Below are 144,179 nucleotides of genomic sequence, written 5' to 3'. Positions count from 1 at the left end.
AATAGCTCCTTGGTTCTTTGATCTTCTTCCCTTCCTCCACAAATATCAAACCCTAAACATCACATTACATAAGAAAGGGCAGCCATATTACAAACCAAACCACACAAGACTTAATAGCAAACTTTAAGTAACCCCTTAACCCTTAGTTATTTGAATTTTAGAGCTTTGTTTTTTTTTTAACTCAAAAATTCCTTTCTTAGGTCAATCCTATATAATTTTTCATTTTAAATACAATGAAAGTATAAAAAATATATATGAAAAAAACACATCCTAGGGTGCAGTGGCTGAACGATACCCAACATGAACCAAACATGAAATCTTTCAATCATCAACACAAAACCACTTGAAACAACCTTGAATCAAGTGTTTTAACTAGGTTTAACATCAAAACCTCCTTCCCCTAAATCTCTAATATTTCAGCCAGCAACATACTTGAAGGGAAATAGATTTTTTTTTCAACCATACAACTTAAGGAAACAAGGCAAGAAACAACATGAAACAACCTACTAACCTTAAATCCAAGCTTAGTTAACCAAAGGCAGTAGCTTTGCTTTTGCCTGAAATTCAAGAAATAAATTTGTAAGAACTTTCCTTAGTTGGCCAAAAATAATGGTCTTGTAAGAGGGCAGGGAGTGTCTATTTATAGGCCAAGGCTCTAACCAACCATATTAATTGCCGTTGTGAGGTGTCATTACCCTAATCCATCTTGCAACCTTTTCACTTTTAATTTAATTCCAATTGAAAATCATTTTCCAAAGTCAAAATCATCTCCATACTTGGCTTAACACTTGTTACTCCAAATCCTCTCCATTGATGGCTTGACAAGTGGCAACTTGTAGGCCAAGTAAAGGACAAGACTCTACTTTCTACTTTATCAGTGCACTTTTACTCTGGGTTCAATTCCTTTTCTATAATTATAGTGTTCTAGCCTCTATAATATTTTTTGTCAAATCCATAATCTATTTTTCTCATTTTTCTCTTCCTAAAATGCCCTCCTTTGTTACAATCTCAATTTTCTACTAATTATAAAGAGAAAACTATTTTCCTTTTCATAGGGATTTCTCTACTTGGCATGAGAATTAGGAAAATATTGAATATTTAAAGGGCTCTCTTTAATCCCATAATCTCTTATAATTCCTTGGGATGCCATATAAATTTTCTTGGAATTTATTTTTCCTTCAACATATTTATTTGGAATTTTCCCAAATAAACACGCTAATTGGCCTATTTCACCCTTAAATTCCTTTGTAATTTTTTTAGGGGTAGTTTGGGCATAAACCACTTATACCCTATCACATAATTCTCAAGGAACATTATCCCTATTTTTTTCTCAATTTTTGAGACTCAAAAATATTTTTTCATAATTAATTTTGACCAATTTTGCTAGTTAGTCAAACTTTCATAATTGACTGGAAAATCATAAAAATTATTTTCCATTAAAATTCTTCCTTTTAAAAAATTAATATAGTGTCCAAGGGGCATTTCTCTAGTTTCCATAATTATTCCATAATTTTTGGGAATTTCTAACATATTTCCCAAAATTACGTAAGCCTGATCGTAACTTTTGAAAATTATTCTTTTGCCTTGACAATAACATAATTTAGGAATTGTTTCTTTCTATTTCTTCCTATCATTTGGCCCTTAATTGCTTAGAAATATCCTTATTCCTAATTACTACATTACTAGATATGAGAAAAGGAGCTTGAGAAAGATAAGAAAAGAAAAGAGAGTTGAGGGGACAAGTGAGGTAATGGTTGAGGAAGAAAATATTTCTGTGGAATCTAGCCTATCCAGTAGTGAGAGTAAACCTGTTAATGAAAAGATAATGGCTGATATCCCATCTAATCTACTAAACCTTGATCCTAATGCTAACCAACTCAGAAATAGTGCAATGGAGCTAATGGGGAGCATGAGAGAGTTGGAGAGAATAATGACAACCCTAGAAGAAGAATTATTAGGAAAGCTACAACTTTTGATGTTAATTTTGATCCATTTACTATTGTTTGTCCACATTATGATGTTAATTTTGAAATAAAAGGTTTATTGATTAACTCACTTATAATGTTTCATGGCTTGTTAAGAGAAGATCCATACCTCTATTTATAATCCCTATCTATGGTGTGTCAGAGCATGAAGCCTATGGGAGCATCTTTGGATCAAGTCTTATGAAAGGTCTTTCACTTATCATTAGAAGGACAAGCTAGGGAATGGTATATAAGTCTTCCAAGACATGTGGCTGGCCGATGCTTATCACAGTTGGGGGAACTTAAGAAAAACATTTTTGGAGAAATACTTTCTGGCTTCTCAGAGTTCATCTATGATAAAAGAGATCTATTCTACCAAGCAGGACTATGACCAATCATTATATGACTATTAGAATAGATTTCAAGATCTTCTTTCAAGATACCCATATCATCAGATACCAGAGGAACAACTAGTGCAGTACTTCTATGATGGGTTAAGAAATCAAGAAAAGAATATGCTAGATGCTACATCAGAAGGATCTTTGATTGACTCAACTGCTCAAGAGGTATAGGACTTGGTTAAGAAAATGGCCTTAAATCACCAACAATATGGCCCTAAAGATGCAAGAGATGTGCAGGAACTAGGACTTTCAACTGCACATGTGAAAAGAATCAATTCTCTTAAAGCTAAGGTGGACTTATTTAAATCTATAATTACATCTCATCTCTCTCTAATCACTCCTGAGTTAAAGAATTTAAGTGTTCAGAAAACTCCTCCCACTACTCAAGCTTTAGTTGCTCTGAGTTGTGACAACTGTGGATCTGTTATGCATGTCACCAGCGTATGCCCTAACACTCATGAGGAGGTGTTTGCTATTTTTCAAGGGAGACCAAACTGTGATCCTAAATGGAATCCCTATTCTAACACCTACAATGAAGGGTAGAAGGCCAGCCCAAATTTCAAATAGAACAATGGGGACAACAATAATAACTTCAAGAGGAGTGCTTCTAGAGCCATAGTCCCTTAAGAGCAATATTCTAGAGATGATGATAAGTTTGGTCAGATTCTCAAAGGCATTCAAGTGATCAATGATAATATCTCAAAGACTGAAACTAGAGTTGAGGCAAGGTTTGCTTTTATTGAAAGCAAGATGGAGCAAATAGAAACTAGGGCTAACGACCTCAATTCTTATGTCCCTCAACAGTCTAATAATATGAGTGACTAGCAAGCTAAGGCTAGTGGTTTAATGCCTTCCAATACAGTGATAAATCCTAAATCTTTAAATGCAATCATATTAAGAAGTGGCAAGAAAATTGGTGCTAAGAAAGTACAGTTTAAAGATAATGATGAGGATGAAGAACTAGTTGATGAAGATATAGAAGTCGAGTTTCATGCTTCTAAAACCACTCAAGACATTCCCATATCTGCTCAAGAGACCTCTACTCAATTCGAAAGCACTAAAGAGAAGACGCTCTTGGAGCAATCACCTAAACAACCATTAGCTCAAGAGAAAGGGAAGTCTGAAGCTATCAAGTAAGGGCCTATAGAGGAAGGATCACCTTCCAACTCTAAAGGTGATAAGGTAAATATTTCTGACTTATCTTTTCCTCATTCTTATCTTATGAGTAAGAAAGTTATTGAAAAGAAAGATAATGATAAGCTTTTTGAAATGTTTAGCAAACTTGATATTAGTGTGCCATTACTTGAGTTGATCAAGAAAATGCCCAAGTATGCTAAGTTTTTAAAGGACCTATGTACAAATAAGAGAAAGTATAGTCACAGTGAGAGAACCCAACTAAGGTCTAGTGTTAGTGCTATCTTCAAGCCACAATTACCTATTAAGTGTAAAGACCCAGGTTCCTATGCTATCCCCTGTACCATAAGCAAAACAAACATTTCTCATGCCTTACTAGACCTAAGTATGACCATAAATGTTATGCCTACTTCTATTTATAAGAGTTTAGGTATTAGCGCCTTAAAAGACACCAATGTTGTGCTAGGTCTAGTTGATAGGACTGTGAGACACCCCAAAGGCTTTTATGAGGACGTTCTTGTGTAAGTGAAGGGTTTTGTGTTCCCAACTAACTTCTATGTGCTAGACGTTACTGATAAAATCAAATCTGATAGCACTTTGATTCTAGGAAGACTTTTCCTTAGAACAGGCCAAACCATAATTAATGTGAAAGATGGGGTCATTACTATGGGCTTTGGGGACCAACAAATTACCTTCAACATTTCTAATGATATGAGTCAAGGTTATACAGATTGCTCTCACTTGGGTGTTAATTTGATTGATTGTGCTGATAATGATGTTGATGATTTGTATGAATCTGAGATGCATGAACATGACCAGTATGATAAGATTGTTAAGCATGATGATGCATTTACTTGTTTATTTACCCCTCGTTCTTCTTCTTTTTGCTCATGTTATGGTGACGCGGTGTGCGTTAACTGTTTAGAAGTTAATCACCTCCTTTCTATCTCTCATGATTTTGATGCATCATCTTGTCTTAACTTCGATCCTACTTTGAATGTTACACTTGATGAAAGCCTTGAGAAAAGCAAGTTTGTTGATTTTGCAAGTATTGATGATAAAGGAGCTGTTATGCATGCTACACCAGTAGCTTCTCCTTTGAGTGGCACTGAGCTAGGAAGTGGAGGACATACACATCATGCTAAGCTTATATCTCTTTTCCCAAGCAACATGGACATACCACTGGTATTTAATGCACTTGATATAAAGGAATTGGTTCCTTCTATTGTGCAACCTCCTGATTTGGAACTAAAACCCCTTCCTCCTAACTTGAAATATGTGTTTCTTGCTATTGAATCTAAATTGCCTGTTATTATTTCTAGTTCTTTGAGTAGTTTGGAAGAAGAAAGACTGATTTCTATTTTAAAGAGTCATAAAGGGGCTATAGGATGGTCTTTGGAGGACATACTAGGGATTAATCTCTCAGTTTGCACACACAGGATCCTTGTGAATGAAGGGTCCAAGCCAGTTAGATAACCACAGAGGAGACTTAATCCTCTTATTCTAGATATGGTTAAGAAGAAAGTCTCTAAGTTGTTAAGTACTGGAATCATCTATCCCATATCAGACAGTAAGTAGGTAAGTCTAGTACAAGTAGTACCAAAGAAGAGTAGTATCACAATAGTGAGAAATGAGAATGATGAGCTGATTCCAACTAGGGTTCAAAATACTTGGAGATTAAGTATAGATTATAGAGAGCTGAATGATGCCACAAGAAAGGACCACTTTCCATTACCTTTTATAGATCAAATGTTGGAGGGAATTCCAGGAAAGTCTCACTATTGCTTTTTTGGACAATTCTTCTGGCTATTTTCAAGTACCTATTGCTCCTGAAGATCAAGACAAGACTACTTTTATATGCCCTTTTGGTACCTTTTATAGATCAAGCTTGTTACTAATTCCTTTTCTAATTTAGTACTTTTTGCCTTGGCTGTTCAGGAGTCTTAGTATTCTAGCATAGTTAATTATCTTGTCACTGACCTTGTGCCTCCTTCTATGTCTAAATCTCAGATTGATAAGCTGAAAAGAGTGGCAAGATACTATGTCTAGGATGCTCTAATCCTATGGAAGCAATGCAGCAACTAAATCATTAGACGCTGTGTTCCAAATAATGAGATCCACTCTATCCTTATCTTTGTATATTCTTTATCTTGTGGGGGGCATTTTAGTGCTAATAGGACTGCTAGGATGCCTATTATTTCTGCGAGTCTTGTGATAAGTGTTAGAGGTTTGGAAGTTTAGGTAGGAAACATGAAATGCCTCTAAAACCTATGCAGTTTTGTGAAATCTTTGATGTGTGGGGCATGGACTTTATGGGTCCCTTCCTTTTATCTTTTAGGTTTTCATACATATTACTTGCAGTAGATTATGTGTCTCGAAGGGTAGAGGCAGTGCTAACTCAAAAAGATAATGCTTTTACAGTTGCCAAATTTTTACGTTCTCATATCTTTTGCAAGTATGGAATTCCAAAAGCAATTATTAGTGACCAAGGAACACACTTTTGCAACAGGACCGTTAAGCCTCTATTGGCTAAATATAGAGTCAATTACAAGCTTGCTACCCCTTATCACCCTCAAACGAATGGGTTAGCTGAAGTCTCTAACTGATAAGTGAAGTGAATACTTGAGCAGATCATGAAACCATCACGTAAGGACTGGAATGAAAGGCTTGAGGAAGCTCTTTAGTCTTACAGGACTGCTTACAAGACCCCTATTGGTTGCTCTATGGCAAGGCTTGCCATCTACCTATGGAGATCGAGCACAAATCTTATTAGGTAATCAAGGTATATGATGCAGATCTCAAATCTTCACTTGACAATCAGAAGATGCAACTCCAAGAACATGAAGAAATGAGACTTGAGTCCCATGACAATGCCAGAATCTACAAAGACAAGCTGGAAATGATTCATGACAAACAGATTCTGAGAAAACAGTTGATGGAGGAGCATGGTGTGATCAAGAGCACAGGCAAGAAGCCCAAACAAAGAAGTCCAACATTCCAAAAGATCCACTACAAGGCATTAGAGGCCTAATGACAAGAACAAGGACCAAAGCTATAAAGGAGGCCCTAAATTGTCTAATAAGAGAGCTAAAAGAGCTGGAACCTATTTATTTGGAAGAAGCACATTTTAATAAGCCTAAAAGAAGTCTTAAAATGGTGATCACATTGCGAGAAGCCCAACAAGATGATGTACAAGGCCCATGTGGGGTTCAGATTGAAGAATTCACTTAAAATACCATGTGACAAGCATGTGCCTTTGACAAGGATCATAAGTGACGTCCAAGAAGGATCAAGAAGGCATCATTATGAATTGATTATGATTTAAATTCATTTTTTAGGTCAAGAAGTGTTCTAGAAGATCATGTTTTGATCTACTTTCCTATTTTTAAATAGCAGACTTGTTCTTGAAGTTTAAGTTATTTCCTTTTATTTCTATGTAATAAATGGTGCCTCTCGTAGTCAAATAATAATTAATGAGGCATCATCCTTAGCATTTATGTCTTAGGATGTTGATTCTAGAGTGTTCTATTATTGCCTATATATAGGCTACGTTTTTTGTAATTGAAATTAAGATTTAGATGAATGAGAATTGAGTTTATTTCTCTCAGTGTGAGCTTTGCTTGCATCCTTGTATTCTCGTGAGAATACTCGACAATATCAAGGGATTGATCAACCTTATGGTGTCTTTATGGCTAGGGTTGTAAGAGACGGGTTCTCTTAAGGTTCTACCTAGATCAACCGTCCGTTCGTTACTTGATTCTATCCGGTCTGTACGTCCCCTAATATCAAGTGGCATCAGAGCTAAGGTTTGCTAGCTTTCAAGTTCCATCCTTTTGGTGTTTTCATTTTTCTTGCTTTCTCTATTGCTTTCGTTTTCCTTTTGTTTCCATTCTCCTCATTATGTCTTTCTCCTTTCTTCTTTATTTCCATCCCTTTTGTTTTTTTTCTTTTCATTGTTTTTATCTTTTCATCTCCTTCCTACCCATTTTTTGTTGTTCATTTGACTTGCTTTGTTCTTTTGAGTAGCAAAAAAAATTTTATGAAAAAAAAAGAAAAAAAAGTGCTGTTGTGTTGAAACTAAAAAAAAAAAAGCTGCAGAATTGATGGAAAAGAATTCAAAAATAAAAAAAAAAAAAAAAAAGCAAAGAGTTTCAAATTTTGGAGATTGTAGCATAAAAGGCAAGTTTCCTAATTTGAAAGAGCTTCCATTGCAAGTCACTATTAATTTCCTAAATCTTTATACTTGGGGTGGTAAGACTCCTACTTTCCTATTTTTACTTTCCTTTTTTTTTTATCTAGTTTTCTATTTTGAATTCCTTTCTCTTTCCTACCCATTATTTGTTGTTCATTTGACTTGCTTTGTTCTTTTGAGTAGCAAAAAAAAATTCGTGAAAAAAAAAGAAAAAAAAAGTGCTGTTGTGTTGGAAAAAAAAATAAGAAAAAAAAGGCTGCATAATTGCTTAAAAAAATCAAAAATTAAAAAAAAAAAGGAAAGAGTTTCAGATTTTGGAGATTGCAGCATAAAAGGCAAGTTTCCTAATTTGAAAGAGCTTCCATTACAAGTCACAATTAATTTCCTAAATCTTTATACTTGGGTGGTAAGACTCCTACTTTCCTATTTTTACTTTCCTTTTTTGTTAATCTAGTTTCCTATTTTGAATTCCTTTCCTTTTCATACTACTTTCCTATTTTCTTCCTTCAAGTTTCCTTCTTTCTTTTGTTTCCTATTCCTTTTCCTTCCTTTTCATACTACTTGTCTAATTTCAGTTCTTTTCTTGCAAGGTACTCACTTTCCTAAAGTTTTCTCAAGGTAGTACATTTCCTAATTACTTTGTTTCCTACTTTCCTTTACTTTCACAACCTTATTTTCATTTTCAATTCCTACCTCCCTTTTCCACGTTTTATTTTTTCCTATCCATTTTTTTTCATCATAAACTTCTTCTCTCCTCATTTTCCCCCTCCTTTCATTCCATCCTTACATTTTTCCTATCCTTCTTCTTTCATCTCTTATCTTTTCCCCTCTTTCACATAGTGCTGGCTCTTACAATTTCTAGTTGTGAAGGTTACCACTTTCTAATATTGTCTCTTGGTTTTTGTTGATTTTCAATCAAGAATACTATAGGAGACAAGCTCGAGTGGTAAAAGGCAAGAGTGTTTTACTTCAATATAAAAGCCAAAGTTGAGAGAAACACAAGTGGCACCAAATTGATTGAGTGGAACACGCGAGCAGAGTGGTGAGGTCCATTATTTCTATTTCTTTTTATCTTTGCTTTAACTAACATCTTAGGTTAAAGATGAGCGAGAAAGAATCCAATAATGAAGAATTCAACACAGATATCAAAGTATTCATGAGGCCTATGAGAGATGAGTTTCTCAAACTCAAGATAGAAATAGAAGAGTTAAAGATATCCAAAGCAGATAGTAGTGATGATGAGGTGATTAGATCTGGCTCATCAACTTCAAAGAGCAGGAGCAAACATTCCAAAAATGACATGGCCATAATTGAATCAAAGATCAAGTATCCTACTTTCAAGGGTAATACCAATCCAGATAAATATCTTGATTGGGAGATGAAGTTCAAGCAAATTTTTAGATTATGATTGGCCTGAAGAAAAGAAGGTAAAATTAGCTTCATTTCAGTTTTTTGACTATGCTACTATTTGGTGGGAAAATTTACAGCTTAAGAGACGCCTTAAGGGCAAAGGTCCCCCTCATACGTCGAAGAAGCTAAAGAAACTCATGCGCAAGAAGTATGTTCCTAGTTTCTACTATCGAGAGCTTAACAGAAAGTTGCGACTGTTTAGCCAAGACTCTATGACAGTAGAAGAGTATGTACATGAGCTTGATCTTCTTAAGATGCATGCTGGAGTATAAGAAGATGAAGAATCAAGCATAAGCAGAATTATTGATGGTCTGAGACCTGAAATTAGAGACAAAGTTGAGATGTACACTTTTGTTGATAAGGAGGAGTTGGTGCACAAAGCCATCAAAGTTGAAAAACGGTTTAAAGAGAAACACTCCAAATCCTCGTCCTATGGCTGGAGGGACTCTAAACCAACCTCCAAGTAGAAGGATTCCAAGGCTAAGGATACAACAAGATTCACCTCTAAGGCTAAGGAGGAATCAAAGCCCAAGGGTGATGGTGGTAAGAAACTTGACTCTAAAACTTCTTCTATTGATAAAACCTCTTCTCTTCAATGTTTTAGATGTCATAGAAAGGGGCATATTGCTTCCAAATGTCCCAATAAGAGAGCCATCATTATCAAAGATAATGGTGAGTATGACAGTGAGCATTCTAGCGATAAAAGTGATGATAACATGCCCTCTTTGGTGACTAACTCTGAATTGGAGATTGATGAAGCTGAACCTATTAAGGGAGAAGCATTGGTGGCCAGAAGAGCCCTAAATATTCATGTAAAGGAAGATGATGAGAAAAAGCAACGAGAGCTTATCTTCCACACTACGTGTTTCATAAAGAATAAGGTATGCAGCATGGTTATTGATAGTGGTAGTGTTACCAATGTTATTAGTACCTTGTTGAAAATCTGGACTTGCCTACTATGAAGCATCCTAAACCTTATAAATTGCAATGGATGAATGATAGTGCTGAGGCTAAAGTCACTAAGCATGTTTTGGTTTCTTTTTCTATTAGGAACTATCATACTGAAGTTCTATGTGATGTGGTTCCAATGCTTGCTAGACATCTCTTACTCAGAAGGCCATGGCAATTTAGTAGCAAAGCTCACCATGATTATTACAAAAATTGTTATTCTATACCATTCAATGGAAAGATCATTGTATTGAAACCTCTTAGGCCAAAAGAAGCTTATAAGGACCAAGTGAGGATTGAGCAGGATTGCAAAAGAATGAATGAGTTGAAAGAAAAGGAGAGATTGGAAAAGAAAGAAACTAAAGAGAGAGAAAAGAAAAAGAAAGAACATGAGAAAAGTGAAAAAAAGATAGAGAGTTTAATTTCTGAAAAAAAGTGAGGTTAAGAGAGCACTGTTAAGTGAGCAAGTCTTGGTGCTTGTGTGTAGGGATGCTTATTTTTTCACTAACGATCTTAACCCCTCTTTGCCCTCTAGTGTTGTGTCTTTGTTGCAGGAATTTGGTAATTTATTCCCAGATGAGATACCTTATGGGCTTCCTCCCTTGAGAGGAATTGAGCATAGGATTGATTTTATTCCTGAAGCTTCTCTACCTAATAGACCTGCTTATAGAGCCAATCCTAAGGAAACTAAAAAAATTCAACGTCACGTAGATGAGCTTATGAGGAAAGGCTTTGTGAGAGAAAGCTTGAGCCCATGTGCTATTCTAGTACTCTTAGTGCCTAAGAAAGATGGTTCGTGACGAATGTGTGTTGATTGTAGAGCCATAAACAAAATAACAGTTAAGTATTGCTACCCCATTCCTAGATTAGATGACATGTTGGATGAGTTGCATGGTGCTACTTTATTCTCTAAAATTGATCTTAGAAGTGGTTATCATCAAATTTGCATGAAAGTGGGAGATGAATGGAAAACAACATTTAAAACTAAATTTGGATTGTATGAATGGTTAGTTATGCCTTTTGGGTTAACTAATGCACCTAGTACTTTCATGAGCTTGATGAATCATGTTTTTCATTCATTTATTGGGAAGTTCATGGTTGTCTACTTTGATGATATTCTTGTCTATAGTAGAACAATAGATGACCATGTTATTCACTTGCATGAGGTGTTTCAAACTCTTAGGAAGAATAGCTTATATGCTAATTTTCAAAAATGCTCCTTTTGCATGTGTAACATCCAGACTTTTGGGTCTAGAAGTTCCAGAAATAGCCTAAATTAAATAGGCTACCAGACCCCTGTAAGCAGAAGTCCCAAAGATGAGAAAAGAAGTTAAAGCAGTTTCAGGGACTAAACTGCAAAGTAAAAGTTTTCAGGGGCTCGAGTATAATCAAGGTTAGAGGCTCCAGTAAAGTCTCGAAGGCCCAAAAAGAGAAAAGAGGCTAGATACAGGCCAAGGGGTAAGTTAGAAACCTCAAAGAGAGAATTATATGAAGCTAAGTCCAAGCAGGGACTAAACTGTAAATTCTGAAAGTTATGACTAATATGGATAAAAATTGAAGAGTGTAGAGAAAATTCTAAGAAAAATCCCAGAAAATAGGAAATAATATTCTAAGACTCTTCTATGAAGAGAAATGACAAAAATACCCCTGAGGCAGCTTAAATAGAATTTATGAGGTTATGGCTAGTAAAAAGCACACTATTGAGGTAATTATTTAAAATAGCAAGGGACCTCAAAAATGTACGTAAAAATGAGATTAATTGGTTTAAAGGTTATACTAATTTATAAAATTAGTCCCGCAACTAAAAGGCCAGTGGAATGGCTTTAATAAATTAAAGAGCTGATTGTGTCAATAAAAGGGTATTTTAGTAAACAATTTTTATACAAGGCTTAAAGGAAGTGTTATGGCCTGAGAAAATTCATAGATATTCTCTAGAATGAAGAGGAATTTATGGAGTAGACAGAAGAATTTTTTGAACTCCGGAAGGCCATAAAGAAAGTCGGAGAAACATGGGCCAAGTAAAATAGGAGGAAACTTAAGGGCTAAGTTTAGATCCAACGGTTATGATCTAATCTCCCTTCTCCTCCACCATTTTCACGACATGTGGCCTCTTCTAGAAGCATGATACAAGGATGATGTAATAAGATGATGCAATGATGATGCAAAAGTCCACTTGAACTTCCAAAATTGCCCTTACTCCTTCTTCTAGCTACCAAGGGCATTTTGGTCCATTCAAGGCAAATTTTTGCCTATAAATAGGCACTCCCTCCCTTCATATTTTAGCCAAGCAAGTAAACCATAGGGGAAACTCTGCCGCTTTTGCATCTAGAGAGAGAAAGAGCTATTTCTAGTGAGAGAAAGTCTACCTAAGTTCAAGCTTCAAGATCAAGGTATGTGGTGGTTGTAGCATCTGATTTGATGCCTATTTTGAATTAGTTACTGTTTATATATGATTCTGAAATTTGGTATTCTTAAAGTACACTCTGTGAGCTTTAAATCCATGGGTAGAACACTTCATTTGGATATGTGTACGATTTATGGTGATTTTTCAAAGTTAGGGTTTGAAATCTGGAAACAGTGTTGAACTTTTGCAAGAGTTTCGAGTTTCGTACAATTTCGGTACTGTTTAGCATAGAATTGGTTCCTAAAACTATTTTCCCTTTAAATTTAAATTAAGTAGCTTTCAGTGAGACTTGGAACCACTCAATTTTGATTTTTCTAGAATTAATTATGAATTTTCAAAGTTGAGCAAGAATTCTGGAATTTCTGCGTGAACAGTACCCACGAACTATAATTTCCAGATTTGATCTTCTTGAATCTAAGGCCATCTAAAGTGGTCCTAATTGACAAGAAATGGATCTTAAGGATAGGAAATGATAAGATTTATGTTAGAAAAGTTGGAAAGAAAACTCTAAGACTAAGAGAAAGGGTTGAGGTTCAAGAGAGCTAGTCTTGAACTTTATGTAATCTAGTGGTTCTAATAGATTATATGATCATTATGGTTATGTTTAAGACCTTGGAACATATAAGAGGATGTTGGTGATGTTAACCGAATGCCAATATGGTTGGAAAGTCAAGGGAGTCAAAGGAAAAGTAAGAGGAAAGCTTGAGGTGCAAGGTAGTGAACTTACCTATTGTCATTGCTTGATGTTGTGTGTTGCCGTGTACATGTTATTGAATGTTATTGTGACATGTTTTAGCTGCTGTAATTTCTATTCATGATGAGTAGATTATGTCTCCATGGCCATGCATCAAGAAGTTAGCTTTGAGCATGCTAGTATGTCACTAATTAACAAGAGAATAAACAAGTTGCGTGTAGTGCATGAGTATCCATTTAGCATGATTAATATGGTATTGTATGCTACTGAGATTCTCCCGAATCTCACCCCTGTTAGTGGCAGTCTCAACCAAGAGGGGGGTGAATTGGGTGAGATGGAAAAAAATTGCGTAATTAAAAATTAATACTATTGAAAACAGAGAATGTAAGTTTAGGAAGGTTTCACAGTAGAGAGATAAACACAAGGTTTATACTGGTTCGGTCTTAACCACTTAACCTACGTCCAGTCCTCAGAACACCTCTGAGTGTTCCACTATCTTCCAAGATTTATTGGGCTCTTGGCGCCTCAGTATAGTAATTGAGTCACTTAATCACTCCCCCTTACTCTCGTAAGGATATAAACCCACTCAAGAGTCCACACTCTTGAGTATCACTCAGATGTGATTAATGAAAGATAGATATTGACTCTCTTACAGAGTAGAATAAGTGATGAACACTGATACTCAGTAATAACGAAGAAACAGAGTATTGAATGTAACAGTAAATGATTACAAATAGTAGCTCGGGTATTCAATTCTCTTCATTAATGCTTCTTCGTGCCTTTTATAGTTGCGGTCGTTAAGTAACCGTTAGACGGAAGAGCTTCTAGCTGTTGTGACTCTGTTTGTGTGTTTTCCCAGTTACAACAGTTCCACCATTAATGTTTTTGCATTTCTGACATAGTAGGTTGCAGGCTACTTAATACCGTTGAAGAGCCGTTGTGACTTCTCTTCGTAATCTGCAACCATATTTTACACTTCAATAAGTTAGACCCTGCAGTGTAAGCAAGATTGAATGAATGATAATCTGATTGCTCAATGATTCCAGGTGAAATCAAAAGTCCGTTAAATGTGCAGAAGGATAATCTGGACAGTTTGATCGAAGTGATGATCGATCACTGGTTGATCGATCAGGTTATCGATAAATGGAGTTAAAGTTCTTTGAACCAGTTGAAAAAGATTATTGATCAGATGATGGAATATTGATTTATCGATCAAGTGATCAATAAAATGCAATAGAAAACTTATGCTGATATGTAAACCAGAGTCCCTTTGAATATAAATCTTTTAGAAAAATAGTCATGTTGATTATGCAAAATAAAATTAGTCTGGAAGGAATTAGATAGGTGAATATGAGAAGTATTATAGCTAACTGAAATTAAACTCACAGTGTTCAATGATCGATCAGTTGATCGAATATTTGTTGATCGATCAATTTATCGATAATTCAAGTGTTACATAAATGAAGCTTCAGATCATGTTGATCGATTACATTATCGATAAATTTATGATCGATAATGTTATCGATAAACACTATGTGAAAATAACTTAGTGATGAGTAAAGATAAATTGGGTTTAGTGAATAGGTGATCGATCAGTGATTGTTCGGTCAGGTTATCGATAAATACCATGTGAAAATAACTTGGTGAAGAGTGAGGGTAAATTGGGTTTATCGAATAGGTGATCGATCAGTGATTGTTCGATCAGGTTATCGATAAATACCATGTGAAAATAACTTGGTGAAGAGTGAGGGTAAATTGGGTTTATCGAATAGGTGATCGATCACGGATTTATCGATCATGTGATCGATAAACTGTGAAACAAAGATTTTGTTCTAAGTCTATTTATCGATCATGTTATATGAAAAAGTACTATTCAGAAAGATTAGATTATCAATAATGTTATCGATAACTTGGTGATCGATAATGTTATCGATCAGCAGCTATGATGAGTACCTGCATTCAGATAGTCAGTGAGCAATGTTCTATCATATTATCGATAAACAAATGATCAATAATGTGTTCGATAAATAATGACAGAATCAATATGCAGAACAGGTAGAGTGTCTTACCATTTATCGAGGTTGTTATCGATCATTGATTTATCGATCATATGATCGATAAATACACTTCAGATTTACTTACTTGTTCGATTATTATCGATCAAGTGATCGATAATTAACTGTAAACTTGTATAACTTCTAAATTAGCGATAATCGATCATTTTATTGATCAATGGATTATCAAACAGCTTATCGATCAAAACATCTAACGTTTTACTGATTTACACTGAAGATTTATCTGACAGCTTATCGATAAACACTTGATCGATCAGATGATTGATCAACACACTTAACTATTTTAATCTAACTTTGTTATCATCAAAACCATAATCCTAACATTCTCCCCCTTTTTGATGATGACAAAACATAAGTAAAAGGTATAAATCAAACATCAGCAGAAACATCAAAAATTGAGCATTAAACAGATAAGCAGACGGCTAACATCAGCAAAATGTATCAGTACGTTAGTAAAGGCAATAAAAGGTTCATCAAGGTATAAACATGACAGAAAAAAAACTTAAGTAGCACAAAATGTCATAAAACTACTAGTAAACAACAGAAAACTATTAAACAGCTAATCAATCAATGTCCTCAACATCAGTGTTCTTCTCCCTCTTTTTGTCAGCATCAAGTGAGGGAGAGGGAGTGGAAACAGTGGGAAATGTTAATGGAATAGGAAGAGGAGGAAGGCGAGAAAGTGGATGAAATGAAGGAAAAGGTAAGGTGGGAACTGGTTGAGGCACAGTGATTAGAGCAAGTGTGGTGGAGGTAGGGACAGAGGTAGATGGAGCAGAAGTGGTAACAGGAGAAGTGGGTAAGAGAGAGGAAGGAGGGGTAGGCTCAGGGTGAGGAGGAGGGGGTGGATGAAATAAAAGGTCCTCATAGCTGAAACTGGTACTAGGGGCAGTGAAGTTGTTGCAGAGAGAAGTGACCATCCCTTTAAGCTCTCTAATTTCTCTGTCCACTGAATCAAATCTCTCTGAAACTTCTTTTTCCAAACCCACCATGGCTTGTCGGTGAAGGTCCAAGATTTTGGAAATGCCATCAAACTTCCTATCAGAGATTTCCCCATATTCTCTGGCAGTGATGTATACTCTATTTTCAAATGCTTGAAGCTCAACTTGAAACATCTCTTTGATAAACCTCTCCATGAAGGATGGTTCAGGGGCATGAGATGGAGCTGCAGTGGATTCAGCCTCATCCTGAGTGTGAGAGATACTAGCAGCAGGTTGCTTCCCCGTATCCTTCTGAGATACTTTCTGTGATGGCTTGAAGGGGACAGGAATTCTCATTTTGTTGACCTGTGTGAGACCAAAAGCAGGCACCTTGGCTTTGAGTTCTCCAGGCTCAAGTGGGGCAATATTGTGTGCCTGAAGAAGGTAAGTAGCCAGCTGAGGGTAGGGAATTGGGGTGGATTTAGACTTATTGAGAACAAAGTCCTTCATCTCAGTGTATATAAGATCCCCAATATTGATCTTCTCTCCACTAATAATTCTAGCTAGGAGCAAATAGTCATCCTGAGTGAGGTGTGAGAAGCTTCCAGACTTATTTACCATATATCTAGAGTAGATGTAATGTATAATCCGATAAAAATCACACATCTGCTTAGGAGGAAAACTCAGCTCACCAGGATAATCATCACTCTGCATCAGTATTCAGTAAGCCTTTACCTCATTTATTTCTCCCCCTCTCACAAACTCTTAGATTCCCAGTAACTCATTTAGCTTGGCCCTTGTAATTTTAAATGATCTCCCTCTCAGTGTGACCTTCAGATAGTCCTCTATAAGGTTGTCCTTATCATCATATTCTTCTACTGATTCCATGTTACAGTAGAATCTTTTAATCACCTCAGGACAGTACTCTCCACCAATGATTAACCAATTTGAATAGTGTTGTAAAGGGTCAGCTAGGTCGAGGTTAATCTGTTTATTTTTCTTCAGACTTTCTATGTCAACAGATACCACAGGGCAAAATTTTCTATTGGCAAAATCAGTCTTGTATTTTGTTATATTCACATCATTATCCAGATTGCTAATAAGTAGCTCAGAAAATTCGGTTGAAATACCTTCAGTAGGAACTTGCCGAGAGCTACCTTCCCTTGTTCGTTGCCTTTTCTGTCGAGATTGTCGAGGTACAGAAACTTGCAGAGATGATTCCACAGCTTTTTGAACTGAAGCCTCTTCATCGGACTCAGTCTCAGATTCTTCAGTGACCATGGGCAGGTTGGATTTAGCTCGAGGAGACTTTCTGAGTTGTTCTCTGGACTGGCTCTCTCGAATTTTCAGAACCCCCTTTTTCTTTGTTGATTCTTCTCTTACTTTTGGTCTGTAGCGTTTATTGGTTCCTGATGGAGTGGTCTCGCCTGATTGATCTTGTTTTTCTGGATTCTCTTCCCTCTCCATATTGGGTTGCTTCACTCATGCAATTTAAGGGTTACCGAGGAGCATCTGAGCGATTGATCGGTTTAAATAAGATGTTTGGAGCTCGGTGAAGGTCAAAAATGTAGTAGGAATGGATTAGAGTAGAAGGGAGGTAACAAATTTAATAAAACAGTGATTTTGGACTGTTGTGAGAAATAGGGGATGGGAGTTTTCCGAGTTAGGGTTCAATAACTGACAGAGGAGTTTCAAAAATTTACTGTTAAAAGCTTCAGAATTATCGATCAAGTGATGATCGATCACGTGTTCGATAAATATGAAGAACACACATGAACACATAACACAATTATCGATCAAGTTATCGATCAAGCAATTATCGAACATGTTATCGATAAAATCAATAATAGAGACGCGTACCTGGTCTAGTTTATCGATCATTTGATCGATAATCTATTTATTGATCAGCTTATCGATTAATGGTTACCAATTCTAAAAGAGAAATCTCAAAACCTTGAGGCTCCTGATCGATGTTCTGATCAATAAGGCATTTATCAATCATCTTATCGATAATTGCTATGCTGGAGTGGTTTTCTTTTCTCACATGCTGAATTTATCAATCGGGTGATCGATAAATTACTTTCTTTTGCCTTTATGATTATCGATCATTTGATCGATAATTTCATACTCTGTTTACCTCTGTTTTTCTTTATCGAAACAGAGCTTCCTGCAAAACAAATTTCTATCTACTCCGATGCTTAAGTTAGTTATCTAATCATCAAAACATTAAAGTTAAATAATGAAATTTAAAAGATAATGTGAGATTTCTTACAACTCATTGGGATTTACCATTCCCAACTTCTTCGAAAGAAGTTGAACTTCTGTTAGTCTAGGGGTTTCGTGAAGATGTCGGCTATTTGATATTCAGTAGGGATGAACTCAACCTTTACATCTTTCTTTTGAACATGGTCCCAAATGAAATGATGTCGAACATCGATATGTTTAGTTCGGGAATGATGTGAAGGGAATTGAAAAACGCGCAACGGAAAATAAATTTAAGAATTTCAATCCCTTGCCTGGATCTACCAATTTTGTTTAAGTCAAGTAGTAAGAAGCATTACCTTCGATGTTCGATTTCTTGGTGGCTTGGTGATTCCGCCGTTCAGGATGCCTCTGCTCGCCTCCTTTGTCGCTCGAAGTCGACAACTCTGGTCGGCTTCCTCTACCGGTATCCACACAAACAGCTCTCCAGTCACGAACGGCATGCTAGCGCCTCTTTGTCCGTCTAGGGTTTTTCAAAGAATCCGTCCTCCTCTCTCTATTTTTGGCCGTCTCTTATCTGCAAGCTTTCGCCCTCTCACACCCCAAAACCCTAGCTCCTAATATCAAATATATAGGATGCTATAGGTATTATGAATGATATTTAATTTCAGAATTAATCCTAAATTAATTTCAAAATTAATGCAATATCAAATATTGCCTAATCAGATAAGAGAACAATTAAATAAATACGGTTTATATTAAATCTGTCTCACAGATTTAATTCACCTATTTATTTAATTCAAAATAAAGATATGACAGAATTAATTTACATAGATCTAATTTATCCTTATAAATTAAATCTAACAATTAATATCTCTTATATTTATATATAATATGTATATATATACGAATTTATATATATACACACACACGTCCATCCTATATTATTCATTGAATCTGGACATATCTTAGATTCAATGAATCTGGACATCATAACTCGTGTTGGGCTATTTTGTGTGTGACCCTGTAGGCCCATATGAAGTTGGCAGTGGGCCATTAACTATAATGACTCACAAGTCGTAAGCGGTCTCTAGCAAAACATCACGACTACCCAAATCATATGAGGATCGTTGAACGATGTAACCTTTCATACAACCATATCACTTCCCTTTTGTCACACGACATTTTGGTCATGGATGAGGCATGGAGAACGTCATCCTCCTATTCATGACCGTTACTTTCTCGATCCCTGAGTAGTCTGAGTATAGAAATGGAACTACCTTTCCATTATAGTATGGCCATACATTTCTCAGACTCACTCATCGAGGGGCCCAGTAATATCTCTCTACGAATGTGAGGGACAAATTCCATCTTGACCATTCACATTCCTCCGCATGAAAAACCACTAAGCCTGAACATAGTCTTTATGATCACTCGGTCAAAAGTGACTTTTGACTAGGTCAAAGCTGAGCGTTTCTCATGTAGGAATCCATGATGATCTCAGGTCAAAGGGCACAGTGACATGGTTTGTATATGAGAGAAGCTTATGACTTAACCCATACAGCTCTCTCATAGCGGGTCGGTCCAACACCTTGTACTCTTACATGTGCCTATGACTTTAATTTATATCTCTATACATCTTTAAAGTCATACTAGTCTTATTTCATCTCTGCTCCCACATAGATGATCGACCAGGGACATTTAGGATAAATCATGAGTTATCCAAGGATAGTCATCACAGTAAACATGCAAATAATATGATAACATAATTAATAAATTCATAAATCAACAATGTTCATAACATAATGATTGGCCCCTAGGGCACAATTTCCAACATGATGAACTGGATTCTTGGACAGACTTATTATGCTTGTGTTATCACATAGGATTGGAATCTCACGTAAGTAGATTCCTAAATCCTGTAGTTGTTGCTTTAGCCATAAGGTCTGAGCACAACAACAGGCAGTGGCTACATATTCTGATTCAGTTGAGGAGATTGCCACGGTATTCTGCTTTTTACTTGACCATGAGATGAGACATCCTCTGAAAAATTGACATTGTCCACTGGTGCTTTTTCTGTCTGTCTTATATCCCCCATGATCTGCATCTGAGTATCCCATTAGATATTCGGCTCCCCTTTTTGGATACCAGATTCCTAAATTCTGAGTTCCTACAAGATATCTGAGAATTCTCTTGACAGCTTCTTCATGTGACTCTTTTGGAGCTGATTGATATCTTGCGCACATTCCCACACTAAATTGAATATCTAGTCTACTAGCAGTGAGATATAGTAATGAGTCGATCATTCCCCTGTATCTAGTCAAATTTATGTCTTTGTCGTCTTTGTCTACATCAAGCGAGATGGTTGAGCTCATAGGAGTCTTTACACTTTTGGCATTCTCCAGCCCGTATTTCTTTAATAACTCCTTCAAATATTTCATCTGGGATATAAATATCCCGTCTTTCTTCTGCTTGATTTGTAATCCCAGAAAGAAATTTAGCTCTCCCATCATTGACATTTCGAACTCTCCCTGTATTAGCTTAGCAAACTTTTGGCAAAGATTTTCATCAGTAGCACCGAAAATAATATTGTCCACATAAATTTGAACAATCAAAAGATCTTTCTTCTTTCTTTTAATAAAAAGTGTGGCATCCACTTTGCCCCGTTTAAATCCTTTTTCTATCAGAAAGTTGCTAAGTCATTCATACCAAGCTCTGGGAGCTTGCTTTAAACAATATAAAGCCTTTTTCAGTTTATAAACATGATCAGAAAAATTTGAGTCTTTAAAACCAGGGGGTTGTTCGATAAAGACTTCTTCTGAAATATAACCATTTAAAAATGCACTTTTAACATCCATTTGATACAATTTGAAGTCTTTAATGCAAGCAAATGCTAAAAGTACTCGTATTGCTTCCAGTCTGGCTACTGTAGCATATGTTTCTTCATAATCAATACCTTCTTCTTGATTATAACCTTTGGCTACCAATCTAGCTTTGTTTCTAACGATTTGTGCAGATTCATCGATCTTATTTTTGAACACCCATTTGGTGCCTATGACCGGATGATCATTAGGTCTAGGTACCAATTCCCAAACTTGATTTCTCTCAAATTGGTTAAGCTCTTCTTGCATTGTGACTATCCAGAATTCATCGGATAGTGCCTTGTCAATATTGGTAGGTTTAATGTGAGATATGAATGCAGAGAAACGCACTTCATTGAACACTTCTCTCTGGGTTTTAACCCCTTCATTGACTTTACCAATGACTTATTCCAGTGGATGATCTCGGTTATGTCTCCAGGCCTTAGGCTGCTCTAAATTTTCTTGTGAAGATGATTCATTTAGATCATCCCTGTTTTCTGAAAAGGTTTCTGAAGGTAATTTGTTTGAAGACTTGTTCAAATCCAATTTTTGAAAATTTTGAACGATCTCAGCATCATCATTTAGAGGTTTTGAAATAGGTTCGGTTTCAGCAAACACAACATGAATTGATTCCTCAATTGTAAAAGTACGTTTGTTGAAAACTCTATAAGCTTTACTACGATTAGAGTAACCAAGAAATAAACCTTCATCAGCTTTAGGATCGAATTTATCCAAGTTTTCTTTGTTGTTGTTGTGAATGTAGCACTTACTCTCGAAGATCTTTAAATGAGCCAAGTTAGGCTTTCTCCCTTTGTATAGTTCGTATGGTGTCTTCCCAAGTAGAGTTCTGATGTAGGCTCTATTGGAGATGTAGCAAGCTGTGCTCATTGCCTCTGTCCAGAATGCTTGTGAAACTCCTTTTTCATTCAGCATTGCCCTTGCCATTTCTGTGAGCACTCTATTTTTCTGTTTGACTACTCCGTTTTGTTGAGGAGTTCTTGGTACTGAAAAATTGTGGTCAATTCCATTCTCATCATAGTAGTCAGCAAATTCGTTATTTTCAAATTCTCCTCTGTGATCAGACCTGATTGACACAATGGAAATACCTTTCTCATTTTGGACCTTTTTGGCAAAAACAATAAATGCACTAAACGTTTCATCTTTAGAGGAAAGAAACAAAGTCCAAGTGAATCTTGAATAGTCATCAACTATCACAAGAGTGTACAAGTTTCCACCAAAAATTTTCACTCTCAATGGACCAACCAAATCCATATGAAGTATTTGGAGTGGCCTTTCGGTTGAGACTGTCTTTTTTTATTTAAATGAAGACTTTGTTTGTTTACCTTTCTAACAGACATCACAAATAATATCCCGTTCATACTGAATTTTCAGTAAACCAACAACTAAATCCCTTTTTGTTAATTTTGAAAGTTGATTCATGTTAACAGTGCAAGACATTTGTGCCAAATCCAACTTTCCTCCTTTTTACTAATAAAACAGTTTTTAGAGGATTTAGAATCAATTTGAAGTGTATAACAGTTACCGTCCCTCGGAGCTTTCAGCTTTGTATTCAACTCTTCTTTCTTCAAAGGTAGGTCGTCTTTGCTTATGACTAAGCATTCTTCCGAATCAAAGATCACCCAATTGTTTTTGTCCGCACTTTGACTGACACTGAGGAGATTGTGACATAGACCTTCCACGTAGTATACATCTTCAACCTTCATGCCCATGTTACTTCCAATTTCTCCAATTCCAGCAATTCTTCCCGATTGGTTTCCTCCAAAACTTACTTTTCCTCCTTCTTTTGGTTTGAGTGATGTAAACTTCTCAGTGTCACCTGTCATGTGTCTAGAGCATCCACTGTCAATGTACCATTTGTTTGTTCTAGATGCTTTGAGACATACCTCATCTATCTCTGATTCTTCATTTTCCTAGGCCACTAGACATATGTTGGCCGTTTCTTCATCATCGCTTTCTTCTTCTTCCTCCGAAGAACTGTCTCCCCATATTGATGTGATGAATGCCTTCTTCTTTCTTAATCTTTCTTTCTTCTTTTCTCTGTCTTTCATCTTGGACAGCTGATGACACTCTGCTTTGATGTGTCCTAGTTTCTTGCACTCGAAGCAGATGATAGGCTCTTTTGATTCATTTTGCGACGTTGAAATTTTTTGTTTTTTCTAAAACTTCTTTCCGGCTCTACTCTTGTAGAATTTCTTGAATCTTCTGATGATAAGACCCATTTCATCATCCTCCACATCTTCTTCATTGTCATCCTCGCTCTCTTGAGTTTTAAGAGTGATGCCTTTGCGGTTCTTCTCGTTCATCTCCTTTTTGTATTTTTGCTTGCTCTCATATTTGACAAGGCTTCCGAACAGTGCTGCAACAGACCCAATTGATTCTCCTTTGGTTTCCTCAATTGTCATCACTTTCGGTTCCCATTCTTTTGTGAGGCCACTCAGTATCTTTCTCACTTGATCCTCTTGACTGTATTTCTTTCCGAGTGCCGTCAGGTGGTTTATAAGATGTGAGAATCTGACCTCTATATCTCAGATGCTCTCTCCATCCTTTATTCTGAATAGCTCGAATTCAGTGGTGAGAGTGTTGATTCTGCTCTGTTTTACACCGGCGGTTCCTTCGTGAGCTATCTCTAGGGCTTCCCACATTTCCTTTACAATCTCCAGGCTAGAGACTCTGAAGTATTCTTTTTAGCTCAGCGCACAAGTGAGTATGTTGATGGCTTTGTTGTTTAGGGTCACCAGCTTTTTGTCTTCTTCGTCAAACTCTCTAGGACTCTTGCGTATTTGCTGTCCATCTATGGTTTTCATAGGGACATAGTTGTCATGCTCTATTACGTCCCATAATCCATATTCGGTGGCTTTAATGAAGATTTTCATCCTCATTTTCCAAAATGTATAGTTTTCACCATTAAAGCCTGGCGGTTTGGACGTTGAACACCCTTTCGGTAGTACACTATCTCCGAATCCAGCCATGAGATCTCTCTTCGGACTGTTAAGTCTTTTTTGAAGAGACCTGCTTTGATACCAAATGTTAGTAGCAGTCTCACCCAAAAGGGGGTGAATTGGGTGAGATAGAAAAAAAATTGCGTAATTAAAAATTAATACTATTAAAAACAGAGAGTGTAAGTTTAGGAAGGTTTCACCGTAGAGAGACAAACACAATTTTTATACTGGTTCGGTCTTAACCACTTGACCTACGTCCAGTCCTCAGAACACCTCTGAGTATTCTACTATCTTCTAAGATTGATCGGGCTCTTGGCGCCTCAGTACAGTAATTGAGTCACTCAATCACTCTCCCTTACTCCCATAAGGATACAAACCCACTCAAGAGTCCACACTCTTGAGTATCACTCAGATGTGATTGATGAAAGATAGATATTGACTCTCTTACAGAGTAGAATAAGTGATGAACACTGACGCTCAGTAATAACGAAGAAACAGAGTATTGAATGTAACAATAAATGATTACAGACGGTAGCTCAGGTATTCAATTCTCTTCATTAATGCTTCTTCATGCCTTTTATAGTTGCGGTCGTTAAGTAACCATTAGACGGAAGAGCTTCTAGCCGTTGTGACTCCATTTACATGTTTTCCCAGTTACAACGGTTCCGCCATTAATGCTTCTGCATTTCTGTCACAGTAGGTTGCAGGCTACTTAATACCGTTGAAGAGCCGTTGTGACTTCTCTTCGTAATCTGCAACCATATTTTACACTTCAATAAGTTAGACCCTGCAATGTAAGCAAGACTGAATGAATGATAATCTGATTGCTCAATGATTCCAGGTGAAATCAAAAGTCCGTTAAATGTGCAGAAGGATAATCTGGACAGTTTGATTAAAGTGATGATCGATCACTGGTTGATCGATCAGGTTATCGATAAACGGAGTTAAAGTTCTTTGAACCAGTTGAAAAAGATTATCGATCAGATGATGGAATATTGATTTATTGATCAAGTGATCGATAAAATGCAATAGAAAACTTATGCTGATATGTAAACCAGAGTCCCTTTGAATATAAATCTTTTAGAAAAATAGTCATGTTGATTATACAAAATAAAATCAGTCTGGAAGCAATTAGATAGGTGAATATGAGAAGTATTATAACTAACTGAAATTAAATTGACAGTGTTCAATGATCGATCAGTTGATCGAATATTTGTTGATTGATCAATTTATCGATAATTCAAGTGTTATAGAAATGAAGCTTCAGATCATGTTGATCGATTACATTATCGATAAATTTATGATCGATAATGTTATCGATAAACACCATGTGAAAATAACTTAGTGATGAGTAAAGATAAATTGGGTTTATTGAATAGGTGATCGATCAGTGATTGTTCGGTCAGGTTATCGATAAATACCATGTGAAAATAACTTGGTGAAGAGTGAGGGTAAATTGGGTTTATCGAATAGGTGATCGATCACTGATTTATCGATCATGTGATCGATAAACTGTGAAACGAAGATTTTGTTCTAAGTCTATTTATCGATCATGTTATATGAAAAAGTACTATTCAGAAAGATTAGATTATCAATAATGTTATCGATAACTTGGTGATCGATAATGTTATCGATCAGCAGCTATGATAAGTACCTGCATTCAAAGAGTCAGTGAGGAATGTTCGATCATATTATCGATAAACGAATGATCGATAATGTGTTCGATAAATAATGACAGAATCAATGTGCAGAACAGGTAGAGTGTCTTACCATTTATCAAGGTTGTTATCGATCATTGATTTATCGATCATATGATCGATAAATACACTTCAGATTTACTTACTTGTTCGATTATTATCGATCAAGTGATCGATAATTAACTGTAAACTTGTATAACTTCTAAATTAGCGATAATCGATCATTTTATCGATCAATAGATTATCGAACAGCTTATCGATCAAAACATCTAACGTTTTACTTATTTGCACTGAAGATTTATCTAACAGCTTATCGATAAACACTTGATCGATCAGATGATCGATCAACACACTTAACTATTTTAATCTAACTTTGTTATCATCAAAACCATAATCCTAACAACCCCCTCCCTAACCAATCATTTAGGTCAATCAATGATGGGCACTAACGGCATGAGAAGCAAGGAGAAGAAAGTGGAAAATTATTAACGTTAATGACTGAGATTATGTTCAATGTATAATTCTCCTATGTTGTAAATTATGTTATGAATGCCATCAATTCAATGTATGTGCTTAGGATGTTTATGACATGAATGAAAGTATATGAGTATGAATGAGAAAGATTAAACCCATGTTATGTATGTCAAAGAAATAAAAAGAATTAAAGTAAGGAGATATTAAGGGATAAAACGTAGGTCCTGAAGCAGTTAGTTTTGAGTTTCAATTTGACCTATCAAATGAATGAGTTAAGTCACGAGATTTTGCAGACTCATAGTACACATCCCGAGCTTTAAAACGAGAGGTAAATCACCTCATTTGGATGTGTATATGAAGTGATATAAATTTTCAAAGTTAAGGCGCAGAATCTGGAAAGTCCAGATTTTACCAAACGAATAGTAATCTTAATCCAATAAACTATATGTTTTCAGTGAGGATGAGTTCAGTTGAATATTTTTCCCTTAAAGAGTATTGAAAGAGCTTTCCGTAGAATTTTGGAACACCTCCATACGATTTTTCTAGAATTAGTAATGATTTTTCAAAGTTGGACCTGTAATCTGAAAACTAGACAGTGAACAGTAATTTTCCAAATATTAACGTCCAAATTGAAATTTTTAAGTTTAAAACCATCCAAAGTGGTCTAGAATGATTCTAAATGACTACTAAGGTACTATATAAGTAAGGTGTGACAGCATGGATTCTATTATGTTTCTTGGTTTTGTTGTAGGTGCTCAAGAGATCCATGTGGATGAGGAAAAGGTGAAAGCTGTAAGAGATTGGCCAACCCTAAAGAATGCCAATGAAGTCAGGAGCTTCCATGGACTAGCAAGTTTCTATAGGAGGTTTGTCAAAAAAATTTCAACTATTGCTGCGCCTCTAAATGAGCTTATTAAGAAGCATGTGACATTTAAATGGGGTAAAACACAAGAAATAGCTTTTAATACCTTGAAAGAGAAATTAACCAATGCACCACTTTTGTGTTTACCTAATTTTAATAAAGTTTTTGAAGTTAAATGTGATGCTTCTGGGATTGGTATTGGTGCTATTCTAATGCAAGAGTCTAGGCCTATTGCTTACTTCAGTAAGAAATTAAGTGGAGCTTCTTTGAATTATTCTACTTATGATAAGGAACTCTATGCTTTAAAACAAACTTTAGAAACATGGCAGCATTATTTATTGCCCAAGGAGTTTCTTATTCACTCTGATCATGAAAGTTTGAAGTTTCTAAAGTCTCAAGGTAAGCTTAATAAGAGGCATGCTCGCTGGTTGGAGTTCATAGAGACGTTTCCTTATGTGATCAAGCATAAGCAAGGTAAAGAGAATGTTATTGCTAATGCTCTTTCTAGGAGGTATTCTCTTATCACTTCTCTTCATGCTAGATTACTTGGATTTGAATTATTGAAAGGGTTGTATAACTCTAATTGTGATTTTTCCAAAATTTGGCTTTCTTGTGAAAAGCATGGGGTGAATGACTTTTATAGATCTGATGGGTTTCTTTTTAAGAAAGATAAATTGTGTATTTCTAATTGCTTTATGCGTGAGCTGCTTGTAAAAGAAACTCATGGTGGTGGTTTGATGGGTCACTTTGGTGTTGATAAACCATTAGCTATTTTGCATGAACACTTTTATTGGCCTCATATGAGGAAAGATGTTATTTCTATTTGTACCAAATGTGTCACACATAAGCATGCAAAGGCTAAGGTTCAACCTCATGGCTTGTATTCCCCTTTACCTGTGCCTTCCCAACCTTGGATAGATATTTTTATGGATTTTGTGTTGGGTTTGCCTAGGTCTCAATCTGGAAAGGATAGTGTCTTTGTTGTGGTTAATAGATTTAGTAAAATGGCTTATTTTATTACATGTTCTAAAACAAATGATGCAGTCCATATTGCTGACTTGTTTTTCAAGAAAATTGTTAGGTTGCATGGATTGCCCAAAACCATTGTGAGTGACAGGGATGTCCAGTTCCTTAGCCATTTTTGGAGGACTTTATGGAGTAAGCTCGGAACTAAGTTGTTGTTTTCTACTATGGCACATCCCCAACCTGATGAGCAAACTAAGGTAGTCAATAGAACACTTACTACCTTGTTGCGTGCAATAATCCAAAAGAACTTGAAAAATTAGGTCAATTGTATGCCTCACATTGAGTTTGTATATAACAGAGCTATTCACTCTTCTACTTCCTTCTCTCTATTTGAGGTTGTTTATGGCTTTAATCTGAAGGGGATTGAAAGACGACGCGCAGCGGAAAACGACATAAAATTTTAAAACTTTCAATCCCTTTCCCGGATCTACCGATCGCGTTTAAGTCAGGTAGTAAGAAGCATTACCTTCAGGCGTTCGATTTCCTAGTGACTCGATGATTCGGCCGTTCAGGATGCTTCTGCTCGCCTCCTTTGTCGTTCGAAGTCGACAACTCCGGTCGGCTTCCTCTACCGGTATCCACACGAGTAGCCCTCAACCTCGAACGACGTGCTAGCGCCTATGTCCGTCTAGGGTTTTAGAAATCTGTCCTCTCTCCTCTCTTAGGCCGTCTCTTATCTGTCAGTTCTCTCACTCTTAAACCCTAGCTCCTCATATCAAATATATAGGATGCTATATAGGTTTAATTAATAATATTTAATTTCGAAATTAACTCTAAATTAATTCCGAAATTAATACAATATCAAATATTGCCTAATCAGATAAGAGAACAATTAAATAAATATGGTTTAAATTAAATCCGTCTCATAGATTTAATTCACTTATTTAGTTAATAAAGAGATGATGGAATTTATATATTTAATTTATCCTTATAAATTAATATCTCTTATATTTATATATATATACGAATTTATATATATATATATATATACACGTCCACCCTATTTATTCATTGAATCTGGACATATCTTAGATTCAATGAATCTGGACATCATAACTCGTGTTGGGCTATTTTGTGTGCGACCCTGTAGGCCCATATGAAGTTGGCAGTGGGCCATTAACTATAATGACTCACAAGTCGTAAGCGGTCTCTAGCAAGACATCACAACTACCCAAAACATATGAGGATCATTGAACGATGCAACCTTTCATACAACCATATCACGTCCCTTTTGTCACACGACATTTTGGTCATGGATGAGGCATGGAGAACGTCATCCTCCTATTCATGACCGTTACTTTCTCGATCCCTGAGTAGTCTGAGTATAGAAACGGAACTACCTTTCCATTATAGTATGGCCATACATTTCTCAGACTCACTCATCGAGGGGCCCAGTAATGTCTCTCTACGAATGTGAGGGACAAATTCCATCTTGACCATTCACATTCCTCCGCATGAAAAAACCACTAAGCCTGAACATAGTCTTTATGATCACTCGGTCAAAAGTGACTTTTGACTAGGTCAAAGCTAAGCGTTTCTCATGTAGGAATCCATGATGATCTCAGGTCAAAGGGCATAGTGACGTGGTTTGTATATGAGAGAAGCTTATGACTTAACCCATGCAGCTCTCTCATAGCGGGTCGGTCCAACACCTCGTACTCTTACATGTGCCTATGACTTTAATTTATATCTCTATATATCTTTAAAGTCATACTGGTCTTATTTCATCTTTGCTCCCACATAGATGACCGACCAGGGACATTTAGGATAAACCATAAGTTATCCAAGGATAGTCATCACAGTAAACATGCAAATAATATGATAACTTAATTAATAAATTCATAAATTAACAATGTTCAAAACAGAATGATTGGCCCCTAGGGCACAATTTCCAACATAATCCTCTGTCTCCTTTAGATATATTACCATTGCCTTCTAATGAGCAAGCAAATTTTGATGGCAAGAAAAAGGCTAAGTTTGTGCAGAGATTACATGCTAAGGTGAGAGCCAAAATAGAGAGCAAGAATGAGCAATATGCTAGGCAAGCTAACAAAGGTCGTCGGAGGATTGTCTTTGAGCCTGGAGATTAGGTTTGGGTACACCTGCGGAAGGAGAGATTTCCCGATCAACGCAAATCTAAGTTACATCCAAGAGGAGATGGCCCTTTCCAAGTCTTAGAACGGATCAATGACAATGCTCATAAAATAGATTTTCCTAGTTCCTATGGTAATGTTAGTGCTACTTTGAATGTTGCTGATTTATCTCTCTTTGATGTTGCAAATTTGAGGATGAATCCTTTCAAGCAGGGAGGGAATGATGGAAGAGCATGTTGTGATCAAGAGCACGGGCAAGGAGCCCAAACAAAGATGTTCAACATTCCAAAAGATCTACTACAAGGCATTAGAGGCCCAATGACAAGAGCAAGGACCAAAGCTATGAAGGAGGCCCTAAATTGTCTAATAATAGAGCTAAAAGAGCTGAAGCCCATTTATTTGGAAGAAGCACATTTTAATGAGCCTAAAAGGAGTCCAAAAATGGTGATCACATTGCTAGAAGCCTAACAAGATGATGTATAAGGCCCATGTGGGGTTCAGATTGAAAAATTCACTTAAAATACCATGTGACAAGCATGTGCCTTGGATAAAGATCATAAATGACATCCAAAAATCTTCAAGAAGGATCAAGAAGGCATCATTATGAATTGATTATGATTTAAATTCGTTTTTTAGGTCAAGGAGTGTTCTAGAAGATCATGTTTTGATCTACTTTCCTATTTTTAAATAGCAGACTTATTCTTGAAGTTTAAGTTATTTCCTTTTATTTCTATGTAATAAATGGTGCCTCTCGTAGTCAAATAATCATTAATGAGGCATCATTCCTAGCATTTATGTCTTAGGATGCTGATTTTAGAGTGTTCTATTGTTGCCAATATATAGGCTACGTTTTTTGTAATTGAAATTAAGATTTAGATGAATGAGAATTGAGTTTATTTCTCTCAATGTGAGCTTTGCTTGCATCCTTGTATTCTCGTGAGAATACTCGACAGTATCAAGGGATTGATCAACCTTGTGGTGTCTTCATGGCTAGGGTTGTAAGAGACGGGTTCTCTTAAGGTCCTATATAGATCAACCATCCATTCGTTACTTGATTCTAGCCGGTCCGTACGTCTTCTATGAAGGTGACAAGGTTCTAAAGTTTAATCCCTGGTTGAAGTTGATGCCCGGGAAGTTTGTCACCAAGTGGGACAGTCTGTTTAGAGCTACAAAGTATACTCCTTTAGCACGGTAGAGCTCATCGATAAGAAGACCGGTATAACTTCACAAGTTAACGGCCATCTACTAAAGCATTACCAGGAGGAGAAAGACCCCCCGATCACATGGTTGTTCCCTTCTACCCCGATCACATGTTTGCTAAGATAGTTGGATGGTCTTGAGCTCAAAAATTTTGTTTAGGACATTACTTTTCAGAAAATTACTGTTCATGTGGTAAGTTCTATATTTTTATTTCAACTTCAAAAAATCATAACTTAATCTAGAAAAATCAAAATGGAGTGGTTCAAAATTTTTTGGAAAGCTCATTGAAAGCTCTTTCAAAAACAAAAATATTGTGAACCAATTCCTTTTGAGAAAGTGCCAGATTTTTGTGGAATTTAACTATTACTTTGAAAAAAAAAATCCTTTTTCCAGATTTCAAATCTTAAATTTGAAAATTCACCAAAAATCGAATAGTTGTCCATTTTTAACGTGCTACCTATCAAATTGAAGCTCAGGACGTGATCTATATGCATACCAAATTTAGTGATTAAATTAGTTTGTTAACTAAATCAAAATATAGCTCCAAGTCAACGGTCTACTTAGGGTTACGGCATCCATGTAACATTTCAGCATTAGCTACCATAGGAGTACTAATCTTCTTATAAATAGGCAACCTCAACATGCAAGGTCATGGCAACAAATGGAAGGAGCAACCACATCACAATCATCATAGTTCAACCATATGATAGCAAGCATTCATGTCACAATAAACAATACGAGGTCAACATTAGTATTTAATTAAGTCCTACTACCTTGTTCCAATAGCTCTTTAATTCTTTGATCTTCTTCCTTTTCTCCACAAATATCAAACCCTAACATCACAATGCACAAAAGGGGAAACATATTACCAACCAAGCCATACAAAAATCAAAGGCAATAATCAAGCAACCCCTTATCCTTTTAATCTTTAAATCTTTGATTCTGGAGCTTTGGTTTCCTTAACCCTAAAAATTCTTTCTTGGTTCATTCTTACATGATTTTTCATGTAGAATCCAAATATGGACTTGGATTAATGAAAAGAAATTTCCTTCCTCAAAATTTGTGGATGGCCAAAATATACCCCTAGTGAACCAACCATGAAAAACTTTCAAATAACAACTTAAACTACTTGAAATAACCATGATTTAAAGTGTTTTAACAAGGTTTAACAACAAAACTTCCTTCCCCTACCTTTAGCAATTTGGCCAGCACCAACCAAAGGGAATAACAAAAAATTTCAACTATCAAAATCAAGAGAATCAAGCAAGAAACAGCATAGGATCATCCACTAATCTTAACTCCAAGCTTAATTAACCAAAGGTGGTTGCTTTCTCCTTGCTTGAACTCAAGAATATGGATGGTTCCTCTTGGCCGAAAATAAAGTCTGAAAATGGGGGAGGAAGAGCTCTCTTTTAATGCCAAAATATCCCAACTACCAACATTTAATGATATGCCAAGTGTCACTTCTCTAATTAGTCTTGAAACCTCTCTCTTAATTAAGTAAATCCAAATGTAATTAATTTCAAAAGTCAAGATCCTCTCCATTTAAGGCTTATCACTTGGCAACTTTAAATACTCTCTATTAGAAGCTTGACACATGGTAAAATGTAAGCCAAGTAAAGTGCAAGACTCTAGTCTTCACTTTATCAGTGAACTTTTACTCTGTTTAATTTCTTTTCTATAATTACAGTACTCTGACCTCTGTAATTATTTTCTGTTAGATTGATAATTTATTCTCCTCATTTTTCTCTTTCCAGAATATCCTCTTTATCTCAATCTCAGATTCCCATTAATTATAATAAAAAGGAAAACTATTTTTCCCCTTTTTGAGATTTCTCTATTTGTCATGAAAATTATGGAATATCTTGGATATTTGAGAGACTTTTTTTAATCCTATAATCTCTTATAATTTCTTGGGATGTCATAGAAATTTTTTTGAAATTTTATTCTCCTTCAAAATATTTATTTGGAATTTTCCAAATAAAAAGCCTTAAATTAGCCTAAATCATCCTTAAATTCCTTTGTAATTTTTCTAAAGGTAATTTGGTCATAAAACCAATTATACATCTTCATATAATTCTTAACGAATATTATCCTTATTATTTCTTAATTTTTTGAGGCTTGAAAATATTATTTCATAATTATTTTTGACCAGTTCTTCTTAATTAGTCAAACTTTCATAATTGACTTGGAAAATCCTAGTAAATATTTTCCATCAAAATTCTTTTACTTCTTCTTATTCTTTTTGGCCTTTAAATGCTTAGGAATATCCTTACTCCTAAATACCATATTACTAGATGTGACAGCTGTCACATCCAATAATCTTGTAATAGGAGTAAGGGTATTCCTAAGCATTTAAGGGCCAGAATAATGAGAAGAAATAGAACAACATAATTTCTAAAATTTATGTTAGTGTCAAGGCAAAAATACATTTTTTCAAAAGTTATGGGCAGGCTTACGTAATTTTGAAAATATGATAGAAATTATCAAAAATTATGGAATAATTATGGAAACTAAAAAAAAGTCCCTTGGTCGGTGTATTAATTTTTAAAAAGAAGAATTTTGATGGGAAATATTTATTATGATTTTCTAGTCAATTTTAAAAGCTTGACTAATTAAGAAAAATTAGGCAAAATTAATTATGAAAAAATATTTTAGAGCCTCAGAAAATCGAGAAAAAATACGGATAATGTACGTTGAGAATTATGTGATAGGATATAAGTGGCTTTATGTCCAAATTACCTCTAGAGAAATTATAAAGGAATTTAAGGGTTAATTAGGCGAAATTAAGGTCTTTTATTTGAAAAATTCTAAATAAATACTTTTAAGAAAAATTAAATTCCAAGGCATTACATGCATAGAGTTAAACATCACACAACATCATAATCTCATCCACATTATAGCATAGCAACATAGTATAACATATAGCAATAAATCTAATGCGAGATAACATTAAAAAGTAAATGTTAGCTACCTCTTTTAATGCTTATCCTCTTGCCTTCAATCTCCTCCCCTTAGCAAACCTCCTTCTCTTTTTATGCCAAACCTACTAGTAACATAATAGGGCATCACACATTATGAATCTACTCATCATAATAACCCTTAATTCGTTTTTACTTGATTTTTGAGTTATTATTTCTAGCTTTGATTTTTTAATTCCCTTGGATCATTTCTACATAATTTTTCACGTAGAATCCAAATATCAATTTAGATTTATGAAAATACAATTCCTCCCTATTGAACTTCATTTGGCCGAATTGAGGGGATTTAAATTCCAAAATTTGCACTTTTATTTAATGCTTCTAAGTTTCCTTTCTTAGTGTTTCCCCACACCATTTCATCATTTAAACATATTAGAAGCATCAAATTGAATTAAACTCAATTCTAACCCCACTTTCTTATCTTGGCCGAAACATCGCATAGGTTTAGAGGTTAGATTTTCTTTCCAAAATTCAATCATAACCGATCAATTTCTACACTTTTCAAGTGTTTAATCTATGTTTCAATCCCTTGACTATTTTATCCTATTTTTTAAAAATTTTGGCAGGATTTCCCTATAACAAAATGGCCATCCAAACCACATAGAAATGCCATAAAAACAGCCCCACATCAAAGCACAAGAGAGTTAGAAGCTTACCTTGATAATTCCTTAATCTTGTAGACACTTTCTCTCTCTAAAAGTTGTCTTTTGTCTCTCTAAAATCAAGTGCAACAAGGTCTTTTGTTACTTTTCTCTCTTGGCCGAAATTTTCATGTGTGTGCGGGGGTATTTATAGCCTTTTCTATAACTCCTTGCCCTTGAATTTCAACAAAATTACAAAGGATAGGTGGCTAAATCTTAACCCTTCATTTTTTGTCACTTTACACATGGATAAATCTTATAATTCATGAATGTGATCTTACTACATGTCCACATGATGTCATGGTGATGATGTCACTTGCTTGTGTCACACCAAGATTAATTAGCCTAATCTTAGTTAACTTCCTTAATCACCATAATTAACTACCTTCTAGAAACTTAGTTTTATTTTCATTTTTCATTAAATATTTTTCCTCCAAAATAGGTCAAAAATAGCATGATACATAGGCCATTTGGACTGAAAAATTTGTAGAAAAATGCACTTCCTCTATTATCCTTACATCGCACTAAGTACCAATGACTACTGGATGAATTTTTCCTGTACCCTATCTAATCCACTATCTCAAAAATTCATCTCAATACATTATTAGCCCTTCTCAGTGTAGGAAAGTTGTATGATTTTTTTCAGAATTTAATTCGCTTTGGAATTCTCTAAATTCCATTTCCAGCAAAATCAGCATTCTATCGACGATAATTCTACTTTAAATATTATTAAAGCTAACCTCTTCATCAATTAAAGTCAGGAACAATTTTATAAATTATTATAATCCTTCAAGAAATTTTTTCATATTTTTCCCAGAACTATTGAGGCTTCTAGGTATTTTAGATAATTAATTTTGGTTACTATTTTTTTAGTATAACCAAAAATTTCTATAAATACAGAAAATTCTATATTTATTTATTTTCCTTCCAATAATTCCTTTGGGGCCTTAAATACTGTTCCTTGACCCTTATTTCCATTTTTCATGATTTTTGGGAATTTCTAACCTAGCTTCCTAAGCAGATCTTTCTTTAACTAATATTTCAAAAATATCACTTTGGACACTGCTCGAGTTTCAATTCAAAATTTATGAGATCTATATCCCCTCTGCACTAACTGGCCCTTGGTCTATTTTAATTCCCTCATCTTTAAGGTTAAAATTTGCAAGATGTTACAGCACCTGCCGTACAAAAAAAAGCAAAGAAGAGGAATACTAGGTGGTATACACCTCTGCCAATCCTTGAGGAACCCTGGAAAGACATCAATATGGATTTTGTGTTAGGGTTGCCTAAGACAGTGCGAGGACATGATTCTGTTTTGGCTGTGGTCAACAAGTTTTAAAAAATGGCTAAATGCATACCTTGTAGTTGGACTACTAACACCTTTTACCTTGCTAAGTTGTTTTTCAAAGAGATTATACGTCTTTATGGTCTTTCTAGCACTATTATTTCAGACAGAGATGTCAAGTTTGTCAACTATTACTAGAAGATCCTTTGATCCATTTTAGACTAAATTCTTCCATTTGCTTAAAATCTTGTGTGGTCAAATTTTGGTCAATTTTAGGTAAAATTCCATCCTTTAAGAGGTCAACTTGATAGAATTTTACCATAACCATTCAAAGCATGCATTAACCATAATCCACATCATTTAACAAGCATTATTCACATACGTTACATACCACAAAATAGTCATCAAGAGATCAAAGTCATAACCATTACAACAATGTAACATAATGTTCAAAAAATTCCACATAATCATTCCTCAAGGTAGGGTCACTTTCTTGCTTTTTTCTTGACCACTTGTAGCCCCTAATGGTGTTGATTTGAGTATAAATAAGAGTGAGATTTCATGGAAATCTCAATAATAAAGAACTACAATTACAATGTCAACCAAGCAAGACATATTACATGTGATTTCACAAGATATCAAACAACTTTCATACCATGAAAATGGAGCAATAAATCATTCCAAAAGCCAATTCAACAATACATATAGCCAAGGCATACAATGTAAGGAATTAAACATATTATCATCCATTTAGCTCTACCACATCATGGCATATAAATAAAGAATTATGCATAGCAACAAACCAAGAAGGTAACATCACATTGTAAGTTCTATACTACCTCTTAATCCTCTTAATCACATGGCTTCTCATCCTTGATTTTGAGCTTTCACTTGCTCAACAATAATTCCTATCAAACAACAAGAACAATAGCATTCCAAATCAATAACATCATCCCATTAAACAATTAACTCTAAAACCCAAACCCTTTAACCTTTATTTTAAGGTTTTAGCATCATCTTCCTTAACATAATTCCCATATGCTTCTCCTACATGATCTTTCATGTAGAATCTATATATGAAGTTAGATTTATCAAAATCCAACTTCTTCCCTCACTTTTTAGTTTTGCTTAAAGGTAGGTTTCGGGTTCCAAAATTTTAATTTTCAATTTCAGTGCTTTCAATCACATGTTTTCCACATAATTCTACACAAAATCACCATCTAAACCCATTGGAAGCATCAAGATAACAAAAATCAAACCCTAGCACAATAAACTAGGTCTGGCCAAATAGTGCCTCAATATTACACAAGTTGAATTCTTTCAAATAACAAGGTTTGATCATCATCAAACAACCATTTTCTATCCCCCTAATCCATATATCAACTTAGAATCAATCATATTTCATCATAAGACCATTTGAATAGCAGCCTTCCTCAAGAGTTTCAACCACTAAACTCCATCAAAGTCATGTTTAAAAGCATCAATCTAAAGGAATCATGCACTACATGAGATAATCATGCTCTTACCTTGATTAAAGATTGGACACCACCTTGATTTGCCTTTTTCTTTCTATCATCCTTTTTCTCTCTCTCTTATCCGAATGCTTCTGCTCTCCCAAGCCCTAAGAGTGACTGAAAAGAGTGATTAGGAAGGAGAGCAGGTAATATATATAAACTTGTCTTTAAACCTTGCTATATGGTAACTTAGATTATCATCTATTTTTACCACTATACACATGACTTCATCCTCTCCCTTCTTCCTTAAAAACACATTACATGCCCCTCTTAGGTGTCTCCCAAATTAAATGAAGATGCCACCTCAAGAGACACATAAGCACCCATATGTAAAAATCTTCATTTTTTAGTCATAACTCCAATCTTCCAATTCTATCCTTTAAAAAATTGTATTATTCTACTTAGGTCCTCTCCCACCTCAAATGGCACCATTTTGATTAGAAGAATGGGGAAAATTTGGCCCCACCAAGCTTATAGTTATTACATTATATAATTTCATGATATCAGTTAAATTTTTCTTAGATCCTGTTAAATCCGCTGTCTCCAAAAATTTATTTTCTTGTGCCAATAGCTTTCTTTTGATAAGAAGAGGTTTTTATAATTTTCTTAAATTTTATTTTGTCCTATAACTCATTTAATTTAAATAATTTAAAGCTAACCAATGTATCTCTGGAAACTGGGAATAATTTTAAAATTCATAATAATATCTCAAATATTTTTTTAATTTTTTCATGAATTATTGAGGCCTCCATGTATTTTAAATAATTCAACTTGTCCAATTTTCTCTTAATGAGCAAAAATTCTAAGAAAATATGAAAAATCTAAAAATAAATTATCTTTACTCTATTTTCATCTTTCAAGCCTTAAATATTGTTTTATACCCTCTATTCTATTTTTCATGATTTTTTGAAATTTTTTTAGAATTTTGGGTATACTTTCTCACTCTGTTTAATATTGACTGGATATTTTGAAAATGACAGTTCAGTCTCTAACATCCTTTAATAAATGAGTTAGTGGAAATATGTGCGCTGATTTTTTTCAAATTGGGATCTTGAAGGTACTCAATCCTACAAAAAAAACTTTGAGATGTGTAGATTATCTTGCCAAAAATGTTCAAGTTTCATATCAAGATCTGGTTATTCTTTATGACCTCCCTATTAATCGCTTGAATTTTTGCCTAGCTAATTTAGGACTAGTTTAATCGTTTGTTTTTTTTTTGTGATGTCTAATCATTTCTGAACTCCAAGTTATTTCTTGTCTTTACTATTAAAAAAGAAACATATAAGACATCAATCCACTTTATCTTTTAAATTTATAACGTGTTCTCAAAAAGATCTCTATTAACTGTAAAGTATTTCTACTCAAGTGTAATTTCAATGTATATGATTGAAAACACATTTGTTACAAATAATTAATTTAACTAATTTTATTAATCTTCCCAAATTAATTATTTAGTTTGTATATTAAGAACTGGAGGTGATAAGCTTTAACCCAAAAAATTAGGGAAAAACAAAAACCCAATAAACTAACCCGAAAAAGTCAAATTGACTTTGATTTTGTTAGGTCTTTACTTTTGGTTCAGTTATATTCACTCCGAATAAAGTATAAAATTTATAGTGAATTGAATTATTCACAAATTTTTGAATAATACAAGTCATTTTTTAAATATTGTATATACATAGGAAAACACCGAAACGTATATAATATGCTTAATTTAATCAGCAATACACACACACACACACACACACACACACATATATATATATATATAAATTCCAACATTATTATTGAAGGAATTAAGCTCTCTGTCTCAGGTGGCTGGTTAAGAATAATGGCAAGGGAATGAACTTTCGGTATATCTCCTGCACAGATATTATTTTGGGTTTGCTTGGCCCGGATTTGATGTGTTCTTGGTTTTTGTTTAGAATTGGGCTTGAGCCCAATTGTTGTCAGAAAGAATAAATTTCAGATTTAATCACAATCTTTATGTCAACGTCACTATGGATTTTTCCAAAAATATTTAGATAATTATTTTTATTAAAAAATTTCTGACGGAAGCATTAATTTTTTAAAAAAAATACATAAATCTAGTCTTATTTAAAAGGAAAGAGTCGGATTTGAGATCCTACATGGAGCCTTGCTTTCACCAGTCCCTCTCTCACTTACGCGGCCTTTCCACTCACTCTCTTGAAAGAATTTTTTTGGTTGAAAGATAGCTAAGGATAGGACCACATGAAAATCTCAAAATGATTCCTCAATGGCTTAATTTTAATAGAAATTTTAAGGATTATTTGAAATTAAGTTTTTATCGGTGAAATAGCATGACTGTCCTTAATAAAATTAGTTGTCATTATCTTAATTATTATTTTTATTTGATAAGTTAAAGTTGTTATTTACTTATTGTTGTTGTCATTTTTTTCAGATTTTAAATTAAAAAAATTTTCTATAAAATTTAATTTCAACTTGGTTCATAAAACCTTAATGATTAGGTGATTTCGGATCTAAATCAAGATTTTCATATTTGAAAGTTATTTGTGTCTTCCTTCCAATTTATTTATTTATTTCATATTTTTATTTAATATAACCTTAAAATTTTCAGATCAAATTTCAATAATATATATTTAATTATTTATTTATTTTTACATTTTAAATTTTAAATAATAATTTATAACTGAAAAAAGGAGAGGAAGGAAAGATGATGAAAAAGAAACAAGAGTGAACCTTCACCTGTCAGTTGCTGCATCCACTAATTCCTGTTAAAAGAATTTATTTATTTCTCCCAACTTGTTTTAAAAAAATTGAATTTCGGACAAAACATTTTTTCTTTTTCGGGGTGGGGCCGAATCAAAATACATTGCTCTGAGGAAGAAAGACGAATGGATTTGAGTTTGAGGTCCTGCTTGGACCGTTGCTTTCACCAAGTCTGACTCCTTTACGGCCCTACCAGAATCGCACCACGTGTCTCGCGGACACCTGTCAGGGTCGGAGAACCAACAATTTTCGAGCGTGTAAACCCTCAGATGGGAAAGGCGCGTGAGGACAGAACAAGGCCAAAAGAGAGACAATTTCTGAGGTTATGCAGGCACTCACGAGTCTCACATCACTATGACCGTTTTCGTCCCGATCTGCTGCTTCGCGTGTGTTCCATGGGTGATGGATCCCACGTATCTTGAGAAAGAAACCCACACTTTCCTCTTCTATGTGCCTATCTGTCTTCCATGTGTTTCTGGACCCTTTTTAATTATTTACGTGTCACTCTTTTCCTTTTATTTCTTTAAAAGCCAATATAGGTGGGCCTCTTTTTTTGCCCGTTACCATGTAGTAGCTCCGTTCAGATTAACTAATTTAAATAAATTAATAAAATTAATTATTTATAATATTACTTTCTATCTTAATTATAAAATTTTATTTGTAAACTATAAAAATGATCTTATAATTAAGACCGAAGATAGTAAATAAGTATTGTCTTTTCTAAAATATCCTTACTAATAAAGTTAATTAGTTATAACTATTATTATTATAATGACTACCTTAAAAAAAAGATAAATGTGAGAGATAAAATAGATTGAGGTCTTATATTTAAGATTAAGTAAAAGTCAAACGAGTTTTTATATTAAGAACGAGAGGTGGTATAATATAATAGGATAAAACTTATATCAAGTCACTTATATTTATTATTTCAAATTTTTTAATTACATATAATTATGTTTTCTATTTTTGAAATACTAGCATTTAATTATAAATTTAGATTGGAAAAAAAAAAAAGGGATACATGATATATGTGATTGGAAAACTTGACATAATATACATGAGAAACTTGACCTAAATTTTTTGCTTATAAATATTCTAACTTTTTTAGTAATTGTTTTTAACACATGCATTAAGAATTAAGAAATATGATTCATATGAAAAATGATTTTTCTAAACAACATTTTATGATACTTAGTTTTTATAATAAAAAAAATTTTGACTTAAAAAATTAACAAATGTTAGAATATAATTAAAAAATAAAGCAAAAGTGTATTTTTTTTCTTTTTAATTTTATAAATTATCTTATTGATCTCTTAACCCTAATATTTTTAGTCTCAAACAATAGTTAGAAAACTGAAATGATACTATATAAAATTAAGTGACTAAAATAAAATTTCATACTAAATTTAATGATTAGATACACACTTTTGTTAAGAAAAAAGTATTATTTTATAATTTATAATGGCAGATAAATGTTTTTCCAAGAGTGACACTTAAAAGAAATTGAAGAATTAGGTAGCTCTTTAAATTTTACATTTAACATTAATTTAATGAGCAATAATAGCGTAATTAATCTCAGACTCTTCAAATATATGAAGCTCGTTTTGATTTGATGCTTAAAAATTGATAAGATAAATTAATTCTAAAAACTTTAACGAATAAAAATTTCCCTAAATTACCAAAAAAATTGTTTTATTAATTGCACCTCTAAATTTCAAATTGCTATGCATTTTTCCGTTTTATTACTATCTACCATTTTGTCTTATTAGTTTGCAACTAAGTGTTTTTAAGAAACATTGGAAAGTTCCTGTTTTTCCCAAAATAATGTTTAAATAATTGAATTGTAACTGAAGAATATGGTTAAGAAAACTAATCATTGGAGTAAAGAAACAGTAAGCGATAAACATAAATTCTCAGCTCTTTTAGAGGTCTCCTTTATTTAGAATCCTCATCCACTAGACCAATAGTATGAATTTGTTAAAGGGTCTTTTTCTACGTTTATTTTAGAGGAATGGACATTACCATCTTCTAAAAATATTAATCATAATTTATGACCACAAACTTTTGAAATTAGAAAAAGAGAATAAAGTTCTTGATATAAATTATTTTTTCTAGAGGACAAAAATGCCTGATGTTGCTTTTAGTATTCTGTTTTGGTTGTTTCAATACTTAATTTTATCTTCTTCTTTTTTAACGCATTACTACAAAAAGTTAAATAAGTAGCACATATTTCGTAGTACTTTTTTTAAGAAAAAAAATGCCCTTTTTAATTTTTTTTAGCATTTATAAATCATTCGCATCTCTCTCTTCTCAATAAAAATTAAATAAGAATAAAATTATAAAATGATCATTAAATACCTTAGATGTAATTTATGTTTAGGACCAAAATTTTTTTCACAATTTATAATAAGCATCAGAATATTGTTTTTTGAATTCTTTTTATAGGATATTTTTTTCCATTTTGTAAGTGAAAACTGTCACATCCCAAAAATTTTCATTTGGCAATAAAGGATAAAAAATTAGGATAAGGATCAATGTAAGAACTAGACGGGGAGATAAAACAACTTTTGATATGAAACTTCAAAAAGGTCCGGGATGACATTTTCGTAATTATCAGTCTAGGAAGGGCAAAACGAGAAAATTTGAGAAAAATTCCAGAAAATCACTAAAAAATGAGAAAAGTATAGAATAGATGTTTTGGAAACTTGTTTGAGGCCCGAAAAGTAGAAATTCGGTGAAAATGAATTATTACGGAATTTTCCGTAAATGGAGGTTTTTTGGGAAATTATTGAGAAAATGAAGGAAAATAATTATTTTAATCAATTAGAGGCCTCAATAAATTTGAGAGACTGATAAAAAATTTATCTAAATATGTGTTTGAATTTATAAAATTGGTTTTAGGCCTTGGAAGCTCAGGAATTTATTTTAGGGAATTTATTTTCCTTCAAATTTACCGATAAAGGTCTCATCGAAGAAAATTCAAAATAAATACCTAGAGGTGGTGAAAATTTCTGAAAATTTCCAGATCATGCTCCCATATTAAAAAGTGACTTATCATGGAGAGAAATGAATTTTTGGAGGTCTGAAAAAATTATAGAATGTTACTAGTGAACAGTAACCGATAAAGTTTCAAATCAGTTTGAGATAGTGATTTGGTTTGTGGGCCATATTTTTGGACCAGCCCGAGCCATTTATGGGGCCCACAATGGACCCATTAAAGGCTCAATTTCGTGCACTTTCCAGATTCCACCATTTTTATTAAATAAAATGCAAAATTAAGAGATATTTGTGTGGAAAAATCTAGAGAAATGCCACATGGTGAGACCTGAAGGTTTGAGACACTTGATAGCTGTCACATACACCTCCTTAGGTATCTAATTTCATCCAAATCAGGGGGCAAGAGGGCAGATGGAATTTTTCTATAAATACCCCTTGAAAATACAAAGAAAATGTTAGAAAATTGGGAAAAATAAGGGGAAACTCTGCCACTATTCATCCAGCCATCTTGCACCAAATTCTTGAGGATTTTTAGGCAAGGAATCATCCAACTTACTTCAAGAAAACACTAAGGTATGTCCAAGCATCAATATCTCTAAGTTTTACATTGATTAAACAAGGATTTTTGCTTGAGAAAATGCTAGAAAAATACTGGAAAATTCTGAGAAATTTAGTTGAGATGTGTGATGATTAGGAAAGGATAGAAACCTTAATAATCAAGTGAAATAAGGAAGATTAAATGGTGTATAGATTGATTTTTGGATGAAATCAAAGTTAAGGTTTAAGGGGAGAATTTTCCTCCGGCACTGTTCATGCAGAACCACTTGGATTTTGCTTAATTTGATGATTCCAATGGCTTTAAAACATGTTTTTTGTGTAGGGATATGTTGTTGGAAAGGGTTTAAAATCATTAGAATAAAAAATGGAATTTTTGGAGAACCAAGGACCCCTATTCGGCCAAACCAGGTTCATGGGGAAGGAGTTTGAATTTTAAAAATTTGATTGTACCATTGGGTTCCTCATGAAAAATTGTGTAAGATTGAGTCATGAGATGGTTGATTCTAAAGGAGGAATCAATTTGTTAAAATCAAAGACAAAAAGGGGGAAATTGTTAAGTAATATTAAAGTGTTGGAACTAAGTTGTCTTGTGATTAATATGGCCTATGTTTATACTTGGTTTAATAGGTATTGAGAGGAGAAATTAAGGAGAAGCATTGCTCCTTGGAGGAATTAAGTGGACAAGCTTTGCAAAGGTAGCTTTGAATTATAATTTGATTGTTTATCTTGCTTGTTTGCTGTGATTGTTGTTGCTTAGATTTGAGGAACTTTGTGGTGATATTGATTGTTTGATTGATATTGGTTATGCTTTGGCCAAATGCTTTGTGATATGTCAATGTGGATAATATGATGTTCCTCTCCTTGCATGATATTTGGTATGAATTCCTATGAGTTGGGAATGGTTTGGATTGCGTGACATTTCACAACTAAACTTGCATTGATTTACATGACAATTATAATTCATATGCTACTGAGATTTCTTTGAAATCTCATTCTTCCTATGTTATTTTATGCCCTAATTAGGAAGGGGACCAAGCATGGATCAAGGGAAGGAATTGGCCTTAGCATGAAATGGCTTTATGGACATTATGTTATGTCAGAAACTTTTGCAATGTATAATGAACTTTACATGGATTTTGTAACAAGTTATGGATGACATTTTGATGTAAATTATATTTTTATTCCATGTTCCAATGTTGGGATTATGCTTGAGTCATTTTGGAAGGAATGTGGTTGAAGGAAAAAGGGGAAATAAATCAAGAAAATGGTAATTAGGAGACAGAAATTCCCTAAAAAGTGCCAAACTTGTGGCACATAAAATAAAGAGTAATTGTTGGAGTTTGGACTTGAAATTTGGCAGGCTAATAGATCTCATTTTTAGCTTTAAAACAAATAGTAATTAGTTAAATTTGGAGTTGTGTTCTAAGAGTTATGCCCTTTCAAAGTTGGGCAAAAATACTAGAAATTCAAAAATTTCCCAAATGAACAGTATACTTTGACAAATTCCCTGGAATTATTCTAGATGAAATTGGACTAATGATTATTTTTCCTCTATAGAACTCTTAGTAAGCTTCGCGTGAAAATTGGAACCACTTTGTTTTGATTTTCAAAATTGGCCTATTTTCAGATGAACAGTGTACGGACAGGATGAACAGTAAAATCCTGAATTTCAAATTTTTCATCTGGCAATGTTACGAAACGACTTATATTGGTTCCAATTGACATATAATGGGTTATAAAGAGAGGTGTGACAAAAACTCAAGCTTTGGCTAGTTTTTGGAGTGTGACCATTATGTTTCTTTTTTATCTTCCTCTTGTGATCTATTGTTTTCTTGTTTCAGTATTAGGTCAGCCTTTTCTTCTGTCTTTTTTTACATTTTAACTTTGCTTAAATTTACCATATGTGATGGGTTGGCTTTTCATGTATAATATTTTTATTTAGTTTGAATAAAATTGTATTTTTATTAAGAAAAAGTTGGAGGTAGAAGGAAGTATTTATAAGTTGCAACTAGCTCTGTGTGACTTTGTGTGATCCCATCGTAGTCAAATAATTCAAATAATCGGTTTCACATTTGGGTCGTCCAAGCTGGCAGGGGCTCCATAATAAATTGAGGGGACATCAACCTCCCTCGGCCTCTCTCTTATTTTTTGACCGCAACCCTCGCCCCTCTCTATATATATCTATATGCAAACACACACATGTATATCCCATTCTAATATTAACACTAACTAAAGATTCAATTTTATTTTAAATATAAAACTTCAATCTACTTTATCTCTTATATTTATTTATTTATTTATTATCAAAGTAATCTCAATGTTTATTGCACATGTTCAAAGATTTTAATTATAATGTACATAATTAATCAGAATATTTTAAGAAAGTCGGCACTCATCAATCTACAATAAAACACTATTCCACTGAAGCCCATCACTGTAATGCAGCTTTTTTACGGCTCCTCTCCTACACAGGTACTATTCATAAGCCGTTTACACTGCCTTGGGCTGTGTGCACACTTGTTTTCCAAATCTTCCCTCCAACAAACACACTATTCCATAATGTCATGCATTTCATTCACATTTTCCCTCCTCCAACGTCACAGTTGAAGCTTCAACTTGAAATTCAAATAATGTTCCCTCCTTTTTTCATGAGGCCATGGGCATAAATAGGTAGCTTCTTCCCATTACTTCCACTTTTCCCATATTCTTGTCATCTCCTCTCTCAATCTTCAGTTGACAAAAATCATGTCCACACTGGTAGGAGATCCAGTTGCTTTGGTAGATTTGTATTATGGCATATGTGAAAGCTGTATTTTGGTGAAGGTTGAGAGGGCTATATTCAAGGAGAAGAAGGTTTGGAGACGTGGTTTTACAAGATGTTTCAGGTTTTTAGTTTCTGTTGATCTGTTGGTCTTTGATGAATTGGTTCGTCGTTTTGGCTTATGATACAAAATGTTTCTCTTACTCTATGGTTTGCTTTCAATACGATTTACTTATTAGTGAATTGTTCATGAATATTTCAGGGTACTCATGTATTAGCTGTTATAGAAGATGATGCGGTGTTTGATAGTCTTTGTGGCCGGTTAGTTCAAGGCTAGTCATATAGGATCTCTGGTTTCATTGTGAAGCCTGATGGACTTGGTGTTCATAGTAGTTACCATATTTATTTAGGGGAAGGGACGGTGATGAAAGATGCAGCAGAACTTCTTCCACAAGCGTGTTTATTCCTTAGGGGAGTTGATATCTTATCATATGGTTATTATCATATTTGGGGTATGCTGGGTAGGTGAAAACGTTGGATGCAAAATTCTTTACATGTGCTTCGTTGAAAATGTTTGACGTGGTCTTCATGAATTTTTTTTTCTAATCTGTTATGTGTTTTTCTAATCTATTATTTGGTTTTCTAATCTGTTATTAGATGCTTGTGGTTATTTTCGTGAGCTTTTTAGGCCAACAATTGCTAAAGTAAATGGTGTGTATTGTAAAGAAGTTACATTGATACTTGAGTAGAAACACTCTGAGGGAGAAGGAGGGTATATTTTATATCATATTTTATATTAGATGTTTTTCATTTATTGTCAAATCAATTATTAGTATTAATTCATAGATAGTGATTTTTCAATAATATTGACTAATGAATAATTACTTTCAGAAATATTGTTATATGTACTTTGCATGGAGAGTGTGCCGAGACCACCATTACAACATATAACTCTATTACTAACACTGAATATGTGTTTGTGGCAATACAACATGTTATAGGTACCAGTTTTTTTCAACCTGGTAAGAATATATCATAAAAGTAGTATGAATGTATTTTTGTTTATTTGTTAGTTCTCTTTCTAAGCATTGTCATTTCTTATATAGGGGGCCACATCTAACCTCTTTTGGTGAAGCTACAAGAGTCTTCTTTAATCCTGAGATGGCTAGGATTGTTGAAGAAGGCTACTATCTTTTGTCTCTTGGAAGACCGATGTTGAAATAGTTAGGATTTGAAATCATCATGGCTAATGTTATTATCATTAATTAAGCCTGTAATATTATTTCCTTAACTTTCTTATTTATATAAGATCTGTCACTTTATTCCTAATGTGAGCCCAAGGACGATTTGGTTATGGGCTTTTTTGAAGCCCTATAATAACCTTTTTTTTTTAAAATTATCATGGACTTTCATCAATGATTAGAATGTTTGCAAGCTACATTAACAAGTGCATTACTGATGGGCCGTTGACAAACATGAGCTTCAGAATATATTTGCAATAGACTAACATAATGCCATGACCAAAAAATTATTCTAATAATAATTACTCACTGAAATTAAAAGAGGTAAAAAAGAGACAGTAAAATAATACTAACACTAATTTAATAATAAAATATCAATCAGTTAAGCTGAACATTAGATAAGACACTTTAAAATGCATACAATAACATAACTCACATTTATAACTACGACTTACTCATATCCTAAGCTACGTGTCATACTGTCACACCTTACTTATATAGTACCTTAGCAGTCATTTAAACCATTCCAAACCACTTTGGATGGTCTTAAACTTAAAAATTTCAATTTGGACATTAATTTTCGGAAAATTACTGTTCACTATCCAGTTTTCATATTACAGGTCCAACTTTAAAAAATCATAACTAATTCTAAAAAAATCGTATGGAGGTGTTTCAAAATTCTACAGAAATCTCTTTCAATACTCTTTAAGGGAAAAATATTCAACTGAACTCATCCTCATTGAAAACGTACAGTTTATTGGATTAAGATTACTATTCGTTTGGTAAAATCTGGACTTTCCAGATTCTGTGCCTTAACTTTGAAAATTCATATCTCTTCGTATACACATCCAAATGAGGTGATTTACCACTCATTTTAAAGCTTGGGATGTTCACTATAAGTATAACAAATTTCGTAGCTTAACTCATTCATATGATAGGTCAAACTAAAGTTTGAAACTAACTACTCCATGACCGACGTTTTATCCCTTAACATCTCTTTACTTTAATTCTTTTTATTTCCTTGGCATACCTAACATGGGCTTACTTTTTCCCATTCATACTCATACATTCCTATACACACCATAAGCTTTATAATTAAATACATGGCATTCACAACATAAGTCATAACATAGGAGAATTATACATTGAATGATAATATCAATCATTAGCATCAATAACTCTCCACTTCTTCTCCTCGCTTCTCATGCCATTAGTGCCCACCATTGATTGACCTAAATGGTTGGTTAGGGAGGGGGTGAGATTTGGGAGAATCTCAGTAGCAGACAATACCATATTAATCATGCTAAATGGATGCTCATGCACTACACGCAACTTGTTTATTCTCTTGTTAATTAGTGACATACTAGCATGCTCAAAGCTAACTTCTTGATGCATGGCCATGGAGACATAATCTACTCATCACGAATAGCAATTATAGCAGCTAAAACATGTCACAATAACATTCAATAACATGTACACAGCAACACACAAGCATACCACATCAAGCAATGACAATAGGTAAGTTCACTACCTTGCACCTCAAGCCTTCCTCTTACTTTTCCTTTGACTCCCTTCACTTTCCAACCATGTTAGCTTTCGGTCAACACCATCAAACATCCTCTTGGATGTTTCAAAGGTCCTAAACATAGTCATAATGATCATACAATCTATTAGGACCACTAGATTACATAAAGTTCAAAGCTAGCTCTCTTGAACCTTAATCCTTTCTCTTAGTCTTAGGGTTTTCTTTCTAACTTTTCTAACATAAATCTCATCATTTCCCATCCTTATGATCTATTTCTTGTCAATTAAGACCACTTTATATGGCCTTAGATTCAAGAAGATCAAATCTGGAAATTTTGGTTTGCGGGTACTGTTCACGCAGAATCTCCAGAATTTTTGTTCAACTTTGAAAATTCATAATTAATTCTAGCAAAATCAAAATTGAGTGCTTCCAAGTCTCACTGAAATCTCCTTAAGTTAAATGTGAAGGAAAAATAGTTTCAGGAACCACTTCTATGCTGAACAGCACCGGAACTGTACAGAACTCAACACTCTTCTAAAAGTTCAACACTATTTCCAGATTTCAATCTCTAACTTTGAAAAATCACCATAAATCGTTCACATATCCAAATGGAGTGTTCTACCCATGGATTTAAAGCTCACAGAATGTAATCTAAGCATGGAAAATTTCAGAATCAGATAAGAACAGTAACTAATTCAAAATAGGCATCAAATTAGATGCTACAGCCACCACATACCTTGATCTTGAAGCTTGAACTTAGGTGGACTTTCTCTCACTAGAAATAGCTCTTTCTCTCTCTAGATGCAAGAGTGGCAGAGTTTCCCCTATAGATCCTTGCTTGGCTGAAAATGAAGGGGAGGGAATGCCTATTTATAGCCAAAAATTTGGCTTGAATGGACCAAAATACCCTTGGTGGCTAATAGAAAGCGTAAGGGCAATTTTGGAACTTCAAGTTGACTTTTACATCATCCTTGCATCATCTTCTTGCATCATGCTTACCTCAACCTTCTAGAAGATGACAAGTGTCATGAAAGTGGTAGAGGAGATGGGAGATTAGATCCTAGCCGTTGGATCAAACTTAATTCCTCCGAATTTACTTGGCCCACATTTCTCCGACCTCCTTTATGGCCTTCCGGAGCTTAGAAAATTGTTCTGCCTACTTCATAAATTCCCTTTAATTCTAGAGAATATCTATGAATTTTCTTAGGCCATAACACTTCCTTTAAACCTTGCATAAAAATTCATTTACCAAAATGCTTTTTTATCGGCAAAACCGGCTCTTTAATTTATTAAAGTCACTCCACTGGCCTTTTGGTTGCGGGATTAATTTTATAAATTAGTACAACCTTTCAACCATTTAACCTCATTTTTGTATACATTTTTGAGGTCTCTTGCTATTTTAAATAATTACCTCACATGGTATACTTTTTACCGGTAATAACCTCATAAATTCCATTGAAGCTGCCTCAGGGGTATTTTCATTTTTTCTCTTCACAGAAGAGCCTTAGAATATTATTTTCCATTTTCTAGGATTTTCTTGAAATTCTCTGAATACTCTTCCATTTTTACCCTTGTTGGTCATAACTTTCTGAATTTACAGTTTAGTCCCTTCTTGGACTTAGCTTCATATAATCCTCTCTTTGAGGCTTCTAGCTTAACCTTTGGCCTGTATCTAGTCTCTTTTCTCTCTCTGGGCCTTCGAGACTTTACTGGAGCCTCTGACTTTGATTACACTTTAGCCCCTTAAAACTTTTACTTTGCAGTTTAATCCCTGAAACTGCTTTGCCTTTCTTTCTCATCTTTGGGACTTCTGCTCAAAAGGGGTCTAGTAGCCTATCCAATTCAGGCTATTTCTAGTACTTCTAGGCCCAAAGGTTTGGATGTTACACATACCATGGACATCCTACAATATATGTAAAATTATATTATCTTATATAAAAAGACACCGGTTACTGTGGGACCTATTATCTTAACTCTAAATATATTACTTAAAATCATATTACCTATTGCTTTCTAACCTTCGTTGTTTTCCCCTTCATCGCTTATCCTTCAAAAACCATAGAGTAATCTCCATTGCTTACAAACCCTAATGCTTTGCCAAGCTCATTGGTTGAAGGTAAGCTGTATTCACAGCAATCTATTCCGCCTTCCATCTCTCATTACTCGATATTCCTCCCTTGTTGCAGTGAAATTGGAGTCAGATGATGATATTGTTCTTTCAATCTCTTCCATGGGTGTTTCATCCTCCTCTATTTCTTGCATTCTGTTATGGGTATTAATTAAGCTAAGGAAATATCAAGCCAAATTGTTTCCATCTCAATCAAGAGAGGGTGAGATGAACTGACTGGTATCTTAACACGGAATGATGATTTATACTTCTAGATCGTATGCAAGAAGAAGCTGATGTTCTCCAAGTTGTAGCATTTTGAGATATCCCATTCAATGTCATGTATACCTTTGTTGTGAATGATCCCGTAAATACATCGGAACGGTATATACCGATGGTGAAACCATTTCGCACTACCAGCCTCTATGATTCCTGCCTCTGAAGCCTTCAAGACAATAAGGTATGAATTTATGTTAAGGTGTGCCGATATTTCTAGAGGGTTGCATGTTACACGGACAATCCTAACTCCATAGATCTTCCATGTCTTCAGCAGAGCGTAAAACACAATTTCTGAAAATCCTTCATAAGGAGGCATTTTGACACACTTATCTCAATATCTATTCTTGTGTTATATAAGCGTTCAAGATATGATGATGAGGATAGAGTAAGAGACATATACAGAGGAACTTATATATATTCTGTTCTGCATCATGGTTTCTGAGGCTTCATATAAGTTACCACTTTCTTTGTCGCATTTATGTTAATGATGTGACGTATGCTACTGGTATTGGGTTGTGATGATCATCATAATTACCTCACTGTGTGAAACTATATTAATTTTAACTTTTCTCCTTCTTGAGGTTTCTTCTTCGTGTCAAATTTTATTGATAGCTAAATGTTTTGTTTAGTTGGGATTTGACTGGCTGTAAACTAGACTACACTTGCGACAAGTTTCTATGCCTTTTTTTTGTTTCACACAAGTACATATGCATATCTTCTACTTCATGTCATAAAATTGATACGTCGCAGAGCTGAAACACTACAGTGAGGCGTCCATGTCCACTCACTCCACAGACATGACTTATTCCTAATGTGTTCATATTTTATATTAGTATGTTCCTATTCCTAATAGGTTACTGATATGTATTTTTATTGTTTTCATGTGAAGTGCATTTCATACTTTATCCTAATAGGAGACAATTCAATTTTCCTTATCCTAATATGTTACTCAATAGTTTATTATAATGAGTTGACAAGATGATTAGTCATTCGTCCAGATCTTCTACCTATCATCTGCAATGTATTTGAATTTAATCATGTGCAATGATTTTACCACTGTTTACCAGTGCTTCCTATTTCATTTCTCAATTCCTTTGCAATTCTTATTTGTTACTTGTGCATATCCCTATTGTCTACTTGCCATATGAAATGAATAGTCATACCAAACTGTGACTGCATTATATATTCTGATTTGCTTATTCCACTATTGCGATTCAGTATTCTCATTCTGTTTTAAACAACATTTTTTTCTTTATTATTAATTATATACAAGTTGGCAACTTTTTCTATTTTGAATGATGTTCATAGCTTAGTTAATAGCTAACTCTATCGACTTGACAAGATGATTACTTATTCTATCCAGAGCTTCTACCCATCATCTGTATTTGAATTTAGTCATGCATAATGATTTCACAAGTGTTTATTTAAGTCCAGTTACTATATTTATTCTTGTGTTATATAAGCATTCAAGATATGATGATGAGGATGGAGTAAGTGACATATACAGAGGAACTTGTATATTATGTTCTGTGTCATGGTTTGTGAGGCTTTGTATAAGTTACCACTTTCTGTGTCACATTTATGTTAATGATGTAATATATGCTACAGGTATTGGGTTGTGATGATCATCATAGTTACCTCACTGTGTAAAGCTATATTAATTTTAACTTTTCTTCTTCTTCGGATTTCTTCTTCATGTCAAATTTTATAAAAAGCTAAATGTTTTGTTTAGTTGGGATCTGACTGGCTGTAAACTGGACTACGCTTGCACAAGTTTCTATGCCTTTTTTTGTTTCACACAAGTACATATGCATATCTTCTACTTCATGTCAGTTTAAAACTGATATGTGATAGAGCTGAAACACTACAGTGCGCCATCCATGTCCACTCACTCCACGGACATGACTTATTCCTAATGTGTTCATATTTTTTATTACTATGTTCACCACATTACTATTCCCATGTAACTCTCCTGTTCCTATAAGGTTGCTATGGTTATCTTTTGTATCAGTGGATTGTGGCAGGTTGGCTTTGCAATTAGGACACCCTATGCTACAAAGGATCATATTTTTATTGTTTTCATGTGAAGTGCATTTCATACTTTATCCCAATAGGAGACAATTCAATTTGCATTGTCCCAATAGGTTACTCAATCGTTGATTATAATGAGTTGACAAGATGATTACTCATTTTTTCCAGATCTTCTACCCATCATTTGCAATGTATTTGAATTTAATCCTGTACAATGATTTTACCACTATTTACCAGTGTTTCTTGTTCAATTTCTCGATTCTTTTACAATTCTTATTTGAATGTAATCCTGTTGATTTTACTTCATCAGTATTCTTGTATGTCCATTCTTCTCACTCTGCTTTAAACAACATTTTTTTCTTTATTATTAATTATATACAAGCTGGCAATTTTTTCTATTTTGAATGATGTTCATAGCTTAGTTAATAGCTGACTCTATCGACTTGACAAGATGATTACTTATTCTATCCAGATCTTCTGCCCATCATCTGTATTTGAATTTAGTCATGTACAATGATTTTACAAGTGTTTATTTAAGTCCAGTTATTATACAAGTTCCATATCTCTCTTACAAACAATATGGCTTACTTATGTATCTGTGTTTTACTATGCCGTATCGTTGATATGCTCTCTGTTTAACCAAATCTTGGTACTTTCCTATCAGCTGTGTTTTACAATATGGCTTACTTATTTAAGTCCAGTTATTATACATCTTTTTCTTATTTCATTTTTTCATTCCTTTGTGATTCATACCAAACGGTGGCTGCATCATATATTCCAATTTGCTTATTCCAATTTCATGAAGTGGATATCTCCCTAACGCCTTGCACTAGAAATGTTTATTCTTCTCATTCTGCTTTAAACAACATTTCTTACTTTATCATTAATTAATTATATACAAGTCGGCCTTTTTTTCAATTTTGAATGATGTTCATAGCTTACTCAATAGCTGACTCTATCGAGTTCACAACATTACTACAGTCTCTGTCCACACTTATGTTCTAAGAAGGTATTCAGTGGAAAATCTTCATTGAAATTGAATCCATTCCTGTTGAATGAATTGACAAAAGTTTATGAAAATGAAAATGGTGTACAGGTTCCACCTATAGGCTATCAGATTTTATCAATATGAGATCATTGATACTTTATCTGCAAGACATAGCTACTACCATAATATATAGGTATGGTGTATGAAATCCAGTTGTAGGTCATGATGGATATGGAGAATATATCTTTGCTGGTAATTGTCAACATTGTATGTGCCTCCTGTCATTCGGTTCACTCATAGCTTCATTTATTGTGCACTCAAACCTAACTATCTGCTTTGAAACCAAACTTGTGAGTTACCTTAGGATATGTATACCTCCATGTTTTCAAATCTAAGTTGTTAGGTAGCTTAGAATAGTAGAGAAGTCATTTGAACACTTTCCAGTAATATCTCATTTGAAGCCTAACTTATCTCTTGAATGTTAAGTCCAGTAATATCTTCCTGCCCTCATCATAGATGTTTCCCGCCACAGAATTTCATCTTTATCATTCATATTTCATTATAGGGTATTCTGAGTTAAATATCTTATGTCATCCTTTAGTATAAATACTAATTAATTCCTTCATATTTTTCCACCATTCAAGTATCTGTCTATGATCACAAAGTTTGTAGCCTAAGGTTTCTATTCTCTACATTGTTGCTTACTCTGAAATTCAGGATGTCATGTATATCATTGCTGAAAGATTTGAATGATACAACTGACAGGTGGCACATAGTGGCAAGAGTTTTCAGAAAATGGAATGTCTTTCATAAGGCAACCCCTTCACATATTTTTTGTGTGTCAATGGTTCTATTGGATGAAGAGGTATCTTTTTTCTTAGTCCCACTCTGAGTTATGTTCATTTCTTTTACGCAATAATGAATATTCAAACTACTATGTTTATGTGCAGGGGGATAAAATACAAGCAAGTGTTTTGAACAAGAGCTTGCATGACAAGTTTCACCATGGTATTATTGAAGGACAGACTTACTTCTTTGCCAATTTTGAAGTCTCTCCAAATGTTAACCAATATAGAGCAACCACTCATCCTTTCAAGATTACCTTAACTCCACAAACCCATGTTGCTGGGAAACTTGCCAGTCTGCCAAGTTATTCTTATTCATTCTTCCTACTTGTTGATATCATGAAGCTCGATCAGACCCATGTTATTGACTACTTGATAGGTAAATCATGTGCTTTGTGTCACACCTTACTATCAGATCCACTTAGGGTTTAATTAAAACCATTTTAGACCACATTGGATGGTCTTAGGTTCAAAAATCCATGAAAAACGTTAATTTTCGGATTTTTACTGTTCATCGGATAAAAATCTATATTTCTGGTCTAACTTCAAAAATTCATAACTTAATCTAGGAAAATCAAAATAGAGTGGTTCAAAATTATATAAAAAGCTCTTTGAATTCTCTTTCAAGAACAAATAATCTTATGAACTAATTACATTGGAAAAAGCATCAGGATTTTGTGAAATTTACCTCTCTCCATTTGGCAAAAATCCTTTTTCCAGATTCTGAACCTTAACTTTGAAAAATCATGTAGTTGGCCAATTTTAACTTGCTACCTATCGATTTGAAGCTTAGGACGTGAAATTTAAGTATACCAAATTTTGTGCAGGAATTCATTCGGTAACCAAATAAAACGTGGCTCTAAACTGACGTCCTGCTTAGGAATTACAGCACCAACCATTGATATTTATACATAACCAAAAGTCCACAAATTTTGATGGTGTGACACCATAATTTAGCCTCCAATCTACAGCTTGCTCTTGGGAGTTTCAGGCCCTAAAATGTTAGATTATATTTGAGGGATGAGATTTTAAGAAATCCCAGTAGCAAGATCAATCAACCAAAATATTAACATGCATCAATTACAAGCATTTCAACCTTTTACTATTAATAGGGAACTATTTTACCTAATACATGTAGCACTCTAACATGCAATAGCCAAGGCACATAAAGTAAGGAGTATAGCTACACAATCATCATCATCATCATCATTTAGTTCAACCATATAATAGCACATGAAATTGCATAGCAATCAATGCAACACTCAACATTAAGGTTAATTAAATCTTACTACCTTAATCCAATGCTCTTTGATTTTCTTGTTCTTCCTTTCTTGCTTCCACAAATGCCAAACCCTAACATGGCAATCCACAAAAAGAGCAGCAAGAATCATCAACCATTCCTCATAAAAATCAATAACATAATTCAAGTAACTCCTAAACCCCTTAAAGCTTCAATCTTTATTCTTGAATTTTTAGAGTTAGTTTCCATAAACCCTAAAAATTTCCTCTTGACTCATTCCTACATGATTTTTCATGTAGATTCCAAATATCTACTTGGATTTAATAAAAAAAAAATTCCTTCTTTCAGTGTCAGCTTGGCCGAACCACTATGGTTCACTTTCCAAAAAATTACAACTTTGATTTTATGGCTTCCAACACTTGTTTTTTAAGTTTACCCTACACTATTTTTCATTTTGAACACAATGGAAGCCTTAAAAATTTGAAAAACCCTAGGGTTCAAATCTTGGTTTGGCCGAAATGGAACTCAAGCAACATAGCAAAGAAAACACTTCAAAATCAACTTACAAACTCTAGTAACCACTAGGATCTACCATACTTTGAAGTGTTCTAGCAAGATCTAACAACCAAACTCCCTCCCCTACATAAGAAGCATTTCGGCCAGCACTCAAAGAGGAAGAGAACCAGAAATTTCAACCATACAACTCAAGCAAACAAGGCAAGGAACAAGTTTAAAACCAAAAACTTACCTTGGATCTCACTTGTATGCTTAAAGTTGATGCCTTTCTCCTTGGTTCTCCCTTGAACTCTCTCTTTTCCCTTTTCTTCTTGCTTGGCCGAAACATTGATCAAATTTAGGGAGGAGGATGAGCTCATTCAATGCACACAAAATATCCCACCAACTATCATTAATGTTATGCCATGTGTCAAAAGCCTACTTAGTCTTAATCCTCTCTCTTAATTAACTTAAATCATAATGTAATTAAATTCCAAAGTCAAGATCCTCTTTATTGGTAGCTTGACACTTGGAAAGCTTTAATTACCATCCATTGAAGGCTTGACAAGTGGCAACTTCTGGGCCAAGCAAAGTGCAAGACTCTGATTAACACTTTATCAGTGCACTTTTATTCCAGGTTTAATTTCTTTTCTAAAATTACATTACTCTGGTCTCCATAATTATTTTCTGTCAGATACATAAATTATTCTCCTCATTTTCATCTTTCCAAATTGCCCTCTTTGTGTCAAATTTAATTTCCCAATGATTGAATAAAAAGGAAAACTATTTTCCTTCTCTTTAGTGATTTTTCCTCTTTTCAAAGGAATTGGGAAAAATCTTGAATACTTGAGGGTCTTCTTTTAATTTCATAATCTCTTATAATTCCTTGAGATATCATAGGAATTTTCTTAGGATTTTATTCTTCTTAAAATATTTATTTGGAATTTTCCAAATAAAAGACCTTAAACTAGCTTAAATCGCCCTTAAATTCTTTGTAATTTCTCTAAGGGCAATTTGGTCATAAAACCAATTTTATAATCCCATATAATTCTCAAGGAACATTGTCCTTATTTTTCCTTAATTTTTTTAGACTTGAAAATATTTTTTTCCATAATTATTCTTGACCAATTTTTCTTAATTAGTCAAACTTTTCATAATTGGCATGGAAAAATTATAATAATTATTTTCCACCAAAATTCTTCTATTTCTCCTTGTCATTTTTGACCCTTAATTATTTAGGAATATCCCTATTCCTAAATGCCATATTACTGGATGTGACATTTCTCCTCCTCTAAATAAATTTCGTTCTCGAAATTTGAAACGTATCTCATTAGAAAGTTCAGGATACTTTTCCTCTATCTTAGTCTCCATCTCCATTGTAACTTCTTTCAGTGTAAGACCTTTCCAAACAACCTTAACTAGTGAAAACTGCCTATTTCTCAGCTCTTCGACTTTCTGATCAATAATTCGTTCTAGTCTGATCTTAAAAGACGGGTTGTCTTGGATCACAATGTCATCATAGCTTATGACATGTGTCGGGTCTAGATGGTACTTCTTTCATTGGAGACGTGGAAGACATCATGAATTTGACTTACATTCTGGGGAATGGTCACGCTACTGGTCCAGTCTTGGACAAAATTTGAAACGGTCCACCGTAGTTTGAACTTAATTTCTTAAGCTTTAGGGATCGACCGACCTCCGTTGTTGGTTACACTTTAATCACCAACCTCAATCTTTAACGGTCTCCTTTAGTGTCTGAGTAGCTCTTTTGTCTACTTTGAGCCGTTAGAAGTCTTTGCTGAATAACTTTAATCTATTGGGAAGTTTGATCCACTAACTTAGGACCATACTTACTTCTTTCATTGAACTCTATCCGACACAAGGAAGATCTACACTTCCTCTCATAGAGTGCTTCATATGGCACCATTCAAATACTTGCATGGAAACTGTCATCTTAAGCGAATTCGACTAACGGTAAGTACATATCCTAGTTACTGCCGAAATCAAGTACATATGCGTGTAGCATATCTTTTAACATCCATATCATTCTTTGTGTTTACCTATCCGTCTCAGGACGGTAGGCTATACTGAAATTGAGAGTAGTGTCCATTTCTTTCATAAGGACCTCCAAAACTTCAAGTAAATCTCAGGTCTTAGTCTGAAATCATACTGCTTAAGACATTCGGTAGCCTAACAGCTTCTTTAACTTTCATCTTCCATTATCTGCTAGACTTAGTACATTCTTGCTAAAATAGCTAACATTTCTGGCTTTTGCACTTTCTCACATTCTTCTCAGGGTCACCCTTCCTTGGGCTACTCTTGCCTGAAACACTTAACTAAACAGTGCTAACAGGAAACTGAGGCACTGATTCTGATAGGCTCACCCTGGTACTTTGTTGTCTTAGACCCCTTTCTTGATCTGTCTTTAGTCAGGTCTTCTCAACTTACATTCTTGTCTCTCACCTCATCTTAAGGATTTATCCAGTAATGCTTAGTCTGTCTCTGTGTCACATAGGTTCTTTCTGTATCTGGAGCTAGCCTGAATGTCTCTTTTTCAGGTCTTATGGCTCTAACCCCTCTAACTTTGGCTTTCCTCTATTAATCGGAAGGATATTGAATCTAGCCTAATTAATGATAAGATTTTCTAGAAGGAAGTCGTGGGTACCCTCTCGGTATCGGTTTACAACTGAAGGAGGTTTCTACATCCTCAACTCATCCCTGGTCCTTATCTTCCCAAAGTGGTACCACACGCTTAAGATCTCTAGGAGACTTTTGACCATAGGACTAAGTATAGTCACCTCCTCTCAGTTGGTCACCAAACTAATAATTCCCCAAAACTGTTCCGAGAACCAATACCATTCTCTTAGACTTCATGTCAATTCCCTAGGCTACCTAGCCAATCAGTCTTAGGAGTTCTCTTATTCTTCCAGCTGCTCTTACTATTTCTTTAGAATGTTATAGAGAGAGAACTTGTACAACTTCTCTTTCTTCTACTTTACATTTCAGTAGGAGCATACTCTAACATGCATAATGCCTAGCATTTCCAATGTAAGGAGTGCAAGCTCTTACTGGTTGCTATGTTTGTAGCATGCCAATAAGACATCTCATCCCTGAAAAGAAACCCTCTCTTTCTGTTCATAGTTGCTTTTAGAAGTTATAGGGAGAGGACTTTGACGTTCTTCCTCTTTCTACTTGCTCTAGTACTCTGCTAAGCTCATATACATCTAAGCCTAGCTTTGTTCTTGGCTAGTCATACTTCCATTGGGTAAGGTCAACTCCGCTTGCCCTGCCTTAGGCGCTTCCCTTTGCTGCTCGGATAGGGTACTTTGCTCTATCTTGAGTAACATAAATTCTAATATGGAGGACCAATTCCCACCCTCTCTAGGAAAATTCCTAGCCAAGACCTTATCCCTTGAAAAAGGGTGCCTCTCAACCTAAACTCCAAGCGACTGAGTATCTCTTTAACATTAAGGGGAACATGCCAACCTCTAAGCTAGTTCCCTGCATAGCTATCTGTCTCGTCCTCTTCTTCTTGATCCTTAAGACATTTCACTAGGGCTCTCCATCTTACTTCACTATCTCAAAGTTTCTATTCATCTATTCTAGGACTTGAGATAGCCACTCTATCATGGTGCCCTAGCCCTAATGAGGCTGTAACAATTTATCTAGCTTAGGTTGCCACTTACACCTTCTTAATGGTGTAAAGACTAAACCCCTAACTGTCTCGTTCAACTCCTCATCATTACTTTTCTTCTTGAGGGGGAATCCAATAACTCTAAATAGTGGCTACTGCTCTTTTCCTGACTTTTATTTATCTTACTCTCTGCGACCTCTAAAAGTCGTTATGTCTTGTTGAGATACCACCTCAACATCTGAGAGTTATTGTGTTCATCTGTCGTGACCAGAACCCTTGTTTGCAGCGATAGAAGTTACCACCTCCTTTGGTAATCACTCTGTATTCATCCATCGCCACTAATTCCCTTAGTTTATCATGACAAAACACACTTTTCTGTTAACCTCTGATAGTCTCTCGTAGCTTCATTCATCATACTATTGCCTGTCTGGGCTTCCGTTATGAAGTTTAACTTAACTTTCGGATTTACTCCATTTCTCTTGGGGTAGGATCAGGGTTTTGTCCTTGCTGTTATGGGAAGACAATCAATTCGATCCCATCACCACATCAACTTCTTAGAAGGCATACATATCAAGTCTAAGGCAATACAATAATGCTCAAAACCAAGCTAAGTCTTCTAAAACAGTTTACGAGACAAGGAAATGACTAGCACCCAAATCAAACACTGCAATCACGGGGTGGCTATTAATAATGATCACGCCTTAGATCATTTCTGAAGACTTCTAGATTTCTTCCCCTGTGACGATAAATACTCGTCCTTGGGTGCACAGCCATATCTTCGCTGTATTCTATGGACTTTCTCTTGAGAAATGTCCAAACTTGCAGCAAACGTTTTTCTCAACCATATACGTTCTATGATCGTGACTCTTGCTGCAATTGGGCATTCCTTGCTATTTAGGGGCTTGCCTCCCTTCTTGCTCTTTCGGTTGTCCTATAGCCTGTTTCTCTTCCCATTCATATCAGAAGAGGTGCCACCCTAATCTCCCTTCTCTAACTTGGGAGTAGGCATCAAATGATGGTTCAAGCTGTTCGCCATAATTCGGCAGGCCTCAACTGCCTTGTTGAAGTGCTCGAACTGCCAGGGAGCAATCATCTCCCTTAAGGACTACTTTAGTCCTCTGACTATTTTTTTGGTCATCTACCTTTCATCATCTCAGTAACACAGGTAACTGAAGTAGTGAGAAAAGATGTCTAAACTTAGCTAAGTACTTATCAAATGACTCGTTATTCCTTTGTTCAGGGTTAGGAATTTCGCTTCCCTTTCATCCCTGACTGACCTCAGGAATACTTTTCGTAAAACTACTCCAGGAACACTTCCCATGTTACTCTTGTGTTCCGAGTATCTAGAAGAATCTTGATATTTTTCCTACCAATAATCGTGTCCTTTTCTACCTAGTAAATAGCCATTTGGGCTTTTTGCTTAGTCGAACAATCCAAAACTTTGAAAATCCTTTTCCAGGCGGTTAATCCAATTCTCTACTGCTTGGACGTCAACCACTCCATCAAATGATGCCAGATTGTGCTTGCAAAAGCGAGTCATCTATTACTGGATGCTGTCAGGATCTATTACTAGCATTGCCGATCTAGGCAATTGTCCTGTTGCTTGCGCTGCTGAGCTTTCTTCCTCTGGCTGCCTCCTGTTGAGGTCAGCCACTGCCATCGCTACCATTGCTACTATTATAGCATCTCTTTCTTGTTCCTGCCTAGCTTGTGCCACCCTCAACCCTTCAATATCCTTCTATTGCTATTCTAAGTGATCCAAAATTGATCGTAGCAGATCGAAAGGGACCTTTATGTCGTGTCCTGAGGGTCTCTCCGGCAAAGCATTTCATCGGTTCTAACTAATATGCTAACTAAACAAATAGCATATCCGAGGAACAAGAAATAAACATCATGCTTGGATTTTATCTGACAACATATGCATTCATAATACATCACTCAAGCATCAATCATCAGTCACAATGATATAGTTCAACATACATAGCCATTTTAGGAACATACATAGCAATCAAGCATGCCAGACTAACGTACTACGGTTAGCTGTAACAATACAAGTCCTATGTCAATGCTACAAAAGTCCACTGACTACCCAAAATGGGAAATAGTGAAACTTTCAAGGTTTTGGGTCTATTAACTCAACATCGGATCGTAATGTCTAATCTGAATGACAAAACTCATTCTACTATCAGCATATGAACGGTAGCATACCCGTCGTCATCAAGATCCAGTCTTCGGCATCTAACTCAAGGAAATATATTCCTTATGAAGATCTTGAGGGCATCAATGAGATCATTGAAGCTAGCACCATTCATGTGACTACAAATGTCTCCCACACCATTTTTCCAAAGCTGGGTTTGAGGGAGTACTCTAAGCAATACTGATATCCAGTCCATCATCTCTAGGGTAGCATCTTCCCTAGTCACATAATGGTAGAGCCTCCGGATATCCTCCAGATATCTCAGGTAAACATGGGCATTCTGATTCTCGTTAGGCTTAATGTACCAACCTTTCTCCCTAAAGTCCCTGGCTAGGTCCTCTATAGTGTGGAATTCTTTCATAATTGGAAGTAGTTTGACTTCACTAGGTCCAGCTCTATCATCGTCAGATATTTTAATGACCTCAATCCTCTGAGGATCATTGGAAGCAACTGTGGCTATGTCAAGCGAAGGATTACTCTCTAGTAGAAATCTGCTACAAGGCTATAGTCCTCATCCTCATCGTACTATTGAGGGAAAGGTTCTACCAGTCCCCTCTAGTTAATTGAACCCTCTGAGTCACTATTGCAGCCACAACAAGCCATTCTACTCCGTCCTACATTATAATAGTCGAACTATCCAATAATTAGACAGTAGCATTCTTCTTCAACAATATGTCAATTTTCCTTTTAACTGACATATTAACTAAGCAGAGCATTCTATCCTATGCCAGAACCTCCGCTCTGATACCAAAAATATCACACCTTACTATCAGATCCACTTAGGGTTTAATTAAAACCATTTTAGACCACATTGGATGGTCTTGGGCTCAAAAATCCATGAAAAACGCTAATTTTCAGATTTTTACTGTTCATCGGGTAAAAATCTATTTTTCTGGTCCAACTTCAAAAATTCATAACTTAATCTAGGAAAATCAAAATAGAGTGGTTTAAAATTTTATAAAAAGCTCTTTGAATCTTCTTTCAATGAAAAATAATCTTATGAACCAATTGCATTGGAAAAAGTGTCAGGATTTTGTGAAATTCACCTCTATCCATTTGACAAAAATCCTTTTCCCAGATTCTGAACCTTAACTTTGAAAAATCATTAAAAATCATATATTTGGCCATTTTTAACGTGCTACCTGTCGATTTGAAGCTCAGGATTTGAACTTTAAGTATACCAAATTTCGTGCAGGAATTCATTCGAATGGTCTTAACTGATATAGAGTATATAGGCCCCTACAATGTTTACTGTTTTTGCTTTGCTTTATTTTTTTTAATCTCAGTATAGTAACAGATTGTGATCTTTTATTTATAACTTGCAGGGGAATTGATGTCAAATGTACATTATTTGATGAAGCTGCCAATTATGCATTTATGTCTCACTTACAAAATACACAAACACCAGCTGTGTTGTTATTGAATATGGCTAGGATTGGGTTTTCAAATGATGGTAACATGTGCCACTACCCTTAATGACTTTATCTATTTTATCAAATTTTTGTGGGTTGGATGTTCCATGTCACTCACTATATTTTCTGATACACTGTTAATATCTAGGAAAACCACAAGTTTGCAACTCTTTTAATGCTACAAAGGTGTTTTTCAATCCACCTATTAAGGAAGTACAACAACTTATTGATAGGTCTGTGGATATAAGAAAAAAATGAAATTATATAAATTTAATTTAATTCTGTATTGCTTTGATTTCTTTAGTTAATTAATGTTAGGATTATAGTTTTGATGATAACAAAGTCAGAATATCAAGGTTAAGTATTTTGATCGATCAACTGATCGATCAATTGTTTATCGCTAAGGTTTCAGATAATTGCTCAAATGTAAATCAGGTTTATAGTAGGTATTCGGATCGAAGAACTATTCGATGAGCAATTAATCGATAAAGTGATCGATTATCGCTATCGTAAAAATCACATAAGAGTATGGTTAATTATCGATAAACTGATCGATAATATCAGGTAAACAATCGAGTTACTGATAAGAGAACCAAATCTGAAGTGTATTTATCGATCAAGTGATCGATAAATCAGTCATCAATAACGACTTCGATAAAAGGTAACATAATCTACTTGTTCTGCACATTAATTCTGTTACCAATTTATCGATCATATTCTCGATCATTTGTTTATCGATTACGTGTTCGAACTTTATGCTCTAACTCTCTGAATGCAGGTAATCATCTTTACAGATGGATCGATAAACTTATTGATCATAAAATTATCGATCACATGATCGATAATCAATGTCCTTATCTACTCTTATTCAGTTTTTCCTACAACTAAATTATCGATAATGTTATCGATAAATTTAACTTGTTTGCTTAAATAAGTTTTCACATAACATGATCGATAAAGAGTCTAAGGATTGCTATTTTCACATTAAGTTATGGTGAACTATTTTTCGATCACCAAATCGATCACTGGTTTTTCGATAATATGATCGATCATTCAATTCCCTGGAACTCATGTTTTCACAAAACGTGATCGATAATCATTTTCTCTGTCTTACAAGGATAAATTTCTTTCTTCACTTTATCGATCACTTGTTCGAATGTTCATTGATCGATCAACTGTTCGATCATTTCAGATAGCTGTGTCTTTCATTGAATATATACATACCCATGGTTTATCGATAACATTATCCATCATACATTTATCGATAAGATGTTCGATCATCAATGACTGAAGCTTCATTTCAGTAACATTTAAATTTTCGATAATCTGTTCGATCAAACATATGTTCGATCACTTGTTCGATCATGGAACGATTTCCTCTTTCTATGATAATTCTTAGAGTCAATGATCCAACACTTGATCGATAATATTGGTGATCTAATTCGAAAAGTCTTCATTCTGTTTATCGATAACTTGATCTATCATCAAGTAATCGATCATCTTTTCGATCAAACTAAACCAGAATGACTTTCTGTTCTTCTTACTGATAAATGATTTCGTCACAAATCTTTGAATGATAAATTGGTTTTCTCTCTGTGTTCGAGATTAAAGCATTCACCACAAAACTCTCATTTGCTCAAAATATGCAGATTAATGAAAACGAGGGCAACGGCTCTTCAACGGGATTACGTAGACTGCGACCTACAGTGTCAGAAGCTCAGACGTATTAATGGCGGAGCCGTTGAAACCAGCGAAACACGCAAACGAAGTCACAACGGCTAGAAGCTCTTCCGTCTAACGGCTACTTAACGATATCAACTATAAAAGGCGCGAAGAAGCATTAATGAAGAGATTGAATACCGGAACTACCACCTGCGATTATTTAGTTACGCATTCAATACTCTGTTTTCACGTTACTACCGAGCATCAGTGTTTATCATTAAATTCACTCTGTAAGAGAGCCAATTACTACTCTTATTAAAGACTTGAGTGACACTCAAGAGTGTGGACTCTTGAGAGGGGTTGTATCTTTACGGGAGTAAGGGGGAGTGATTGAGCGATTCAATTACTGTACCGAGGCACCAAGAGCCCTATCGATCTTGGAAGATAGTGAAATACTCAGAGGTGTTCTGGGGACTGGAAGTAGGTCACGTGGTTTAGACCGAACCAGTATAAATCTTGTGTCTCCTCTCTGCGGTTAAAATTCTTCATACTCTGACTCTCTGTTTTTATTCAATACTGACACGCTTTTGATTGGAAATTTTTGTAACTCACCCAATTCACCCCCCTCTTGGGTGAGATTGTTTCTAACAATTAATTACATTCATTTTAATGTAGTGAAAAAGATAATAGCTCACCAGCTCTCTCATTTCTTAGTCAAACCATGCCCACTCAATTGAGCCAGTAGTCACGTTCTGGAATAGCACGTAATCAAAACAAGATCACTATCTCATAGATAAAAGATCAACCCATGGTTAGTGTAGTTTATGATATGTATAAATATAACTACAAATTCTAAATTCATTTACCATAACTCTATATGTGATGACAGGGAGAAAATTTTGTTATTAACTGTATCATTCAGAAGTTGGAGACAAGATATAATTGGATTTATGATGGTTGCTCAAAATACGGCACAAAGCCCCGATTAGAGAATGAAACTTACATATGTCCATCATGTCACAAGACGACGGATTCAATAGAACCAAAGTATTATTACTAATCACCTTATTATATGTTGTATATGATTTTAGAAATGTTAGTATAGTAATTAAGTTGTGCTTTAGGATGAAAGTTCACTACACTGTCAAGGATCACACAGGAAGTACTTTTGTCATTTTCTGGGATAAACTTGCTGTTGATTTGATTAAAAATACAGCCACTGAATTGATGCAGATGCTAGAGAAGGTATAAAAATTATCCCAAATTCTCACAAGTCATATTTCTAGATGAATTGGTCTGTATTAGATTAATATTACTTCATGTGTAACATTTGCCTATATAGGATCCTAAGGAAGTTGATTTCCCAAAGAACTTGGATAATCTTGTTGGGAAGAATTTGTTGCTCATTCTGAAACTCAATGAGTATAATAAACGCCACCTAGGTTCTAGCATTAGTGTTTTACAATATCAATTATATGAAGATTTGATGGATCAGTTCACTCAAGCATCAACTAAGGTTTTTATTCTTTAAAAGTTTCTTACTAATTTACTGTTTTTAATTTATTAAATTAAATAAACAAATTTGGACTCATGATAGTTTTGGTCTTAATGTTTGATTTAGGGTTCTCAGGTGGACAATGGAGAAGGTGAGGAACATGTCAAAGTTGATGAAATAATTCCTCCAACTACATAGACAGAGTTTGTTTCGGAATGTAATGCTAAAGATGATATGAAACTATCAGATCTGGTCAACCATGCTCTACATCCCCTTGTTAAAGCAAAAAGAAGAGGCTATGTCAAGAACAACGTAGGGAACCATAATGTGCAAGCTAATATGGATGAATAATCTCTAGCTCCTCAAGAGAGACGTCTGAAAGCTATCAAGATAGAGAAATAACTTAGTGAAAATGAGTATGTTGTCAATAGTGGTTATGTACTATTGTCGTGTCATTTATGCTTTGTAGCTGTTCAACTTGTGTGTGTCATTGTTTTCTGTGTTGTTTCCAGATCCCATTTAGTGTTTGTTATGTTTAGGATGGAGCTTCGTTTTAAGCGTGTGTGTGCTTTCTATGCCTGTGAGTCTTTGTCAATGTAATGTCTCTTTTTAATGAAAATAGTTTGTGTTTGTGTTAGAATTTAATCCAATTTTTGCATTTATTAAACCATCAAACTGAAAAATTTACTTTGAAATAAGGTACTATGATTTATAAAGAAGTATTCAGTCTGATAAAGAAATAATACACCAAGGCTTTCTAATTCATGTGAAGTAGAATTAATCATTTTTTTAGAACAAAGAAGCAAGCCCGTGTATAAATTTTAACTATTCAAGAATGATAATAAGTAACATATGAACTCTAATGAGGACCTTTGTCATTTGCCTTGTAGTTCTCAATCAAAAATAAATCCAAGTTACGCAGTATAGTGCAAACTCGGGTCGTTTCACTTTTGGGAGTCTTTATTAATTACCTAAGCTAGACTAAATGCCATGCAATGTAATGAAAGGGGATTTGGTTTTTAAGATTTAAATGAATGGTGACTAAACTAAATGCAATGAAAACAAACCTAAGCTACTATATTTTTGGTATTTTTGGATAATGATGATGGAATAGAAATGAATGATAGGAAATCTCTTGAGAATGGTTTTGATGGCAATCATAGTTCACTCAAGATATTGGGAGTTTCACAAATCCATTAGGTTTTCTTAATAACAACCTCAATAACTCATTAAGTCCAATGTTTAAATCAATGAACTTCATTAATGAAAACATTATTAAGCTCTCCTAATGTGTAATTTGAGAATGATCGTGTAATTTGAGAATGATCATGTAATTGGTTCATTGCAACCCAAAATCAACTCAATATCAAAACATGATCGTGTAATTTGAGAATGATCATGTAATTGGTTCATTGCAACCCAAAATCAACTCAATATCAAAACATGATCATGTAAGATAAGAGAGAATAAAGAGGTACAAGGAAACATATATGTAACTACATATATTGAAGCACAGAATTCAACATTAACCAATCCAAACTACAAATGTAAATCATTAACCAATGATTACAGTAACAATCCTAAGTTCTTAACTAACAATTTACAAGTCCTAGACCTAGAAGCCATAAATCATAGCTAAAAATTGAAAACTGAAACTAAACTCTCCTTTGAAGTTTGGAAACTCATGCCACACCACCATTCTTCAAGAGTTGATAAATCCTAGCCCTTCATAGCTTCAAGAAAAACTCCAACCGAAGTGAATTCGTCAGCTATGGCAGCTGGGAGTGGAAGGAAATGAGATGGAATGAAGAAAAGGTGAAGGAAATGGATGGGGAAGAAGATAAAGGTGGAGAGGCAAGAAGATGAAAGAATAGAGGTGTTCTTGATGATAGAACGAAGTTCTCCTTTGAAAATAGGGTTTCTAAGGGTTTTAGGGGTCCATCTGGGTTGGATCATATGAGTAAAGGGTCCATTTTTACGTTTTGGATCCGAATCTGACGTTACTGATACGAGAGAGTTTACCGCGGTGAACTCAAAAGTTGGCCACGGCGAGCTATTCCAGAGAAGAATTTAGTGAAATGTTGAGAGTTTGTTGTGGCGAACTCAAAAGTTTGCCCCGACAAACTATTCCAGAATAGTCACTGATGCACATTTTCAGACTTTTTGCCACAGCACAGCATTTTCTTGGAAACTCTGATGTTGTGTAATGCTTTGGTCTTCAATCTTGGCTCTAATTCTCAAGTGTCCTACAATAAAAAGCAACAATTTGAAGCATCAATTGTCCTAGAAATCAATTGAATACAAATAATAACCAATTATGACAATTTTACCCTAAAAAAGACACTAACTCAAAGTAAGGGCTCTTAATCTAAATTAAGCACAATTATCATCAAAAGGAGCCAAAATCTATGATAAATACCCTTAAAATGATATGAAATAACATAGAACAATTGGGTTCAATCAAACTCTCTTGTGATGGTCATGTTTAATTAACTTCATTCCTGTATAAGTTATCCATGACCAATGAAAGAATGTAAAGAAAACTTGCAGTTGTCGTAATGTCCCTCTGGTTTTGGTTTAGATAACTATAAATCAACATCATTTCCTCTTGCTTAGCTTTTAGACTGGTAAATATTTATTGGCTGTATGAGTGTTATATGTAATAACATACTTAATACAAGATACCAAATTATTTATATGTTGTCACCAATACTATTAACCGATAGACTTGTACAGTAACATATATATATTCCAAACTGGGAAAACTATTGCCACGGATAGGTAATAAAGCAACCAATCAAAATGAAGGACTTGGATAACTAAAAAGTGACCGAATGGTTATAAATGGACTACTAAAAATTATAAGGTATATATAAAATACTCCATCCTCATTGCACAAGTTGATTGGCCACCATGTCTTCCAGTAATGAATTCTTGCTCCATTCTCAAGGCAATTCTACAGAAATACAGATTGAGAAAAACATGCCCACCTCAGGTTTATTATTTCTTCTTTTCAAATATATTCTAATAGAATATTTCTATTACATTCATATTTTATGCTTTTATAATGTTTTGTTATCTTGTAGTTTATAATAAGTAATAGTAATGATAATAGTTATTTTCTGTTCAAAGTCACCAATTTGTTTAACTTTATTGTTGGTAGGAAATAATGGACAACATCAAAACACTTACATGGGAATTGTAACAAATCAGAGTGTAGTTCACTGTTCTGAAAATATTAATACTTAACCATATCCAGTTTTGTCCGATATTCCACATAGCTGAAGAAGGAAAGCTATTGAACTTGAAGATATAACAAATGTAGTTTGCAATCTACGGGGGAGATTTAATAGCAATTTGTTAAGAGGTTTGTGTCTCACTTTAATAACTAATATCAATTAAACCATTTGATTTATACGTTTGTCTGGGACAGGTTTAGAGAACTCTCAATGTTCTAGGCATAAAACACTATTTTCTCAAGTTCAAACTTGGACAGAAGAAGTGCTAGAAGCAGAGAACTGGAAAATACAGTTCCATGTATAACAGCTGACGAAAATATTCAGCAGAAAGGTTAGTCAATGTAATTAATTTACATAAATCTAAGTTTAGTAATACATGGTGCATACTTTATGGGTCTAATATATTTACTATCGCATAAAAAAATCATAACATTTTGTTCGAAGCCATAGAGATCGTTGAGCTGGGAAGTTCATCATTCTGTACAAATACAAGCGCACCTGTGAAAAATTGGCAACCAAAACAGACAGATGCAACAAATACATGGGCTGAAAAGCAGGTTTGTAGCAGGGCTTCAAGCCAAAGTCAGTATTTGGAATAGTTTATAATTTGACTATGGGAGGCATAAAAAATATATTAGTTCATCATTATTTAAGGTTAATAAAATAATTAATAATAATTAATTGTTTTGAATGACATCAGTATTACTGCATGTAAGTTACCTAATTGAGCGAATCATAATACCTTGCTCCTTAATTGTTAGGATCATGATATATGTTTCTATATCAGACCTCATTTTAACGCATGTGCAATGCATATATCAGACTTCACGGAGCAAGGAATGTTTTACCAGGATATTGAGATCATGATTGGTGCTAATGATAATGATGATATTGAAGATAATATTAGGCACGATGAAAACAAGGCAGGTTATTATTTTTAAGTTTTCCATTACATGTTTATAATTTTATATATGCATTTATATATGTCCATATGATAGTTTGGTTATAACATGTGTTCAATTTCAACAGATATAGAAATATGCAACACACTTACTCATTTGCAATATGCTTACCATACATCAACAGCTAGCTTGGATAGCCAAATTTATAACAAAGGTATCATATTATGTCCAAATTTAAATATACTGTAACATTATTGTCTCCTTATAATAATCTGATTAACTTTTAATTGTTCATTAGGATACATTGATGAGGGAGATCCTATATATAAATGCAAATTTTGTGGTGTTCTCATGTGGTTTAATGAAAGAGTCAAGAAAGATAATAAAAAACAGGTCCATAAATATCTTCTCAATGTGTTGTATGCAAGGCAAAATTGTGTTACCACCTTTGAAGACCCCACCTCTTATATTCCAACGGTTATTTCTGCAAAAGGATAATGCACAGATGAAGAATTTTCTGTCAAATATAAGACAGTACAATAACATGTTTTCTTTCACATCAATGGGAGGAAAGATTAATCATTCTAAAAATTCTGGTGGAGGTCCTTACTCATTCATATTGTCTGGACAAAATTATGATAATATTGGCAGCTTATTGCCAGTTGAAGGTTTAGAACCAGTGTATTCACAACTATACATATTTGATACTGACAATGAGGTTTCAAATAGAATTGCTGTTGTCCGGTACTAGCTACTTTTAATTTCTTTACTATGTATTATACCTATTTGTTTCATAAGTGAGTTGAAAATTGATATTTATTTTTCCTGTAGTAAACACTAGAAGGAATTAACAATTGATCCAGGAATTGTTCTGTGAATCAAGATGGTTTTAGATGAAATTAATCCTTTTATACAACAATATCGATTTGCTTCTCAATTTTTGAGCATTCAAAATCATCAACATTTGAAGTTATTCTTACTAAGTTCCAGGGCACATGATGGGTGAACCTATAATCTTCCATCTGCTTCTAAAGTTGCAGCATTAATTGTTAGTGATATAGATATGACGTTTAATGTCAGGGACATCATTGTCGAAGAGCAATCAGGGAGACCTCAACGAATTAATGAACTCCATCCAACATATTTACCTCTACAATATCCCCTGTTATTTCCATATGGTGAAGATGGTTATAGAGATGATATTGAACACAGACAAGAAACTCTTACAGGTTAAGCATACGTGAATTTTTCACATACAGGCTTATGAGAAGAGAGAATGAGGTGTCAATACTATTACATGCATCAAGATTACTTGAACAATTCATTGTGGATGGTTACACAGTGATTGAATCACAACAATTGCTTTGGGTTAGAACTCATCAAAAAGAACTCTAAGCTGATTTATATCAAGGATTATCTAATGCTGTTTTAAGTGGTGAGAGAAATGCTTCACACACGAGAAAACGTATCATTTTACCTTCAACCTTTACTGGCGGTGCAAGATATATGCTACAAAATTATCAAGATGCTATGGCATTATGCAGATGGGCAGGCTATCTAGATTTATTTATCACATTTACTTGCAATCCAGCATGGCCTGAAATCACTAGACTTTGCCAATAGGATAACGTAAGTCCATGTGATCGACCAGAAATATTGTCTAGAGTTTTCAAAATAAAATTACGATCTTTCATGAAAACATTAAGGGAGAAGAAGATATTTGGGACAATTCATGCAGGTTAATCTAAAATTATTTTTTAAATTTCTTAATGTTTAAATGGTTAATTTTTTAAATTATTATTACTGTGTATATTTTATAAACGATATTCATTATTAATATAATTTATCTATTTTTATTTTCTACAGAAGTTTACACTATTGAATTCCAAAAACGAGGCCTTCCACATGCACATATCCTATCATTTCTTGATGGAAATGACAAAATCAAGGATCCAAAAGCCACTGACCGGATTATTTCGGATGAGATTCCAGATAAGCATTCTTCTCTTATTCTGTATGACTTAGTTAAGAAGTATATGATCCATGGTCCATGTGGAGTAGTTAACCCAAAATCTCCTTGCATGAAAGACAAGAAATGTAGCAAACACTTTCCAGAAAAGTTCAATGATTATACCACAGTTGATGATGATGGTTATCCCATATACAGAAGAAGAAATGATGGAAAAACAATTGAAGTTAAAGGTGTCTACTTAGATAATCGTTATGTTATTCCATATAATCCTACCCTTCTGTGCATGTTTCAAGGACATATAAATGTCGAGAAGTGCAATCAATCTACTTCAATTAAATACTTATCTAAATATATTAGCAAAGGCAATGATAGAGTTGTCGCTACTATATTTGATAAGGATAACAATGAGGATGAAATTATTGATGAAATAAGGCAATATTATAGTTGTAGATATATATCTGCATGTGAAGCATCATGGCATATGTTTGGATTTAATATCCATTATTGGTTTCCTCCGGTTGAAAGATTGAGTTTCCACTTGCCAAATCAATAATATGTAATTTATTCTAATACTGATGATGTTGCGGGCTTATTACAAAGACCATAAGTTAGTGAGTCACAGTTTTTGGCTTGGATGGAAATCAACAATGATGATGATTTAGCGGCAAGTCTTACATATGCTAAATTTCCTAATTATTATGTTTATCAAAAAGATAAACGCCAATGGAAACGAAGAGAGAAGGGGATTGTTGTTGGTAGAATTACACATGCATCACCATCATCTGGAAAATTGTATTATCTCTTAATTTTGTTAACTAAAGTGAAGGGTCCAACTTCATTTGGTGATATCGAAACTGTTGATGGAGTGATTCATGATACTTTTAAAGCTGCATGTTTTGCACGTGGACTTTTAGAAGATGACAATGAATATATTGCTGCAATAAAAGAAGCATCATTATGGGCTTCGGGATCTCAACTGCGGAGGCTTTTTGTAAGCATGTTATTGTGTTCCTTATTGAAACGTCCTGACACTGTATGGAAAGAGACATCAAATATACTCTCAGAAGATCTACTTCACATACCTCACAATGATCCTGTCCTCTCAGGTATGTGAGCTACAATTCTCATGTCCTAAAACATGTGTGTATATATATATATATATCATATTGATATTTATACCAATTCTTTTCCATATTTTGTAGATATTCATATCTCATTGTTTGATAAAGAGAATATGGCTTTGAAAGAGATTAATAATCTCCTTACAACAAATAGGAAAACTTTTCATGAATTTCCATCTCTTCCATTGCCATCGAATACTCGAATCATTGATATAGCGAACCATCTGATAATGCAAGAGTTAAACTATGACAGAGAGTCTTTGAAATTAAAGACTACTGCTCTCATGCAGAAGTTGAATGACGAGCAGCGAATCATACATGATAATATATTATCTGCAACAAATCTACCTTAAGGTGGGTTTTTCTTTGTCTATGGATATGGTGGTACTAGGAAGACCTTTCTCTGGAATGTATTAATTACAACATTACGTGCAAAGGGTGAGATAGTTCTTCCAGTTGCATCAAGTGGAATAGTAGCAACATTATTACCATATGGAAGAACGGCACATTCAAGGTTTGCAATTCCTATTCAAATCACTGAATCTTCTATATGTGGGATAAAGTAAAACTCACCACTAGCTAATCTGATTAAGTCCACAAAGTTAATTATATGGGATGAAGCACCTATGGTTCAAAGATATTGCATTGAAGCATTTGATAGAACATTAAAGGACATCATGCACTCTAACTTACCGTTTGGTGGGAAATGCATTGTTATGGGTGGTGAATTTTGTTAGATACTTCTAGTGATACCAAAAGGTACAAGAGCTACCATTGTTAATGCTTCCATTAATTCTTCATATTTATGGAATCATTGCAGAATTTTCAAGTTAACGAAGAACATGCGATTAACTTCAACTAACAGTTCCAATGATAGAGAAAGGTTAGAATGGTTTTCCAATTGGTTGCTAAATGTTGGTGATGAAAAAATAGGGCAATCAAAAGATGGTGTTGCAGATATTGAAATCCCTAACCAGCTGTTACTCACAAACTATGACAATGCTCTTCATGTAATTGTACAGAGTACTTACCCAGATCATCATTTAGCGTCTAATGACTATTTCAATGACAGAGTAATCTTGGCTCTAGCAATTGAGATGGTCAATCAAATAAATGACTACATGTGTTCTTTGTTACCAGGAGATTCATTTCAGTTTCTTAGTTGTGATACTGTCTGTAAAGCAGATCAAGAAATGGATACAATTGACAATCTCCACAACACAAAATTCTTGAATACTATTTCTTGCTCTGGAATGCCACCGCACAAGTTAGAACTCAAAGTGGGAGCACCAATCACACTATTACGAAATATAGACCAAGCTTCTGGTTTGTACAATGGTACACAGCTTAAAATTTGTCACTTGGGAAAAAATGTCATTGAAGCTATCATGTTGAATGGATCGAGACCCTATTAGAAGGTTTTAATTCATCAGATGGATATGAATCCTTTAGAAAGTCATTGGCCGTTTAAAATACAGAGGCGACAATTCCCAATAACATTATCTTTTGCAATGACAATTAATAAAAGTCAGGGCCAATCATTAACTCATGTTGGTCAATATTTGCCTAAGCCAGTTTTCACACATGGTCAGCTATACGTTGCACTATCCAGAGTAAGAAGTATGGACGGTCTGAAGGTTGTTGTTGATGATCAAGATGGTTGCTTCAAGTCAATCACAACAAATGTTGTGTACAAGGAAATATTTAGAAATATAGACGGTAATTGTATTTAGTGTATTTATCTATAGTAGCCATTTTATCCTATGTTACCTTATACATTGTAATGATAGATATTGATCATGAGTCCATATTTCCCGTGCAACGCACGGGGGGAGAAAAATCTAGTTTATTATAAAACAACTAACTTAACTAATTTTCTTAATATTTACAAATTAGTTATCTAGTTTTTATATTAAAAACTATATATATTGCCTAACTAATTTTTTTAATATTCATAGATTATTATATAGTTCTTATATTAAGAACTATATATATAGTGTGTATATGTATATATATGATATATATAATGTCAGTATAGATACACACACGCACAAAACCCACATATATAATTGAGTAGAATATTTTGATTGTAATGCAATCACGTTCGTACTTTTCTTTCCAATTATATAATAAATATCATGTTCATAGTTGCTTATATTTTAAAAGCCTATGTAATTTATCATATAAAATTAGATTGCACGTGCCTTTTTTCCATTTTGTATTGCATCTAAATAGAACGACATTAGTGTTTGTCTCACTATGTAGATTTTTTCTTGTAAATTTTATATTATATATAGTTATTATTTAAATTTAACACCCAAATCAATAGTATCCTCATTGCTTCTTTTTTTTCCCTTTTGGTAACATCCTCATTGCTATTTTTGAGGAAAATAGATAATATTTTTTCATATTATATTAAAATTTTAAACATACAATATTTAGCGCCTAATAAAAACTAACTGAGAGGTTGGATTTAGTCTTTAAAATAATAATATCTCAATTCACTTTGTCTCTTATATTTATTATTTTTACACTATTTAATTTACTTAATTTATATATTATATATAATCTAATGTTATCTAAAAAATATATTTTAGAGAAATCAAGTCACGTATATTATAATTAACTAATTTATTATTTGACTATCTAAATTAACTAAATAGCTTTTATGTGGGGGATCAGAGGGAGCATATAATACGTTTACAAACAATTTTAACTTAACTTATTAAATTAAAGGAATAAATGAATCAACTCAATGGGTTAAACTAATTATTTTTACAGAAAATATGAAGGGCAACTATGCAAGTACAAAACAGGTAATGGAAAAACTATCCTCTGTTCATTTTAGACTGCTAGTTAAGGTCAAATTAGCACACGAGTTGATTTTTTTTTATAAAAAAAGAAAATGATATTAATAAAAAGATAAGCATTACAAAGTCTTAATTAACAAAGAGTAACAAGAAAATAAATTAGAACTGTGTAAAGTGAATCTAGAGTGATCCTGTAGGACAAGAACTACTAATATTTAAAAAAAAAAGAGAGGTAGGAGAGGTGAGGGCAAGGTAGATAGCTAGGGTGGGCAAGAGAGAGATAAACACATAGGTTCGAGTGCTTTTATGTTTGGATCAGGAAACAGTGAGAGAAGGGATGGTAAGAAGGGGAAAGAGAAGGTTTTGCCTGAGTGGAGGGTCCTCCCTATGTCTTATAGAGGCAAACTTTCTCTCTTTAGGTTGTTTTAGATTCTTGGTTAAGCATGATGAGAAGGAAGACATTGTCAACAGTTGGAAATCCTTTTTTGTGAAGAAGAATGCTGGGAGGAGAACAGTAAGATGCAGGAGGAGGTTGAGGATACAAGAGGTAATGGTAGTTCAAGGGGAAGCGGCTACACAAAGGGGAGATACCCTGTGCTTTTGGTCATGACAAAGCAATACACAGCATGGTGTCAACCTTGGTTGAATTCTCTGATCATTAAAGTACTAGGTGGTTCAGTGCTTAAGGCTATGCTCATTGATCGTGTCAAATGGACGTGGAAAATGAAACAACCTATGAAGCTAGTTCCTTTGAGCAACGAGTACTATATAGTTTTGTTCTCTAGCAGAGAGGATCAGGAATACGGATATCAAGAGGAGCCTTAGATGATTAATGATCATTATTTTCTAGTCCAAAAATGGAGACCCAATTTCAATCCTTGGAAGGCTGACACTCAGCGAAATATCACTACTTGGATCATGATACCTGATATCCCTGTGGAATTTTACAACGTGGAGTCCTTGTGGATGATAAGAAACATGGTAAGGAAGACTATCAAGGTGGATCACTCAACATCGATTTATGAAAAGGGTAGTTTTGCTAGAATTTGTGTTAAAATTGATATGCTACAGACTCTTCTTCCGGATTTCACAGCATTCAGTGAGGATTGCCAAATGTTTATGAGGAATTGCATCAAGTGTGATTTGAATGTACTCTATATGGGAACAAGAAACATGAATGTCCACTTCTAAAAGTGTCTACAGTGAATACGCAGGGTGTGGAAAATGATGAAATTAATACCTGTGAGTCCGTGTTGAAGAACTCATAGACACCGAATGAACCCAATCCTCTAGCCCAAGTTCCAGTATCCTGTTCGGCAATAATGGAGGTAAGTGAACATCTCATCCCCCAAATGCTTGTTAAGCGTGATTTTCAAAAAGCAGTTTATTCAGCGGATATGAAGGGATCAGTTGGGGGGATGATCATGTAGAATCAATATGTTTTTAGGAATAAGAGAGAGGATAAAGGAGTTTTGAAAAAATTGGATTTGTAGAAGATTCAAAGTGAGAAATTCTTGGGATTTGGTCAATTGATTAATAGAAAGTTTGAAAAGGAAGTAAACACGGATAAAGCTTTAGAGTGGGTCCCAGTAGCCATAAAGAGAAAGAATGACAAGAAGCCCCTATTTGTGGAAAGGAAAATAAACCCATTAGGAAGTTTAGGCTCAAACATGGGAATCTAGTGAAGAATGATGTGGGGTCCATGATAGTCTCTAGCTCCTTTTCGGTTTTACAGGAGGATCTAAAATGAACTTAAGGAATCTTGTCCCTTGCACTAATAGCCTAGATGTTGTGGGTATGGAGGCCTAACTCCAAGATGAGAATCAAGTTATGTTGGAAGCTTTGTGTAGTATCACACCTCCTTTATTACCACATTATATAACAATTTTGAATCCTTTAAGATCATTATACAAGTCTTAAGTATGAGAAAATTCACAAAAATTTAAAACTTTTCCAAATTTCAGTCTAGGTTGTGACTTGTCACCTCTAGGTCATGACTTGAGGTCAAAGAGGCAACTTTTGCTACCAAGTCATGACTTGGGATTCTCGAGTTACGACCTGGGATAACAGAAAGCCCTCAAGTACTGTTCACCATTCACAGAAATTCTCGCCAACTTTCAACAAGCTATAGTACAAGTCATTTGTGCTATTATATGGTACTATGTGATTCATATGTGGAATAACAAAAAAAATGTTATAATATGAGTTCTAGAAGAGAAAATGTACGTGAAGAAGTAATGGCTCGAATAAATAATGGTAGAAATGGTCGAGACATGATTAAGATGGGTCCCAAAACTATTTAGTATGTAGTATGTTAGAGAGAGAGGCCGGCTTACAAGCCACACGATATGCAAGTGTGGAAGAATAAGTTGCTAAAACTTTTCATATATTGACACACAAAACAAGCAATCATGTAGTTAACTTTATTTTTTGAAGGTCTAATGATACAATTAGTCGTCATCTCTATAAAGTATTAGATGCCATTATTGAACTTAGAAGAAAAAATTTTGGTACAACCTAAAGTTCTTTGGTATCTTCTAAGATTCATAATAAGGGTAAATTCTTCCTTTTTTTTTAAAGATTGTGTTGGTGCAATAGATGGGACACATATACATGTTAAAGTATCTCCAGCAGATGCCCCTCGATATCATGGTAGGAAAGAGTACCCAACACAAAATGTTTTAGCAGCATGCTCATTTGATCTTAAGGTTCACTTATGTGCTCCTAGGGTGGGAAGGCACAGCATCTAACTCAAGAATTTTAAAGAATGCATTGACTTGAGAAGATAGGCTTAAAATTCCCCAAGGTAACTACTCGAATAATTTTTAAAATTTATCCAATTACTCGAGTTATTATCGCTCATTCATATTAATTATTTTCATTCATTATAAGAAAATATTACCTTGTCGATGCTAGTTTTGTAACATTCCAAATTTTAGCTCATAGATACAAGTAATAGCACAAGGAAAGGATGATTACTAAGTCTAATGTAACGAAAGTTCTGGAGATCCCTCAGAAGGAAAAAGAGATTTTCCAAGGGCAAATGTGTAAAACAATAGTGTTCAGGGACTAAAGAATGACGAACTGGAAACAACTAAGGGCCAGAGGTTATGCCAGAAACTTGTAAGAGATGGTTCTAAAGGTTAGACCTAAGGAGGGACCAAATTGCAAAGAAAAGATTCTTAAGCCAAGTAGGGATCTAATTGTAAATAATAAAAGTTCTGGTCGGCCAATACTCAGAGTTAGCAAAAAGGGCCCAAATGACTTAGAAAAATTCCATAAAAATGAGAATAGGATCACAGAGCCGATATAAGGCTAGAAATGATGGAAATGCTTGGATGTCATTCCAGGGTTTTGGACAATTTGAGATAGTAACTTAAATTGAATTATTTAAGCTATGAGACAACCTCAAATAATTAGGAAAAACTAGGGAACAGTAGTTGAGGAATTTACACATATTGTAAAATTAATTCCGTCCCCAGAAACTAACAAGGTTAGCTTTAATTAAATTTAAAGCCTATTTATACCCTATCCGGAAAAAGTCAAAATAGCTGTCTAGAGTTTGACTTTTGACCCGAGAAAAAATTAGAGGAATTTCCCGTGATGAAAGGGAAAGAATGAAACCCAGAGACAGATTAACAGAGTTACGAGCTGCTAGAAAGAATTCAGACAGGGTAATCCCGATTAAGTATTATTTAATAATATTTCGTGGAAAAAGAGAAAGAAAATATCTAAAGACCATCATGACGGCACTGAGTCAGTATGCTGAGTCACCAAATGAAATCATGACACCTACGAGTCATCATGCTGAGTTAGCAAAAGATATTTATGGACAGCATAAAAATCAGAACGCAATACAGGAATATTTTAGACAGTTCTTGTCTACCTGTTATAGTGAAATCTCTTCTGCGGGACTCAGTAAGGTTAAGTAGCCTGTTAGTAGAGCTAATTATTTTCATCTATGCTCCTCTAAGATGGTGCCATATATGCACCTAATTAAGATGAGAAAATGGTGCTAGAACATGTCTCAGTGGTACCGGGTCAGTCAGGACTCAGAAAAGTACCCAATATGGTGCAGAATGGCAAAATAGGTGGAGGAATGCCTAAGAGCTATATTTTGCACGAATTTTATATTAATTTCTTGCCTATTTTAATGCCAAAATGATGAAAGAATATGGAAGAGACAAGTGTACAGTTAGATGGGAAAAGAAGGTATTACGTGTACGGTCGGATGCAAGACACGTGTACAGTCAGATGCAAGACACGAGTGGGGTTGGATTAAAGACATGTGGCTTGATGATGTAAGCATGATGTCATCAAGATGAGGTAAGCATGATGTCACAAGACACATGTCATCACAAGATAAAAAGAGAAAATGGACGGTCTAGATTAAGCCATGTATTTTTAAGATCAACGTCCCAGATTCGGTCTTGTTTTCTATAAATACCCCTCCCCTCTCTCTCATTTCGTCCTAAGCCATGGAAACCTTGGGGAAACTCTTGCAAAATGGTTTCTAGAGAGAGAAAGAAGAGGGAGAAAGAAAGGCCAAGTGGTTCCAAGCCAGATCAAACTCTAAAACAAGGTATGTGTGCCGTTTTTTATGTAGTTTCTACCTCCCTTGTTATTTTTGAGCTCGTGGTTGGTTTGATTAGATTTTTGATGATTGAAATCCTATAGAGAGGTGCTGCACGAAATTTATTGGAATAGGAGAAGATGATATGGATGTTAAAAGCATGTTTAAAGGCTTGGAAACAACAAGAATCAAGTGGTTCTGTGTTGATTTTGCAAAACATTCAACTTTCCCTTAGTTTGTGATTCTGTTTAGCCTTGACTATTCTGAATGGTTAGGATTGGATTTTGATTGTTTTGAGCTTGGAAATGGATTCTACATGCAAAATTATGTGGGGATAGTATGTGGAAATAATTTTAGGAAGGTTGGAATTGAAACTCAAAAGTTAAAGTTCAAGTATGTTCAAGAAAGAATCAAGTAGAGATAAGTTGATGACTTGATTCTAATAATTGTTTTGCATCATGTATGGATGTATTTAGGACCTTGGAACATCCAAGAGGATGTTTAATGGTGTTGACTGAAAATCCATAGGGTTGGAAAGACAATGGAATCAAAGGAAAAGTAAGAGGAAAGCTATGTTACAAGGTAGTAAACTTACCTATATTGTGTGCTTGATATGTATGCTTGCATGATGTGGCTGTGTTGCCATGATGTGACTAAGCTATGATAAAATGTTTGCAAAGTTATGTTTGCAAGTTTATGTTATGTTTTGTCTTGGCAATATGTTATGAAAGCATGAAATGCTTTAGCTTACTTTCCATGGCATTCATGTGTTAATGTTATAACATGTCATGCATGTGCATTATGTCCTGTATGCTTATGGGTAGTGTTTGCTACTGAGATTCTCCCGAATCTTACCCCTCCCTAACTAACCTTTTAGGTCAATCAATGGTGGGCAATAATGGCACGAGAGGCAAGGAGAAGAAAGTGAAGAATTATTGACGTTAATGAATGATGTTATTATTCAATGTGTAATTCTCCTATTATGTAATTTATGTTATGGATGCCAATAATACCATCTATTTAATTACAATGTTTATGGGATGAATAGAAATGTATGAGGATGATTGGGAAAGTATAAACCCAATTTATGTATGCCAAAGAAATAGAAAGAATTAAAGTAAAAAGAGATTAAGGGATAAAACGTAGGTCCTAGGGTAGTGAGTTTGTAGCTCCAGTTTGACCTATCAAATGAATGAGTTAAGCCACGAAATTTGGCAGAGTTATAGTACACATCCCAGGCTTTAATATGAGAACTAGATCACCTTAATTGGATGTGTACACATGGAGATACTAATTTTCAAAGTTAAGGCATAGAATCTAGGAGTTCCCGAATTTACCAATTGAATAGTAATTTTTATTGATTAAACTGTACGAGTTGGTCATGGATAAGTCCAGTTTGATATTTTTCTCTTAAAGAGAATTAAAGATTTTTCTATAGAATTTTAGAACACCTCAATACGATTTTTATAGAATTAGTTATGAATTTTTAAAATTAGGCCAATAATCTAGAATTTGAATAGTGAATAGTAACCCGAGTAATTATGTTAAAATTTTAAATCCACAGGCTTGTGTAATGACCTGCTTGAACCATAACGCTTACTAATGCGTAATCTGAGGGGTTAAAGGTAAGATGTTTCAAGTTTCATGTTAACAAATTGACTTATCACACCTTATAGAGGGGTTCGATATCATTTAAAAGAATATTCAAGAAATCCACCTCAAAATCACAAGGAATTATTCAATCTAAGGCATGCATCATTATGAAATGCAATCAAAAAAGAATTTGGAGTATTGAAAAATTGATTTCAAATTTTATCTAGTTCATCAGAGCTTACTTATGGGGTCAATTGTCAAAGCTCAAACATTAGTAATACTTGCATGTTGTATTCTTCATAATTACTTGATGACCACAGAACCTGATGAAGATCTTATTAAGAAGTTGATGAGGAACTTGCAAATTTAAATGAAAATGATGATAGTCATACTCCAAATAATGAAAGTATGGAGGCTACTCAAGTCGAGCTTATTAGAGAAAATATAGCTAATGAAATGTGGATTGCCTATCAAGCTCAATCTCATTGATTAATTGGCGTATTTAATCGAGATTCATTTTTAGTACTCATATTTATTATTGTTAGAATGATTTATATTTCTAATTTGATTGAGTTTTGTTTTCAATACTTATATTTGTTATTGTTAGAACACTTTATGGTATTAATTTGATTGAGTCTAGACGTATCTTTATTATTTTTGTTTCAATTCAAATTTTATTATGTTATAATGAACAGGCCCACAAAATGGCAACAAAATCAAACAATGGCAAGGAATTGCTCAATTGGACAAGGCTATGTATGATGCGCTCATTGATGCCTTCATGTATGAATAAGAACATGGTTAAAAAGTTAATAGAACATTTACCACTACAGCTTATGAAAACATTGTCCAAGTATTAAGTGTACAATTTAGCAGGAAGATTGACAAGGACAAAATAAAAAATCGTTGGAAGACATTAAAAAGAAAATTTTTAAAGGTTTATGATATATTTAATAATGGTCTAAGTTTTTTACTTGGGACCCATCAACTCAATTGTGGGATGCCGAGCCTCAAGTCTGGGAGGCTCTAATTCAGGTATGATTTTTACATTTTATATATGGTTGCTTTTTTTTTTTATGTGGAACTTAAATTGTGTTTCTTTCGATATGTATATGTATTATCTCAATCTAAAACTAAAGGCTGCAATTTGGCGAAATACTCCATTCCCTAATTACAATAAGATGATATTCTTATATAGAGTTGGTGGAGATGAGCCTCTAACAACAAAGGAGAAGCGAAAGTGACATCATCCATCTCCTATGGAAGCAGATTATGAAACTATCAATGACCTAGATCAACTTATCTCACAAAAGGAGTACACATTAGATGGTGTTGAGATTTTAAGTGATGGTGATACCAATAAAGAAATCCCTTACCTTCTAAACAGCCACAAGGAGAAACTAGTGATTATGGTAAAAGGAGAACGAAATAGCAAGCTTAAGATAAGGAGACCGATCTTAACACAGTGAAAAGCGTTGTATCTGACATGGCGACAGCTATTAGAGAAGGTAATGAAGCATTAGCTCGAGGTTATGATTTAATTCATGATGTTTTGAACAGGGTAAATGATTTATTACATGAGTCAAATGTTATAAAAAGAGAGAGTTTTATCCACAAAATTCCTCCCATGTCAGGTAAGAGATTTGGCATTTGATAAGTGAGTGTGGATTTGATGCTGACAAAAAACCCCAGATTTATAATTATCTTATGAGTGATGTTGACAAGTTGAGATCAATTGTTCAATGCCCACCTCCAGCATGTAAAGTAGTAATCATGGATATGGTGTAACATCCCAATTTTTTTTTATTTATTATTATTCCTAGTGTTTAGTTAAGTTTAGAAGGAGTTTAATGCTTGATAAATGAGTTTTATTCTCTATTTATTTAATAAAAGAGAATTATTGAAAATAAGATTTATAAAATATGTATAAGGAAATTTCTGAATAATAATAATAATAAAACGGATTAAAAAAAATGGGAAAAAAAACGGGGTGCCAAACTATAATTTTGTCCCATTTTAATATGGGGTCTTTAACTGGAATTTTTGCCAAAATATTATTTTAACCGTTGGGGGCCAGAGAGAGAAACATTTCGACGTTTTTCTTTTTCACCTTTTCCGGCGCCTCCTCTCATTTTTCCAGTAGGGTTTCAACTTTGCAGATCATTTTGGTAAGCCAAATGACTTCTTTTCATTAAACTCTCTTCATGAAAGTTTTTCCACTCATCTAAAGCTATCTAATGATGGTAGTTTTATACTGTTTAGAGATAATTTTTGGGTTTAGGGTTTGAAGCAAGTGTTGAGTTTTGATGATAGGTAAGCATAATATTGTAGAGCTATTTTAGTAGATCATTTCTATCAGTTTAGTTTTATTTATTGACTGACCTAATATTTTTAAATGAATTATTTTAGTTAAACAGATATTTATTTATGAAAAATATGATATTTATACCATGAAACTGTTGATTAAATTATTTACTTAGATGCATTTGATGTATAGTGAATTTCTAATGGTTGGTTTTTGAGATTTAAAGTTAAAATAGGATTTTTGAATTTTAAATATGATAATTTCAGATTTAAAAATTTGAGAAAAATCTGTATTAAAGTAAATACCTTGAAATGTTTAAATGAAAATTTTGGATTGTGAGGATATATAAACTTTGTGCTAAAAGACTTAATTATGGGTTATGAGAGGTTTGGGTTTAGCATAGAATTAGAAACTTTAACTTATATATATATGTTTTAGTTTAAGTAATTAATTAAATAGCTTGTGTATTGATATGTAAATGTATTGGTTGTGTAGATTAAATTATTGGGCTATTGGTATGAGCACGGGGTTAACCTTGTGGTAATACTTGTTCTAGACAAGAGGTAACCACTTTCCACTTATTATTCATGCTCGTAGGTTGTTTGTGATTGATTTTGAATTATAAGGAATTTATGAAATATTATTGAATTACGATGTGAGCTATGAAAGTATGTTGTTATTGAAATTGTCTTGTGAGACTTTTGTTGCAAAAATATATGTTTACTATTATGATGATCTTAGGTATTATGAGTCAATTGAAAAATGGAAAATCCCAATTGATTTTTACATGTTGATGATTGTTTATGAATGCAATATTTTGAGTGTTGATATATGAGGGGTGGCGGATGTTGATGATGGGTACTATAACAAAGAGGATATAAGGGGGTGAATTATGTACATTTGAGGATATAAGGTGGTAGGGCCATCAGGTGTACACTGATTGGTCCTTTGGCCCAATTATTCATTATAGGGCATTGACACCCTACTAGTAGACTAGAGAGGGAACCCATGGTCCGGTCTGGTGCTCTGTGGATTTTGGCCGGTCCATATCACTTGATCGGTGAGCTTGTCTAATTACCAGTCACATGGATGAGGATTTAGCCCATGGGTTTAGTCAGAGGATATAAGGTGGGTGGATATAAGGGAGGTGAAAAGATTATTGATTATACTTTTTATATGCTTTGACAATATGAAATTTGTTGGAATACTATGAATTTGCTTTTGTCTCACTTGACACGTCACGAGCACTTACTTGTATGCTTGATAAGTAGGATTGCTGGTTACTGAGACTTTTGTCTCACCCCGTTGATTTAACACTTTTCCAGGTGATAGTTCCCGTTCGGGTCAGTCAGGGAAGGCTCCGGAAGCTTGAGCTGCTATTGCAAAATTGTAGCGCTTCCACTCTTTTGATTGTGTTGGATAGATGTATATTGCCATGATAGGGCCCATTCCACATACTCTGATATGTTTGAGATTGATTATTTTGACAGTGTACTTTTGAGAACTGTTACTGGACTGTATGCTGGTAGAAGGCCGGAGGCCTTTAGGCATTTGCATGTGATTTCTTTTGTTTGATATGAGTGGTGAATCCACAGTGATCTTTGACATGAAATGACTTTTGATTTTGTTGAAAGTTATGAAAGGTACTATTTAGTAAAATCGTGTTATGGGCTTATGGTTGAAAATGATATTCTAGATTTATAATACCCAAAGCCCTATCCATTATGAATATCTTTTTGCACGCAGTTAATTTAAGAAAGTTCTTTTAACCATGATAGACATATTTATGGATTGGTTTAACTCTTTTTCTATCATGGTTAATCTCATATGATTTAGGATATTTATATAACCATGATAGTATTTCTAAATATTTTTACAAAGTTTCTTTTCTATCATGGTTAACTTTTTGATATTGATTACTTTATAAGTGTAGTAGTTTCGTTGTTACATATGGCGTTTCGATCTTCTTCATATATATTCTCATTAGGAGTAGTCTTATATCATGTTATCAGTATTTGAATTCTTTTTTAATGTGGATGAGATATATGCTCATGAATATTTTTTCATATGGATCTTTTTATTTTGGAAATGTGAATGTTTATTTTGATTGCAATATATATTGGTAGACAAGTTCAATATATTTTTTTAATTTGTTTTTTAAGAAGGTTGGTTCAATTAAAAATATTATAGTTCTTGTTATTTTTTAATTATTGTTCAAATAATAAGTAGTCATAAATAATTTGTATTATGGCAAGTCAAAGTTGGTAAATTGTATTATACATATTTATATCTTGAAAAAATAAAAAGGTGAGAAATTTCATTTTAATTTTATAAGGTTAAAATAGTCAAATTTTGATTAGCTCCCCTCCCATCCCCTTCCAAACCAAACAAGTTATCATTAAAATTTCTCTTCTCCCCTTCCCTTCATTACAATCTCTCCCCTCCCCTCTGTAGCTGTCCTCCTCTTCCCTCCCCTCACATTCCCTCCGTCGAGCCAAACACGGCATTAGGGGTTGCTTATTCAATAAATTTTAAATAAAAAATAGACATGGGAATTTTCTTAACCTATAAAAAATAGATCAATTTTTTGTTTCTTATTTAGTTAATGGAATTGGTTTGTGTTTCAAACTTATACATGAAATATTAGAAAGGACTATGTGAGATATTTTTTCATATAGATTAAACACCCTAGCAGTAAAAGGTATTTTCAAATGTTTGATATAACTTTCCTAATCCTAAAAATCATGGCAAACAATAAATTTTAAACAAAAAAAATAAATGTGGGTATTTTCTTCACCGATAGATCAATTTTTTCTTCTTATTTAATGGTCTTGTTTTACTTTTCAGACTTCATTTATCTTGAAAATCATAGCAAACAAAAATTTTTAAATAAAAATAGAGGTGGATTTTCTTATTCGATAAAAAATAGATTAATTTTTTGCTTTTTATTTAATGAATTGTTTGACGTTTCAGATTTATACCTAAAATATTTGACATATTTAATATTTAAAATGCATGATATAAAATAGATGTGGGCATTTTCTTATTTGATAAAAAAATAGATTCATGTTTTGTTTCTTCTTTGATGGATTTTTTTAAATATTTATAATATTTAATATTCAAAATGCAAGATATATTTTTCCTCATCCCGAAAATCATGACATATATACCGAATATGATGTATCTTGAAAAGTTGAAATATTGCACTACTTTTTAAGTATTATTTAGAATTAATAATACATGGAATTTAATTTTTGCTGGTTATGTAATTTGAATTTTGAATTCTGAACATGGGGACTATAACTTACTGTGCTATTGGTAAACTAGTACACTTCAAATTGTGTTGCTTTGCCACGTTTTCATGTTCTTCAGGTTAGTTTCAGCTGGTTGCATGTTTGCTCTAATCCACATTTGGGTTATGATATGGTGTGGAGGTCATGTCTTGATTATAGAGCATGGTACACATGTTGGCGATTATCCCTTGATCCTATGTTGGAGTTTCATGAGAGCTTTTAGAGTCAAGCCCTTAGACTCCTAGAAGTAACCCTCCTGTACTCTTATGCAAGTAGATTATATCAAGAGCACCATCATAATTAATGCTCTAACTAAATATATGCTTACAGATCCATTAAGAACCGAATTAAAGCCCAACCTTACTCTTTTAATTTTATAGTTACCAAGTATTTTTTAACCTTGGGATGTATTAAATGCTACGTACTTGCAATCCCTTTAATAGCATGCTTTCACCATCGAACTCAAAGTTTAATATGATGGTCAAATGCGAGTTTGGTTTTCACTATTGATTATCAAAGTTCATAAAGCTTCAATTCCATCCCTTTTAATGTTTTCAACATCATATCTTGTCAGATCTTTCGTCAAAGGATCTATAAGATTTAATTTAAATTTTATATACTCCATTCATTATCAAATCCTTCACAAAGTTCTGTCTTAATCTAATATGTCACAACTTTTCATTAAAAATTTGACTACAATCCTTTGTAAGTACATGTTGACTATCGCAATGGATAAACATTAGTGCTAACTTCATATTAGAGTCAAACGATGAAGAAAAATATCAACAATTAATATTATTAACATGACACAATTGTCAAATTTACTATTGCAAATAAGTACATAGAATTTATCTTGATCCTTCCCTCTATTTCTTGAGGCCTTATAGACCACCCTTCATCCACCACATATATTCTCTTATAAACATTGATATCTTTCACCTAATCTCATTTGCCATACTCATCTTTTCTTGAGAAGATGATTTTCTAATTGCTCAAAAGAGAATCTTCTTTTTATTTTTTAATGCTCTCAGGCTCTTAAAATTTCTTTGTGAAGAAGGAAGTTTATCCAATGATTGATGAGACAACAATAGATATATCCATGTGCATAGTGTTTAAAATTAATCAAAATATGCTCAATTTCATGCATATGTTTTATAATAAATTTTCCACCAATCATTCCAATTAAAATTAATTATCAACTTTGACAATACAATTTTTTATTACAATTATCAATTTAGTAAATTCAAAATCATAATGATTCCCATCACTTTATAATCATGATTAAAATTTCATGATTCCATAACCACATTGTTTAAGGCAAAATAATAGCATCAAATCAGATCATGAATAAATCTTATGAATCTATAAACTATATTCGCTAAAGACAGGCATATAGATACTTGTCTGTCTCTTTTGCCATTGACCATATAAATTTATTGGGTGTTAGATTTTGTGGATGTAATTAAACCCCCCAGGCCTACTATTAAATATTAAATCAATTAAAAAAGTATAATAGAAAAATCCTCTTTGATTCTTTTTTAGAGGCCAAATTTGAAAATCTCCCCAAAAAAAGAAAATCAAGTAAGAACATTTTCCCTACTATAATTGATAATAAAAAGAAAAGATGTGATTAATTGTTCATTGACCTCTAAATTAGGAAATGTGAAGTGGATGCATTGAAGAGAAAAATTAGAAAATAAAAATAAAAATATCTTATTTAAATCAATTGGTTCCCCAATTGGAAATATCTTTTGGAAAAATTATAAAAAAAATTAAAAATTAAAATCAAGATTTGATGATAATTTGGTGTTTAAATAGAAAATAATATTATGAGTCATTATTGGGAGAAATTAAAAAAATAAAAATTTAAAAAAACTGAAAAATCCTAACTGAAGTCTATAAATAGGGGAGTAAGATTGGAGAAAGACACAAGAATTTCTGGGTAAAAGGAGGCAAGTGAGAAAGGTAGAGAAATACTCCATTTTGTCATCCCATATTCATCATTAAAAGACTTTTTATATAGGGTTTGAAGAGTGAGGTTTTTATTCAAGATATCCATCACATGTCTAGAGGCTTGTCATGCTAATGAGATAAGATTGAGGCAATTTGTAAAAAGCTCTAGACACGCCTTGCTATTTTCTCCCGCCACCATTGAATGTGGATACCATGTTACTATTGTTCCTTTATGGCAAAATTTTATAAGGAAGGTGGTTTTGTTTTATTTTCTCCTATTATTTTACTTTAATGATTTTTAATTTGTTCATTCGAAGAATTTCGTAACATCATTTTTTGCTTGATTTATTTTTTTTTCTTTGCCTTTCATTTTGCTTCATTTATTTGTGCTTTGTTTCGGCATGGTGATGCTTTGCTTGTCTAATTCTTCTATTTGTCTGGTGAATAATTGCTTCAATCAATTTTTCTCTTAGCATCTCTTGTAAGTACATTACCTTGATTTACCTCTTCATCTTTTGAGGCTTTTGGTGTATATGTTTTTCTTGCTTCTTTGTTTCCTCATTTTGTGGTTTGTGAGGATTTACAAGGTAAGTGCTTGCTCTTTATTATCGCTTAAGATTATTTGATGTGGTATGTTGTAATGGATTTTATTAAATATGATGAATATACAATCATCAATCAATCAATCAATTATATTTTTGAGAATTTGTAATATTCAATTTGCTTAAAAACGGGTCGAATATTAGATTATGATATCCAAATATATTCAATTAATGAGATCTGAATAATATTTTGATTGGGATTTCAGTGTATTGAATTAACTGAGAAGCATCATTATTAAATGGGATTTCAATTAGAAGCTCAAATGAAGAAATTAATAAATAATTTTGAATTTGAATAATATCTTAATTGGGATTTGAATATATTAAATTAAATGAAAAGCATCAATTTGCTTAAAAATGGGTCAAATATTAGATTATGATATCCAAATATATTCAATTAATGAGATCTGAATAATATTTTGATTGGGATTTCAATGTATTGAATTAACTGAGAAGCATCATTATTAAATGGGATTTCAATTAGAAGCTCAAATGAAGAAATTAATAAATAATTTTGAATTTGAATAATATCTTAATTGGGATTTGAATATATTAAATTAAATGAAAAGTATCATAATTAAATAGTATATCAATTGAGGGCTTAAATGAAGAAATACATAAATAATTTTAAATTTTCATATATTTTTCCTAAATTTAGCATCTCTAATTTAAATCCCATTTGAATGAATAACGAAAAAAAATCCATACTTTTATGGGAAATAAATCTTGAACTATCTTAAATAATGCAATTTATTAGAATTTAAAATCTGATCAAATATTTTAATTCACGCATCGCATGGGAAGAAATTTCTAGTTGTCTTGTGTGTTATTTTCTTATGTCCTAGAATTCTATTGCTTGTCATTTCTCTTGGTTCATCTTTTGGAAGCAAATAGATTTTGTAAAAGAGAACTGCTTCCCTTTAAAAAAATAACAATAAAAACTCTTTTCCAATGTACATTTTTGCTATTTGAGGTGTTTAGAACCTCTTTGAGCAAAAATGACTATTTTTTCATGTAGGTTATTGGAATTTTCTCAAAAAGTTTAATTTAAAATGTTTCAAAAAGAAATAGATAATTTTTCAAACCAATCTTCTCAAGAAGTTTAATCTAAAAGTTATTCGAAAACTTTTTTTTCTTTAAATAAAGATGAAAGAATTGTTTTTGTCACATAAAAAAGTGTAAACCAACAAGAAAATTATTTTCTTAATAAATTTAATAAACAGTTTTTTTTGGAAAACATCAACCTAGTGACACGTATTTTTATCTCCAAACTACATGAGCTTTGATCTCTCTAAAAGGTACGTAGGCCTTAGGTTTTTATCTAGGTCAAGTCCATCTTTGTAAACAAATTATTTTATATTTTATGTTTTCCTTTATGTAAATAATTTTTGCTTTTTATTGCTTAGTTTTTTTGTTATTTCTCTTTTAGGGTAATTAAAATATAATAAAAGTCCATATTAATTTTGAATAGCCGATGTAGGGTAACGGTCTCATAAATGGATGCTATGGGGTGCCTTACAGCTTCTCCACACATAATCAACTCCTAAAACCTCTACTCTGTTTTCGTAGACTGTCTTTCATAAAAAATTTCAAAAACTAACCTCCAAAAATTGTGGTGGCCACTCATCTTTTGTTTCCCTTTATGGGAAGAATAGGACTTGAGTGTGACAAATCCTGACTTTTGTTTACTATAAAAGGCTGATTTTTTTTTCCCACAAGCATCACTAAAGTCAGATGTCATGACTCTTAAATTGAGTGATATGTTCAGTAATATTAGGCATTTTGATCATTCTAGCATCAAAAAGGAACATGCAATGTCTCCTAGCTCTTGTTTGAGGTAGCAAAAAGAAAGATGCTTATTTAATGAAACAAATACATAATAGACTTTATTTCGAATTTGTAAACAACATTTCATATAATTGATTTATGATCGAGTAGAGCAGGTCTTAATCATAAAGGAAACCAAATTAAAGTTTCTAGTTACCCTTTAGTTTGGTTTCCTTCTCAGTCAAGACCTACTCTACTCAATCATCTCACTCATACAAAATGTAGCTCACAAATCCAAAATGAAGTTTCTTCCCTTTTGTCGCTTTAACCAAGAAGTTGGAGACACCGCATGTTCCATTTTAACCTTATAGGGATCTAAATGTCTAAGCTTAGTGAACCTAGCATCCAACCCAAGGGTGGAGTCATTTTACCTTAGCTATGCTAACAAAAAGAATCGGGCATTTGCTACAAGCAGACATTAGGGTTAAATTTCAATCAACACATATGTCCAATACTTAGAAAAATTGTTTAAACCCCCTCAAGGTTGGACCAAAGCAACCAAACAAAAAATTGGGGAAAAAAATAAAAGCTAGAACAATCTTGATCTCTGATAGCACTTTATTTTAATTCATTCTCAAGTGCATGTTTGGATGGAGACTCCAAACTTGCCTAGGAAAATGCAAAACATGGCTTTTTGGGTAGTAAGTTAGTATCCATTTGTTTGGCATAGTGTTTTTCCTAGATGAGCTTTTAGTTCAAAAGTGCGTTACAGGAGAAGTTAAATTTTGTTGCATCAGGAATGAAAGCTCATTCATATCGTGTAGAGAGAAAGTTAAGCAGTGACAAAAGATAAAATTAACAACCAATAACAAAAAAATTAGTATACTAGGAGGCGTTCAATATCGAGATCATGAAACCCAAATGGCATTTATTCAGTCAGAGGTCCAACAAACCCTCTAGAATGTTCAAAGGATTTATAGGTTAGTGTATGTAATTGTGATCGATGTCCTTCTCCATGTAAGCATTTTCGAGCTATAAATCCCTTGAATACTTTGGAAGGCTTGTAGGACCCCGAACTGAATAAGTGCTGTTTGGGTTTCATGATTTCCATATTGAATGCCTCTAATATGTTATCATAGAGGAAAGAAAAGGCCGCGCTAGTATTGTCCTTTGGCTCTTTGCCATGATGATAAGAGGGAGGAAGACAACAATTTTCCAAGGATTGATGGAGAAGAAGAGTTCAGTTTGGAGTTTAGATAGATGCATGATGATAGGACATGAGGACCTTTAAACTTTAAACATGTTACTTAATTAGGCTAAAACGATTATGGGGAACAAAGTAGACAGGTCTCGTTTCTTCAGTTTCCCAACAAACTTATAACTCTAGACTGGTCCTCTCATATACACAATGTGTATAATTATCATTTATATTGGGTTCAAAGATAACTGGTGTAAATAGCACGCAAAATATTATTTTAACCTTTTTTTTAATTATTTACATTAATATCTGGCGATTGTGAAGATGTTTGGTGTAAATAACGATGTTATGTTGAACATGTACAAAACTTTGTAAACATTGACCCAATATTTACAAAAATACCGCCACCCACATTTTTTAGTCTGTTGCCAACTTGCCATAATGAACAATGTGGATAAGGTAGTTTAAAACGATTTTTTTGCTGGTACTGTTTAAAAAAGGAGGTTCTTAATTTCTTTTGTACTGTTACACTGACCAAGAAAGGAACTAGTGCAAATGTTGAACCGATATTTACAAAAATTCTACCACCCACATTTTTTACTCCATTGTCGCAATGAACGCTGTGGATAAAACAATTGAAAAAAGGTTTCTTCTTTGTAGTGTTTGAAAAATGGGGTTTTTAATTTCTTTATATATTATTTTTAATTATTTTATTATCTGTTTTTGTTAATTTGCTCATTGTAATTGTTCGTTTATACATGTTCACTAGTGAAATTTTGAAGAACTGAAAAATAGGAGCTAGTAATTTTCTCTTGTGTTGTTGCTAATCCTTTTATTTGTAATTATTAATTTGCTAATTGTAGCTGTTTTTATGAGTGTATTCACACAAAATTTCACCAATAAATAGATACATAAGAACAACTACAATTAAAAACTTAACAAATACGGATAAGAAAATTAACAACTCCCGTTTTTCAAGTTGCCAAGGTTTTTCCAGTGAATTGAATATACGCATAAGAACAACTATATTTAGCAAATTAATTAACAAGTACTTATAATGAAAATAACAACTCCAATTTTCCAATTCCCAAAATTTCATAAGCATATATAAGCATAATATTGGATTTTTGGGTTTAGATCCGCCTTTGATGGGCCGGACTATTTAACTGGATATTAAGAGCATTTTCTGATCAAATGTCCAAGTAAAATTATGATACTTTTGATTCAGTTAAATATCTTGAATCAAATCCAATCGATTACAATATAAATTTAAATTAATTTATATTGTATAGAATAAATATGTATATTAGAGATATATATATTTAGAATTAATTATGATTGATTATGGATTTGAATTTAGATCCATAATCTTATCAATCAAAGAGATATTTGAATATTCAAATTCAAACTGACAGGTTCAGTAGATATTTTGGCTTCCCAAAATATTCCTGGCCAAAGCTATAAATAGAGGCCTCCATATCAATTTAACTCACTTTAGTAGTTGAGGTTTTCTACTATCTCTCTTCCTCTCTTATTTTTCTTGCAAAGAGGTGCTCCGTTGTGCACTCAAAGCTTAGGCTTTTATAGTCTAGCTTATCGCGTGAGCTCAGAAGATCCAACCAACCCGATTCGAGATTCGACTTGGTATATTTTCTGATCCCATCTTTTATTTATCTGACATTGGCATCAAAGCCCTACTAATCTTGAGGCTTTTTTAAATATATATATATATATGTATAAATATATTTTTTGGCTCTACCATATTCTTTTCACATGAATAAATTGTTTTCTTTCCGCTATGTCGTCATTGAATATACATACGTTTATATACACCGTTGATGTTCTCCTTGTTTAACTTGAAAATTTCATTCAAAAACCCACTCTGAATTTTTACCTGAAACCCGACAACACTGACTGAATCGCCATAAGGTTCAAAAACACGGCACAATCTTCTTTCACCAGAGTCACATTGTCGGCCGTATGAAATTTTTTTTGGGTCTTTAAAAATGTTGTTTTTCTAAAAGGAAATAAAGCCATAGGGTTGTAGAGCTCGAAAAGACGATTCTATGGACAACTAAAATGCATAAGATGGAGTTTAGAGGTGAAAGTTATGGAGGATAGAAGTGGTGAGTCACGATGGACCTGTCGGAGCTGCAGCTGGGTCTAGAGCAACCTGACTGGAGGTCAAGGATGACCTTGGCCAGCCAGGGCTGTAGCATTTCACACTTTAAGTGAAATGCTACGTTTCAGGTTTAGTCGACTGGGAACCTGCCTTGAAGTCCATGTCTAAAAGAAAAAATTTTAAAAACTTTTTTTGGAACACGCTGTATAGGCACATGGGGTCCACCCTGACCCCCTTAAGTCACACGAAGCACATAAATGGACTTCTCATGAGGAATGGAGTCAAACGGAGCAGGGTCAGCAATAGAAAAATGCTGCCAAGGTGGCACATGAAGGACACGTGTTGAGCCCAAGAGGGGCCAACTCTCTCCCTCTTTAATTTTTCCATTTTTTTTAAAAAGAAAGGGTTTCTCAAGGCGTGTGAGGGTGCGTGAAAATGTGTTTTGGACTTTATTTCACCTAAAAAATTCCTTAAATTATGAGCTACAATTAACATACTATGTGATTATTTTGTAACTTTTTTTTAATGAAAATTGCATATAAATGCATTTTTTAATTTTTTAACTTCAAATTTTTTTTGTTTAGGAAAAATATGGCAACATCATATTCTAACCCTTCTTTGGAAATATTGCTATGAAGTTATTCTCCTCTTTCTAATGCTCCAAAATCCTTAGGTAATCATGCTAAAGAAAGTACTAATAAAAGAAAAATACCTCCATCTCGAGTAAGCTCTAACGTACCTAAGGAGAGTAATGATAAAAGGAAATGTGTTCCTGACTAACCAAAAGAAAAAAGGAAGAATTTTGTAGACTTAAAGACAGATCTAATTGAACAAATAGCAAAAAGGCATGCTGACCGATACAAACATAAAAAATGTCTTTTTTCAAAATTAAGCTATTATGTTAAACAAAATACCAATGAGCAAGATGCGTTCTTTTACGCAAACATCATAATCCAATATAGAGAAGAATAGGCAAGAAGAAGACACATCTTCACTGAAGGTTTTTTTAAACAAAGTCTTTGTAAATACTGGAAAGACATCCAAGAGAGCTTGAGAGAACTATTGATAAAATATATCATAAATGAATAGCCTTTTGTTCTTGATTATTGGATTTTTTTAAGCCCTCTGGTTTATTTTCACTCTTTGTGATTTTATTTTGATCACTTAATATTTGTAAACATTTGATCATTCAATATTTATAAACATTCATGCTTCATTAATAAAATTTTTTTTATTAATACTTTAATTGAGTAGGAGTTTCATGAGGAAAACTCAAAATTGAGAATGTGTTCAAGGAAAGTCAAAGATAAGAAAGGTGAGAGACAAACTAGGAGTAATGGTATGGGAGCCAACCTAGTTGTCTCTTGATCATGAAAATGGGAAGATTGCCACTTGGAGGGTCTATGACCTATTTGAATAGCATACATGTTGCATACCATACTAAATACATTATTGTCTCAAAGAAAGGGGTAAGTCTAGCGTAAGACAGAGAATGCTTTCTGCAACTTTGGGAGGACCGCCATCATTGAAGGTGGCAGTAACGAAGGAGGAACGAGATGCAATGGAGCGAAACAAGAAGAAAGTGAGAAAAGCAGGTAAAGCTTTTGATAGGAATGAGTTTCCTATGCTATCGAGATCGGAAGGGGGGAGTAGGGGCGATGAGAGCAGAAGGTCATATAGAGATTCAGTTCTAGAAAGAAGGGGATCAGGATCAGAGGAGAATGCGCATTTATTTAGGATGGAATTAGAAGATTACGTGGATACAAGTTTTGCCTCGATCCAAGATAAGTAGGGAGGAATCCAAATTGACAGGTCCGACCCGATGAACGTAATTTCTTGCTGTCGAGTGAGGAACATCAAAGGTTGTATGATTCTTTTGCTCAGACATTGGTAGTGGAGTTGCTGGGAAGATGACCATACTCACTGCTATGAAAAGGAACCTGCCACGAATGTAGGGAAAAAAGGGGAAAGTGAAGGTCTCTGATGTAGAGAATGGATTCTTCATGGTTAGGTTTCAAAGTAGAGAGGACTACATGGATGCTTTAACAGGAGGTCCATGGATCTTATTTGATTCTTACCTAACTGTAGCAAGGTGGTCTCCAAGCTTTGAACCAAAATTGGAAGAAGTTACTAAAATTGTTGTCTGGGTGTGTTTACCAAGTATTTCCTTGAAGTACTATGATAAAAAATTTCTGTGGAATGTAGGGAGTGTGATTGGGGAGGTTATGTGTCTACTAGCACTACTTTGAGAGTGAGGGGAATGTATACTAGATTATGTGTTAAAGTTGATCTTACTAGGCCTTTGGTACCTCAATATGCTATTGAGGGGACAACTAAGCAGATTGAATACGAGCGTATGGGACTGTTGTGTATGGTTTGTGGAAGATTTGGGCAGATGAAGGAGCAGTGTAAGGAGAAGGGGTATAAGGGTAGATACTCTGATTGTGCATGAGCATACAGGGAACCAACTTATTAATGAAGAAAGTGAGGGGCCTTGGAAGGTGGTCCAAAGAGATAGGTGGGGAAGAAGGGGGCAGAATAAGGAGGAAATGGTTGAAGGGGGTCTAGATTCTCAGTACTGTAGCAGGAGGTAGGGGAAGTGCAAGAATCTGTTGCTGAACCTTTAAAGGATGTAACAAACATGATAATACCTGTCATAAGGAGGAGATTCACGGGGGAAGAGTGTTGTGGCACATAAGAATGGGAGTTTGACTGAAGCATTCATAAGGAAGGATGAGGGATTTTTTTTTTGGCTGGTAATAGTGAACAAGAGATGTATAAGGAAGGAGTAAGGGGAAAAAGCAAGGTTATAGTAAGAAGAAATACTCAGGAGGATCTATTTGTGCAGAAGAGGGGTTGTAGTGAGGTGGTAGGAGATGCGAGCACAAGTTTTGAAGGTATCAAGAGATTGATGATGTGAATGGTCTGTATGATTCTAGTAGGAATAACATACTTTCAAATGAGGTGGACAGAGGTTTAGAAGCCCAAGAGAGGGGTCTAGAAGATGATGGGGCTGCTAGATCTGAGGTGAATGAGTATGAGGAATGCATGGTGGATTAAGTTTGTTTGGCCACTTACTTTCTTATTTTATCCATGTTTAAGATCATTGTTTGGAATTGTAGAGGTGCGAGTAGTAGTAGATGTGCTATTGCTGTAAAACACTTGAACAGAGTACATAGACCGAATATGGTAGTTTTATGTGAAACAAGGGTAAGTGGGAGGAGAGCAAGTAATACAGTAAAGAGAATGGGGTTTACTCATTCTGAAAAGGTTGAAGCGAATGGTTATGCTAGAGGAATCTGGATCTATTGGAAAGATGATAGATTGGGGTTGGAGGTGTTGTCCGTAGGAGACAAATTCATGCATGTGAAGTTGAGAAAAGAGGAGTATATAGATTGGTTTTGTACTTTTGTTTATGCAAATCCGCAAGGGACAAGAAGGTAGGAGCTTTAAGGGAAGTGGTCTCAGATTACAAGATAGGTAGGAGGTCCATGGCTAATTACTGGTGACTTTAATGATATTGCATCCCCAAGTAAGCAAAGTGGAGGGGCTGGTGCTAATATTGCCAGGTGTAATGCTTTTAGAGACTGGATTTATAGGAATGCTCTTATTGATTTGGAAGCTACGGGTCCTTTCTTTACTTAGAGGGGGCGTAATAGGAAGGAAGAGAAAGGATTTTTAAGAGGCTGGATAGAGGATTGTGTAACTTGTGTTGGCAAGAAACTTTCCCTAATGCTATGGTTAGAGTTCTGCCTAAGGTATATTCGGATCATCACACATTATTGTTTGACTTAGATGGGCAGAATTCCAGGCCACTGAATAGATCGTTTTGCTTCGAGGTAATGTGGTTGGAGCTGATTGAACCAAATTATTCTATGTTATTTCATATCATTTTAAGGGTATTTATCATAGATTTTGACTCCTTTTGATGATAATTGTGCTTAATTTAGATTAAGAGTCCTTACTTTGAGTTAGTGTCTTTTTGAAGGTAAAATTGTCATAATTGGTTATTAATTGTATTCAATTGATTTCTAAGACAATTGATGCTTCGAATTGTTGCCTTTTATTGTAGGACACTTGAGAATTAGAGCCAAGATTGAAGATCAAAGCATTACACAGCATGAGAGTTTCTAAGAAAATGCTGTGCTGTGGCAAAAAGTCTGAAAATGTGCATCAGTGGCTATTCTGGAATGGTTCGCCGGGTCAAACTTTTGAGTTCGCCGCGGCAAACTCTCAAAATCTCACTACATTTCCTTTCTGGAATAGTTCGTCGCGGCAAACTCTGTCGTATTAGTAACGTCAGATTCGGATCCAGAACACAAAAATAGACCTTCTACTCATATGATCCGACCTAGATGGACCCCAAAAGCCCTTAAAAACCCTATTTTCGACCTATCACTCCATTCTATCATCTCCAACACCTCATTTCTCTCATCTTCTTGCCTCTCCACCTCCATCTTCTTTCCCATCCATTTCCTTCATCTTTCCTTCACTCCATCTCATTTCCTTCCACTCCCAGCTACCATGGCCGACGGATTCACTTCAGTTGGAGCTTTTCTTGAAGCTATGGAGGGCTAGGGTTTATCAACTCTTGAAGATGGTGGAGTAGCCTGAGTTTCCAAGCTTCAAAGGGGAGTTTCAGTTTCAATCTTTAGTTTCTACCTATGTATTTATGATTTCCTAGGTCTAGGATTTGTAAATTCTTAGTAAGACACTTTGGTTGACTCTGTAATCATTGGTTAATGATTTACATTTGTAGTTTGGATTGGTTGATGTTGAATTTTGTGCTTAAATATATGTGGTCACATATATGCTTCTTTGTAACTCTCATGATTCTCTCCTATCTTGCATGGTCATGTTTTGATACTGAGTTGATTATGGGTTACACTGAGCTAATTGCATGATCATTCTCAAATTACACATTAGGGAAGCTTAACAATGTTTTCATTAATGAAGTTCATTGATTTAAACATTGGACTCAATGAGTTATTGAGGTTGTTATTAAGAAAACCTAATGGATTTGTGAAACTCCCAATATCTTAAGTGAACTATGATTGCCATCAAAACCATTTTCAAAAGATTTCTTATCATTCATTTCCATTCCATCATTATTATCTTAAAACACCAAAAATATAGCATCTTAGGTTTGTTTTCATTGCATTTAGTTTAGGCACCATGCATTTAAATCTTAAAAACCCAAAACCCCATTTCATTGCATTGCATGGCATTTAGTCTAGCTTAGGTAATTAATAAAGGCTCCCAAAAGTGAAATGACCTGAGTTTGCACTATACTGCATAGCTTGGATTTATTTTTGATTGAGAACCCCAAGGCGAACGACAAAAGGCTCTCATCAGGAGCATGCTAAGTTTAAGGGGTTTTTGAAAGGGGCCTAGAGGGAGGAGGAGGAGACACATAGAGCCCTTGAGTTGCTGCAAGAACCCTTAAGGAAATGGAATTGGGAAGTGTTTGGAGATCTTAAGAGGAGGAAGAACAGAATTATGGCTTGACTGGATGGAATTCAAAGAAACCTGGGAACCTACAAAAATCCTTTCCTTGATGAGTTGAGTCAGGAGCTGCAGAGAGAGCTTTTAGAGCTACTACTCTAGGAGGAAGTTCACTGGTTTTAGAAATCGAGAGGAATGTGGTTGGAGAACAGGGACAGAAATACAAAGCACTATTATTTAAAAATGATGAGCAGAAGGAGGAGGAATAAGATTGTAACCCTTAAGGATAATGGAGGGAGATAGGTGGATGAAGAAAGTGGGCTAGTAGAAATGGTACAGAAGCATTTTATAGAGCTTTTTACTGAAGAAATACCTAAAAGAGAGTGGTTTATTACCAGGCAGAAATAGGGGTATGTTAGTAGGAGTGTGTTGCTTGGTTTGAATAGAAGGATTAGTAGGGATGAGATAAAGAGGGCGGTGTTTAATATAGGAGCTTTCAAAGCACCGAGAGAGGATGGGTTCCCAGTAGTATTTTACCACACTAATTGGGAGTTGATTGGGGAGAGCATCATCAAGTTTGTAAGGAGTATTTGGGAGGAGAGCCGAAAGTAGAGAGGCCAGAACTTGTATCACAATTGAGATCCATCTCCTTGTGTAATGTGGTGTATAAAGTTGTTTCCAAAATTATTGTGAGTAGACTTAAACCTTTAATAAGTAAGGTGCTCTCCCCCTTTTAAACTAGCTTTGTGCCAAGGAGATGCATTCAGGAGAATATTGTTATTGCTAAAGAGATCTCTCATACTATGAGTAAGATGAGTGGGAGTAGGGGATTTATGGCTATAAAGATTGATTTGGAAAAAGCATATGATAGAATGAATTGGAGGTTTTTTATGAGAGATTTTGAAGAAATGGGTGTCACAGGAAGATTCATGGGATTCATTAAAGCTTATGTCAATTCAGCTACATTTCAGGTTTTATGGAATGGAACAAAGTCTACTCAGTTTACTCTTTCAAGAGGGGTAAGACAGGGGGACCCTTTGTTTCCTTATCATTTTATGCTCAGCATGGAAAAGCTCTTTCATATAATAGCTGACGCGGTAGAAAAAAAAAGGTGGAAGCCTTTGAGATTAGGAAGGAGGAGAGTACCCATTTCCCACCTTATGCTCGCAGATGATCTATTGCTTTACTGTGAGGTGGATAAAGAGCAGATTAAGGTGGTTCTGGACTGTCTTAAAGTGTTCATTGCTGTCTCGGGGCAAAATGTGAACCCCTTAAAGACTACGATTTATTTTTCAAAGAATGTTAGTACGGCCAAACAAAAAGAGATAACTGAGGCCTATGGGTTTAGAAGGAAGGAGGACATTGGGAGATATTTCGGGGCTTATGTGAAGAGGGGAAGGAACTCAATTCAGAATTTTAGCTTCTTAATTGATAAGGTGCAGAAAAAGTTGAGTAGATGGAAGAGAAGTTGCTTATCACTCACAGGCAAATTAACCTTAGTGTAATCGGTTTCCCAACAAATACCAATCTTTCATGTGTTGCACGAGAACTTACCAAAGGGAGTGTGTCAACAGATTAAAAAGCTATAACGAGAGTTTGTGTGCGGACAAGAAGGTGAGGGGAGAAAGGCACACCCAATAAGATGGAAGAAAGTGGGAGGTTTTGGACTAAAAGAGTTGTAAACAATAAATGATGCCCTTCTATATAAAGTAGGATAGGAGATGATTGCAAAGCCGAATAAACTTGTGTCAAAAGTGCTTGATGTAAAGTATAGAAGAAAGGCTAATTTAACTAAAGAATGTGTCGTAAAGCAGGGAGACTTAATTATTTGGAAAAGACAAGGGGAGTTGTGGCAAAAGATGGTAGTGGATATAGGTTGGGAGGTGGGAAATGGGACAAAAATAAGTTTTTGGGAAGATAAATGGGTTTCTAACGAGGTTATCTTAAGTGAAAAGTGTAGGGGTACGCTTGTGGGTGAGGATGGTAACTAGAAATTGGGGAAGCTGTACAGATAAATGCCTGACAAGTATGTGGAGTGGATTCAAGCGATCCCTCCTCCTAACTCAAATGATTCGCAAGACACAATTAGATGAGTTCTGATGGTAAGTATAAAGTTTCTAACATGTACAATTTGCTTAAGGGTTTTGATAGTTTGAATAGAAACAAATTGTGGAATTTGATCTGGGATTGGAGAGGACCTAGACATGTGCAAATTTTATTATGGGTAGTGGTGAATGGTGGTCTTTTTACCTCTGTTAAAAGGTGAAGGATTTTGAAAACTTCTCCCTTGTGCTTGATCTGTAAAAGGAAAAAGGAGGATGCATTACATATGTTACTGGACTACCCTATTGCTAGAAAGTTTTGGGTGGAGTTGTTGAAAGGCAGTTGTTGGGATAATTTCTTTTCTCTGCCCTTATATGCTTGGCTAGTAGAAAATTTATACAGGAAGAAGAGGTGTTAGCATGAATGGGATCTGGTTTTTGCTATTGGTATCTCGATGTTGTGGAGATGGAGAAATGTTTGTTTGTTTGAATAGGATTTTTGTAGGTCAAGCAGGCTGGTAGATGTAGTCTTTCAATTTGTTAAAGAGGTTAGAGAAGCAAGGGAAGTTAAGGAAGAGAAGGGAATCAAGAGCTGTGCAATGGTGTAGTGGGAAATACTGGAAGCTGTGGTAGGGAGGAATAAGGTGGCAGGTTGTAGGGGTGTGTATAGGGACCATGAGGGAAATTGGTTGGGTGGATTCTTGAGGAAAATAGGAAGGTGCAACACAGAGGATGTGGAGATGTGGGGATTGAGAACTGGGCTTAAGTATCTGCGAAAATTTAATGGAAGAAAGGTGATTATAGAATCTGATTCCTTAGTGGTTGTAAGGAAATTGGAGCAAATGGTACTTAATAGAAAAGGTAGCAGTAACCTCATGGGGAAGGTGAATGAGGCGTTAGGTGATGGTTGGGAGATGCGTGTCAAACACATCTTCAGAGAAGGAAACATGGTGGCCGATTGTTTGGCTAAAAGGAGTATAAGTCAAACCTATGGCTCCTACTAGTTGGAAAATCCTCCTAGCGATCTGATTATTTGGATTGAAAGAGATAGATCAGTTGGGCCTCAGCCTCACCATTAGTGTAAGTAGTTTGGACTTTTGCCCCTTTTTTGCAGGGAAAAAAATACATTATTGTCTATATGATAGCACAATGTCTCAAAGGGGAATCAAGTCCATCATAACTGACCTTGTAGGAGGTGACAGGCTAAACGAAGATAATGACAGCATATGGCATTGTAAGATATCATATGTCCTTCAAGAATAAGAAGTCATTGATGTGTTGATAACTTTTCTTCTAAAGCTTGAGGTGAATGCATCACAAAGGGACTAGGATGGCTATGTGACCTCAAAAAGAAGGGATACTATCACCAGAATCACTATGCTTAGCACCATGCCTGACAATAACATACCCTTCTGTTTCTGCCATATGAGTGGTACTAAAAATTGAGTTTGATGGTACCTTTGCTGCAAGGCTTAAGAGACTCACTATCAAAACTTGACAATGTCAAGTTAGGTCCTAACACTCCTATGAGGCATCAAGTAAGGGCAATAAAGAACTTAATAAGGGAGCTTAAGGAAGCCGGAGGCACCTTATCTGATGAGCAACAAATTCAAGCTGTCATGAAATCTCTTCCAGCTAGTTGGGATACCATGAAGCATATTATTACTCATAATGAGACTATAAAAACCTATGCTGTTGTAGCGCACCACCTCCAACTAGAGGATGACCAAATGGAGACTAAGAACCTTGTTAATAAAGCATATTTAACTGAAGGAAATGGGAGATCATCCCCCTAAAACCAGTCTAAGAGAACTAAAGGCTCTCAGAATAAGAAAAGCAACCTTAAAGTGGAGAAGGGAAATAATTCCCTCAAGAAAGGCAAGAAATCTATAAAAAAAAGTGGAACATAACAACCATCAAATGCTATGCTTGCCAGTAGAAAAGAACTACCTTGAGTAGAAAAAGGTATTAAATTCAGATTCCATACATTTCTCTTATGTTCCTAGCACTACATTTATTGTTGAAACTAACCCTATATGGGTTATAGACTTAGGGGCAACAAACCACGTAAGCAAAGATCATGACAACTTCACCAAATTTTGTTGGTTATCAGTAAGAAGTAGATGGCTTTATATTGGGAACAACATAAGAGTAAAAGTCAAAGGGATCGACACTTGTGAACTAACCCTAGATAGAGAAAAAACCCAAATCCTGCAAAATGCTCTCTGTGCTCTGGATATTCTGGTGAAATCTTGTGTTTGTTATTTTTTTAGTTAAATTACATTTCAATGTCTTTTTCCATGATTTCATCGTAGACATTTCATATGGGACCAATTTTTTAGTTTCTGATTATGTTTTGGATAGTTTCTTTGTTATAGAGAATTTTAATAACAATTTTAATTCTAGTTCTTTCTATGCGCTTTCGTCCGATGTCAATTATGATATCTGGCACGCTAGATTAGGACATATTAGTTAAGAACACATAACCAAACTAGCAAAAGAGGGTTTGCTAGGAAATGTGTCCAAAAAGAAAATATCTCTATGTGAATATTGCCTGGCTGACAAGAGCACAAGGAAACCTTTTGGAAAGTCAACTAGGGCTAACCACACTCTTGAATTGGTATACACTCTCATATTTACAGACCAATGAGTATCAGGGGACATTAGGGAGCAGGATATTTTATTACCTTTATTGATGACTCTTCTCGATATAGCTATACTTACCTGACTTTCCACAAATCTAAGATATTAGAGTGCTTTAGAAAATATCTCAATATAATGAAGAATCAGCTAAGTTGCAAGATCAAAGCCTTAAGAACTTACAGAGGTCACGAATACCTCTCTAATCAGTTTAAGGAGTTTTGTGAAGAAAAGGGCATTGTTAGGCAACTAACAATCCTTGGAACTCTTTAATAAAATAGAGTTGCTAAAAGGAGGAATAAAACTCTCATTAATATGGTTAGATCAATGATGACAGCTGAGCTACCAACATCATATTGGCAAGATGCTCTTCTACCTGCCACATTCATGCTTAATCAAGTACCTTCTAAATTAGTCACTACAACCCTTTATGAATCATGGACAAGCTACAAATCAGATCTAAGTATCCTAAGTGTAACATCCCGACTTTTGGGCCTAGAAGTACCAGAAATAGCCTGAATTGGATGGGCTACTAGACCCCTATTAACAGAGGTCCCAAAGACGAGAAAGGAAGTTAAAGCAGTTTTAGGGACTAAACTACAAAGTGAAAGTTTTAAGGGGCTAAAGTGTAATCAAAGTTAGAGGCTCTAGTAAAGTCTTAAGGGCCCCAAAAGAGAAAATAGGCTAGATACAGGCCAAAGGTTAAATTAGAAGCCTCAAAGAGACGGTTTTATGAGGTTGAGCCTAAAGTATAGAAAGAATGTGAGCAACAGTGACAAAATGCTTAAAAGCAAAGGCCATGCTCATATAAGTGACAGAAAAGTATAGAACGACAAGTCATGTAAGTATGAATTTCAAGGTTGAGACCTGACAACGAGGTATAATGAAAAGTAGTAAGATTTAATTAACCTTAATGTTGAGTGTTGCATTGATTGCTATGCAATTTCATGTGTTATTATGTGGTTGAGATAGATGATGATGAAAGTGTATAAGCATGAATGGGAAAGAGTAATCCCAAGTTATGTATGCTAAAGAAATAAAAAGAATTAAAGTAAAGAGGGGTTAAAAAAAGGATGTTTCACTAAGACCATAGGGATTAGCAGCCTAAAACCATGATTTTTCCCGTAAATATGACAAGTTAGAACTAAGGGGCAAAAATTGGATCTTCATAAGGTACTCTAAGAACTTTAAGAGATACATCTTCATTGGTGAAAATGATAATGACTCGGTGACTAAGATAGAGTCAAGGGACACAACATTCATAGAAGCCAAATTTTCAAGTAGAGGGAGTATTGATTGAATAAACTATCTTTATGAAAATGATAGCAATAAGGTACAACAAAGTATTCCTTAGTCTACTAATCTAAGTTGGAGGGTTGAACCATTTTCACAACAAAGTTTGACCCAGCCACGGGAAGAAAGTCATGTGGCAACCATACTTAGGAGAAGTAACAGAGACAAAACTCCTAAGAGACGCTTTTCAGTTGAAGGAGCAACTTTCATTGTCAGTCTAAAAAATGATGAAGATGACCCCGTAAGTGTTGAAGAAGCACTAACACGGTCTACTAAGGAAAAATGGCAAAAGACCTTACAAGAGGAAATGAATTCCATGGAGTCCAACCAAGTATGGGAGTTAGTTGATCTACTGCTTGGCTGGAAGGAAATTAGGAGCAAGTGGGTTCTCAAGTATAAACACAAGGCTAATGGATCAATTGTTAAACTCAAAGCAAGATTAGTTGCCAAAGGGTACACACAATGGGAATGAGTGGATTATGGAGGTACTTTCTCACCTATTGTATATTTTAACTCGATACGATTGATACTAGTCCTAGTAGCAAGTTTATACTTAGAATTGCATCAAATGGATATAAAAATAGCTTTTCTAAATGGAGAACTATATGAAAAAATCTATTTGGAACAGCCTAAGGGCTTCATACAGAAAGGGAAAGAACGAAAGGTTTATAAACTCTTAAGATCCATTTATGGACTCAAGCAATCATCTAGGCAATGGTACTTGAGGTTTCACAAAGTTATAAGCTCCTATGACTTCGAAATGATCAAGGAAGATCAATGTGTTTATATCAAATAGTTTGGAGACAATTTTGTCATTCTATCCCTTTATGTCAATGATATACTTCTAGTTGGTACCAATCTCAAACTAATCAAGATGATCAAGGAGTGGTTATCCTTGAACTTTGAGGTGAAAGACATGGGTGAAGCAGAATATATCTAAGGCGTTAAGATAAGAAGAGATCATTCTAGAAAATTGCTGTCATTATCACAAAAGACATATATTGCAAACATCCTTGAGCATTTCAAAGTGAGAGACTATAAGCCTATGGATACCCCTGTGGTGAAGGGTCACAACCTAAGTGAGCAATTGTGCCATACAAAACAATACGATATAGAATGTATAAAGAAAGTTCCATACTCAAGTGTCATTGGCAACCTAATGTATGCTATGTTGTGTACCAGGTTGGATATATACTTCACGGTGGAACTTGTGAGCCGATTCCGATCCAATCCAATCCAAGAGCAAAAGTGTGCTATCAAGGGAATGGCCTTCATGTGAAGGGTTACTTTGATGCTAACTAGCCAGGAGACCTAGACGAACGACACTCGATATCAGGCTATGCATTCCTATTAAACAACAAAGCAATCTCTTAGAGTAGTAAGAAGCAAATGTGTGTGTCTCTTTCATCTACGGAAGCAGAATATGTAGTATTATCTGCGGCTATTTAAGAAGCTGTATGACTCAAGAGATTCTTAGTACAATTAGAAATCCATGGTGGTAGTGAGGGACCAACTCTAATTCATTGTGATAGTCAAGCAGCAATAGCCTATGCAAAAGACCTTAAATACCATGATCGTACTAAGCATATAGACATAAAATATCACTTTATAAGAGATATGATAGCCAAGAAACAAGTGACTATTCAATACTTATTTAGTCATAAGATGTTGGCAAATCCCTTAATCAAGCCTATAGCTAGAGATCCTTTTGTCAAGCATGTAAAGGCTTTAAGTATACGTAAAGCATAATGTATTGAACCCTTTTTTCTTTTTAATACTTTTCGTTTAATTGTGTAAGCACAAGGCATGCTGTATTAAACCTTCTTTTTCCTCTTGCTTAGTAATCAAATGCAATTTATCTAGTTTAAAATTTTCTTGTATATACATTTGTGTATTTATACATGCATAGGGGCAAGGTATGTAACATCAATACATCATACAGCTCACAAGGTTAGCTTACTCACAGAGGCAATCACCTCACTATGTTCTTATGGGACATAGAAGGTATGATAGTGGATGATCACTGTGAGATGATAGAGAAGAATCACCACACAAATGTCTCCTTGACTAAACTGAGATAAGACCCATAAAAGTCTAGGCTGAATCATGGATAATGTGTAATCCATGATACCTGTTGCCAAACAAGGAACTCTTCACTTATAGGACGTCATATAAAGTTGTGATAGGAGAGATCTTGGTTCAGAAGTTAAAGTGCATTTAGAACTTAAATATGTACAGTGCTACTAAAACCAAGACCAACATACTCCACTTAGTGGATCAAGCACCATAGCAGGCAATTTATACTACATAAGCTCACTTAATCAAATCACAACATGGGATGTATATGGAGGATCCCTGATCCATTACGGTGTGAGTCCCAGAAAGAAAATAAACCTTTCATAATATCCTCAAGACTTAAACAACATCATAAGGGTCTAGTTTAGTGACAGCTACTCTAGCTTAAATCCCATAGTCAAGAATGATTCGATCTAACGGGTCAAGACTGGGAAGGTGACTATGCCAAATCTAAATAATGAATAGTCAAAAAGAAGATTTATCCTAAAGTACACAGCTACGATGGTATCTATGACATGTCCCTTGCAGGTTGAACAGAATGATTAAGCAAGTGTGGACACCAATGTATAAGAAGGCAATCTGAGTAAACAAAATAGTTCGAGAGGATTAGATATGCCTTGAGTAACATGTATGGATAAAACTAAGGCATTCAAGGCAACATGCATATGATTTGCAAGTACATCCAGAGTGTCCTTGTGTGCTGATCCTATATAAAGGACTCTAGTGCACAAGTACCCAAATCGAGGACGTCATGCCCACGCGGTCATGGAAAACACCTAATATGAAGCAATGAAAGATACAGCAATCGCATGATGGATAGCCTATCAAGTGTGAGTGGGAGATGTTGGGTTTTTGAGCTTGGATCCGCCATTGATGGGCTAGACTATTTAACTGGATATTAAGAGAATTTTCCGGTCAAATATCCAAGTAAGATTATGATATTTTTGACTCAATCAAATATCTTGAATCAAATCCAATTGGTTACGATATAAATTTAAATTAATTTATATTGTATAGATTAAACATATATATATATTAGAGATGTATATATTTAGAATTAATTATGGTTGATTCTAGATTTAAATTCAAATTCATAATCTTATCAGTTCAAGAGATATTTGAATATTTGAATTCAAATTCAAACTGAAAGGTTCAGTAGATATTTTGGCTTTCTAAAATACCCCCAGCCAAAGCTATAAATACTTCACCCATTAGTTCAACTTACTCCAGTAGTTGAGCTTTCCTACTATCTCTCTTTCTTTTTTATTCTTTCTTGCTAAGAGGTGCTCTGCTGTGCACTTAAAGCTTAGACTTTTAAAGTCTAACTTATAGCGTGAACTCAGAAGATCCACCCAACTTGATCCAAGATCCGACTCGATACGTTTCGTGGTCCCATCTATTATTTATCTGACATATAAAAACAATGATAATTAAGAAATCAACAAATATAGATAAGAAAATTAATAATACATTAGGGAATTAGGATGTAAACAGGTGTATTATATATAAATATATAGATACATATTATACCATATAATTAAAAGGATTTGATGGCTAGTGCATTAACTTGTTGGTGTGTGAGGAGGTCCTCAGTTGAAACTCCTTGGCCAACTTCTCTGAAAAAATTCTTTGGCGGCCAGCACTCCGGTGTCGATTGGCAATTGGCGGTGGTTGACACAAGGCATTTTGTCATTTCATGTTAAACTATAATTTCATTTTTATTTTTAAATACTAAAATGAAATTATAGAATTATTTGGGGTCTATGGATATTAAATTGCTACCGTAGTTCTTGAATCCCTATATTTTATAGTTTATCCTGATTTAAAATTGAAAATATTAATTACGAGCCTAAAATCCTTGCACTATACAAAAATTTAATTTTAAAAATATTAAATATGTCTAGCGGTAAAATTGTAACCATACAAAACGTGATCATGAGATTACCGAAATGAGACATTTAATATTAAGTTGTTGGCATAAACGACATTTCATATTAAAAGTTAAAGAAGTTATTTGTACCAGGCTTAAAGGGGAATTTGATGTAATTTAACATAATTTTAATTGTTTAATTTAGCCCAATTAAAATTTTAATCTTCTGACAAACTGATCATGTGAATAAAAAACGTTTAATTTTAAATTGTAACTCCTTTTGAATTTGATTCTAACATTCTAGGACAAAAATAAACAGAACTAAATATTGCAGATATAGATCTGTGCATCTTTGTTGTTGTTACTTGTTAGTTTATTTTTTTAATTGGGTAAATTAATATTTAGACGTAAAAAAAAAGAGAATTACAATGAGACTCTAAAAAAGAAAAATAATTATAAAATAGGTTTTAAAAGTTGTTATTTTATATTCTGAAATTGGTCATCACAAGCTATCTAGATTATTATTAAGACATTTTAGTAATCATTTTTTTTATCTCATTATAATTCTCTTTTAAAAAAGCTTATAAAACCCACACGGGTTATAAACTAATTTTATGTGCAGAAAGCACCTTTTTTTTTTTTTTTACCAGCAGTGCAGAAAGCACCTATATATAATATATATATATATATATATATATATATTGCCGCCAGAAAGGACCTTTAATGCCTCTCACAAAGGCTCTTTATCATCATTAAGAAAGCATATGCAAAAGGCATTTGGGCTCGGTTATTCTCCCTTAAGATAGCATATGCAAAAGGTATCTGGCCTGGGTTATTATCACAACAACTAATGTGAAAAAAGTTTTTTTTTTTCCTTAAGAATTGTTACGTTTTTGAGATTGATAATTTGTTGTAGAAAAGTTAACAGCATGTGATGAGATGTTCAATATATACTCCTCTGTTCTTAATATATGACCTAATTATTGAGTTGATTTTGATCTTAAATATAAAACTTAATTTTAATATTTATCAGTTTTTCCTAAATTATCCCTATTGATACCCCTTCAACCATAATTAAGTAAAAGAGAGAAGAAGGATATTAAGGAAGATGATTATGGTGTTTTACAAAAAACATGTCATATTTATTATAATTAACCAACTTATATAACTTCCTTAGTTTAATCAAATTAGTTAAATAGGTCTTATATTAGGGACCGGATGAATACTACTACTTTCTGTCCTAAATATGAGATAAAAGCTAGTTAAAAATTTAATTTGGTTTTAAACACTACTTTCGGTCCTTTATATAAGAATTTGTTTGACTTTTATTTTAATCCTAAATATAATATCTCAGTCTATTTTGTCTATTAGATTTATTTATTTTTTTTAAAGATGGTCTTTATAATAATAATAGTTCTAGCCAATAGACTTTATTAGCAAAAATATTTTAAGAAAGACAACACCTATTTATTACAATTAACTAACTTAATTAATTTTCTTAATCTATTCAAATTAGTTAATTAACTCTTATATTAAAGATTGAGGGTAGTATAATATTTCAATCTACTTTATCTACGATATTTATTCATTTTTCTCCATAATAGTCCCGTGATGAGTGCGCATATTGGAGAGATTTCATTCTAATACATATGATTAACAATAATATTTTTAAAAAATAACACTTATTTATTATAAATAACTAATTTATTAATATTTTAATACTCATAAATTAGTTATCTAATTTTTATGTTAAGTACATGAGGTAATAAGTTATGAATGATATATTGATGACAAAAAAAAAAAGAATAGCATTTTTTTCTGCTTGCTATAAATAGCGTGATTTACTTATTAAACTTTATATAATATATGCGATTTGTAATATTAACAAAATTTACACAAATTACTATTTATGTTTATGAATTATAGAAATTGTAAATAGCATGACGCTATATATAAGCTGAAAATGGGGCCCCCTCTTAAATTTAAATTAATATTAATTGGATTTGACGTACAGAAGTTTCGCAGCCCTAGTCGTTTTTTCTGCATGCGGACCTCTCTACAACAGCCTTTGTTTTGGGAAAGTTTGATTTTTTAAAACGAAGGTTTTTTTATAAATCTAAAAAGAAATTCTCACCGAACAAATTACTAAATGAAATTAAATTATTTTCCCTTTTATTTCACGCACATACCAGTCTCTGCCCAAAACAAAGAAAAAGGTGAGAAGCCTAAAATTCACTCGGCGCCTGCCACGTGTACGCCAACAGTTCCCGATTCTCTATTTATAGAACCCGCGAGTGCTTCGGGGAAGAGCACCAGCAACTCTCAAAGCCAAAGAGGAGTGAGAAAGAGGCAGAGGGAATCACAGTTCAAGCTTTTCTTCTCCTTTTCCGAAAATGTTCATTGAGAGTTTTAAGGTCGAGAGCCCTAATGTGAAGTACACAGACTCTGAGATTCAGTCTGTGTACAACTACGAGACCACTGAACTTGTCCATGAAAACCGAAATGGCAAGTATCAGTGGATCGTCAAGCCCAAAACTGTCAAATACGAATTTGTGACAAACACTAACGTCCCTAAATTAGGGTTCGTTCTTGAATCTTCCACCTCATTTTTTTACATTTTCTTCGATTCAATGCTCCATACTGTTATTAACTGTGATTTAATCGTTTGTATTTCGTTTTCTATTCGTTGATTTGTTGATCTTTAGGGTGATGCTTGTTGGTTGGGGTGGAAACAACGGTTCTACGCTCACTGGTGGTGTTATTGCGAACCGAGAGTAAGCTTCATTCTGCCTTTTTGGTGCCGCACTAGATCTCGATCCTTGTAGGGTTGCACTGATCACGATCACGACTCTGTGATTAGTTTTTAATAATTTTAATATAAATTGATCGTTGATGATTTTTACACGAAAGAAACTTTATTAATTTTTTTGGGTCCATTTTGTAAATAGGGGTATTTCGTGGGCTACGAAGGACAAAATTCAACAAGCCAATTACTTTGGCTCCTTAACCCAGGCATCAGCCATCAGAGTGGGGTCCTTCAATGGCGAGGAAATTTATGCCCCATTCAAAAGCCTGCTTCCTATGGTATGCCGTTATATGAGAGAAATCTGCATGTTTGAGATAAAATTTAAGACAGATTTTATAGGATACTGTGAAATGAGCATTCAAAATACGTTTAATGATTAATGGGTGTTTCATGATATATGCAGGTGAACCCAGAAGGCATAGTATTTGGAGGATGGGATATTAGTGACATGAATCTGGCTGATGCGATGGCAAGAGCTAAGGTGTTTGATATTGATCTGCAAAAGCAGCTTAGGCCCTACATGGAGTCCATGGTTCCACTCCCTGGAATCTATGACCCGGATTTTATTGCTGCCAACCAAGGTGATCGGGCCAACAATGTGATTAAGAGCACTAAGAAAGAACAAGTTCAACAGATCATCAAAGACATAAAGTAACTGCAATAATGTTCATATAACTGCAATACTTTCTAATATTTTTCAGTTTAGAAATTTACTGAATGGACCACTTTAATCAAATCATGTGAAGGGAGTTTAAGGAAGCCAACAAAGTCGACAGGGTGGTTGTGCTTTGGACGGCCAACACTGAGAGGTACAGTAATGTCATCGTGGGGCTGAACGATACCATGGAAAACCTCTTGGCTGCTTTGGACAGGAATGAATCTGAGATTTCTCCTTCCACTTTGTATGCCATAGCTTGTGTTCTGGAAGATGTGCCTTTTATCAATGGAAGCCCTCAGAACACTTTTGTCCCAGGTACATTACTTGTGGCTTCCTGAATTGTATTTGCTACTTGGATTTTCAAAATATGAACCAAGATTGAGGACTTTACTCATTTTTTATCAGGCCTGATTGACTTGGCGATCCAGAGAAACAGTTTGATTGGTGGTGATGACTTTAAGAGTGGTCAGACCAAAATGAAATCTGTGTTGGTCGACTTCCTTGTTGGGGCTGGTATTAAGGTAAGTCAGTACCGTTGAATTTATTAATTTCTTGAGAGCAAATAAAAGTTGGCAAAGGAGAAGTGTACTGATTTCAAATGTTTTGGTTATGAGTGACAGCCAACTTCCATAGTGAGTTACAACCATCTGGGAAACAACGATGGGATGAACCTCTCAGCTCCACAAACCTTCCGTTCTAAGGAAATCTCCAAGAGCAATGTCGTTGATGATATGGTCAACAGCAACGCCATCCTCTATGAATCTGGCGAGCATCCTGACCATGTCGTTGTTATCAAGGTAATATTTACTTTTGCCTCCCCATTTTGGCTCAATCTTTGTCTAGTTGTCTGCTCTTACGCCTAATCCTCTTTTTCTTTGACTTTTGTAGTATGTGCCTTACGTGGGAGACAGCAAGAGGGCCATGGATGAGTACACTTCAGAGATATTCATGGGTGGAAAGAACACAATTGTGATGCATAACACATGCGAGGATTCCCTATTGGCTGCTCCCATCATCTTGGATTTGGTCCTCCTTGCTGAGCTGAGCACTAGAATCCAGTTCAAAGCTGAAGGAGAGGTTTGTGTGCCCTTTTTAGTTGTATCATTTGTTGGTAATGAAGCATTTCTAAATTGTACAGAATACAGAGCTCACAATTATGGGTTTTACAGGGCAAGTTCCATTCCTTCCACCCAGTCGCAGCCATCCTCAGTTACCTCACCAAGGCTCCTCTGGTGAGTCTAAACATAACTTAATTCAATTGGTTCTTAACAGATAAATTATAGTTAAAGTTAAGGTATTAATAAATGGTTTGTGGGTGTCAATATTTCAGGTCCCACCAGGTACACCAGTGGTGAATGCATTGTCAAAGCAGCGTGCTATGCTGGAAAACATCATGAGGGCTTGTGTTGGATTGGCTCCTGAGAACAACATGATTCTGGAGTACAAGTGAAGATGGACTGGTTTCCCAGTTCCTTTATGAATATGTATTCGCATGATTTCGCTTGTGTAATATCTGGCAAATGTGTATGTTTTCAGCGTTCCGTTTTTTAGTTTTTGCAAGGGCTGCTCCTCTTGTGCGTAGCTTGCCCTGTTATCTGCTTTTGCTTATTTTATTTAAGAGCAGGCAATCTCAAGTGTTTTAGATGAAAGTAAATGCAAGTATTTTCTATATATTTTCTGGAACTTCCATGTTAGTTGTCTTATTTTTCTTTTTTAATTGAAGTGGAAAATCAGCATCTTGCTGCTATAATTAATCAAAAGGGTAATATGTGCAGCCCGAAACCATGGAAGAAATAGTGACAGCGGTTACAAAACCAATTCATAATTCATTCACAAGTATTATAACTCACTATCATGAAAAGAACATTTTGATAAACTAGCATGACCCAATAGTTATGCAATGGAGACATGGGGAAGTATAGAATTAACTAACTTTTTTTTTTTTTGGGGGGGGGGGTGTTCCTCAGAACTTGGAAAATGAACTTGTTGTCCAAAACTTGGGAAGAGTGAGTCTTTCTATTGGTTTTATCTGTAATGTTGATTGCTGAGCTTGTGCATTGGAATGTGGGATTAATTGGTTTCTGCAATACACTTAAAATTAAGAGATTTTTTACTTGAAAAATGGTCTTAATAAGGCAGAAGAACAGCAGTAAAGACAACATGAGTTGTAAGAGTTTCTCTATGATCTAATTTATTTTGTTCACTCGATGCTACATAAGGAAATTAGCAGAAATTATGAAAATTAATTTAATTAATTATTTATAAAAAAAAATTGATGTTGATTTTCTAAAACACTTTTTTGGTAGTTTGTATTGAAAACTCCTTAATAAATGTAATTAAAAGAATAGTTAAAAAACATGTTATAAATTTCATAACCAAAGTGGATTGAGGTAAAGCCCTCAATTAATTACTTCATGCATTCAGTACCAAAGAAAGTATGACTTTATCTCTTTTAACTTTTAAGATTGAGACAATCAACCTACCCTATAAAAGCAAACGCTCATATCCATGAACATTTCTCAACTATCGTCAATGCGCAGAAACGAACAAGAGCAGGAAAAGAAGGAAATTAATAATGCAAAACAGAGTGGGGACAATGCATATGAGGTAATAGAGGGAAGTAGGAATTGATGGTGAGGAAGTAAGTGGGGTCACGGAAGTGTCTGGTTTGAGAGGAAGCGTTTAAAGTTAAAAGAACAAAAGATTCGAGAGAGAGAGAGATAGATCAAAAAGGGAGAAAATTTCCAAATGACTTTATTCAAAGAGTTTACTTTTCAGCGCAAGCGGGGCAAATGTGGGGATGGCAAATGTGCGGTCGTCGTTGGGAAGTTAAGATTCCGCTGTTTTAGTGCACTGCCACTCCATATTCATGCTCTTTTGTCCGTTTCTCATTATAGTTTCTCTCGTATCTTCTTGCCGTTTAAATTTGCTTCAATTTGGACCATTCAATTCTTCCTACTTTCCCTCGTTTCTTATAATCATGTGAATCTGCTGTATTGCTTGGGCATGCGATATGGAAGAATTACATTACTCTTGGGTAAAATTGATTTTTTTTGTCCTTATGGTTTCTATCAAATTTTAACTAAGTGTTTGTAGTTTAAATGTTTTCAATCAAACCCCTTTAAATTCAACCTTAGTCGTATTTATGAAATTTAAGATAAAACTCCTCTCACATACTTATTTTATATTCTGTAAATTATTATTGAAAAGTTGCTTTCAAAGAATCACACCGCCGTTCCCACAAGCATTTAGCCCCTTACCATTGAAACAATTTTGCCCCTGATAGCAGTTATCAAATGTGGCTGCATTGTAGATACGAAAAATGACGGAGGATTTGGCTCATATAATTCCTGGTTATTTTGGTCAAAGTTTTTGAAGATGATGTGTCCCTGATCTCTGGTAATGATACTTGATAATAGCAAAAATTTCGATCAAAGTTAACCACAACTATAGAGATTAAATTGATTTCCATTAATAGGATAATGATAAAAATTGTATTTTACGAAAACCAACACATTTATTAAAAATAATTAATTTTACTGATTTTGTTAATATCCATAAATTACTCCTCTTAGTCCTATTCATGATGCAAGGAGAGGAGATTATTTTCGTCCCACAAGTCATATTATTAAATTTTCTATATTAACATACAATTTTATTCAAAAGGTATAGTGCATATTGAATAAGATTAAAGTTTAAAAATGGGAAAATTTCAATGTAGGACCGCACAAGACAATTAATCTCAAAGAGCCCCCAAAACTTTCTGAAATCTCACTGCAGGACCAAGAGGCCAATTTGATATTAATTCCACAAACGAAATGACGCCACTACCCTTAGCATCAGGTGAACCAGTCCACATGTGAACGGACTGATTCCACGTGTGAATATATGTATTTATTCTACAAATTGGCTAGTTCCCCTTGCAAATGCGCTCTCCCGCACTTGTTTCCTCACGAACGCATGCATCAGGTGAACCAGTCCACATGTGAACGGACTGATTCCACATGTGAATATATGTATTTATTCTGCAAATTAACTAATTCCCCTTGCAAATGCGTTCTCCCGCACTTGTTTCCTCATGGACGCATGCATCAGGTGAACCAGTCCACATGTGAACGGACTGATTTCACGTGTGAATATATGTATTTCATCTGCAAATTAGCTAGTTTCCCTTGCAAATGCGCTCTTCCGCACTTGTTCCCTCACGGATGCATTCATCAGGTGAACCAGTCCACATGTGAACGGACTGATTCCACGTGTGAACATATGTATTTATTCTGCAAATTGGCTAGTTCCCCTTGCAAATGCACTCTCCCGCACTTGTTCCCTTCTACTAGGGGCGGTGTCGTCATTTCGTTTGTGGAATTAATATCAGATTGGCCCCTTGGTCCTGCAGTGAAGTTTCAGAAAGTTTTGGGGGCTCTTTGAGATTAATTATCTTGTGCGGTCCTACAGTGAAATTTTCCCTTTAAAAATTGTTAAATTTTAAGACTGTAATTCTGATAAAATATATTAAGAATAGCTTATAAATAAGATTTAGTATTTATTCAACCTTTCTATTTATGATGGGAGGGAGTGATTTTCAAGTAGACCAAAGTCCTTCTAACGATTGGAATCTGGGTTCGTGGAGGTAGGGCTGGGCCGCGGAGACGGGGATTGTTTAGTGAATGGATTGCCCGGGGATTGCGATCTGCAGCACGAGGGAATCTTTGGGCAATAGGATGAGCACTGTATAAGAACCTTTGTTTAAGAGGCTTGTAGAGTATCTATAAAATTTTTAATGCCTCTGTCTTGTTTGTACTTGCAAGTTTTTGCCAAATATCTGATAGAAGAAGTGTCAACTTGTGGGGAGAATTATTTGCGCGTGATCATATGGGTGTGAGGCCAGGATGTTTACATGAGGAGAATCGAGATTACAAAACAGTGTTTTTTTTTTTTGGGGGGGGGGGTTGAAGACATATTTAGTCACCTCAAACATAGAACAAATCAGGAAAATTGGAGAAAAATGTCGAAGGACTTCATAAATGTTTACAAACGCAAAATATTGGTCACATTATGCACCCATGAAATATCGGTACCTTGGTTTAGATATTTTTTGCTAATAAAATTTTCAATCAAGGATTTTTTCTAATTTTTCCAACAAACTATAATACACACACATGTACATGTAGATCTATATATCTAATATAATATAAATGTGTTGAGATATCTAATTCCAATCCTTGTAGCTCAATTATTTCATGGTCACATGAATGTTCTAGACAATATTTGTCAACGGCCCTATCCTCTTCTCTTTCCAATCAGCCTTCTGTTTCTACTTAATGTTTAGCATCCTTTGAATTATGGATTCAATGGTTCAAAAAGTTCAAGTAAAAAAGGGCTAAATATTATCAAGTTCTTTTCCAACAGGGTACTTGCATGATTCAAGAAATCACTTTGAAGAAACTTCAAACATTATTTTGTGAGACTTTTTACTCAGCATGTCTCAGATAGGTCATTTTATAGACCTCAATTTACTCCTCTTCTTATCATTATTATCAGCGTCCCTTTCTGATTGTTTTGTGCATTGGCTGCAAGTTTCTTGATACAAGGATGCATCACAACTTTGGCTTGCTCATGTAAGTGGGAAGTTGCAAATTCGATCTTGCTTGTAATCTCAAGTTATTAGTGCTTATCCCTTTAATTTAAAAAAAGAAAAACAAAAGAAATCTTGAACAGTGTTCATTTTCTAGTTTCTCATGTCATCTCCTTATTTTTCATAGGGTTGTATCCATGGGACTGTTCTGTTTAACTTGTATCTTAAGCATCTTACCTTTTGCTATCTAATATAATTGTTTTTTATTAAAAAAATTAAAATATATTGTTAAAAAGAAACATGGACCTTTAATTATTTTCTTAAGTGCCCATCAAGATTTTAAGGCATAAAAATAATTAATTGTCATATTTGTGATAAAGTTCTTAGCAATATAAACCATGATATTCAAAGCACTGAGAAAATTATCATCTATCTTGTTGTGGGGTATTGAAATTTTGTTAACAACAATTTCGCTATTTTGATTTCTCAGAAAATATTCAATTCGAATATGAACTACAAACATACAACCTTAGTGTACCAAATGATCCAAATTTTTATAACTTTAGTGAATTATGTAAAAAAATTCGTAGACGTTGGGAAGTATAGATTTTGTGCTTACAGAATACGAATGGCCATTTAAGTAAAGTTTTAGCAATACGATTAACTATTATATTTTCTTTTTCAGGAATCCGCGAAAAAAAAAGGACTGTGATTCTTAAAATATAGAATGTTTTCTATCAAAATATCATATCTTCGAATATGTGCAATTCCTAAACAAAGAATCAATAAGACCTTTATTAGTAGATTCATTTAATAAATACGCTTTCAATATCCATAGCAATTATTGAGTATATTTTTCGGTTGACGTTAAGTTTTCCGGGGAGCAAAATGTATATATAATACCATTATATACTAAAAGAAAATCCAAATCTCTGCCCCCGCTCGTGATTTGAATATTTTGCAAGATCTTCTGTTCACTGTTGTAAATTTTCAGGTAAAAAGACTCTAGTTAGTTTGGGTGGGAACCAAATCAAAATTTAAGAAGGCGTTTGGCAAACTTGTTAAAATTATTTTTGGAGCTCAAATCATGGTTTGGCCCAAAAAGTTGTCAAGCACCTCACATTTTTATGAAACCATAATTTGATTCCCAAATCATAATTTGATTTATCTAAATCATGGTTTCATAAAAAGCAAAAAAATGTTGCTTTTTGAAAATATGATCCTTTTTTTTTTTTTTACATTGTAATACTAACTCTAGTTCTTAATATAAAAGTTAGTCAACTAATTTGAATAGATTAAGAAAATTAATTCAGTTAGTTATTTATAATAATTAATTGTTGTTCCCTTAAATATTTTTCTAATAATGTGTATTACCTAGAAGTACTATTCGATAAAATATTTAACATATACAACTACTACAAGAACTATTTTAAAAAAATAGATAAATATGAGAAATAAAACAGATCAGGATTTTATGTTTAGGACCAAATTAAATATCAAAATAGCTTTTATATTAAAGATCGAAGGTAGTATGTTGTTGAAAAAGAACTAGTTGTAAAAAAATGTTATGGGATTTCATGTTTAAAATCTTTAAGGCAAAATAATATTTTTTGTTTGCAAAAAAAATCATTTTTCTAAAAACATATTTAATCTTATATTTTATAAATACATATATACATATTAATTATTTATTAATTACATTTTATATATATTATTTATTATGTTAGTAAAAAATAAATTATTAGCAAATTTACTACTTCAAATAAAATTATATTATAAAATCTATCTTTTATGTAATTATCAGATTAATTTATGTCCTTTTTAGTAATTTGTACATATAAAAAGTATTTCTGATAACAACTATTCTTAAAAATAACTTTTCTCAAAATCACTTCTTTTATAAAATCTATTATTCCAAAATCTATTCTTAAAAACAACTTTTCTCTCAGAAGTTATTCTCTAAACCATGGTTTGGTTTTATCCAAACACTCCCTAGAAAATAGTTTTTAGAAAATAGATTTTGAAAGAATATATTTTGAGAATAGATTTTGAAAAAATAAATTTTGTGAAAAAAGTGATTTTGATAAAATGAGCATGTTTAGATGATTATTATTAGAATATTTTTTTCATATGGAAATTACTAAAAATGACATAATTTAATCTGATAATTAGATAAAAACAGATTTTTAAAATTTATATATTTTTTAAATAATAAATAATATATGAAAATATAACTAGCTAATATTACCTTGGCTCCTTAATATATATATATATATATATATATATAAGCTAATTAGATATTCAATTTGATTCTAAATATAAGATCCGAATCTGTTTTGTCTCACATATTTATCTATTTTTTTTTATTTTTCAAACCATAGTTTTACACTTTCAAAAGCCAAAAAAAAAAATTCACTTTATAGAAAACCAAAGTTTTTTATCCAAACCATGGTTTTTAAGTTAAAAGTGATTTGACAAAAATGTTTGGCTACTTTTTCCCAAACTGGTGGTTTTCAATCAAAAAGAGATTTTGCAAAAAAGGTATAGTGTTTGGATGATACGATCCCAAACCATGGTTATGCTTTTGCTTGTTAGCCAGACATTCAGATCGTAAATTTCCATCATTAAAGAAAATTCTAAACCGCTATGTTTCTTTCTCTTTTAATTTGCTGAGAAACGAAAACTGTAGTGATTAGACCTTTGGTCTTTGATCAGTCTAACGAAGGAGACATCATGTTGAGAATTAACAACTTCAGTAAGCGAAGTTTGAATATTTTTATAAACTTGATGAGGTAGATGAGGTTATTAATGAAGAATCTAAACCATTCTCATTAAAATATCTAGTCTAAGAGGATTCAAGAGAAAATGATGTTGTGATGGTGTGTGTTATGGGCAGTAATTTGGCCGGTATTTGGATATTAAACTTAGGAACTTATTAACTAATTGTAAAGATTAGTGAAATTTGGTAAGTTTTATCTCGGCCTTCCCTTCTTGGATTTGCACTTCGGTATAAGAATGGTTGCTAGTTCTTAACAGTAATGCTACAATGAGGGGATAGAAAAGAATAAAAGCATATTCTTCTGTTAAAACAAATTGAATGTGTTGATATATTTTTTGGCACAACAAAAGAAAAATTTTATGTTATCTACATATTAGTATTACATTAGCCATATGTGATCATGATTTCAATCCATCGAGTACAAAGCAACCTTCAAAGAAGCCAACAGGACCAAATCAAAATAAGTAAGAAAAGATGGTAGTCCCTCCTTTAATTTCAATGTTTTTGGCCCCCATGGAGCCTGCCTTCTTTTCATTATCATTCTTTCTCTAGCTGACTTACTATCCCAAACATGAGATTAGTCACCTTGATTCTACCTTCTTGCCTCAAGATTGATTTCAAATGATTGTGCCCCATATGAATTCGCTTTCATGTCTGCGGAGAAATCTTTTTCATCTTCATGCACAATAAAATATGACTTGTAATATTTCAACCTCTCGTTGGAGAAGATTTTTGGCAAGTCTCAACTGAAGAATTATGATGGCTTCTCTCAAGTCTTCAAAGCACTAACTGTTGAACAAACTTTGCTTCCTTGGCAATTTGTCATTGAGTTGCTACCATTAGGTAGATATCTTGCAGAAGTTATGTCTGAAGATTGGTTGTTATTGAAATGATGTTGGACTTGCAATGGTGGGAATGTTATAGTTTCCCCCAAAAGATATTTGTGCATGACCTTTTAAAACTCTTCCTTGCTCCTGAGAAACAACTTTTGGTTTGGGAAAATGTTGAGAATCTAATGCTCTTCTTGAGCTCTTTGAATGGAAAGAAGGGCTAGAACTGTTGCAATGAGGAAAATTTTTGGACAAAAAGGAATTGCCTGGAAGTTCTGCGGCAGAAGTGTTATTGTTGGATGCTTTATATTGTGTAGCCATGGGAAGTTGTTGTTGCTGCTGCGCATAATGTTGCTTTTGAAGCTGAAGCAAATGTTGAGATCTCGAAGCATTACCGAAAAGAGGGGCATTTGATGTCATTGTAGTCGAAACCATTGAATGATCTAGCCAAGTTCCATTTTCAGGAGATAACACAAAGCTAAGATACTTTGATGAGTCATCAAAAACAAGGGTGGTAGGCCCACTGGTTGATGATTTCCCAGAATTGACTTTCTTTTCATCATCTTGATGGATAGAACTTGTCTGATGTACAGTATTTGTCTTCCATGCAGAATAATATCCTTGCCAAGCAACACTAGGTTGACTGTGAAATGATATAGCAAATGACTGAGAAGACACAAGCTCAAAACCACCCTTTAAAGCCTCTTGCTTCTTGCCTCCATTGCTATTTGATATTATAGATGACCTGAAGGAAAAGTCCTTGGGCTGAATTGGAATTGTCAAGTTTTGATTATACACATTCTTTTGACCAACAATAGATGGAGATTTCTCTTGCCATGTCTCAGCCATGAGCATGTGAGGATGAGACTGTTGCATTTGTGGTTCAGGAGATGACAACATGTTAATGGCTTTAATTTGAACACCACATGATTGCTTATGAGATGAAGATGATGACAAGCCAATTGAGGTACTTGAATTTTTTGCAGCAGAGATTGCGTCTGTTACTGATGAAAAGGCAAAAATACTCATTATTTACAAAATTTAGGTGGCCAAAGATCATTGTAGAAGTAACTGTTGACAAAGATATATGAATAGTTACCTAATGATGTAGAAAATGAACGGATGGAATTATTAGAAGAGAAAGCACAACTGGAGTTCCCACCTCTTGCATGACTAGTTACTACTGTTGCTGAATAATATGGTTGATGCTGGCCCAAAGAGAATATGAAAGCACGAGCTTGTGTCAACATTTTTAAAAAAGAGCACATCACTTTCAATATATTGTCCACCCAAATACATAAGCTTAAAGAAGACAAAAGCATACCTTTATGCATGGACCTTCTTGCTCCATTTGCATTGAATCCAGTGAGTTGCTAGCATCAGGGGTTTTATTTGTGCCAAGACTAGGAAATTTTGAAACAACCAGTTCCTTCTTCACTTGTGTAGCATTCTTTTTTGCACCAAGAAAATCATTTTGTAGACTTTCTAGAGTCGGCACATCATTAACATTGTTGGGCTTTGTGCCACATAAGGCGCTAGAATTGACTCTTAAAAGCTGTTGGTGCAAGAATATGTTACGAGCGATGTAATGATGGCTTGCACAGCGCTTTGATTGCTGTGGAGAAAGTACAAAATCCACAAGCTACTTGTTTGAATTACGCAAAAATGTTCAGTATCTGATTCTGATAGAGATGGTCATGAGAGTAAAAAATACAAGAGCTTAATTACTGATAGCTAAAGAAAAAGTTTTTTGTAGGAATGACCATACTTGCAGGGCTGTTGATGAAGATCCTATGGTTTTATCTGTCTTCATAGTTGGCCGCAAGGATGGTTGGACGTATCTATTGATCAAAGATATTGTTCTTAGAAAAGTCGCAATATCCACTTGAACAATAGCAAAGCAAATCAGGAAGGCATCAGAATGAGGAAAATAACAGATTCGTAAAAAATTAAAAGATCTCATACCCAGGTGGAGGGAGATTTCTTGACCATGCCGGTGAGACTAGAAAAGAAACAAGTTATACTTGAGAGACTGTAAATCAATAAATTGTGAAAGAACTGAAGTTGGGAGTTGGTACTACAAATCCACAAAGTAAAAATATGTCAAGTTACCAGTTTTGTTCACTTGGTGGTTTGTCAAAATGCCATTATCCTTGTTTGGCACGTTTATATCAATCTTTATTGCATCCTGGTTTTTCTTAAACGTGTCCATCTTCGTCTCCTCCTTATCTTCAATCTTGATGTTATTTCCATATTTTCGCATCAGAACCTTGATAAGTTGTTGTGCACAGCATATAGTAAAGTTTGTCATGAACGATTTAGATTCTAACTCTACTTACCAATTCTACTTCTAGTGCCGAAGTTCTAGTTTCTCGGGATAACACTGTAGGACAAGCAGGAGCCTGTTCAAAGGAAGTCATCAAACATTTAGAAGGAAAAACAAATGAAAGTAATCAAAATCAGAATAAGAAATATTCTCACCATCAGGTCGATGGATTCCAAATTGACTTGCTTAATGTCCTTGTTTGGAGCATATGGTTTAGTATCATGACCGTTAGTATAATCATCAGCTTTTTCCCTTTCAGTTTTAACCAACTCTGAAGTTGAACTCTTTGAAGCCAGATCAACCTTCTTTTTTTCTATCAGTAAATTTTAAGTAAAACTCGTTAGCGGTAAGAAGCAATAAATTCAATATAAGAAAGAAGAAAACGACGTATTTGATCTCAATGTTCAAACCACCAACATCCATGGATTGATAAGAATTAATACTTTTGGAAAGAATTAAATTGAAGTCTTACCATACGCACCATTTGTCTCGATCTTTCCTGATGTATCCTGATTTCTGCTGGTCTTTAACCCATACAAAAGCTCAGCTATCTCAGTTTCAATGTGATCTTTAGTTGCTGGAGAGGATTTGGATGTCTTCAAGAGGCGCATCTGGAATCCAATAGATTTGTGCAGCATGCAGCTTAGTACTAAGTGCCCCATTTTTTCCTAGAAAAGTAAAAATGACAGAAAAGTAAGTTAAAGTGCATACCTTTCTCGGAACTGAATTATTTGATGAACGAGCCTTCTTGGGAACTACAACACCCATTACTCCATTGTTTCTGTGTTGATTATGATCTGATGCGAAAATCCTATGAGAAAATTCACAATCTTGTTCATTTCCTACACTTTCTTTCCTTTGAGGATCTCTTTTCCTCTTGCTTGTAGGGAATGAATCTCCATTATGATCAATCTCAGGCCTTAATTTCACTGTCTCCTGCAAGTCCACTTTTTGTCCTTCCTCTATTTTTGTGATAAAATAGAAAATCGCAAATAGAGATAACATATGAGACAATATATAGAAAAGGAAGTAGGATGAGGAGAAGAGTGAAAGGCGATCATACCAAAAGATGAATCTTTGAGATCAAAACTTTGATGCTTTCGTCTAAGGATACTTGCTTCTCTGGTTTGATCCATGAGCTTGGAGTTCTCATAAAATCACTCTGATATTAAAGATCACAGTGACTTTTGTAACTATGTGCACGTCTAAAACAACTTTAGTTTGCCAAATGTGAAAGTTAGTTTGTCGTAGGAAAAATTTTTTTGTCTCTGCAAATGTAATACAAAAGTAGTTTGCTTCAACATGTTAACCAAATACTCCCTATGGTCTTTAATATAAGAGCTAGTTTGATATTCAATTTGGTTATACATATAAGACTCCAATCCACTTTATCTTTCATATTTATCTATTTCTTTTTAAAAGTAGTCTTTGCAGTAGTTACACATATTAAATGTTTCATCAAATGGTAGCAAAGGTATTTTAGGGAAGATAATACTTATTTATTACAAATAACTAACTTAACTAATTTTATTATCTACTCAAATTAGTTAACTATCTCTTATATTAAAGATAAGAGGTAGTATATTATTAAAATCAAAGAAAGAGTTTTAAAAGGATAATTGGCGTCTTAAAAGGTTTAACCAAATAAGCCTTCCTTCTTCTGGCACTTATTATAAGGCAAAAAAATAGATATATATGGTCTTGATTATAAGTCACCAAGTCATCAAGAGATAATAATATTTTTTCAAGATTCCTCTATTTAAATTTTCATTATAATTTCAACTTCTTCAACTTCTTGAATGTAATTCATAGTAAAAAATATGGCTAAATTTGGAAGTTCACTTCATTTTTAGACAAAATTAATGACTTAACTACTATTACAAGTACAAGTTCAAAAAGAGAGCTCAATCTAAAAAATTAGCCTCGTGGGTGGGAGACCTTTTTGAAGAATGTAGGACTCGTAACAATAAACCTTATCGAGAGCTAATATCTTTAGTGGCTACACAACATGGTACTTCACTCGGCTTTTTGCCGATCAAAATCATTTGAGAGTAGCTCTCTATCAACACTGGTCACTGAACAAAATTACCAATATTACAAACCCAAGTCTACAAAAAGAGCCGAGTACCAAAAGACTGGCTTCTTGAGCGCCAAAGCCCTTTGAATCATGTGAGACTCATGACAATCACCTCTCCTTGATTTTCATGAAGTGGATAGAGGATCCCCCACTACGATATCTCTAAGAGTTTGAATTTTTTATCTGAACGAAAGGCATTAATGGCGGATACGACATATCTTTTTCTTGAAATTTGGGGCAAACTAGTCTGATATGGCACGCTGGTCAACCCCCTCTTGTTTTTCAGAGGAATCGTCGAGAATTTACGATGAGCATTGTGGCGTTTATTGCTTAATATTATTCTAAATTTATAATGAGATCTAAATGTTTAAATTAGATTTAAATGATTCATATAAAAATCCTATATATTGTGATTCGGAATCGGATGGTCAGTATTGTTGGAAAGATATAGCCTTTACAATTATGACATCAAAAAGGTGATGACCCATAAAAATTTGATTATGTAATTATATATTCTGTTTCTCCTCTTCTTTATTATCTCTTTGCAAACATTTTATATACAGTTGATTTTGTAAAGTAAGACTTGCTGGTGGTGGGAGTCGTTGAGTATCCTGTTACATTTTGATTCTTGAATTGGTGAGCTTATCTCTCTAGTCTAGTCTAATTTGTCTAGCTCTATCAATAATAATCTCCTAATGCACCAAATGTATTATAAAAAAAATATTGTTGGATAACTTAATTATTTATTGAAACTTCTCTAGGTTTGAATATATTGAAATTTATATAATTTTTATTTTACTAAAATGATGGGATTTGCTCTGATTGTGACTTTTTTTTTTAACTTTTGAAATTCAAGGATGCTCTGAGATGTGTAAATTAAATTAGGATTGTAATAGTTTGGCCTCTTATATTTTTGAAAAATTTCAAAAAAATACTTTTAAAACTTTAAAATCCCAAATCAGGAATGATTATAAAAATATGTTATCATTTGCTTTTCAAAAGTAACTAATTACTGTTAAGGTATAGTAAACAAGATTGACTTGAAATTTTAAGATTTCAAGGTGTTTTTTTTAAGGATTCTCCCCCTTCCCCCCTTTAGATTCCCTTAATATAGATCTATAAATCAAAGTGTCAATAGAAGTTCTTGGTATAATCAATATATATTTTTTAGAAATATAAAAAGGTAAATTACCTGTCCCCCTCTTAATATTTAAAAATGTACTTATTCTTGTAATATTTAAGACTAAAATACACAAAACCCTCTTTAATTTTAGGCTAGTTGACCACCACCCCCTTAATTTTTAAAAGTTTAGAGGAGTGTTTAGATGGAATTAAAACCATAGTTTTAAAAGTGCTTTTACTGTATACGAAGTAAGAGAGTGTTTGGGTAAAAACAAAACCATGGTTTCATAAATGCTTTTACGGTATACGAAGTAAATATGTGAAGGAGTTTGTCTCGATTTGCGAAAAAGTACTTCTAAAAAGTGATTATGGAGTGTTCCAAACACCTCCTAAATATGTGAAGAAATTTATTTCGATTTGCAAAAAAGTGCTTCGGAAAAGCACTTTTTAGGGTGCCCAAACACCCCTTAAATTAAGAATCCATGTTTCATATTTTGACTATTAAATCTCCTACTGTTAACAATTTTCACCCGTTCATAATTTTTATAGTTTTTATCATACAATATTTATTTAAAAAATAATATTCAACATTTGATATGTAATTTTACGTATTTTTATATTTAACATAAAATATTTGCACAATATAAATAATTAAAAATATTTAAAATATTCATTTGACCATATCTTTTTTTCAAATACCAAAATATAAAATAATTAAAATTATATGTCAAACGCTAAATATTAATTTTTTAAAACGATATGATATATGCAATAAAAATATACAAATTACAACATGTAAAAAATCATTAACTTTAATGATGATATAATGGTAGTGGAGTTGATAGTCAAAACATAGTTGGCAAAAAAAAGATAGTCAAAACATAAAATATTAGGGTTTTTAATTTAAGCTTTTAAATGGTATATCGGTGATGTGCAACTAACCTAAAATTTAGAAAACCAGTTTCAATGCTTATTGCAGTGATGAGCAATGAAATCTAAACCATTTAGATACAGTCTTAATGGTCTATATTTAAAGCTATCAACTAGTTTTTTTAAATAAAAAATCATTTTTAAAAAACTTACGGTGAAGAGATTATATGTAGTTTATATTATGTACCGATTAAAGAAAAATGTTTTTAAAAAAAATATTAAATATTAAATTTGAATGGGTAAGAATTGATGACTATCATGATACTGATTACTGTGATGAGTACTGAAAGTGGTTCCTAAAGTTTAGGAGAGTTTTATGTATTTCAACCTAATATTTAATTGAGAGTAAAAATAAAAAATAATTTATGCATACTACGTAGATTTTATTTTATTTTTTTAAATTTCTGAAAGTCAATTTGTTTACAGAAGTGCTAAAGTATACTTTTAGTTCTTTAACTTTACACAAGATTCATTTTGGTCCCTTAACTTTAAAAAATAAACTTTTAATCTTTTAATCCTAAAATTGTTAACAAAAAATGATGATATTGAGTTTTTAAATATTGATAAAAAATTATTAAATACCAACATATTAAGTTTAATTTTCAAAACAACAATGATTGTTACAAAAAACTACCATTTAAGACTAAAGATTTTAGGGTTAAAAACTGAAAGTATACTTTTTAAAGTTAATAAACTAAACTAAAATTTTATATAAAGTTAAAGGATTAAATATATACTTTAGGCTCTACTACTTTGAGAAATGAAGTAAATAATACTCTCTTTGAATTATGATTAAAATAAATGCGAATTGAGTACTTATTTATTTCAAGTACTAATATATGCGACGAATAAATGCTTTTAAAGATCAATCAACATCCCCTGCATTTTCCTAATCTTATTCTATTTGAACTAAATGAACAGATCATATTTGTCAAAAATGATGAAATGACGAGCTAGTTGGAGTTTGCGAGAGCATCCAGGGTAGGTATTATCATAATTTTAATACTGTTATTAGGGATGTTAATGGGAGGGGACGACCCCATCCTAGTCCCGTCCTAGTAATTGGAATGAGATGGCTTTTCTGTCCCATATTCCATCTCGTCCCAATAATAACTGAAACAGAATATGAACATCCCATCTCTTCTTTTTTTTGTAATTTTTATTTTTTTAATTTGAAAACTAACTATACAAGAAATGTAAAAACTTATAATAAAAACTATGTGAGGAAAATAGAAAAAAATGACAAAATATTAACAAAGAAAAATGTCTTTTGTAAATATGAGAGACCAAAAATAAACAAACCTAAAATATTTACTACAAAGAATATTATGTAACTCATACAAAAACAACTTATAAACAAATAAAAAATAACAATTGATAAATATCATTACCAAAATATTATTACAGTGGTAAATAAAATAAATATATGACAACTAAAAATAAAGATAATATATTGGGACGGGATCGGGACTAGGACGGGACACTCCCGTCCCGCATCCCGTCCCGTCCTGCTTTCATCCCGTCCCAAAAGCTTTTGGGACGGAACTGTCCCATCTCAAAATGACTGAGACAGGAATGGGACACTGGGATGGGACACAGTTGAACACCCCTAATTGTTAAACTCAATTAGAATAAATTCTTTTTTTTTTTAAATTATAAGATTCAAATCTTTCACATGAATTCAATCCAACTATAATTAATTTTTTTTATTTCCTTTCATTCTATTTGAAGTTTTCTTTCGGTTTGGGTTGTAAATTTTGACTTGAATAATAATATTAATTTCTCCCTTCGCCAAAAAAATCAATTTTCTATTTTTTTAATTCATATCATGTGTATATTAGTAAGTACTTGATTCTTTCAATTGCTACGGAAGGACAGCATCTTTCATATAATGCTTTCAAAATATTTTACGTTCTTTAAAATATTACTTTATTTGCACTTACAGATTAATATTTTTCAAGTGATATATATCACCAGGAATCATTTATAAATATAAATAGCCTAGAAAGCAAAGATAATTTAAATTAATTATTTTTTTAATAAATTATATTTAATTCATATCCCAACTGACACTAAATACCTCATTTAAGACTTTTTTTCTTATGTATGAGGTTGTGAATTTGAACCCCTTAAAAGTATATAATGGGTGAGTGAGTTGTAAAAAAATAATACTCATATGATTCTAAATGTAATACCTATTTTATATTGTACAAAATAAGTCTTATATTTAGGATGGGAAAGAATATAAGTATAAATATTAAAAAGTCCTAACACCATTAATAAAAGAGAAGGAGATGGAATAAAAAAGGGTCAACCAGAGGTTCCATTTGCCTAAAAACACTAAAGAACTAACATTGTGAACAAACCAATTAAAAGAACAACAAAAGTTTATTAAACCAAGTTAGTGTCAATCTTTTCTAAATTAAAAACATTAGAATTTAAAAGAGAATTAGATGGGAAAAAAGAAGGGGGGAAAAAACGTTTTTGAGAGAAACAAATAGAGTTTACCTCTACGACTTGTGCTTCTTAGCTCACTTGTAATAATGCCCTTAGTGATTTGCTCCGGTTGGAAGTCACTAGTTTCTGCAAAAACCGGAGATTGAATTTGGCTTCGAGTTCTGCTACAATACTAATTATCAAACATTCAAAATTCAAAGAGATGGGAAGAAATTATCATTGAAGATAATATATATATATATATATATATATAATTATCAACCTATCATTTGTTTTTGTAAGATTTATTCTCCAGCAGTACAAGACTAAGACTCTGTTAAAAAAAGTTTTCAAATCCGTCCTTGGTGGATAAGCCCAAACCCACTATAAATGAGATACCAATAAGAACAAAGAGAAGTACTGCCTCGCACCTTAAATATAAGAACTAGTTACTAATTTGAATAAATTAAAAAATAAGTTAAATTAGTTATTTGTATAAATTAGTGTTGTTTTTCCTAAAATAATATTGCTAATCAAGTTTATTAGCTATAACTACCATTAGTACAAGGACTATCTCAAAAAAAAAAATCGATAAATACAAGAAACAAAGTGTATTAGAGTCTTATATTTAAGACCAAAATAAAAATTAAGATTGGGACTATTGAAAGGGACTAATCCTCCACAACATGGTGAGCCAAGATTCAAATCCTTAATGGGAGATGTGTTTACATTTAGTACTCAATAGTACCTCAATTAAGATTGTCTCTAATAGGAGAACATCTACGCCTAACCAAAAAAAAATAAAAAAAGGCTTTTTCTGCGCTCAACCCTCTCCATGTTCCTTCATCGATCGGTGCTATTTGCTGGGTAACATAAACTCTCTTAAAAGGACCGACCCTTCACTCTTCACAACAAAGTTTGTTTCATTTGCAAATTAAAGCTTAAAAGTCGAACTCCTACCTATTTGCTTAAGACGTAAAAACTTTATTCTATGTTACTCAAACAACCTATATAGTTTTAAAAGCTGAACATGGTATAACCAAACCTGGATCAGATTAGACAGACAAGTAAAGAAGAGAATCTATATACGAGTTTCCATATTGATCAGGAAACTCTTATGAACTATATGTGTGAGGAACAAGCAAAAAAAGGGAAGAAAGAAAGAAAAAGACAAATAATAAATCGAATATAATAATACGATAGAATTTAGAAGACAAAGGAATTGAACCTGTTCTTCTTGGCTCACTGTGTGGACGCCATGGCTGTTCTCAAAGCTTTTTCTCTTGATTTAGGTGATAGAACGAAAGTTATTTGGGGGGGGGGGAGATATTGAGACTCAAAGCAATTATATAGAGCCATTATATTGTATTGTACACGATCGAGGGATTAAAAAAATGTCCAAGACATGAGAAGCAAAGAGATATTATTTTCAAAACGAACTTGCTTTATTTTGATTAATTAATTATTATAATTTGATTGATGGATTATTGCGGTATTGTTTATTTCAAATCATATTAGGTGCACATGATGATGATGCACTTCATAATTAATTTAATTTGTGGCTTTATTTATTTTATTTGTCATAAAGCTAGCTAGCTCTCTTCCCATGGTCATCTCCCTTTTTGTATGTGAGGGAAAGCAAAAATTGGATTTCAATTGTGTAAACATTTTATAAGTGACGTTGATCAATTTCTCAAAAAAGGTTAAATTGTTAATTGGGTTAAGGTACAAGTATTTTGTCAATTATATCTAACACCCTAAGATATTTTGTGATGTATACAACATCCAAATTTGTAATGTAATTTTACTGTTAAAATATTAATTTTTTTCCAAAGCAATTGTGCTGTATGATTTTATGAATAATTTTAACTTTGATATTAAATCCTCAAAAGGGTCGTTAAATGAATATACTCCTTCGGTCCTAAATATAAGACCCTTATACACACTGTGTATAAGGGTCTTATATTTAGGACCGGAGGAGTATATCAAGCACTATAAATTATTTTTTAGTATATTTTAGAATGCTAGATATATCTAACAAAATACTTTAAGGTACTAGACATATCTTAACTCTTGTTAATTTAAAGCATTGATATTGACTTTTTTAGTCATATTTCTTCTTGTCTTAAATGTATGAATTAGTTGGAAAGGTAATCTTGGTTCTAAATTTAAAACTTAAATAGTTAAATTCATATTATCATTCAAATTTATTATTCTTTTCTTAAACTAATCCTATTTTTTTGGCCTGCAAACTAATTCTATTATTACCCATATTAAAAAGAGTTTTTAATCAATAAGGTAGTTTTCAATGTAAATGATTAAACTGAATATTTTTTAAAAAAATTCACATATTTTTACAGACAACTAATTTCATAAATTAATTATTTAACTGAAAAATTTAAGATGGGAGGGACTAGGGAGTAACTTTTTTCTATTGGCCTACATATACAAATAGAGCTCGGAAAACAGGCCGGTCCGGCCCTCTAGAGCTGATGGGCTTAAAAGTGCTAACTCTACAAGGTCAAAATTTTAAAAATACCCTAATTTGATAGCCCTGACCCTTAAGTAGACAGGCTTAGGGTCGACCTGTGGGCCCGTTTTAAAAAAATATTTTATTTTTCATATGTTTTATCAAAAAAATAAAAATAAACTAATAAAATTACTAGTAAAAGACATAAATATGAATAAAATTAAGTCACAAATACAAAAGATCATTATATTTAAATGTCCATCAACATAAAAAGTTTCATTAAAAGTAGACAAACGGTTTCACTAAAAAAAAAAAAAGTGGACAAACACTATCATCGCTATCATCAATTGTAAAAATATTTGATTGTGCTTCACTATTAATAGGCTCTTCTTAACTTCTAAAAATATCAATGATTTCTTCTCAATACTATTTAGTTATGCTGGAGTCTAATATGTCTTTTTTCTGTCTTTTTGAATTGAATTTTTTATCCACCAGTAAGTTTATTTTAAAGTATCAATGTTAAGTTTGTTTTAGAGGTTTCAACTTAGCAATCATTGGGGATTGATTCTGTGTTATCTACTTACTACCTTTGGTCCTAATTATAAGACTTCATTTGTAGTCAAACAAAGTCTTATAATTAGGATCGGAGGTAGTATTTTTTTTTTTTCCTTTAGGCTCTAACTTTGCTGCATAGTCTCATAGAAAGTCAGAAATATCTTAGCACTTTGGATTGATTCATGGTATGCTTTTCATGAGCTAACTATATCATCTTTTTTTTTTTGCTTTTGTTGAGTCATTTTTGGTTTTATCTAGCTCGCTTGTCTATCTCTATTTAAATATAGAGTAAAAATTATGATATAGTTACTATAGAAAAAGTGTGAACTTATTTTTTAAAATTTTATAACATATATACAAATGGAGACATATCTGTTGGTTCAATCATTAAAATTTTTGTTTTAATATGGGGAATATATTTTGTTTATTGTAATATATAAATGTTGGTTCAAATAAATACAAATTTGAAATCTGATTTAGGATATAGAGAATATATTTTTATTTATTTTAATATCATTAGAGATAGAGGTGTAAACTGAGAATGAGTAAAAGACTGAAAGTAAAACTTAGATAGGAAGAGTGTATAAAATGTTACAGATTTATGTTAGGGTCAAGAAAAGAAATTATTGTTGACAGGTTTAAATAAGTTGGCCCGTGACCCTATAAGGCTAGTTTTTTTATTTTTTGAACCCTACAGAGCTGGTTTTTTAAGTTCAAATTTTCTTTGAAAACCCCAAATTGCTCTATACACAAACACACAAGTTCTTTAAAGACAATATCAGAGTTTAATTTAACTTCTAAACGTCCAGTTAATAGTTTTCTTAATTAAGGTGCACGCTTACGCATCAGGTATTTTGTCATGGGTAGCAGACACCATAAATATTCTTTCGGGGTAAAAATACGCATAAATTTTTTAAATGGTACAAAAATGTCATCCGTTAAGTCAATTAATGTTAATCATTCAACAAACATGTTAATTAAAAAAATAATGCTAAAATACGCATAAAATTTTTAAAATAGTGTGAAAATATACATAAAATTTTCAATGATCATAACATTTTTACACCATTTTCTTTATATATATATGTTTGCTAAATGGTTAGCATTGGTTGATTAAATGGCTGCGACATTTTTATACTATTTTATTAACTTTATGTATACTCTTACACCCAAAATTTTTTTATGGTTTTAGATGCCTATGATAAAATACTTCACAGGTACTTTTACACCTTAAACCCCTCTTTTTGTTTTTTTCTTTTACAAAAAAAAACCTACCACCTCTCATCCCTAGTATAAAAGCTAATTGGAGATTGAATTTAATCTTAAATATAAGATCTCAATCTACTTTATTTCTCAAATTTATAATATTTTTCTAAAATATCTTTATTAATTGTAAAAGATTTCTAAAATGATAGTTCCAATGCATAAATTAAAGAAGATAATCTAGGAAAATCAGCACACATTTTTTTACAATTAACCAACTTATTTAATTTTTTTAATCTCTTCAAATTAATTATTATGTTAGTAGTTAATATTCAAAAAAGGTCTCCATTATTTTCTTGGAATGGATCTTTTTTTTTCTCTTGATATTTACACAATAAAGAAAGGTATCTTTCAATTGGTTTGCATATCAGCTTTGTCTAATTAGATTGTTTCGAAGAATTTTTTTAATACCGATCAGGAATAAAAAACAATTTTTATACTAATTGAAGACAAGGGATGTACTTCTCTAATGACTAAATGTATATATTTTTAGGATGGCAAAAAATTATATATTTTTAGTCTAAAAGGATTGCCAAACGACTTTGTCAATATTAATTGTTAAATAAATCATCGATAAATGTTATCTTCAATCCTTGCATGTGGACAAGAGAAAGAAGGATTATTCTAATGAAATCAAAGCAAGCTGTACGCATATTTTTGTTTTCCTCGACATCCATTAATACTAAAATTTTTTAACAAAAAGTACATGTTATCTCTATATTTTATTTTTAATAAAGTAAATGCTCGAAGAAAGGTGTACTATTAATTCATAAAAAAACTTCATTTAAATTTATTAAATTATAAAAACAGTAATGGACAAAAGCTGGCCGCATTAAGTCTCCGACACTTTTATTATTTCTTTTTGGAAACGAAAGGGGAGGGATCCACAAAGGCCAAATTAAATATTAGTAATATGCTATCATTATTAAATAATTAAATAAAATAATAATTAATCAATAATTAAATTATATATTAATAGGCAACTTCTACTGGATTTGGTCATTGAATAATGGGCCCAACTCGCTTGCACATGTGACCATTGCACTTGCGGTGTTACTAAAATAAAATATTGATTTGCTGGTAAAAAAAAAATATTGATTATTATTAAATTAAAATGAGTTTTTTCCCTCTCCTTTATTTTGACCGGACCTTTGTCACACCCAATACGTTTCCTTGTGCAGCACTACATTTAAAGACTACTGCCAATGGTCATATAAATAGCACCAATCAATTATTAAATTAAATGAGATTAGTTTTTTTATTTATTTTATATAATTAAACACACGTACAAATATATCACCCTCAAGCCTGAGTTTGATATCTCATTCAAACGTGATGAAGACACTACAAATAGGACAACTTGCCATTGGCTAAATGAGAGCATTTCTAAATATATATATTTAACATATTTATTAATTTCATTGACTTTATCTACATTTAATATCACTAAGAACAAATTATGCATTTTTTAGAAAAGGCACTAGAGGAAGTAAATCTTAATAATCATATTTATAGAAAAAACTGTTATGCGTAAAAAAAAAGGCACTATTATTTTTTTGTCGTAAGCATAAGAATTAGGAACAAAAGTAATATACATATGTATATATATATAAAATAAAAACTCTGATAAAGGTAAGTATTTCGTGGAATGGGATCCACACTAATGATATATTCCTTTGTTCTATTTATAGGATAGAGAGAAAATAAAATTTTGTAATCATATTTATAAGATAGAGAGAATTTTTTTCATATAAAAATACAATTTTACTTTTCATTTATTATTATGTTAATTTTATTCTCATAAAGTATAATGTATATTAGCTAGGGATAACATTGGAAAGTTGTTGGAATTTAAATTATAGTTAATGAAGTTTAGATTTTTTTTTGGATTTATGTAAAATATATTAAAAATAACTTATAAATATGATACAATTTTTTTTTTAACAAACATGTCCAACTAATGGTAAAAGCTGATTTGAATAAGTTAGTAGGTCGAGACAAATAATAAAGCTGAAGAATATATACATGTGTGTATAAAATCATTGAAACGTGTGTCGATCGTATAATTTAATTTGGAGTATCTCATCAGAAAAGAGAGGACCTTTGTGAATGGGGAATAAATCAATTAAAAGATATTATATGGAACAGAGTCAAATGAGATGGTACTACATTTGATAATTTGAGCTATTTGAATAATTTAAATAGATTAAAAAAATTAGTTAAATTAGTTATTTGTAATAAAATGTACTATTTTTTTAAAATATTTTTGCTAATCATATGTATTAACTACAACTACCATTAGATGAAACATTTAACATCTTCAACTGCTACCAAAGCTATACTAAGAAAAATAGATAAATACAAAAGACAAAGTGGATTGGAATCTTATATTTAATATCAAATTAAATATTAAACTAGTTCTTATACTAAGGATCACAGGTAGTATTTTTTAAATGGAGTCACTATAGAGGTACTCCCTCCGTCTTTTTTTAAGCAACCTTGGACTCCATCACATAGATAAAAAAATTAGTTAAAATTGGTTAAAGACAATGAATGTATAGAAATTAAAAGTTCTTTCTTCAAAATAGCCTTATTTATGTGAGAGAGAGAATAAGGAGAATAAAAAATTTATTATAATAAAAAGAATTACGAAAGAGAGAGAATGTATGATGAAGAGAGATGATTATATGAAAAATGAGATAATAAATATAATGAGTATTATAATAAGTAATTAATACGGGCAAAATAGGAAATTTTTTATAAAAATTTAAGGTAACTTGTGAATATTGTTTATGTTTAGGGACAAGAAAAGAATGGTAATTATTGGTTATGAAGAGGGATGGAGAGAGTACTATTTTTGTGTTCCAAACGAAAATGTTCCATAAATAATTTGTTATAAGTTTCCAAGCTGGGTTAAGGGAAGAAGATCAAGAAAGTGACATAGTATCTCCTATTCTTTTTATAATAAATAATATCTAACTATAATTTGGCAAGAAAAAATCTAATCCGTAAAAATAAAAAATTGTTATAATTATGATAAACATTACATATGTTGATGTATATAACCCCTAACATTTAGGATTTCTCTTAAGATTTTTTTAGCCTTGAACGTCCAAAACTCATAATCTCTCAAATGAATGACTTGGGACAAGTTTCTTATGATTAATGACATTACTTTCTTCTTTATTTCACTGTAACATTACGATTAGGATTTAATGGTTAGTGGCTTATAAATAGAGACCATGTACAAAGTACCTATAGGTGAATGGGAATTTCTCTCTTGCTTTCTCCCCCAATTTCTAGTGTTTCTACTCTTTTTTCTACATTCTAATTTTCTCATTTTTGTAAAACTTTATCAATATGACTTTACTCTGAAAATTTGAGGTATAAGCTCTTCGTAAGATAATATATTCTTCCCATCATCCAATTATCTCCTTACTCAATCATCATGTATAATTTTAATTTTCTATGCAGTTGCTACATATTAATTTTATATTATCCTTTACTCAATTATCATGTTTTATATTATATTGTTATTTTATATTATTCTACTTCTTTTTCCTATACATTTTAATTTTTTATTACATTTTATATTTTATCTTTTCTTTTATGTTATGTTATTTTATTTTTTCTCCCTTTATGTTTTATATTATGCTATCATTCAATTCATATTTGAAGTCATTTTATTATGTTGTTCAATTATAAAATATTATGTTATTTTTGTTCCTTTACAATTGTTATAATTTATGTATCATCTTCACTTGGTATCTATGTTTGTTATTTCATAGTTTTATTTGTGTTGTACTGACTCTTAGATGGATAAATATATCTGTATGTATAATTTAATTTATACTGTATTTAGTTTGATCCATGGCCAATCTTACCAAACTCAAGTTTACAATTCTTAACATTATGGGAAAAAATTGCATGTCTTGGGTCTCAAATGTTGAAATCCACCTAGATTCTATTGGTCTACGAAATGTTATTTTACCTAAAAATGAAGTAACTAGCCAAGACAAGGCTAAGAGCATGATTTTGCTTTGCCATCATTTGAATGAAGGGTTAAAAGTTGAATACTTAATAGTGAAAGGTCTGTTAGAATTGTAGAACAACTTGAAAGAAATGTATGATCATCAAAAAACAATAATTTTGCTTAGAGTTCATTATGTCTAGATGCATTTGAAGCTCCAAGATTTTAAAATTGTGAGTGAATATAATTAATTAGTCTCTAAAAAAAGTTTTCAATTGAAATTATGTGGTGATCATGAAAAAAATAATAGCTGAGGACTTATTAGAAGAAACATTTTCAACTTTTGCATGCTTCAAATGTGCTCCTGTAGTTGCAGTATCATGAAAAAGGTTTTAAGAAATATTCTAAATTAATCTCATGTCTTCTTGTGGTTAAAAAAAATAATGAGCTATTGATAAAAATTCATGAAATTTGTCCTATTACATAAGCTCTATTACTGAATGTGACTATAAATAATAATTATCATGTACATGGGCGTGCTTGTGCTCATCGCCGTGGTCGCAATTGTGGCAGAGGACACGTTAATTACCATTATCATAGTGGTAGAGGTAGCAATTATAACTCAAATACTCACCAAAAGAAGAAACTAGGTGATGGATAAAAAAAAGACAAAAATGGCCCTTCAAAAGTTATTGAAAATCAATGTTATCAGAGTGGTATGAAAGACCTTGGTCATGTACCTGCTGTACACTTGAGTATCTAGCAAAACTTTATCAAACCTCCCTAAAAAAGGGCTCAAATAATGTGGAAGAAATTTTAAATTTTCAAACTGATGATATGGAGGCAAATTTGGCATACAAGAATGATGATGTCAATAGGCTAGATGATGTTAATGGTCTTGATACTATAACATACTTGGAGATGGCTAGTTTCTTTGAGAATCATGATTAGAAAAGTTTGGATAAAATTTTTTTTAGTTTGATCTATTTATGCTTTCTAATTTAGTTTATGCTTCACTTATGTTTGCTTCCTTTTTTTTAAAAGCATTATTGCTCATGATGTACTTGGAATTTATTTTAATGCATTTTTTCTTTTAACAAAGAATATGGATGTTTCTCTTACTTTTGTTGGACAAAAATGAAGATATATGCCTCACAAATAGTGCTATAACACACACTATACTTAAAGATAAAAAAATATTTTTCTCACCTAACAATAAGTAGTGCAAGCATCAATACTATAATAGGTAATGCAAAACTAATTGAAGGCTTCGGAAGAGCAATTATAATATTACCCAAAGGGACAAAATTTGTTACTGATGATGCTTTATATTTGAAACATCCTTCCTTAAACCCTCTGAGTGTGCGTTCAGAAGTGTTGTAGTTTAAGTAGTTTACAAAATAAGTGTCA

General features: G+C 33.5%; 2 protein-coding genes and 2 long non-coding RNA genes across 5 annotated transcripts; 2 read left to right on the top strand and 2 right to left on the bottom strand.

The window, feature by feature from the left end:
- The first annotated feature begins 86,499 nt into the window (after nt 1–86,499).
- Nucleotides 86,500–88,181, top strand: LOC114756515 (uncharacterized). Its single transcript, XR_003741464.1, has 3 exons — nt 86,500–86,534; nt 87,167–87,234; nt 87,997–88,181. It is a non-coding gene; the product is annotated as an uncharacterized LOC114756515 (long non-coding RNA).
- A 5,596-nt stretch (nt 88,182–93,777) lies between these two features.
- Nucleotides 93,778–116,182, bottom strand: LOC114756531 (uncharacterized). Its single transcript, XR_003741469.1, has 3 exons — nt 116,107–116,182; nt 106,482–106,486; nt 93,778–93,790 (listed from the first exon to the last, which is right to left on the bottom strand). It is a non-coding gene; the product is annotated as an uncharacterized LOC114756531 (long non-coding RNA).
- On the top strand, nt 115,286–118,119 carry LOC114756530 (inositol-3-phosphate synthase). Its single transcript, XM_028945473.1, has 10 exons — nt 115,286–115,553; nt 115,678–115,746; nt 115,921–116,056; nt 116,182–116,429; nt 116,525–116,751; nt 116,842–116,957; nt 117,057–117,233; nt 117,325–117,513; nt 117,606–117,668; nt 117,767–118,119. The coding sequence occupies exons 1-10, from the start codon at nt 115,366–115,368 to the stop codon at nt 117,884–117,886; spliced, it is 1,533 nt and encodes a 510-aa protein (XP_028801306.1). The 5' UTR covers nt 115,286–115,365; the 3' UTR covers nt 117,887–118,119.
- A 6,975-nt stretch (nt 118,120–125,094) lies between these two features.
- On the bottom strand, nt 125,095–134,659 carry LOC114756533 (protein TIME FOR COFFEE-like). Of its 2 annotated transcripts, none has more exons than XM_028945474.1 (12): nt 134,584–134,659; nt 129,010–129,108; nt 128,658–128,908; nt 128,419–128,557; nt 128,102–128,259; nt 127,960–128,022; nt 127,733–127,856; nt 127,586–127,622; nt 127,389–127,461; nt 126,945–127,262; nt 126,720–126,828; nt 125,095–126,624 (listed from the first exon to the last, which is right to left on the bottom strand). In XM_028945474.1, the coding sequence occupies exons 2-12, from the start codon at nt 129,080–129,082 to the stop codon at nt 125,672–125,674; spliced, it is 2,298 nt and encodes a 765-aa protein (XP_028801307.1). In that variant the 5' UTR covers nt 129,083–129,108; nt 134,584–134,659; the 3' UTR covers nt 125,095–125,671. The 2 variants fall into 2 exon arrangements, with proteins under 2 accessions (XP_028801307.1, XP_028801308.1); XM_028945475.1 differs by having other exon boundaries at nt 128,428–128,557.
- Between the last annotated feature and the right edge of the window lie 9,520 nt (nt 134,660–144,179).

The sequence above is a fragment of the Neltuma alba genome, unplaced genomic scaffold (genome assembly GCF_004799145.2).
Source record: "Neltuma alba isolate B1F8T4 unplaced genomic scaffold, ASM479914v2 tig00010421_pilon, whole genome shotgun sequence".
Taxonomy (NCBI): domain Eukaryota; kingdom Viridiplantae; phylum Streptophyta; class Magnoliopsida; order Fabales; family Fabaceae; genus Neltuma; species Neltuma alba.
This window is presented reverse-complemented; position numbering and strand designations above follow the sequence as displayed.

Excerpts from the sequence above, each read along its gene's own strand:
- LOC114756530 (XM_028945473.1), top strand. The coding sequence starts at position 115,366 with ATGTTCATTGAGAGTTTTAAGGTCGAGAGCCCTAATGTGAAGTACACA. Across the intron at positions 115,747-115,920 it reads GGTGTTATTGCGAACCGAGA|GGGTATTTCGTGGGCTACGA; the intron begins GTAAGCTTCATT and ends TTTTGTAAATAG. Across the intron at positions 116,430-116,524 it reads CAGATCATCAAAGACATAAA|GGAGTTTAAGGAAGCCAACA; the intron begins GTAACTGCAATA and ends AATCATGTGAAG.
- LOC114756533 (XM_028945474.1), bottom strand. The coding sequence starts at position 129,082 with ATGGATCAAACCAGAGAAGCAAGTATCCTTAGACGAAAGCATCAAAGT. Across the intron at positions 127,623-127,732 it reads CCACCAAGTGAACAAAACTG|TCTCACCGGCATGGTCAAGA; the intron begins GTAACTTGACAT and ends TTTCTTTTCTAG. Across the intron at positions 127,263-127,388 it reads CTTCATCAACAGCCCTGCAA|CTTGTGGATTTTGTACTTTC; the intron begins GTATGGTCATTC and ends TCAAACAAGTAG.